The sequence below is a fragment of the Populus trichocarpa genome, chromosome 1 (assembly GCF_000002775.5).
Source record: "Populus trichocarpa isolate Nisqually-1 chromosome 1, P.trichocarpa_v4.1, whole genome shotgun sequence".
Classification (NCBI taxonomy): Eukaryota; Viridiplantae; Streptophyta; class Magnoliopsida; order Malpighiales; family Salicaceae; genus Populus; species Populus trichocarpa.
The window spans coordinates 19,791,635-19,935,813 of NC_037285.2; the positions used below are offsets into that span (position 1 = coordinate 19,791,635).

The 144,179-nt window shown below is 33.4% G+C and overlaps 7 protein-coding genes and 1 long non-coding RNA gene across 12 annotated transcripts; 3 read left to right on the forward strand and 5 right to left on the reverse strand.

Moving 5' to 3' along the window:
- Positions 1–24,927: 24,927 nt before the first annotated feature.
- Positions 24,928–26,195, forward strand: LOC112328394 (uncharacterized). Its single transcript, XM_024606739.2, has 4 exons — positions 24,928–24,946; positions 25,067–25,226; positions 25,358–25,870; positions 25,997–26,195. The coding sequence occupies exons 1-4, from the start codon at positions 24,928–24,930 to the stop codon at positions 26,193–26,195; spliced, it is 891 nt and encodes a 296-aa protein (XP_024462507.2).
- Positions 26,196–50,604: 24,409 nt separating this feature from the next.
- LOC18094853 (inactive protein kinase SELMODRAFT_444075-like) lies at positions 50,605–56,406 on the forward strand. The gene is given in 12 exon segments (XM_052449940.1): positions 50,605–50,628; positions 51,366–51,397; positions 52,166–52,351; positions 52,549–52,703; positions 52,794–52,888; positions 53,074–54,107; positions 54,284–54,444; positions 54,809–54,885; positions 54,969–55,116; positions 55,356–55,505; positions 55,878–55,976; positions 55,978–56,406. Coding segments are annotated over 10 exon segments (2,265 nt in total). The 5' UTR covers positions 50,605–50,628; positions 51,366–51,397; positions 52,166–52,167; the 3' UTR covers positions 56,140–56,406.
- Positions 56,407–59,971: 3,565 nt separating this feature from the next.
- LOC7465155 (3-epi-6-deoxocathasterone 23-monooxygenase CYP90D1) lies at positions 59,972–64,967 on the reverse strand. Of its 2 annotated transcripts, XM_002298372.4 has the most exons (8): positions 64,711–64,967; positions 64,064–64,388; positions 63,322–63,471; positions 62,936–63,190; positions 61,709–61,798; positions 61,405–61,590; positions 61,184–61,308; positions 59,972–60,351 (listed from the first exon to the last, which is right to left on the reverse strand). In XM_002298372.4, the coding sequence occupies exons 1-8, from the start codon at positions 64,965–64,967 to the stop codon at positions 60,258–60,260; spliced, it is 1,482 nt and encodes a 493-aa protein (XP_002298408.3). In that variant the 3' UTR covers positions 59,972–60,257. The 2 variants fall into 2 exon arrangements, with proteins under 2 accessions (XP_002298408.3, XP_024461645.1); XM_024605877.2 differs by lacking the exon at positions 61,709–61,798.
- A 3,762-nt stretch (positions 64,968–68,729) lies between these two features.
- LOC18094854 (uncharacterized) lies at positions 68,730–73,621 on the reverse strand. Of its 3 annotated transcripts, none has more exons than XM_006369229.3 (3): positions 73,450–73,617; positions 73,135–73,302; positions 68,730–69,355 (listed from the first exon to the last, which is right to left on the reverse strand). In XM_006369229.3, the coding sequence occupies exons 1-3, from the start codon at positions 73,502–73,504 to the stop codon at positions 69,048–69,050; spliced, it is 531 nt and encodes a 176-aa protein (XP_006369291.1). In that variant the 5' UTR covers positions 73,505–73,617; the 3' UTR covers positions 68,730–69,047. The 3 variants fall into 3 exon arrangements, with proteins under 3 accessions (XP_006369291.1, XP_006369292.1, XP_052306034.1); XM_006369230.3 differs by having other exon boundaries at positions 73,135–73,341; XM_052450074.1 differs by having other exon boundaries at positions 73,135–73,621.
- Positions 69,410–73,128, reverse strand: LOC127904918 (uncharacterized). Its single transcript, XR_008058346.1, has 2 exons — positions 70,072–73,128; positions 69,410–69,822 (listed from the first exon to the last, which is right to left on the reverse strand). It is a non-coding gene; the product is annotated as an uncharacterized LOC127904918 (long non-coding RNA).
- Positions 73,622–84,146: 10,525 nt separating the features above from the next.
- LOC7480055 (uncharacterized) lies at positions 84,147–96,119 on the forward strand. Of its 2 annotated transcripts, XM_002299879.4 has the most exons (6): positions 84,149–84,512; positions 85,009–85,130; positions 85,932–86,021; positions 86,743–86,795; positions 91,696–91,798; positions 95,871–96,119. In XM_002299879.4, exons 1-6 carry the CDS (start codon positions 84,263–84,265, stop codon positions 95,991–95,993), a joined length of 741 nt encoding a protein of 246 aa, XP_002299915.2. In that variant the 5' UTR covers positions 84,149–84,262; the 3' UTR covers positions 95,994–96,119. The 2 variants fall into 2 exon arrangements, with proteins under 2 accessions (XP_024456469.1, XP_002299915.2); XM_024600701.2 differs by lacking the exon at positions 91,696–91,798 and having other exon boundaries at positions 84,147–84,512.
- Positions 96,120–119,858: 23,739 nt separating this feature from the next.
- LOC112328427 (uncharacterized) lies at positions 119,859–121,247 on the reverse strand. Its single transcript, XM_024606931.1, has one exon. The coding sequence runs from the start codon at positions 121,245–121,247 to the stop codon at positions 119,859–119,861; it is 1,389 nt and encodes a 462-aa protein (XP_024462699.1).
- Positions 121,248–126,897: 5,650 nt separating this feature from the next.
- LOC127905596 (uncharacterized) lies at positions 126,898–128,286 on the reverse strand. The gene is made up of 2 exons (XM_052454793.1): positions 127,793–128,286; positions 126,898–127,690 (listed from the first exon to the last, which is right to left on the reverse strand). The coding sequence occupies exons 1-2, from the start codon at positions 128,284–128,286 to the stop codon at positions 126,898–126,900; spliced, it is 1,287 nt and encodes a 428-aa protein (XP_052310753.1).
- Positions 128,287–144,179: the final 15,893 nt, after the last annotated feature.

A 144,179-nucleotide genomic window follows, 5' to 3' on the forward strand; every position in this document is an offset into this window, starting at 1 on the left:
CTAATTTCCCCACACTTGCCCTATTTGCTTCTCCAAGTTGTGAATACTTGACCTTGTTTCCTATTGAAAAGACATGACATTTTGTTGCAAGGTCACAGTGTTAGAAGTCAAAGTTTTCATCATCTCACGAAGATCATCACTGGATGACGACCCATAACATTGGAGTTTGTGAATGGAGGGGGGTGTCTCGCTTGATAATTCTGTTGGGATTGAAATCCATGGGAATGGAACTGTCGGCCTTGATTGCCTTGGTGAGGTGGGTTCCCATAGCATAAGTTTGGATGATCTCTCCATCCAGGATTGTACGTGTTGGAAAAGGGATTATATTTACGCTGGGGCTGTCCGTTGAATCCTCCATCAACTGCATGAACCTGTTCAATTCTTGCATTGTTGGGCACATATCTGAGGTATGTCATTGCAAGGAACATATGCTATAAACTTTCACCTGCTGTACATTTCCATAAGTCAAAGAACACACAAGAAAAGTAAGATCATTAACTTTATTTTCAAGGTTAGAAATACTTACTCCATTTACTCGTTTGTTTGCGAAGTCTCCACACGTGCCAAATTGTTTCGAGTTGGCTGCCATATTTGAGATCAATTGGCATGCAGTCTCGGGTGTCTTATCTACCAATGCCTCTCCACTTGCCGCAACAATGATACTACGGTCAATAGGCATAAGTCCTTCATAGAAATATTGAATGAGGAGTTGATCGGGTATCTGATGGTGAGGGCATTGAATGCACAGTTGCTCAAATCTTTCCCAATACTCGGAAAGTGTCTCTCCATGAGATTGTCGAAATCCCACATATTTCTTTCCTTATGTTGGCAACTCGAGATGCTGGGAAATACTTTTCAAGAAAAATCTTCTTCATGGCATTCCAAGTTCTAATGGAACCTGAGAGAATAGAGAAAAACCATGCTTTTGCTTCCCCTTTTAAAGAGAAAGGGAAAGCTTTCAACTTAACCTGTTCTTCGTCAACTCCATTCGGTTTCATGCCAACGCAAACCATATGGAACTCCTTGAGATGAGTATGAGGATTTTCACCTGCAAGACCGTTGAATGTTCGTAGCAAATGTATAAAACCAGATTTGAGCTCAAAGTTTACATTATTGTCGATGTTGATGCATAATGGTTGATTTTCCATGTTAGGAGCAGCAACCTCCTTGAGTGTTTGTTGTCGTTCAACAACTATAGTGCTGACGCAAGCTTCCTTTCGTAACCTGCGTAAAGTGTTTTTTATTTCGAGATCCACCTGCACTTGACTCTGGTTAGTAGAATGGGTTACAAGCATAAATTGTCAAGAAAACTCAAAATAAACCAACCACACAAGAGATCGAAAACAATGCAAATTGTATGAAAATCATACGCTAGAAAACTAAAACTGCCTAAAAACCTTAGAAAACAACGGAATTTAGCCTCGATAGGGTGGGGCTAGTGGTAACCACTAGTCCTGTTCAGAATGTCGTACGTCGTTCCCGTTTAGGAAATAAAAAGTCGATACATAATTACACCAAAAAATCTGTTTTGATCAATTCTACTGCCGTAAATGAACAGTACTGTAGCAAGCAAAAATTCTGTTTCTCTTTTTTATTTCAAAAAAATAAATAACAATCACAACAAATAAACATAATAGCGCAAGAATCAACTAAAATTACTTTCCCGGCAACGGCGCCAAAATTTGTTGCGATGTCGCGGTCGTACAAATTAATTATCCTAGCTTCAAACACAATACACAAGATAGTATAGAGCAAGTAAGGGGTCGATCCCACGAGTAAGGTTCAAGTCAGATTTTAATGCTAGATGATATGCAATTTGAGGGGGTTTGCACGTTATCTAGGCTAAAGCAAAAGAAAACAGAAAACTATCAAATGAAATTTAATAAAATCAGAAAGTTATCAAGAGAACAAACTTTGGTCGCAAGTACACATCCACCTATAGAAATCAGAACTGATCATGAAAACGAAACATCAATTTATATTCTTAACATTGGTTAGTTAACGAATCCGCCGTATAGCTAACCCTAACCATCAAACACCACAGTGTCCGCACTAGTAATTTAATTCAATGGCAGCCTTAAGAACTAGATAAGTTGATTAATCAAGAAAACATAACTGTTCGCAGTCTATGTTTGATTTGATTGAATGTTCTCCCTAAGATTAATAACATAGATCCGCCACAATTATTAAACTCAGTTGTTTAGCAAGTTCATATACCACAACTCCGGTTTTAATATCAAACTTAGCAATAAATTGTCTACAATAATAACTTAGAATCCGCTCTAGCAATTAAAATAAACAATCATAGGAAATATAAGCATAAGATAACAAACATATTCATCATATAAATTGAAAAGAAAATGTAAAAAAAATCTCGATAACAAACATATTCATCATATAAACTGAAAAGAAAACGTAAAACAAATCTCATAGTTCTTGAAATCTAAAGGTTTCTGTGTCCTTACAACCAAGAAAACGAGTTTAGCCTTGCATGTTTGTTGAACAACTAATCAAAAAGAAGGAGGAATGCATGATTTCAGGTTTTTTAGAGGAGGGGGGCGTTTTTACCCTCTTGGCTGGCTGCCTCCCTTCTCTTCTCTCATTCTTTTTATATCCTAGGAAACCTTAGTCTCTATTTTACAAAGTAGTCCTCCTTTAAGTAAACAGTTTACATTTAAGTACTTTAATAACTATTTTCCTAAAAAAGAAGAAATAGTCTTGCATGAAATCTTCAAGCTTTGACTCAGAGGAGCTAAATTCCTGAAATAAAAACTTGGATATCGGTTTAGATGCTTCGGAACGTAATTTGGACTCGTTTCTTCACGAAACCTGTTTGCTGGCAGAATTCAGTTGTCATCTTTGAAAAATAATATATCCCTGATATGACTTCTTTTTTGGCTGAAATTTGGAGCATTGATAGGCCTTTGAGTCAGGAATCCAACAAAATTGAGTTTGCACAATTGGATATCTGTAGATCGAGATATTCAAGTTGGAATAGCCGAAGGTCAACACTAGCAGATTGCGAGATTTGACTTTGAAGGCTGCGATTTCCATGCTCTTCCTTATTGTATTTTCTTGCCTTAGATGTACAAAAAGGTATGGATGTTAGATTTTTAATGCCACTGGAATCACTTCATTTCGACCTCTAGAGCTCACGCTCTGCACAAAACATCGACTGAAGTTAAATGTGCCAATTACCTTCAATTTACTTCTGTTTTGCATCTTTCATCCAAAAGTGCCTTCAAAACATAAAACAAAGAATATCAAGGCATTTTATATATAAAACATAGGCAAAACATTATTTAAATGTGGGTGAAACTATTGAATAATATGGTTGCATCAATAAGTGCACTACAAAGCTTCTCTACCATTATATATCTAAACTTCTTACTTCGCTTTTACCTTGAGCACCATATCTGGATGAGTTCTTTGTAGTTTCTGCTTCACAAGAATACTTCCTTCATTTAATGGCACCTTATGTACTATAATGCTAGTATCTAAACTAAGCATATTTGCGTAGGACCAAGTAAACACATCGACATACTTGCGTAGCAGTGAGATCAAGTTTTCCCTTTCACTGGCAGTGATTAGAGTTTCTATTTTCAATTCTCTTTCATCCTGCCCTATACCGATATTAATTGTCTCCAATTCTTCTTTTGTTGGTTTCCAAGCTTGCTCTACTAACCTAACAAATTCTTTTACATCATCCTTTTCCCATTCATCTAGAGAACTACCACTATATTAGTACCCATTTGGGGTACGTAACCATCTTCAAAAAATTAGCATCCTATTGTCTTTCTATCTTAGCTTTTTTACCTTGAGCACCATATCCGGACGAGTTCTTCGTATTTTCTGCTTCACAAGAATACTTCCTTCATTTAATGGCACCTTATGTACTATAATGCAAGTATCTAAACCAAACATATCTGCGTAAGACCAAACAAACACATTGACATACTCACGTAGCAGTGAGATTAAGTTTTCCTTTTCACTAGCAATTATTAGAGTCCCTATTTTCAATTCTCTTTCATCCTACCCTGTACCGACATATAATGCATTGTCTGCAACCCCAAAATCGAGCTACCAAAGGGTTGTAAGAAAATTGAGGCTAGGATATTTTATGCTTAAAACTTTGATTTTCCACTCGTTTTTTTACCCAATATTCCTAGAAACACATCCTAAAGACCTTAATAGATCCGTTTATAGCTTCAAACAACATAAAAATCGATTAAAAAACTCGAATCAACCCAAACACAAAAAAACTTCTTAAGCTTGAATCTATCATCTCAAGCGATAATAATGCCAAAGAACACCCTAGTGGAACTCTCTTCATCGAATGGAACCCGTTGACATCAAGATCAACTATTTTGGTAACCAGAATTGGTATCAACTAAAACTTTCTCTTTACCACTAAAATCCAACTACTTTCTCTCTCATCTCTCAAACTAGAAATTGAAAAATAAGATAAATGAAACTTTATACCAAAAATTGAATTTTAGAAAATTGAAGGGACTAAAAATTGATCATTTAGAAAGTAGGATGACTAAAGTAAATGTTTCGTGCCAATTTTGAAACCATCACTTATTTTCATCACCTTTTCCACTACGATGTTATTTTTTTTTCAATTCTATCATTGCATAACAAATTAGAAGCAATTGACCTTTAATTTTGCAAATACTAGGATCCAATCAAGGAGAAAAACACACATAGTGAATTATGAGAGGATGTAGAATGAAAATGTGCATAGTAAAACCTCCTTACCTCTTTGTTTCTTTTATAATCAATTAATGTTATAAATTTGGATATTATAATACTTATTGTTATAGCTTTGAAAATAAAAAACATGTTCCCATATTTATATGCCATTGTTGAATTGTAGTTAAAGAGCCTTTATGTTGAATGGACACTCTTAGAACCTTTTTATATATATATATATATATATATATATATATATATATATATATATATATATAAGTGTAATTGTATTAAAGGAAAATGTTGTATAAAAATATAAAGGGCATACCCCAAGATATACATTGTCCTCTAACTCAGATCAAGGCAATAGAAAAAAGAAAAAGAAAAATGTAAATATAACTCAAAATAAAACTGAAAACAAGACTGCCTAGATAATAACTGTTAAACCGGTTTACCGGTTTGTGGAAAACTCAGAATCGATCGACTAGTTCTATAAAAAGAGTAGACATGCTAAGTGGAACTCCAAGGAAAACAATTTAGAGGTATCTCATGACTCTAGAAGACACTATATGGACCTAAGAGTAACTATAATATGGCATTTTGGTTCTAACTCAACCAACTTAGACATGATAAACTCAAAGATTTCCTCACTAATAACATGATGAGGATGATAAGTCCAGTGATAAACCCGATTATTCCTCTTATACCAAATGAAGTAAACCATGATTGAGAGTACTAATTGAGCAAGTAGGTGTAGGAACTCTTTCTTCTATCTATAATGTATGTTTGTCCACTAAAGCAAAAGTTGTCATGTCATAGAAGTCCAACTCATAAGAGTACTGCTCATGGTAGCCCCTCATATAGAAGTAGAGAAAGGACACTAAAAAAACAAATGGTCATGTGTCTCGATATGCAAGCCACAAAGGATATGTTGAGGAGTGAATGATCTAATAAGTATAAAATCTATTTATGGTGTGTAGGCGACCCATAGAGACAAGCCATAAGATAAAAGAGTGTCTTAGGATATGACATAGAAACCAAATGAGGTGATGTATAGAATTCGCGAGTCTTGTGTCTTTAAGAACCTCTTATGCCAAGTTGATAGAAAATCTCCCTAATGGATGACCTTTTAAGATATAGTGATCTAGAAATGCATTCTTGGGATGAAAATGAATTGAGTCCCAAATAGATTGTGGCTCTTGATTACTTGAGGGGAAAAAAACAAGTGCCTTCCTTAATGATGTTTAAGACTTTGACATCCCATCGAAGCCAAGTCGAGGATAGCACCCTAAAAAGCAAAAGGTCATATAATCATTGACTATTTGGCAACCAATAGTCTAACTATAGGGAAGTAGTAGTCCTATCACCAATGCATGAGACAAATATCCCTCTACATCAATCTCTACTGAATAAGATATTCCTCTAAGACTAAGAGGGAACCAAAAGAGGCCTAATATGCTAGAAAGATTTACACCTAAGTAAGACACTATGAACTCATCCCGACCAAACTAATGATCTCTCTCTAAAAAAAGTCTCCAAAAATTGAGAATAACTACTTTATTCCAAGTCCCAATCCTCTTTATCCTCAAACCTCCCTATTTAAAAGGGTAACAAACTGAAGCTCAGGCTACCTTAGCCTCTAAATGGGAGAGAGAACAACCCTTCTATAAAAAGACAACTATAATACTTTTAATATTTCTAATAACATAGTAGGGTAGAATAAACATGGAACACCAATATACCTAGATGGAAAAGACAATAGATTTGATCAATTAAAGGTATCCAACAATAGTAAGAGAAGTTGAAGCCAACAACTTAATCTTGGAGAGAATTTGATCCATCAAAGGCATACAATCATTGTGTGTTAGTATAGTAGAGATCAATGAGACTCCTAGATACCTAACTGGCAGGGAGCCTAGCCTGAAACCCAAAAGAGTATGCAAAGAGGCTCAAAGCTCATCATTGTCTCCTAACAAGAAAACATGGATTTTCTTTAGATTTGTAATAAGCCCAAATAACCCATAAAATCATCCAAAGCCTTCCTCACAATCTTAACCAAGTCTATATCTGCCTGACAGAAAATTATAAGGTTATCTGCAAAACATAAATGAGTAATGATAATCTATTAACATCGACAATGGTATCGAAAGCCCGGGTTCTGTGAAGCCTCTCTAAATATGCCTTCTAAACCTTTCATCGAAAAAAAAAACAAACAAATAAAGGGATGAAGGGGCACCTTGCCAAAGGTCTATAAAAGATGGGAATAAGCTGTGACTTTCCCTATTTATAACCACTGAGAAATGAGTTGTAGACGTGCATATCTCAATCCATCTAACCATGGTGTCAGGTACTACAATAGCCCTTAGCGTTATTAGGATAAATTGTTAACTAACCGTATCAAAAACTTTTTTAATGTCTATTTTTAAAGCACATCTAGGTATATGACTAGCTAAGTGATAGTTATATATAAGCTCTCGAGTTAACAAAATGGCATCCAAAATTTTCCCACCCAGAACAAAGGTAGTCTGAGAAACACCAATAACATCTAAAAAAATCCCATTCAATCTACTCATAATGACTTTAGATATGCATTTATAAATCACGTTACAATATGAGATAGGTCTAAAGTCATTCACATCTAGGAAGAGTAGAATAATCAAAAGAGCATGTCATAACAACATTGAAGTCTCTACCAATAATTTCCAAACTTTATTTTGAAGAACAATAAAGTATAACCATCAAAACTAAGAGCCTTATTATCTAGGATAGAGAATAAGGCTTTCTTGATTTCATCATAGGTAATGTATGACTCCAAAGTAAGCACACTGTAAGGAGGAATCCTACCAGAAAAGTATCAGGAAACATCATTTGAAGTAGTGGCCAGGAGTGTAAAAGGTAGCCCATGTAAATAGTCCATAGCCATCTAACCCAGACCATGTTGGTCCTAAACCCGAGATCCTGTCTCATTAATCAACCAACAGATTCTATTCCCAACATATCTATGAAGTAGTGATTTGTGAAAGAACTTGGTGATTTTTTCTCCTAAACTATTGAGTCTGAGACCTTTATTTGTAAAAAGCCTCTTCATCCTTACACATCTGTAAGAATTCCCCCAATAAGCTCTTTCTATCTGACCCTTTGATACTCTTCAAACTGTGGAGAGCCATCAAGAAGTATACATGTTATAACCCAATTAGACTTTTTCTCAACCACTCGAATAGAAATATGGCTAGTTTGTTGATGATGCAAAGATTTCAACTTTGGCTTTAACAAGCCTAGCCTCTTGATAAGCCTATACATAGGGTTATTATCACTAGAATCTGCCAAGTATCCACAACTAAACCTAATAAATCATCTCTATCAACCCATAGATTTAAGAACTTAAAAGTTGTTTTTACTTTTGAAATAGGACAATCGAATTGGACAACCATAGCACTATAATCTGAAGAGTCCTTAGGTAAAAACTCATAATAAGTAGTCGGCCAAGTCAGAGGCACAATTGCCAAAGTCATTCATGTGCCCATGCGAGGTAAGGTCACCCCCATATTTATCAGAGGCACTCATAATAACATTAAAGTCTTTTAGAATAAGTCACGGTCTAGACCAAAATGCAATGGAGTATCTTGACAGATAATTCCATAGTGTCTAATGCCCCGCATATGTATTGGGGCTATAAAAAAAGTGATAACAAAGAAGCATCTTTCAACCAAATTGGAGACCTCGCAGGTTATCCATTGAAGAGAATAGTGAATCAAAGATACACTATATACCACATGGTCTAAAAAACTAACAAGAATATGACAATCAACAATATCTAAGACATTAGATAGAAATTGTAATGTTAAGGGATTAATAATTGTTTCTACTCCCCTCATATTGATAGAAGCAATCTTAGTCTCAAAAAGACCCACAATACTGAGTTTATACTTATTAATCCAATCCTTTATTGCTTTATAATTTTGCGGGCTATTTAGACCCAAAATATTCTGATAACCTAACATATATAATAAAAAATGGAAAGATAGTGAAAATCAAAACCAACAATCCTTGCATCCTTTCTCCTTCTTCTTAATACCAATAATTTTAAAATATGGGTTTAATAGTTCTAGTTAAAGCTTATCTTTAGCCTTTGTGTTCACACCCGAAGTTGTAACAGTACCCAGAGTATCCATAATCTCATTATTGTTTGGCAAGTTCAGAGTTATGCTTTCTATACACTTAGCAAATTTAAGAAAACCATCTTGGTTCTCTTCAAGCTGAGAATAGTCTCTCTTTGAGTCTTGGTCCAGCCCAATATCATCATCCAAAGCATCCTCTCCACCAATTTGAGAAGGTTCATCAGCATTGAACTGGTCGACCGGTTTGTGGAGAATTTTAACCAATCGACCAGTTTCCTGGATAGTAGCTTACAAGGCTTCTGTCTTGTTCAACCAGTCGTTTAGTTCCTGGGATGTTTGAATCGGTTAACCAGTTTCTATAGAACTATTAGTTTGGGGGTGCTGATTTTATGGTGGCAATAACATTTGAATGAAATGTAACCTCATCGGTAATGGTAACTAGGGAGCTACATGAATGAAAAACATCACCTAATTTTGGATCTTTAACAAATCCTCAATTAAAAGATTTGGGGCCTCTACCTAAGCCTTATAAGAGTGCCCAAATGCTTTGCAAGTATCACAGACTTGAGGTTTCCATTCATACTTAACTATAATTATGATAAGGTTTAAAGATAACTTGTATTTCAACTGGAAACTATGAACTATGGGTAACGAGGCATCCAATTCAATACAGACTCGAACGTAGTCAAGGTTGGTGTTATTAAGTGTTTGTTAATTATAAGCTAAAGGTCTTCTAACCATGCTAGCCATTCCTAGACCCATTTCATTGCAAAGGGGAAAAAGTAACCCTTGAAGGAGAACCTATGCAGCCACTTTTGAGATTTTATTTTTTTCAAGAACAAAATATGGGTGTCATGGTTAGAGGATAATGGTCTTTCCCCCAAACATCCACAACCCCCTTTTCATAACTAAGTGGGCATCATTCTCTTTCTTGAAATGAAAAATCAAGAAACCTTGTTGTGTCGACATGACACTCTCAAGGACATAACTCTTCCATACCCGAAAGGCAATAGAGTTGGCCGCATGGTTTGACATCCTATAACCAAGAAAGAATCCCATCAAACATCGGTTCCATTTTGATGTACTCTCATTAATGACATTATCCAGTATTTCCAAAATAGTATCAATCTCTTGTCATGGAAAAAAAGGCTATTTTAGCTCGAGTTGTTGAGTTTGACACTTTCACTCTATGAGCCGATGGAGGAGAACCAAGTTGGAATCTACAGTTATCTTGAACTCAATTTTCTAAAAATAGTGCAGCGATGATATCTCTCAAACAAAAATAGATCAGAAAAATCCAAATGATTATTTTGTAGATTATCACTAGGCGCATAACATACTAAAAACTCAATTGAATCCAATGGTGGATGGTGGAGTTATGGCACTGACAACCTATTTCTCTTAACACTCTAAGAATCTATTTTGTTATATGATGGCTTCTACATGTCTTGGTTTTTTTATCTTCTTATTTCTTTACCATTGAGATACACATATACCAAAATAACCTGCAAACGTCAAAAAACTACTTTAAAACAACTCTAAAAGATCTATAAATCATATTTTATAGTTCATGAAGCAACTCCAAGAGTTCTATAAATCATCTTTGGGAGTTTAGAGAGTTCAAGTATAAATGCCAATAACAAGAGACCTATTTTTTGGTTCGTTTGAATGAATTTCTTACCGATATTGTTCTAAGAAGCTTGGATAATAGTTATGTTAAGAATTTTTCTTTCCATTTTCTTTTTCAACTTCAAATCATGGACTTAACTTAATGAAAAGTTTTGGTGTTCTTTAAAGACAAACCCATCTTAGGTGAAGCCAAGATTTGACAATAAACAAGATCTTGGTAAATTGGTGTTCATTGATACTTGCATGCGTGATATTGCCTACTTTGGTGCTCGCAACTTGTTTATAACTTTGGTGTTTAAACAATTATAGGTTTTCTTTTTATTTTGGGGTTCTTGATATGTGAACAAAATGGTTAAATAAGGACTTAAGAGTGTCTATGTGTCAAAGAAGAGAAGAGAGAACAAAATGGGTCTATTGTGGGTCCTTTTCTTATTCAAAATGTAGCTTTGATTTTAATGATAAAGATATTAGATGACCATCTTTATTGTATTTGGACAAAGAAATAGAGAGGTTATAAATTGAGGGTAAAGAGCAATGAAGAGGATGTAGATTAAGGGTAGAGAGCAATTGAAAGGTTAGCAATTTGGGCAAGGTCCTTGTTAGCAATTCGAGAGTATTCATGTCTTGATTTTTGTATGGCTAGTTCAATTGATAATCATTGTATTTTAAAAAAATTATATTAATTATTTTTTTACTAATATTAATTTATTGAATGATAAAGTAGAATGAGACTAAGGGATGAATTTAATTATTCCTTTTTTTTTATGTTTAGAAATTATATTAATGATGTGTCTATAAACCAAATGATAAATTTTGCTTGCAATTTCAAATAATTAGCACGCATTTGGTTGTGTCTATAACAATCTAGCCAGATCTTTGAGCACATCCTATTATGTATGACATGTTGTTTTTTCCTGATATTTGATGCCTTTGTCTTTATTTTTTAGTTGCATATAAGAATTGATAATTACCTAATGTTCATAGATAAAGTAGTTGTTTTTGTAACAATATCAGATAACCTATTTTCTTTCTTTAAAGAGAACAAAGACCTATAGTTTGTAGTTGGATTTGATGTTGAAAACATGGAGTTTAGTGACTATTTAGTGGCCCTAATCTTGAAGAATTAGGTGTATATTTTTTTTAAAAAAAGATATATATTAGGGAGTAAAAGCAATTATAGATATGGTTCCTAAGCAATCATATTCAGACTAAGGAGAAGGCAATCACACTAGTTGATGGTTCATTAAAATCTTAATAATGTGATGTTATGGTCTTTAAATAATCAGATCACAAACCTTCTACTGTTTGCTGATAACTTTAATTGGTGATGATTATGCATTGAGATTTTTTGTCTTTATTTTATATACATGCAATCATAATATATATTTTTGTTTATAAATTCTTCCTATTGTCTATTTAAAACTTTGTGTTTTTATATTTTGATCTTATGATCTAAGTAAGAGAACAATGTCAAAGGATTCTTAAATATTGTTCACTTAATTTGGTGTTGTGAGATACATAGTGGCTTTTATGGCTTTAAACAAATATAACCTTGAATTAATCTTAAATACTCATTTATGTGCTTGTGTTTGTTGAACAAACTTAGCAAATAAAGTAATCGAACGTTCTAAAAGTTAAGGTAAAACTACTTAGACTAAAGAAATGTTGCATATTTTTGTGATATTTCTATCAAAGCTATTGAGATGGGAATTATATTAAATACTCGTTTCGATAAGACTAGTTGGAGATTTATAATGACTACCTTCAAATAAAAGATTGGTCATGCCTTTACCATGACATAATTGAAGAATAAATGGGATGATATAAAAAAAGATAGGAGAATTTGAAAAAAAAAAAAAGATTTTTGAAACTAGTGTTGGATAGAGTGGTGAATTAGGAACTATTTCTGCAAGTGATGAATAGTAGAAAACAAAAATCAAAGTTAGTTAGGAATATTAGGTTTACATTTCTGATTCTCTTATTTCTGCAGTTGAGAAGTTGATTAAGTTTCATTAGTTATATTGATTTTCTTTCATGTAGGAAATCAGAAAAGTAAAAATGTTTAGGCATATGTTATTTAACCATCTTTGTGTTGTAAATATGATATAATATTCAGCAATATAGTGGCTATTAGATAGTATGCTTGGATTCCCTTTTTGGTAGTGTTGTTTGAAGATGACGGTGGGGATGATGACATTCAGAATGTTAATGATAATGATGATGTTAATTTGAAAGAAGAAAGTGGTGATTGAAAGGAGGATGTCATTTCTAACTTTATAGATGATATGAATAATATAATAGTTAGAGGTAATGTGGAAAGCAGCAGTAGTTGTGGCAAGAGAAGGGATAAAGAACATTCTACATAGTAAGGTGGAAAAAATGAACGGGTTATGGAATTGGATATTAGTTATTTTTGTGTTTAAATTGACTAGTTGATAGTGTTTTGATCAAGAGTGATTGCACCTCTAGTAGTTTGGGTAATAAAATGTGTAGCATTGGAGAGGTAACGACAAAGCTTCATTCTATAGATGGAATTAACATTTGTGATGATTTTCATTCTTTTGCTACTAAGCTCTTTTGTTTAAGGAGAAAAAGGGCAATGTGGGCAACAATGTGAGATCTTGATATAAAGCTTAAATGGCAACAAAAAAATGCATGAGCAAAATTTAAAGCCTTAGACTAAGCAAAAAAATGTATTTTATTTTCTAGGTTTATGGAGTTGCAAAGGAAAAAATTGAGTTTTACTATTTGATTGCATCTTTGCTTTCTATATAGATATATTTCCATGAAAATGATTCCTCTAGGAAATGTTATAGTGTCTTTGCTTTCTTAAGGCTATAATTCCATTGTTAATTTTTTATGGGTTTATGTTTTTTTTACACCTAGTTTTGTTGTTCTATGTTGTTGTTATCTCCTAGATGCCTGCATTTGATGAGAGAGCTACAATAAGGTGATTCACAGGGATTTGATTGCACATGACCATTTATCCAAGATGTTAATTTTATTACTTTTAAGCCCTTATGTTAATTTTTTATTTCTTCTATTAATGCTTAGCTTGTATTGTGTGCACTTTACTTTGAAATTCCTTGCTACTGTGATTTACTTTAGAGACGTGTAAATTTGAGTTGTGATTTTACTATATGGAAATATATTAATCAGCTAATTATATACTCCAATTTATATGAATTCATATGTACTATAACTTCTTTTTTTCTCTAAACCCACCAATAAAATTATTCATCCTAACAACTAAAAACCTTATAACCTAACTTTGTGGCAAATGGATTAGCCAACATAAATGTGCAAAAATAGGAAGAGATTATTAGGTTAAAAAACCAAGTTTTGAAAGGTAGTTGAAATGGATGCAACATAAGTTACGAGTGTTAAAATGTTAATATATGAAATACACTTGCATCCAATATTACTTTTAACATTGAGCTCATCTTCATAAACTATATTTTTATCTTGTATATTTATACTTAAAAGCCTATATCTACCTATAGAGTAGTATAGAAGCATACATATCTTGTATCCATGCATACACACTTTATCACTAATAGACCAAATATAGTCCACCATGGTAGCTCATCGCCTCTTTTTAATTCCTTTAAATGGCATGGAAATAATAGGGTGAACTGTGCTCCATCTCCTTCACCTTTAAGTGCCACTAACTCTTTAAGCTTCTCAATGCCTGCCAAACATATCCAAAAAATAAAGAATAAAGTATGGTAAATTTACATCAATGAATATGTGCCAAAATACTAATGTTTCAATTATTATTCAAGCTATCATATATAATCCAAATGGCACATATAGTAAATACAAAATGAGAATAAAGTTTCTCCATGTTTTCTAGATTCAAAGCTCATCTTCATAAGCTACGGGTTAAATAATTTATTTTGAATCTATTATATGCATGGTACACATTATAGTATTTTATTCTTAACAAAACAATACATTATATATTTGTTTATTCATTTGTCTTTGTAGATATGGAATTTGAATAGTTTAATGCTTTATTCAAAGATAATTTTGAAGAGGATTATGATGATGTAATGAATTGTGTTATTGATTATATTAATTATGGTGGCGGTAATAACGACGATAGCAATGTTGGTGATGATAGGAATATGGATGATGATGATGACGACAACGACGACAATAATAGTAATGAGGATAATGAATCATTTGGAGGCGAGAGTTTGATCATCATAAATTAATATTATGCACCACTAGAGCTCTTTCTATGTATTATGGTTTCAAATAATATAGGTAGGATATGGTTGACTAAAATTTTAAAAGGATATTAGAAATGATGGGTCAACATGTTTATGATGGATGCAACAACATTTCAAAGCATGCGTTATGATTTTGAAACATAATATAAGTTAAAAGCTTCAAGAAGGATGAGTGTTATTGAGAAAGTGATCATGTTTCTCTATATACTAGTATTAGGTGCTTTAAATAGGGAAGTTCAAAAAAGATTTTAATATTCAGGTGGAACTGGTAATAGATACTTTAATGAACTTCTGAAAACAATATGTTTACTCGCAGTAAATATTATAAAATTAGAAAACCTTGAATTTAAAAACACTCCATAGAAAATTCTAATGAATCCAAGATATATGCCTCATTTCAAGGTTACAATAATATAGTTTTTTTTTTATCATTAATGTTATGTATAAATTATTAGGGTATTTTTATTCAATTATTTGAAAACTAATGTTTCTTGTTTTTCATACAAAAATGTGTATGAATAATTGATGGCACACATGTGTGTGCTTGTGTATATTAGAAAATCAAATTTCATTTATGGATAGAAAGATGTACAAACATTAAACATAAAGTTTATATGTAGTTTTGACATGTAATTCACATTTGTCTAGGTAGGAGATAAGAAGACAATGCATATGACATGCATTTGTTTTAAAGGCAATTGACAATCCTAATATAAAATTTCTAAAACCACTGGAAGGTAATTATATGAGAAAATTGTAATGTTATTTTATAAGAAAAATTTAATGTTATTTTAAATATTGTTATGGATAATCTTTCATTGTAAAATATCTTGCAAATTCATTAATTGTTATCATAAGGAAATACTATTCGATAAATGTTGGATATCCAAATGAATATGGATATTTAAGCCTATATAAAAATGAGAGATATTACTTGCTAGATTTTTGATATTGAGGAAAACTATAAGGTCAGAAAGAAGTATTTAATCATGCACACTTATCACTACGCAATGTGATGAAATGTACCTTTAGAATGTGGAAAAAGAGTTGGAGATTTTGCAAACGATGCTCATGTATCTTTACAAAACATAAGTTCATATTTTAGTGGCATCACTGACACTACATAACTACATTAGAAGAAAATTGCAGAAAGATGTGGCTTTTAAAGAATTTAATTGTCATCCTCATTTTGTTCCCGATGCTTTTTTTTTAACAAATATTGTTCCACGTTTGTAAAGTCATGGATACTAGAGGCCTTTTCAAATAGATTATGTTCATGATGGGATCACTACTAGTTTAATTGGTCAATAAAAGTAAGAGCTTAATGTCATGTTGTTGTATTTATAATGCATTAATAATCGCATACACAATAATCTAATTTCAAACTATAAAATTACTACATGTCTTTTTTCATCATTTTATTTTCAACAACAATTTTAACTAAACACCTTTAAACTATTTTGTATTTAACAACAATTTCAATCATAATTTTAACCAAACACATATTTTAATTCAACTAGCAGCAACAATAAATGATTTTTTAAAATCTATTTTTATCAAATCACACCTACAAAAATTACCACAATGCCAAACACACACTTAGCTGTAAACATGTAGCTATTACTTCGGGATAATTTAGGACCATCAACACTTAATGAAACTATTCCCAATTGTTAATGTTGTTTGGTGAAGTAAAAAATATACTAGAAAGTTAGTTGTAAAGAAAGTCAAAAATTTAACGCTAAAATGAAGGGAAAACTCCATCCTAGGTGAAGGGAGGAGATAAAAGATTTTTGTGTGTTGGATGCGAAATTTATACTTTATCCTTCCTTAATTTACGAGATGAATATAACTTTATCCCTTTATTCTATCTAAACTTATCAAGCAGTCCTTATACTATATATAAAAAAAATTAAGTCTTCGACTAGTATTGACCACCATATATGGCTGTAAGGAAGTTTACTCTAATGCATGTTGAAGGAAATTACTTTCCGCCTTGAATTAACTATAACTAAAACTTATTAGTGTTTTACTGTAGTGCGGGCTACTGTGCATTATGAGTAATGTGAGTGCTTTCACTGTGGATTGTATTGTTCTGCATTGTAGCGACCTTGTGAGTGCTTTCACTATGGACTGTGAGTGCTTTCACTGTGGACTACACTGTTCGGTGGGGGCATGTGTGAGGCTGTAGCTAACAGGCGTCAGGCTGAAGGCGCACCTACTGGGGCTGCAGCCACCTGGTGCTCAGTCTGTCCGGCCTTAAGTGCTTGGGCTGCCTGCTTGTGTGTAGGGCAGACCAAGCGCACACGTGGCGCTTGGGCTAGCTGCCATTGTGCTGGGCATACCAAGCTCACAAGTGGCGCTTTGGCAGGCTTGCGGTGGCGTGAGCCAGGCCAGCGCCTGTCCAAGGGGAATAGGTTCGACGTCAGGACTCATGCTTAATGGGTCTTGCGTGAGGACCCAATTCTATTGGGTCCTTCATCAAGACCCCAGGTTCCTAGGTCATAGGATTCAAAATATAATTATTTGTATTGTAGATATTAGTATATTTATTATAATTAATATATTATTATTTGTTTTAAAAATATTATTATTTTTATGATAATGAATAAAATAATTAAGAAATTTGAAAGAAAATATTATTATTAATATTAAAACATATTATTATTTATATTATAAATATTTATGATATTTGATAATTAATATATTATTATTTGTTTTAGAAATATTATTAGTTTTTATTGTAATTAATAAAATAATAAATAAATTTAAAAGAAAATATTATTTTTAATATTGAAAACATATTATTATTTATATTATAAATTTTATGATATTTTTCATAAAAATGTTTCACTGTTGCGCAAGCTATTGTGCATAGTGAGTGCTTTCACTGTGGACTACACTGTTTGGTCTGGACTCAATGTTGGACCTGGACGCATCCACGGCCAACCCCATGTTTAGCCTGGACGCGACCGCGTCCGACTCCATGTTGAACCTGGACACGTCCACGCCCGACCCCACGTTGGGCTGGATGCAACCGTGTTCGACTCCATGTTGCACTTGGATGCGTCCCCGCACGACCCCACGTGGGGTCTGGACGTGACCGCGTCCCACTCCATGTTGGTCGTGGACGCGTCCACGCCCAACCCCACGTTGTAAATATTATTATTTTTATTATAACATTGGGTTGGGCGTGAACCCTAATAATTTATGTTATAAATATTATTCGGCTTTCTTAATATAATAATGTGCATTATAAATATTATTATTTTTCTTATAAGTCAAAGTGTTCATATCAAAAGTATTATTATTTGTGTTATAAATATTATTATTTTTATTATAACTCAAAGTATTGATATAAAAAATATTATATAATTATTTATGTGATAAATATTATTATTTTTATTATTATTTTAAATATTCATATAAAAAATAGTATTATTTGTGATATAAATATTATTATTTTTATTATATTTAATAGTATGAATATTAAAAATATTATCATTTGTTTTAGAAATATTATTATTATTATTATATTTAATAGTATGAATATTAAAAATATTATCATTTGTTTTAGAAATATTATTATTTTTATTATAATTAATAAAATAATTAATAAATTTGAAATAAAATATTAGTATTAATATTGAAAACATATTATAATTTATGTTATAATGTTTATGATATTTTTTATAAAAATAAAAAGTGAGCCCGCGGCGTAGTATTATTAAAAATATTCAACAATTCTAAGTATTAATATAAAAAATATTATAATTTGCGTTGTGAATATTACTATTTTTCTTATAATACAAAGTATTCATATAAAAAATATTATTATTATTCTTATAATTCAACATATTCATATCAAAGATATTATTATTTGTGTTATAATGTTATTATTTTTATAATAATTGAAAGTTTGAATATAAAAAAATATTGTAGAAACTTTGGCCAGGCAAGTTTCATATTATTATTAATATTATTAATATTATTATTTGTATTCTAGATGTTACTATCTTTATTGTAATTAAATGTATTAATATTAAGCATAGAAGAAAATTGAAAAACAAATATTATTATCATCAAAGAAAAACCATACGCTTTTTAAAAAATAATTAGGCCCCAAACGCCAGGCTGAAGGCATGCCCCTCGAGTTGCAAACACCTGACACTGGCCAAGTAAAGCGTGTTTGGCCCAACGCCAGGTGGCCAGCCTTGGGCACCAGCTGGCCCTATCCTTTGGTGCTAGAGGCTGACCTGCGCTCCTGACTACATCCCGGGGCAAGCGGGTTGCAACCTTGCTAGCCTTGGGTTCGACCTGGGCAGGACCTAAAATGGCCTTAGGTCGGGCCGGGGCACGACCCAAAATGGCATTGGGTCCTACCGGGAACGTCGTCCTTTTATAGATGTGGCTTTCATGTATGAAGCCTGGGGAGGAGAATTTGTTGGTGTCTGTTATTCACGGCTTGCCTCTTCTTTTCTTTAAAGGTCATTTGCTGCCTGTAGACTTTCTTTTCTAGAGGTGTCTCTTTTGTATATGGGTTGTGGACAAGTCATCATAATGCATTAAATGCATATTGACTGTACATAGGCTGGGTGTTTTTATGATGGGTTACCATTCAGTTAGTGAATGACGTTTTGGTTAACTTTCCAGTTCGTTTTCTTTTAGTTTTCTTTTTGTTGTTCTGTTATGAATTAACTATAATTGTGTTTTGTGTGCTCTATGGTTTCATTATCTTTGGCGTGTGGTTTTCCCATGCATTCGTATTTTGGCGTCTGCTAACATAATTTTGTTTTTTTTCATTGTTTTTGGTGTGTAATGTTCCCATGCAATTTTTTTTTAACTTTGTCCTTTTTGGTTATTGGTTGAGGATTGTTGTGCAGGGCTTCTCCTTCCCTCAACTCTTTAGCTAAGTGTCCTTCCTATTAGTTAACTTTTAACAGGTGTTTTTAGTTGCGTTTTACTTCAACATCATAGATAAGTAATGTTGTGCATTCGTTTTTTTTTTTTTTTTTATGCATGTGATGGATCAATTTTTTGCATTTCAGTGAGCCTTTAGTTGATAAGTTTTTTTTCCTTCAAATAAAGAATAATTCGTGAATTGTGATGTGTTGTATATAGTTGGTAGCTGAATTATCACTTTCATTTGGATTGAATATAATTAGTGGCTGAATTCGTTTACTACAGAGATTTGATGGAAAAAAAATATTGCTTTGGTATCACCTGCAATAAATTCCGGTCACATTCTTTATTATTATGTTTGCATATAATATAATTAGTAGCTGAATTGGTTTCCAACAAGATTTTAGTGAGAGAACAAAATGTTCATTTGTTACCACCTCTATTTGTTACAACAAATACCACTTTCTTTATTATTGTATTTGCTTCTTTCCATTGTAATTAACAACTCTCAATTTTGCGGTAGAGTGAACACATTTTTCATAATTGTTTGCTTGCGATTTTCATTATCGCATGTGTTTTTGCTGACTTTCTAAGTTTCCCCATTTGTTGTAGACCTGTTGTTCCAATTGTTGTTGAACTATCTCCACGTTGCAGGAAACTGAAACACCATTTTCTTTCTGTCTCACTCAAGCTACAGGTGCACTTTTATTTCCAAAGTTGGCCTGCTTTTTGCATGTTTTCTTTATCATTGTATCTTTCTTTTCCATTATATGCTCAATTGTTTTCCAAATCAATTTGAATTTTATAATGTGTTCATGTTTTCTCTATTTCAAAATTAAGTAACACCATACTTTTTAAATATTGTCAGGAATTCATGATGCTAACTTATGTTAACAACAAATCAAGTTCCTCTCATAACAACGATGTCGGTCGAAGACTATGAAGGATCAAGCATTTATTGTACCAAGTGTTATATAACACAAATCTAGATTAATCATTTAACAAGCAAGGTATTAAGAATTAGTAAGATAAACAGATAAGACATATTAATAACAAACTTTCTTGGATATAAACATTGAAGTTCACGTTGAGTTTATATTATACATATTCTAACACCATTAGTGAAACTTTTTCACCTTAACAAATTAAACTTAGCTACACATTATGAAGAAGAGAAACATAAATAAATACGATAAGAACATAGTTATGATATAAGTTAACTAAGAGTAGTAAAGGAAATGAAAAGCATAAATAAGAGATTAACAAAAATAAAACATGAAATAAAACTTGAACATTACAAAGGAGAAAGCAAGAAAATGATCTTGATTTGAAAACCAAGATGCCTAAATGTATGGCAAATGCCTCCCTTTATAGGCTAAAAAGAACTATTCATTTTGTAATTAACTATTGAATTAGTGGCCAACTATTGACTTAGTGGACTTGGTGGTATAGGTATGGATTTGTTTTCTGGATAAAATGGCGTTGTTCCAATCCGAATTTGGCAAAGTGGTCTTCATGAATGTTATAGGAATTTGTCTCAGCTTTCCACCAAAAAAGAATGAGCTCATTTGGACTTCTAGAACCTGAGATATGGACTAAACAGTGTCTGGGTTGCACGACAGATTTGGACGTCTATTTTGATGCTAAGATTTGGACTCCAAAACGGCAGAATTGAGTCTTTGACTCTTCATGAATGTTTTAGGCCTATGTCTTAGCTTTCTAGCCATATAAACCAGACTGAAATCCAAGATCTACAGCTTCAGATATGACCTAATGACTGAATAGTGTTACAGTTTGAATTGAACTAGCATCTCTTCTCTAAGCTCAGCCCTTCCTTTGTCATTTCACTTTCAATAGTTGTCACATCAATGAATCATTTGAATTATGAGATATGCCTGCATAAAATGAGTATTTACCATAAATTAAAGCTATCTTATATTATCAGACTTGTTATTATAAAACATGCTTAAGTTAGGGAATTTAATGATACTAAAAGTACAATATGATGATATAAAGCCTTAATAACAATACACTTTTAAATACTAATCATTACTGATCCAGAAGTTTTGTTCAATAAATTATGCTGCTCAATGTATGATGATATTATCACCCGTTTTAAGTCCAACTTTGCCATGCCTAATCTTAAATTATTCGATGTTGAGCTTAAAAACTATGTTTTATATGAGCTTTAGCTTCTATTCAATGTTGTTGCCTCATCTCTTGAGAAACACAAGCTTCCAATGCCTGATGGGCATTTATTGTCAGAAATAAGGAATAAACTTTTGAGAAAAAAACTTAGCTACGATATTGCAGATCTTATATGTCAGCATTCATCAGCTTTCCCACAACTCAATCAATGTCAACTAAATGTTTATAATTGTGTTCTTAAATCTGTCCTTGAAAAAAGACAAGAACTAATTTTTGTTCAAGGCCATGGAGGGATGGGGAAAACGTTTTTTTGGCATATAATAATTAATCGGTTGAGATCAGAAGGTTTGATTGTCCTTGTTGTCGCATCATCAGGTATTGCATTGCTTTTACTCCCTAGTGGTCGCACAGCTCATTCAAGATTTAAAAATCCCCCTTACTGTTTCTAATACTTCATCAAGCGAGATTAAAAAAAAAATTAGACCTTGCACGGCTTCTAGAAATGAGAGGTCTCATTGTGTGGGATGAGGCTCCAATGAATAATCGATGTTGCTTTGAGGCATTGGACCGCCCACTTCGTGAGGTCCTAACAAATGGTAACGAGCCCAATGATAAACCATTTGGTGGGAAATCAATTTTGTTAGGAGGAGATTTCTGACAGATTTTACCTATTTTTCTCGAAGGAATAAAGGAAGACATTGTTCATACATCTCTTTGTAGCTCTGTTGAGAACATGAGGCTATCATCCAATGGACTTTCAAATGGTCAAAAGAAAGAACTTGTTATTTTTGCCAACTGGATTCTTGCAATCGGTGATGGAACTCATCAAGATATTTTGTTCCCTAATGATTATGATGCATCCATGATTGAAATACCACAAAATCTTCTGCTTGAAGCTAGATCCGACCCTATATTAGCAATTGTCTCAGCTATGTATCCCTCTATTCGTGACATCAATATTGATCCATGCTATTTTAGAGAGAGCAATTATAACTCCAAGAAATATTATAGTTTTTGAAATCAACAATTGTATCTTTAACATGTTACCAGGAATGAAGCGAGTTTACCTAAGTACTGATATTACGAGCTAGAGCATATCGTGTTTGGATTGCTAAATTTAATGGCAAGCCTAGCATCTTTAATTGTGTTTTTGTTGATAACCACGTAAAATTTATCATGAAAACATAACTATTGACAAAGCTTATTTTCTATATATTGAAATGTTTGGATAATATATCTCCACTCATTTCTAAATATTTTCTTTGGCCTAACAATTTACCATTTTTTTACTTGACCAAGGACAGTTCTTTGCTCCCAGAATTCCCTATAAAAAAACAAGTTTCGTTTCCTTTTTGATTCGTTACTCTAGACTATACTATAGTTAAATTCACTCCTATACCAAGAATTGTTTATTCAATTCCTTGGCAAAACGTTTCTACTATTGAAATTGTAAGAAAGTATAACATAACGAATGATCATGTAAAAACAACGTATTTTTAGTAGTGAATGCTTTTTGTGTAGAAATATTATCAAAATTATGTACAATAGTCATCTTCTTTTACAAGCACTGATCTGAAAAATATGAATGTTGTGCCAATACCAATCCTCTTCCATATATTTCATATCTATATATAATTAACAATCATCTTTGTTCTGTGCATGTTTAAAAAACCAGATAAACCCTTTGCATTGCAGTTGCTTTATATAATCCATAGAAAGTTTTACACTTTCACATATTTCATTACTTGACATGATTTAATAGAAGAGTTTTAGAAGTTTTATAATCCTTTCACTATTAACTACACGGAACCAAATAACCTTGGCAGGACCCAAAATAGTCTTGGGTCCTGGCTTGGGCAAGACCCAAATACCCTTGGGTCCTGATGATGCTGAACTCAAAATCCTTGGGTCTTGTAATACCTCTCTTCCAAGGTAAAAAAAAAAATCCTTTTTAAATAATTTACAAAATCTTAATACATATTGCATTAAAAATTCTAAACCTTATTGCATATTGCATTCAAAATTTTAATCCATTTAGTTGTTGACATGGTGAACAATTTTATTTTATTTTCATTCTAACATTAAACTTCTCTTTATATAGGGTGGGGCTATTCAAGGTTTAGCTAAAGCAAGGGATCTCCCAACATTTACAGCAACAATTATTGAAAGAAATCACTATGAGATCAAAAAATTCTATACTTATGAAAACAGAGCAATAAACACAGTTACTGTCCATGATACTGTAATTGATCTCAAATCTAACACAAAAATTACAGCCATTGAAGCTATTCAGCCTTATGTTCCTAGATAGTACTTTAATTTTATTGACTATGCACTTATGACCAAGTCAAAAGGTTCCAGAGTTCTTACAAGTTTGCCATCTACTTCATTCATTTAACCTATTACAAAACATTTGTATTATTCAATTCAATTTGACAAGATCACATAAAAATATTAATTTCTATTTTTTAGGATGTCCTTGGAAGACTTAAAGCATTGCAGCCACTCGAACAAGTTATGGTTCGTAGACAAATGCTTGAAAATAAGAGAGAATTCATGCTTGAGAACATACTGTGAGTTCAAAGATTAAATGCAATTACTTTACTTTTATCAAACTTATTGATCAAATTTGTTTTGTATTTTCTTTCCAAATGGTGAGGAGCTTCAGATAACTCTTTAAGGGTGATAGTGCCCGAGACTTTAATGAGCTCTCTCTTCGCAACCTACAATCTCCAGTCATCATTGCATTTGTTAGATTTCGTGTCACAAAATTTAAGGGTAATTTTAACTACCATTTAATTATTTTTCTTAAAAAACAATATTTCAGATTTTTGTTCTTAGTCTAATCCAAGTAATTCCCCTTTCATTTTATTAAAAAAAAAACTATTTTCTTCACAAGGAAAACCAAATCTTAACGGTATAACTGCCTCTCTTTGGTACTTCAATCCAGACATACTAGAATGCTTAGCATATAATTATTTGTAAGTTATCTGAGCATCAACCATCTCTTTTATGTCTTGCCATTACTAAAAAAATTTCTAACTAATTATTTTTTCACCATCTTTTACATCTATTCTGCATTCAGCTTTGCACAACTACCTGTTGAAATCCAACAACTCCCCTCATCCTCAAATGTTCTTTTATCAATGGAGGAACAAATCAAAGAAAATAGGAGAACAATACATGAGATTCTTTGCATGAATCCTTATGAGCACAAGATTATTTTTTTTTCACCTTCTATTATTAACTTTGATAACATGCTTTAGCTTCTTCATATAATTAGTTTTTCAATTTCATTTTACCAAACCCTCTAACATATATTTCCTTTGTGTTACCAGCACTTGAGATTCACATGTCAAGCTTTGATTGTTGACTTTGATTTTTCTAATGACTGGTGGTATACAAGTTGTCCAAAATGCAACAAAAAACATAGTGGGTGCAAAAACAATTACTCATGCATGGATCATGATGCTATCAACTCTCATCCAGTTCCATGGTAACTCATCTAATTTCTCAACTAAGACAATATTAAGCTGTTAAATAAAAAAAACACAAACAATTCATGTTCCTCAGATACATTATCATACACTCCTTATTAATGAACATGTCATCAATTTTATATCATAGGTTCCTCTTAGAATGCATTGTTATTGATGGAGAAGATGTCGCTAATTTCTTTCTATTTGGAAAAACAACTGAGAACGTTTTTGGATCAACAGCCCACCATTATATCTATGATAAAAAAATTATTGATCCCTTAGTTATTCCGCCTACCATGACAGCAAAGTTAAACAAGGGCATGATTTTTCAACTTCGTTTAAGAGCTTTTAAATCCACCACCAACATATGTGAAATTATCATAATTAATATATTTGATGACACCACCAATAACAGCATCCATCCTCTAGAAACACCACCTATAGAAGCTAAATCCTCTACTACATCTAAGACATCTACTCCATTAAGCTCTACAAAACAAGTTCCTATAGATCCATGTACTCCACAAAATATTGTCATACAACTCAAGATTGTTCCTAATTCCTTGGAGACACCACCCCAGAACATATCGCCAACCAACGAAACAAGCCTGAACTGTGGAGCACGACGTGCACTTGATTTTGAAACTGCAGCACAGCAACTTAGACAAGTTTACCTTTCCCCACACACTTCCTTTATAAAAACATTTTGTCCTTAACACATGTTAAATTAGATGGTTCATAACCTATGGTTCTTCCACCATTCATCTTTTTAACTCATTGATTAAAATAGTCATGAAGATGAGCATAACAGCGCAATTGAAGCTCAAGGAAGTCTAGAGAGCATAGCTACATTTGATCGCTCACTTCCACCTCTGAAAAGACAACGAACAACATCCTCATCACCCTTGATTTTTAACCTCAAATTCTTTCATTGCTTCCTATTATTATTTGTAATACTATGCCTGCAACGTTTTACTCTTTTTTGAATTACATATCATTTTCATATATGATTGTTTCCTTGGTGGACACCATGAGACTTGAAATCAATAGAACTTTAAATAAAGTTTTATAATGGCTACATAAATTGTACATAAGATAATGTTAAAAAAAATTAAACAAGCCTGATTTTTATTTTCTTGCCTCATCCACACATTTTACTTCATGTAATTCATAAATATTGATAGAATTTTCAACATTCAATTCCATCTACAACAAAGAACAAAAAAAACCAAAAATATTTTTGTGGAGACTATTTAACATGTAACTAAAGCATCAAATTATAGCAAACTTTTTTTCTTTTATTGTACAAATTATTATTCCATGTGATTTTATATTACCCATGCTAACTGCACACACATTTCACACATCTTTTTTTTTACGTTATTTCTTTCATTATCTTTCCATCACAGGAGAACTAGCAATTTCTTTACTAATGACTTGGATTTGGATTTCTGCAACAAGAAGATGACTGCTACCTCTGTAATTTTGATGTGCTTTAAGTGCCCAACAATCTAGCAACTTATTTACACTTTTGCTTTTGTTTATAACTTTATCTATATTATTAGACCCTTAATACTAGACTTGCCTGCAATACTCTTTTGTTATTACCTATCAATCTCTTCTTTTCCATGGATGTTATTTTCGTTCTAGCAAAAAATATTACACCTCCATGCTTTGTCGCCTTCCACGTACCCTAGACTTGGTCCCCTGCCAAGTCCAGGTACACTAGACTTGACTTAGAATAATTTTCTAATAATATAATTATTTTATCAAATTACACTTAATTTTACATTTACTTTCATTTACAAATTACATACAAAGTATAAGAAAGTTTGACCCCTCCCTTTAAATTTTTTTGTTTATATTTTGAATTTTGATGACTTTTATTGAATTTAAATGCATCTCGCAACTCTAAACAATTGGAGGAAGTGCCATTTCCATTTTTGTATCTAAGTTCAAGAGATGAGAGAATTAAAAATACCTACCAGAAAGACTAATCTAATCTATGATAAATTTCAAAAAACTATTATTGATGATTTCATTTGAAGAGTAAAATTAAAAATATTAATTATTATTATTATTATTATTATTATTATTATTATTATTGGTAAATTAAAAAAACCAATATTATTACTATCAAATAAAAACCATAAATATTTAAAAAAAAGATTAAAAAAATATAAGAACTTAAGTAGACAAGTTAAATATTATTATTAAATTTTAAAAAAAAAACATTATACCCCATGTTTGACCTGGATGCGTCCACGCCCAACTCCATGTTGGGCATGGAAGCGACCGCGGCCACGCCCAGCCCCATGTTGGACTTGGATGTGGAGCGACCACACCCAACCCCACATTGGACTTGGACGCGACCGTGTCCAACTCCATGTTGGACCTGGACGCGTCCACGCCCAACCCAACGTTGGGCCTGTACACGACCGCATTCATCTCCTTGTTGGACTTGGACATATTATTATTACATTGAAAACGTTTTATTATTTATAATTAATAAATTTGAAAGAAAATATTATTATTAATATTGAAAACATATTATTATTTATATTATAAATTTTTATGATATTGTTTATAAAAATAAAAGTGAGCCCGCAGCGTAGTATTATTAAAAATATTCAACAATTCTAAGTATTAATATAAAAAAATATTATAATTTGTGATGTAAATATTATTATTTTTCTTCTAATACAAAGTAATCATATAAAAATTATTATTATTTGTGTTCTAAATATTATTATTTTTCTTATAATTTAAAGTATTCATATCAAAATATTATTATTTTTCTTATAATTCAACGTATTCATATCAAAGATATTATTATTTTTGTTATAATATTATTATTTTTATAATAATTCAAAGTTTCAATATAAAAAAATTATTATTATTTGTGTTCTAAATATTCTTGGAATTAAAAATAGTATTATTTATGTTATGAATATTATTATTTTTACTATAATCAAAAGTATTAATATTAAAAATATTATCTTTTGTGTTATAAATATTATTATTTTTATAATAATGAATATTATTAATAAATAATTACTAAATTAGAAAAAAATTATTATTAATATTGAAAAACAACCATAGATTTGATTTCAAAGGTAAAATTAAAAATTACTATTATTATTATTATTATAATTAATAAATTTTAAAAAAAATGTATCACTATCTAAGAAAAAACACGTGAGAACAGGTGGCGCTTGGGTTGCCTGCCTGTGTGTCGACAGACCAATCACACAGGTGGCATTTGGGATGCCTGTTGTGTGCTGGGCAGACCCAAGTGCACACGTAAAGCTTGGTCTGCGCCAAGACCCAACTATCCTTGGGTCTTGCAGCTGCATAACCCAAAATAGTCTAGGTTCATTGGTTGTGCAGGACCCAAAATAGACTTGGGTCCTGCAAGTGATGGACTCCAATAACCTTGGGTCTTGTAATATGTAGGACCCAAACTAGCCATGGATCCTACCAGCATTAAAATCCAATTTTTTTATAAAAATAAAAAAAGAGCTCGCTCGCGGCCATCTAACAAATTCTTATTATAATCTAACTAGTTTAGGTACTGCTAGTTGGCCTACGTCCCTGAATATAATGTTTACACTTGTTATCGGGGACATGTAACTATAACATCAACATCATTTAGGACCATCAACACTTAATGAGACTGTTTTGGTACGGGGTCAATCTACTTTTACCCAATTGTTAGTGTTGTTTGGTGAAGTAAAAAATATACTAGAAAGTTAGTTGTAAAGAAGTCAAAATTTTAACCCTAAAATGAAGGAAAAATTCCATCCTAGGTGAAGGGAGGAGATTAAATATTTTTGTGTGTTGGATGCCTTTATCTCTCTCACAAATTTGTACTTCATCCTTCCCCATTTTACGAGATGAATATAACTTAGTCCCTGTATTTTATCTAAACTTATCAAGCAGTCCTAATAATATATGTAAAAAATAATAAATAAGTCTTTGACTAGTATTGACCACCATATATGGCTGTGAGGAAGTCTACTCCAATGCAGGTTGAAGGAAATTACTTTCCGCATTGAATTCTAATTCTAACCAAACTAGCTTAGGTACTGTTAGTTGGCCTACGTCCGTTTATAGGTATAGTAAAATTGAAATAACTTGAGGTCGTGGTCTAGCAGTTATGGCAGAAAATTTCTTACATCTACACCCAGGTTTGACTCTTTATGTGCATGTTTGTCATCCTCGCGGTGCCTTACCTGTCTACTGGGTTTGCAGGGTGTTTAGTGGGTCCGGAGATTAGTCGTGGTGCGTGTAAGCTGACTCGGATATCCCGGGTTATAAAAAAAAATTGAAAGCTTACTTTTATAATGTGTAAAATATGAAAAGGACACACACTTAAAAGTTCATGATATGTATATTAAAAATAGTTAAGGTACAAGGTATCGATTTCTCAATTATTAAAAAAATAAAATTATTCCATGCTATAAATCAAAATAACAAGAGTTCATCCGCAACATACAAATGAGTGGCATCGAAACAATTACACAAACTACATCATTTCCTCAACCTCAAAGAATTGGTGGAGTGAGAGCAAGTGTTGATACAACAAAAATGCATGAGCAAGACACAGGTTCCAATTCCTTGAGAGTCGTGCTACAAAAAGATAATTTGTCACAAATCTTTTAATTTAATCAGAAAGGGATGAACTAAATCTCGATACATGCATATGATTCGAGAATTTTCTTACTAGCCCCACATAATAAAGAATTTGTCTTTTCTGTAATTATTTATTTTCTCCATGCCTTTCCATTGCGTGTTTGGTTTAGCTTCAAGTAATTATTGTCATTATACTATTAATATGACGGTCTTTGTCCCTACAAGGTCCTCGTTGTTAGTTTAATCTAAGAACAAGCATGTGTATATATATATATATATGGACGTGCATGGCTCCAAGCCAAGCCCTCTGTATTTTATTAGCACGATCCGGTGATTTAAGTTTTAATTTTCAAAGTTTGTGTCACGAAAACTACAATTAATATTTAATAATGATGTTGAAGTGTGCAAGAATCATACATTTGGAAGTTTTTGGCTTAAAACAAATAAATTAATGAGACATCATTTTCACGTTGAATTGAATTAGGCCTCCGCTATATGTCAAGCACAAAACCAAAACCAAAACAATGCATTATTTATCTAAGTTCATCAAAACCAAAACCAAAACCAAAACAATGCTACTTTTTTCTCGTCTTTCATAAATTTCACATGAATCTTATTGTAATATTGTTGGAAAAAATATAGATTTTAATTTGTAAGTAAGTTTACTGACAATTTTACTAATCAGTGTAGTTTAGAATAATCAAAATTTGTTAGGTTGGCCTTATGAACGTCGCACGTCCATATTATTGGAAATTATTAATATTAATATTTTGTAAATTTGTAAATATTTATTAAATAAAAAAAGTACTTACACAAAATACGGTCACATAAAAATAAACATATATAAAATTTTAAAAAATTAAGCATAGAATTTATATAATCAACAAGAAAGAATTTATGCAACATAACAATTATTCAATCAAATAAATATTGAATTGAAAAGCATGCTCTTAATAGAAGTTTAGGAGACTTACTTGTTGAAGACACTCAAAACAAAATAAAAAGCTTAATGTTGTTGCTGAGAACTCAATCATTTATTTGTAATTGTTTGTCACTTTATGTAAACAGTCTCAATGCAATTGCCACCTAAAAATTCAACAATACCATCAAGAAAAGATGTGCTTTTTTAAAAGGTTTACGAACTTAATAAAATGGTTTTAGTTTTCTCTCTACAAAGACGGATTCCTAAGATACAGAGTAGAAGAATAAATAGAAAAACAAGTCTTAGAAAAACCAACAATAAAATAATAAAAGAACTCAAGATATGTCTTTATCCCTTTCCTCTCATTCAAAACATATATTTACATGACTTGAAAATCAAAACATTAACTACTTATAATCATGAATGTTCATTAATAAATATTCATAAATGTTCATAGTTAATGAAAACTAATAAATACATTCATTCTTATTTCATCATAATTAATATATTAGTTTATGTACTAAGATATTTTACAGACTAAAAATTATTAATCAAATAAGAACTTACTAGCAAAATATTTTTCATTAACCAAACTCAAGCTCAAACTCATGAGCCCACAAACCTATTTTCCAATCCACAAAACTATTTTAGATTTGAAATTTTTGTTATTCAAAAGTTTTTTGAGAACATTTTTCATTCACCTTTAATTGATTTTTAAAACATGTTAAAGTACTCATGTTGAATTACAAAATCCAACATGACTTTAACCCCAAATATGAGCGAATTTCACATTTAATTTGGCTTAAAAAGTGCCCATTACATGTTTTATATGACCGATTCTAATAATCCCCAATATGAATAAAAATTGTTTAACCAATACAAAGACTCTGAGAATTCATAGTGATAAAATTAAAGTGGTAGATTACTAAATCAAGATATGTAGCTTTTCGCATTGAACCTTCTTTGGTGAAATACTATTGGATTTACTCTTGAACTATTTAACCTTTTGTGTAACCAATACAATAGTACTCATATAGTTCTTTACCTAGATATTTCTTTTGATTTTTCTCACTGTTGTGTTTCTTTTGGTCATGAACAACCCCTAGATTCATGAATGCTTTAGAGAATTCAGCTTTTATCAAAATTATCCAAGAAATAACCTCATTTCTTACTCATATATGTGATCTTTCATTAAGAGTATTTTATTATACTCCATTTGGTGTATCAAGATATGAAAACCATTAAGAGCATGATCACTCTTTGTTACGCTACAGTGTGCACTTATTTTACCATACGAATAAGGAAAAAATAATAATTTTTGAGTGATACTAAATGTCATAATTCAATTTTAGATTCCCTCAAAATTGTCTTTTTATTTTTAAATAAATATATTAAAATGAAAAAAAATACAAGCGACTTGGTTGGAAAAAACAGGTTAAAAAGAGATTTAAGTGAATTTATAAGCTCAGTTGCACCCTTGAAGGACCTAAATGTGAAGGACAATGCAGATTCAAGATTAACTTAAATGAATATCAGATGAATTTGCATAAAAATTAAGTTTGAGGACTTAATTAGACTTTTATTAAGCCAATTTGATTTAACCACAAGCCTAATTAAAGGTTTAAATAAGTTTAAAAATTAATTTGGGTCAAAACTAAAAGAATTAATTAAATGCAAAAACTTAATTAAACTATTAATAGGTCAAATTATTTTTATTAAGGAATTAATTGGTGAAAAATTAAATTTTAAAGCCTAATTCAGGTTTAATTAAGAAGATTGGAAATTTAGAGGATCGGATTTAATTTTTACAAATTCAATCGGATGAAGTCAGGGAAAAATGCAAGAAAATCAAAGATTGGGGGCCAATTAAAACCAGATTGAAAACATTCAAGACTAAGGACCTCTTTGCAAAAGGGACGCGTATTTAGGGACCAAAATCAGCTAGAATATGGGTGAAATTAAAGAAATTAGATGTTTATATATCAATTAATGATGAAATTGAAAATATCTGAGACCATGCACCAAGTTGAAAAAAAAATTAAAGTCAGAAGGTCTTTTTAAAATTTTGCAAGGGTAAAATTGAATTAATTCTTAAAATCAGAATTCAATTGAGGACCTAATTGATCAAATTTAAAGATTAAGGGTTCAAATCAAAACGGGGATTTATAACCTAATTTAATTTAGGATTTTCAAAACAACACCGTTTCATTTAAATGAAATGTTGTGTTTTGACCAAAATAGCATGCATTGGTTAAAAACAATGTCGTTTTGGTCAACGCCATGTAAAAAAAAAATCATCAACGAAAAACTAAGTCATCTTGACACTAAAAATCATCAACGAAAAACTAAGTCATTCTATGCATGTATGTGTTATTTTATGCATAATGGTATAGTGCATGTATGTGTTGTGAAGAAGAGAAATGTGTGGTGATGTTAAGGCAAAAAAGCAATGAATGAATGTTAGAAGAGTTAGCTATTGCTGGTAATTTTCTTTAGTAAAAGAAACAGCTATTAGTTAGGGTCGGTGGTAAAAAAAGGTTGGGCCTCTTGCTCCAGCCCAACCTAGGTATTTTATAATAAAAAAAAGCTCTAGGTCATCTGTTGACTCAACAAAATTGAGTTGGGTTGGGCCTAAGCCCAACTCGTATAAGTGGCATTGGATCATAGGTCCAGTAAGCCCAGCCCATGTGGCTGGGCTAAGCCTAACCTAGCCTTAAAGATGTGTTTGGCACGCCTGACTTTTACCAAATGAAAAATGTCCTATTTTTTGTCCTTAAATCGTATTTGCTAAACACAACCTTAATGTATTTTTCATACCTCTAGATTTTGGATAAGGGTATGTTTGCCACATGCCATACTGCCTTTTTTTTAGCCTTAGTTAGTCTCTTATTTAGTGTCTAGTCAAAAAAGCCCAAAAAATTTTCAAAAAAATTGAAAAAATTCAGGTACCATTTTAAAATTATTTGTTAGTCCCTCATGTTTTTCAAACAATCTCACTTAATATTGATCTATAAACTTACAATATAAGATACTGACATAATAATACTCGTTTTTCTCTGAAAGTTTTTAAAAAATTAAAAAAAATTAAAAAAAATCCTTATTTCAAAAATACAAAAATATGTTTTTTTTCATACAATCAAATTCTAAAAGTTTTTCATGCATCTTTTATAAAAAAAACAAAAAAATTGCATATTATCATGCTTTAAAAAATACAGAAATGGGTATCATAACCACTTTATCATTATCCATCAGGATTTGGCCAAAATTTCAAAAATACCACAAAATTAATTTGTTTAATTAATATTCAGGGTATGAATTTTACAACGTAATGCATACTCCTACTATTAAATTAAATGAATTAATAGCAATAATGTTAGGAATTAGCGGTAGACTTTATTATTTTGGGGTATAAAATTACACTATAAAGTAGAGATAAGTGTGATGTTAAAATTTAGGCCATAGAACATTTAAGATTTAGCCCGATAAGAAAGAGACTTCCTCATGAACTCCATTTGCCTAGAACCTTAGATAGACCAACGAGTATGAACCATAGTTATTAAACCCGGACCGGCCCGGTGGTTCGACCTGGGCTTAGTCGGCCCGGTGGGTCGACCGGTCCAGATTTATTAAAAGATCGGCCAGTGCAACAACCTGGCAAAACCCGATCGATCCGGCGGGTCGACCCATGACCCGGGCGAACCCGAACGAGACCCGGTTTTTTTTCCTTTTCAAATGTGGTTTTTGTCCTTCGACCTCACTTCTTATTTCTTCATCTTCTCTACAATGAGTTGTTAGCAGTGGAGAGGAAGGGAGGGTGAGGGATGTTGTTGTGTTCAGCTGCTGCTGGAGGCTAGTCGAAGGAGATAGAGCTGGGTCTCGGTTTAGCAAAGATGAGGGAAGCTGGAGACGACCCTGGTTTGGCCAAGAGACGGAGATGGCTGGAGGAGAAGAAGAAGAAGGGGCTCTCTAGTTTTGGCCAAAAGGTCAGGGGTGACTGAAAGAGGGATGAAGGAATCTATGAGTGAGGTACTTGGTCTGAAACATGCTCATGAGGCCTGGACTACTCTTGAAGCCTCCTTCTCTAACAGATCAAAGACTCGCGAACTTCAACTCAAGGACGAGCTCCAACTGATGCAGCGAGGCTCCAAATCAGTGGCTGAATTTTCTCGCCTCTTCAAAGGCCTCTGCGATCAACTGGCAGCAATTGGTCGACCCATCGATGACCTGGATAAAGTTCACTGGTTCTTAAGAGCTTTAGGTCCTGATTATAAAATCTTCTCAACAACAATGCTTTCCCAGTCTCCGTTACCTTCTTTTGCAGATATCATCCCGAAAGGCATTAATAGAGGAAAGCTCAAACCTCCCTCTGCCTCTGTCACAAAATCTAATTTCTCTGCAGTCTATTGCCAACTCTGTGACAAGGAGGTACACTTGGCTAAATGCTGCTGGACATTTCTTAATCTCAAGAAAAAGCAGTCTGCCAATCTTGTTGAGGCTTTCACTGCTTCCTCCACCCCGGCCTCCACCAACTCTGCCTGGTATCCGGACTCTGGCGCCACTTCTCACACGACAAATGATCCCGAGGGTGTCGATATTCCTACTGTATATTCTGGTAATGAAAGGGTGATGGTTGCTAATGGTCAGTCTCTTTCTATCTCTCACACTGATTCTGTTTCCACTCTTGTTCCCAACAGTCCATTACTTTTATCTAATGTTTTAGTTGTTCATGGTATTATCAAAAAGCTTATTTCCATCAGTCAACTTACAGAGGATACTAATTGTTGGGTCATCTTTTTTTATTCTGGTTTTACAATACAGGACCGGGTCACAAAAGTAATGTTGGGGGTCGGTAGATGTGAGAATGGCTTATACGTGCTCCAGCAACATCATCATGCCCTTGCTTCCATAGTCTCTTCCAACAAATTGTGTGTCTCTGCTCATTTGTTGCATGCTCGTCTAGGTCATCCTAGTTTTCATACTATTGACTCTCTCACAAAGTCATGTTTTATTTCCTATAGTGATAAATTAATAGGTTTGGATTCTAGTTTATGTGTTGGATGTAACCTTGGCAAAACCCATCGTCTACCCTTTTCACTTAATAATACTCATTGTGATTTGCCTTTTGATCGCTTACACTATGATTTATAGGGTCCTTCACCTGTTTTTTCCACTACTGGTTTTTGATATTATGCAGTGTTAATTGATTATTGTATTGGATTCAGTTGGTTTTTTCCACTAAAACATAAATCTGATTTTTTTGATACATTTGTCAACTTTCAACAGTATATTGAGACTCAATTTTCATCCAAAATTAAGTTCTTCCAATGTGATGGTGAAACTGAATTTACCAATAATAAATTTCACTCTCACCTCACATCTTGTGGTATTGTATTACGTGTTGCTTGTCTTTATACACCCAGTCAAAATGGAATTGCTGAACGTAAACACGGACATGTCACCGAAACAGGACTCACTCTTATGTTTCATGCATGTGTTTCATTGCCTCTTTGGGTTGAGGCCTTCTCGACAGCTGTTTATCTCATCAACCGACTCCCCTCACAAACTCTTGTTGGAAAAACTCCTTACGAGCTTCTAATTGGTAAATACCCCGACTACACTATGCTTTGTACTTTTGAATGTTTATGCTTTCCTTATTTGTGAGATTATGCTCCTAACAAATTATCTCCCAAATCTGCTCCTTGTGTCTTCCTAGGTTATAGCCCCTTTCACAAGGGTTTCTATTGTTTTGACTGCAAGACACAATGTCTTTATGTCTCTCGTCATGTCCAATTTTATGAAACTATATTTCCTTATGCAGGTGATGATGTTCAATAACATCATAATTCCACACCCTATATTACTTTTTCTGATTTCTTGGACTCTCATAATATTGTGTCTCCTACCTCAGCACCTCCGTTGGTGTCTTTTCCTGTTTCGACTCCTTCTTGTTTGTCATACAGTGATAAACTTGTAGACCCCTGTTCCCAGACTCCTGTCATGTCTATCATACCATCTTCTAGTCCGCCCTCTCCACCTATTCTTGCTCCTCTAATGACGACCTCTACTAACCTTCACCTCATGGTTACTAGAAGGAAAACTGGTATATTTAAACCTAAGGCTTATCATGTGTTAACCATTTCACCCTCTTCTCAGTTTTTTTAGGTTCTTCTTGCTCTTCAAGAGCCTCAGGGTTTCAAGTCTGCTGCCAAACACCTTGCATGGCTCTCGGCTATGGATGCTGAAATACAAGCCTTGAAGAAGAATGACACATGGGATCTTGTACCGCGTCCTGCAAATTATAATGTGGTTGGTTGTCGCTGGATCTTTAAAACCAAGCTCTGTGCTGATGGATCCATTGAGCGTCATAAGGCTCGTCTTGTGGCCAAAAGCTTCTCTCATATTCATAGCCTTGATTTTAAAGACACGTTCAGTCCTGTGGTGCGTCCTGCTACCGTTCGGATCATTCTATCTATTGCAGTCACTTCTGGATGGCTCCTTCATCAATTAGATGTTCAAAATGCCTTTCTTCATGGTCATCTCTCTGAACTGGTATATATGGATCAACCCCTTGGTTGCACAGATCCACGATTTCCTCACCATGTATGTCGACTAAAGCGTGCTCTTATGGACTCAAACAAGCCACCATAACTCACATGATTTATTTCTTATTGGAAGCAATCACAGCTTGATCAAGACTCTTATCACACGGCTGTCCAACGAATTTGCCATGAAAGATTTGGGTCTCTACACTATTTCTTTGGTGTCGAAAGCCACCATAACTCACACGATTTATTTCTTAGCCAAACCAAATATGCTCTTGATCTCCTCCACCATGCTGACATGGTTAAGGCCAAACCCATTACCACTCCTTATGTCGTGGGTCAGCATCTCTCCACTGAAGGGAAGCTATTTTCAGATTCTACCCTTTTTCGGTCTCTTGTTGGTGCTTTGCAATATTTGACCATTACTCGCCCTGATCTCTCATTCAGTGTCAATTTCATTTGCCAATATATGCATGCTCCGACTAAAGATCACTTTCACGCACTCAAACGCATATTGCGTTATGTTAAAGGAACGGTCCATCATGGCCTTCAACTTCATCGCACCCCTTACCGTGACTTGCTTGTTTATTCTGATGCTGACTGGGCTGGTTGTCCTGATACACGTCGGTCTACCATCGGCTATCTTATTTTCTTGGGCCCCAATCTTGTCCCCTAGTGCTCCAAGAAACAATCCATTGTTTCTCGCTCCAGTACCAAAGCTGAATATCGATCCTTAGCTGTAGCTACTACTGAAGTCGCTTGGATTGTTCAGCTACTTCGTGATCTTCATCTACAATTGCCTTCACCTTCGAAGATGTTATGCAACAACAAAAGTGCTATATTTATGGCAGTCATTCCTGTCACTCGGCCTCGATCTAAGCATATTGCGATTGACTATCATTTTGTTCGTGAACTCATTGCCAATGGTTCCTTAAAAGTCGCCTTTGTTCCCTCCCATCTCCAGCTTGCAGATTCTTTTACAAAAGGAGTCCCCAAGCCTCAGTTCCTCCTTTTCTGTAACAAGCTTCACGTGGTTCCTTCTTCCATGATCAGCTTGAAGGGGGGTGATAAGGATTCTAATTCTATTCCTTGATTTTAAATGATTTGTTATTATATACATATCTTGTAGGATACATATTTTATTACGTCTATTTGTTTCCTATTATATAGGATATGCCAACTGCTGTATATACATTATATAATGAGGATCAATCACCTCAGTATTATTGAGGGATTACAGCCATTCTTAAACCTTGTTAGTTTTGATTTCTATTTTTTTTCTTGATCCTTTTATAAAAGTTATTATTATTTTTAATTTTACCCTTTAATTACAGCGTTGTTTTTTTTTATATCAATTTTTATCTTCGTTCTTTTTTAAAAAAAATTATCCTTTTACTAAATTGAATTTTTTTTCAATTTCACCCTTGAATTAAATATAACTTTTTATTTGTATTTTAGTTTTTATCCTTATTTTTTTATTTTATTTTTTAACATTTGATTAATTAAAAATTAACTTTTATAATTTTTTAAATTATATGCTTCGGGTATCATGTTTTTTTTTTAAAAAATAAGAGTTTTATAATACTCTTTATTATTTTACTCCATGTCCGCAGCGCAACGAGGACAGAAAGGCGTGCGTGTACAGTATAGCTCTTCAAGTTTTCAAGGGCAACAAGGGACTGGCGATATATATGAATTTATAATCCAGAAGAACATCTATATCAGCGCGTTCTTGCCTGTCCAATTCTGTCACCATGCAAGACAAAAAGCACAAAATTCGACTTTAGAAACAGAGGGTATTAATTAATATCGACATCCAAATAATCAAACATAATAAAATACCCAACCTATGGACTTAATTTATTCCCGTCGTTATAAAATGATTGGGAGACATGATCCGTGGCACATGCCGCGAAGTTACCTCTTGCATTGTCATAATTTGATTAAATATATGCAAACTATTGATGTAGTTTCCCAGCTTGTCTACTCGACAGTCCTTTAAAATTAACTACAAGCAATTAAGACAAGTTTTAAGTACATTTGATTTCTCGAAAGGCAATATTGTTTGATCCGATACAATGGTAGCTCAAATAGGAGGGCATTTGTTTTCAGTAAAATGTTCTCTCTTAAGCATTTTTCATGATGTTCAGTAAGGAAAAATTGATTTTGATTAGCTATTAATTATAACCGTTAAAATGCTTATAGAAAAAATTATTAAAGTGCTAATATTTATGGCAAGATTAGACAAAACAATAAATGAAAAAAACTAATTTTTTATGTATCAATCCCAAGTCTAAATTTTTTATGTTTCAATCCTATAAAGTTCTTTTTATATAGGATTTTGAGTTTTATCAAAACATGACGACCAATTATTTATTTAAATTAAGTTAATATTTCATATTAAAAAATTTATGTTGAAGATTAAGTTACAACAAGATTTTAATCCAAAAAATAAGTGAATTTTATTTTTAGTTTTGCCTCAAATATACTTATTAACCATGTTCGTAACAAACTTTTTCAACAATTATGAGTAGTAAATCAATATTGTCTGTAATATATTTTATAAAATAAAATATTTTCTAATAAACAAAGTGAATTTATATGTTAGCATAAAATATTTAAGCTTTTTTAAAGAATTGTTTATGTAAAAATACTAGAAAATTATAAAAATACTTTTTATAAAATATTAAAAACAAAAAAAAAAAAAACAAATGCCCCTCCTAATTAACGAAGCACTCTTTCTTTTATATTTTATTTTTTTGGATGGAAAACAAAAGTTTGGGGTCACAAATTCTCAATCCTAGAGGTCTTCTTCATTAAACTGACTTCGTTAGCAGTGAAGATAAGATTTCAAATAAAGGAGCAAGACGTCAAAAACTTATATTAACGCAATAAATATAGTAATTTGGCTTGGGGCTGGATTGTCTTAAAACTGCAATAAAATTGCAAAAGAGGACAATTAGAAGGGAGCCACGTGTCATCTTTTCAGGGAGCAAAAAGATTTATTTATGGTCCTCTTATGTTGGATAAAAAAAAGGATTAAGTGGGGCATTGTTCCCCCTTCTTTACACGTGGCTTCACACGGGACCCTTTCAATTTCTAATATAAAATCCGATTGGTGTGTTATGTTATACAAACATAAATCACTTATAAATTAAAAAAGAGAGAGAGAAACATCAATTTCAATGGGTGCGTTCCATAATTAATCTTGAGTTACATAAAATAACAATCTTGCGGAGCGTGAGATTCTTTTTTTTTTTTTTTGTTAGTTTAATATGGGTGTCCGGGCCAGCTTGCGCGTACCTCGACTAATCCCACGGGCCCTGAAGGTAACGACCATGTAAGCCTCCAGTGGCCATCATATGAGCAACCACAGGGCTCGAACCTGAAACCACAGAGGGAGCAAACCTCTTGGTCCCAAGCTTTTACCACTGGGAGATTCTTAACTTGATATAAGATGTTAAAAAAAAAAAAATAATGCCAAAAAAAATAAACTATATAATACGATAAAACAATAAAGATAAAAAAATATATAAATAAAAGTTGTAAGAAAAAGTGATAAACAAAAAAGAGAGATAATTTATAGAAAGTTGTAAAAGAAATTGAATATATAAGGCAGACCATCATTTCTATTTCCTAGATGACATATTGACAATATTATAAATATTGAGTTTCACATAATACTATACAAACTGTCTATATATAGCATATAAGAATTTTATAATAGCTAACTGACTTTCATAATGGACACAAATAACGCATTGGTTTTAGCTAACATAGAATATCCTCTAAAAAATTATAAATTCATTCACCTTCCTCTTCGACTTTATCAAAAGTAATAAATTTTGATTTCATCATGGATCTTGTGACACACATTTGTTTAGATGATTTTCATGACACAACTTCTCCGCTCAATGTGAAGACATATCCACTTATGGATTTTGAAACCTTAGTGTCGAATATCCAATTAACATCATAATAATCTTCTAGTATTGCTAGGTAACCAGTATATTGTAGTTTATAGTCCAAGGTGTACCTCAAATACTTGATTACCCTTTTTATTGGCTTTTAAATGATTTGTACTTGGATTACTTCTAAATCTAGTGAGTTTACTAATCGTGTAAGCAATATCAGGTTTTGTATAGTTCATAACATACATTAGGCTTCAAATTATTTGAGAATATTCCAACTAGTCTATTTCATTACCTTTATTCTTAAACATGTTTACACTTATATCAATTGGTGTTTTGACAGTGCTACTGTCATCTTTAGAAAATTTATCGAGAATTTTCTCAACATAATAAGATTAGGACAATACCATTTATCAGATGTCTTAGAAACTTTTATTTCTACTATGACATTTGCAACACTTAAGTCTTTTATATCAAACTTGTTAGTTAATATTTTCTTAATAGACTTGATCATTCAATCATTGTTGTCCAAAATTAATATATCATCCACATAGATGCATACTATGACATAACTTTTATTTGTGTTTTTAACATAAACACATTTATCAATTTTATTGATTTTAAACTCATTTGACAACATAACATTGTCAGATTTTTCATGCCATTGTTTAGGTGTTTGGTTCAAACCATATAATGATTTCACAAGTTTACAAACTACTTTCTTTTCTTTTCCATTAACAACAAACCTCTCAGGTTGTTTCATTTAAATCTCTTCATCAAGGTCATCATTTAATAATCTATTTGATGTATTTCAAGCATGTTAATAATTGCAATGGCTATTAACATTCATATGAAAGTTATTCTTGACATGTGTCAAAGTAGTCCACACCTTCTTATTGTCAAAAACCTTTAACAACAAGTCTTTTTTATATATATTTATCAATAGTGCCATTATTTCTCATCTTTCTCTTGAAGATCCACATATGGACTAATTGTTTAAGTTAGGGAGGAAGATCTATTTATTCATAATAGATTCAATTTCGTTATTGACTGTCTTCTTCTAATAGGAAGATTTTGGATAGGACATGCGTTGAAATAGGTTCAAGGTTCATTTTTTAACAAGTATGTTAAAAAATCAAGAATAAATTTTTTTGTTATTTTTGCCTTCTAAATGTTCATCTTCTAATTGATAATGATCATTTGAGCTAGCCTCAATCATTCTCTTAAGTGAATGATTTTCCCGTGTTTTCTTTTATGTAAACACATCTTTAAAAATATAGCATTCTTGATTTCATACTAGTATTATAATGACTATTCTCAATACTTGACTTGTGTAAGAATGTGTAAAAATTAGAGATTCGGACTACATAGAGGAATTTTGGCATGAAGACTTTGTTTTTATTATCCTATTTTATTTATTTATTTAATGTTGAATAATTATTTTTAATTTGGGTTTGTTTTGGCCTATTAGACATTATTTAGGGGTTCATTTCATCATTGAACTTATGTTAGTTGATTACTAGTTTAGGCCCCTTAGCTTGCAACCAAAAAGGGTTCATTAGGGTTAGTTAGAGGAGACTATATTATGCTTTTTTAGCTGAAAATTCCAGCAACAAGTTGGAGAATAAATATGAATTTTCCTTTTGTTTGTTTGTGGAAAAATCACCTTTCTTTGCAGGGACAAAGATCGTACACTGACTTATCAAAGATTAACTAGCCTTGTGGCATCATTCGCATACTTAGGTTCTTAGATACAAGATTATTTCTAGGTCCAAATCTTTTTCCAATACCTTTAATTCTTAGGTACAAGGTTACCTCTAGACCAAGGTTCTATCAAACCTGATTTTTGGCTTTCCGGGTTGTTATCTACTTCGTTGGGGGTTGCTTGACCATGTTATCAAGAGGTTTGCATCAAAAGATTATGTAACTCAAATACATCTCAATAAGATGAACATAAGCTCTAGATTTGAAAGAAAAAACAAAGCATAAAGAGAAAAGAAAACACTAAAAAATAAGGTGATGAAGAAAATATAAAATAAATATATATATAAAAAAAAAACATTGTTTTAAACTCTTCATTTGCCCTCTTTTTATAGTGGATTTTGCATCAAAAGATTATGTAACTCAAATATCTCTTAATAAGATGAACATAAGCTCTAGATTTGATAGAAAAACCAAAGTATAAAGAGAAAAGAAAACACTAAAATATGGGCTAGACTGGACAAAGAATGGGCTGGCCCAAGTCCAAATTTCAATTGGAAAAAAAATCTTTTATGGTCCAAACTATTATTTTATAATAAACTCAAACTCAGGTCTGAAGTTCGAGCATGAATCAGGTTTGACTAGGGTTGGCTAACGCATGTGTGTGGGTTTAAAACCAAAGCCCACTTGTCCTAGAGCCTCTTCTTTGTAAAAGATTGAGTGCCCTTTGGGTCCCATTTCAACTTTTCAACTACTCACTTTATAAACAAATCAATGGATATATAAACAAATGGTTCTTTGCGATTAATTTCTTATTCACCTATAATTTGTTTAAATCATGTTAATGTTCTATGTTAAAATCATATGTTGGATATTAAATTATAACAACAAATTTTCAACATAATTATGTAAAAAACATAAAAAAAAAAAAAAAGATCTTACTCTATTTTTAATAATATATTATTTTATTTGAAGACCTATTATAATATAAAAGATTTCTCTTTCTAATATATTTGATATTGTAATTTATGATGTTATTTAAATGTGTTTCTCACTTGAAAATATATTAAAATTATTATTTTTGACATTAGCATACTAAAATCATAAAAAAAATTAAAAAATCAATTTAATATTATTTCATGGTAAACATATTTTTAAAAAACATCAAAAAAACAAAAGTGGCTTTTCAATTTTCAGTGTGGTTAATAAATATAATAAAAGTAGAACACGTGTCACATAAACAAGAGGACACCCCTGTGTATTTTGTTTCTTCGTCAAGATCAGTTCGAATAATAAATTTACAAAAATGTATATATAGAAAGTTTGATCGGACAGGCATGGAAAAGTGAATATCATGCATGCATTTTACAGCAACACGTACGTATTCAAAAGGATTATCCTTATATTTATATTGAGACTGAGATTTAAATAGAGCTAATAAAAAAAATATATAAATCGTTCTATAAATTCAATTATAAAAGCTGAACTTCAAATATGAAGAAGCTAAATGAATCTTTGTTTAATTTGTTTAAGTACATGAGAAGAATCTTTAAACACGGGAACCGAGTTAGAATGGCTTGTGTTTTCAGAGGATATTTGCTTTTTAAATAGTTTTTGTGGTTGTGGTTTAGGAAAATAAATTGGAAAAAAAAGTGATTAGTTGTGGTTAATTGAATTTAGACGCGTGTTTGACAAAAATTATGATTGAAGTTTATGTGTAGCAAAAAATATATATAAAATGTTTTACTTAGTTATGTTTGGAAATGTGGTTGTGGTTGTTTTCAAAATATTTTTTACTTGGAGATGCATCAAAATAATTTTTTTTTTATTTTTAAAAAATTATTTTTGATATCAGCGCATCAAAATGATTTGAAAACACCAAAAAATATTAATTTGAAGCAAAGGAAAAAAATAAAATAAATTCAAATTTTTTCAAAAACGCTTTTGAAACACAAAAACAAACAGGGTTTACGAAACTCAGTTAAAAAAACATATAAAAACTGCTGCACAAAAACTGCGTTTCAAACTCAATTTTTTAGTGGGTCTCGCAGCACAAAACGCAATTTGATTTGTTAACAAATATCTTGCTGCGTTTGTTTCACCACAAACATAAAAGCTAGTGGAAAACAAATGCAGCATTAATTTGGAAGCAATTTTTCATGCAACAAAATAAATTTTCTATAAAAAAAAATTATTGCTTGCAGATTAGTTTTAAGAAAGTATAAATGTTGAATTTATAGATTACATTGTGATACCCAAATAATGAAAGATACAAAATATGGTGCTCAATGGACGTTAGAAATTAAAATTTTGGGAATAAGGAAAATGATAAAGAGACAAATTTGAGAAAAAAAAATAAAAAGAAATGGATCTTACTGAAGCATTTTCAATGGCTCAAAGAGTGTGTGTATTGCTGATTAATAAATAATAAGACTTATCTTTTTTGTCTTAATGGAAATAAGATGTATTTTTATAATCCTATCAATTTGAGATAATAATAAATATTATTTTTTAAAGTGTTTTTAGTTTGAAAATATATTAAAATAATATTTTTTTTTATTTTTTAAAATTTATTTTTGACATTAACACATTAAAATAATTTAAAAACATCAAAAAAATAATTTAAATAAAAAACAAATTTAATTTTTTTTTAAAAGGTGGTGGAACCACAACCCCAACACACCTTTAATTTCAATTTAAATGAAAATATAGTGCCGCCAATATCTCAAATAAAAACATGCCAAAAGCTTGTCATATAGACGAGATCAAAATTTAAATTGAAAGCAAAGAAAAAACAAAAGAGAAAAAGAAAAGATAATCTCAGCTTTGCAAAACGAGATCCACACTTTTATTCAAACCAATAATTCTTTCGCAATCCTCAATTAAAAATTCAGTACCAAAAAACATGACTAACGCTTTTGAATTCGTATGAAAAATAATGTAATTTATTATGCTGATGCATTGGGTAGAAAATAATATTTTTTATTTTTTAAAAATTATTTTTAATATTAATATATAAAAAACAATTAATTTCAAGAAAAACAAAATTTAAATTCATGAAACGTAGCTTCAACCACCGAAATAAATAGTCATATGGAAAGAACTTAAAATCTAATTTAATTTTCTCTTTTAAAACATCATGGAATTAATCGAGAAAAATCATTATGATAGGTATGTGGGTTCTTTCAGAATTTGAATTTGATAATTTAATATTTAATAAAATCAAAATATATACTCCTCCAATGTGGAAAATTGTAATAATACTAAGTATGTTCCAATATGTGACCCAAATTGTTGAATACCCCCAATTCAATGCAAGATTCTACTTTGAAATAGAAGACAATTAAGCGGGCTAATAAAGTAAACCCTGCAAATAAAGAGATTCTAAGAATAAAGACAACTATATCAAAGATAAATTAATGTAAAGTATAATTAAAATATCCAATATCTAAGTCATGAAAAAGGGATTTTTTTTAATTAATATATTTAATATACTTGTTTTTTGAAAAAAAAAACAAGTACAAGTAGAAAAGGATTTTGTAAAATAACAGTCGAGTAAAAATTACAGCTCCCAAGGCGAGTCCACCGCTGCTTCTGGAATACGCACAGCTCACGCCACTATTAATGATGGTTGTATTTGATGTTCGTGGATTGGTCTTATAATACTAGCGTTAATTTTTAATTTTTTTTAACTGGTCCAGAATTTTTATAAATTAACAGTAAAGATCTCTAAAATTCACCACCCAAAATTTACTGGTTGCTGTGACAGAGTGTTCCATCACCGTCAATCAATTAAGCAGAAGAGCAGTCATATCAGATTGGTCCCCAGCAGGAACGATCTATCACTGATTGGTTGTGACCACAAAACAAATATTCACACGCTGATCAGTATAGTACAATATAAAATATAATATTTACTATTAATGTCAATATTATTACCACCTGGAACTAAACAGTAAACAATGCTCTCTGATAACGTGTGATTGTGCGCCGTGTAATGTTCAAAACTTTGATTAAACGACAAAAGATACAAATCCAAACGCAGATGCTTTTTCCTTTTCTTTTCTTTTCTTTTCTTTACCAAAGAAGGCGCCTTCACACATTCAAATCCCCTAAACGACACCTAGTCGTTTTCTAATCTCAAACTTCAACGAGGTTACTTGAGATATTTTGATATTATTCAAGGGTATTTTGAGAAACGAAAACCATCCACAGCGTTGATGTCTGCGAAATCTTCAGTTAATTCTGCAATTTCATAAATTGGGGAGCAACTTATATGCGGATGTGGTTGTTAGTTTAAAAAAAAAACTATAAATTATAACTTCTAAGAATAACATATAAAAAAGATTGTGATGTTAACTTTTAAAGTATTACTAGACATTTAAAAATTAAAAAGATATGATCCAAGAAATGATTGAATAGATAAATTCAGATTCTAGTGTAACACCTTATAATTTTACGGTAATAATCATAATTCTCAATCCAACAATTGAATACGGTAATAAAATGGACATGAGTGTTCACTCATTAGAATGCAACTGGCTCAGACTCAAGTGGTAATAGCTAAACACATCCCTCACACATTCATTGAGAGGGAAGGAATACCTCATCTCGTATATATAGAGAGGGGCATCGATTTTAAAAAGACCCCGGGAGGTTCTCAAGGTCATTTTATTGATATGCTTATTAGGGAAGGACTCCTACGGTACCTCTTCTCTTGAGCACCTTTAGTATGATAAATTTTTTAAGGATGATTCATAAAGTTTTTTCTCAAGTCAAGAAAGATATGACTTAAGGTCTCTTCCACGAGAGTAGTTTTTTCTCTCTTTTTTTTACAGATCAGACGAAATCAAAGTGAAGGAAATGAAAAGGTAAGAATAACTAGGGTTATAAAAAAAACCACTACATCCCTACTATCGGTTGAAAACTTTTGTGTCATCACATATCTCGAGAAGACTACTCAAGTGCTATATTGAGTGCTAACAGTCATATTGTTCCCCAAGACGAATCTTCTACTAGTGGAAAGAATCCACCTGGACTTGAGAATCTCAATGGTGTTAAGAGGGACACAAAAAAACTTTATGGGAAGGATAAAAAGGGTCTCACGAGCTACAAGCAGATGTTTTTTCAAAATCTATGTGTATAATACCCAACAATTTAGGAGAGGCTATTAATGGATCAACATATATTACTTTTTGTTTGTTTGTTCGAAATTGCTCTCTAAAGGTCTAACCATGAGAATGTTAAGACCCACCATCCTTAGGCTCAGCCAATAAGTTCAGACGCCTATAGGTCCAGTGAATTACTAGATCAATCTTTCTTGAGCTCATCCAAGTGTTGAGCTCAAACACCTATGAGTCTGGTGAGTTACCAGACTCATCATTCTTAAGCTTAGCCCGCTGAGCCCAAACACCCCCTGATGGATCAGAGTATTTTATCCTAATAAGAGATGCCAACATTTACTCTACAAGGAAAAGAAACACCTAGGGGTATAAAAAGAACGAAACAAGGATGATTAGGCCAGGTTCAATTTTTTCTCTTTGGTTACAAGGACTAGTCTTTTTTAAAAGCTTTTTTCTAAAAAGTATAATGATCTCTTTTTAAGTCAACACTAATTTAATTATTGAAGAGTCTCCAAATAGATAAAAGAAAATCTTTTGCAAGTAATGACGATGATTTACAATGCTTTCATCATAGAAGGGTGGGTCAAATTTCCAGAACCAGGAGATTATTAACTTTAGGTTAGGCCCATGCTCGACCTTCAAGCCCATTGGATAAAACAGAATCTCATTTAATGGAAAATGATATCAAAGTTTTTTTTTTTTTTTGAAAAGTTTTATTTCTCAAAACATAATTTCTATGAGCTCCCTGTATGATTTTCATCCATCTACCAGTGTAGTGATATTCTGGGACCATTCTTTGGACATTGAAACTAAATTTGTGTTTTTCAAGTAGATGAAAATTAAATCATTCATCTTGGAACTTAAAACTATAAAATTTATGAGGATTTTATTTTTTTTATCCTAGATTTAATTATGGTAACCTACCATCCATCAAATTATTTTTTTTTGTACCTGTGAATAAAAACAACTTTCATTAACAACTATCTTAGTACAAGTTTAGAAACAAAAGTATTTCTATATAATATTTGAAATGAAAAGAATATAGAAAATTAATATATATTAAAAGGCCTTGGTATTTCACTGTAGTAATAAACAATAAAACGTCAAGATATTTTTCACTTTGGTCCTTAAAAATCAATTTTTTTAGAATTATATATATATATATATATATATATATATATATATATTTAATTTCAATTTTTTTTTTAAATTTCATCCTTCAACATTGGGTTTATTGGATATTGAACTTCATAATTTATTTAGATTTGCTTCATAATTTTTTAGTTGAATTTTGTTTTTAATTTCATAATTTAACATTAGGTTGATAGAGAATTGAATTTAATAATTTTTTTATTTACTTTCTACAGGGTTATTAGGGTCTCATGATTTGGATAACAGATTTAATAAGTTAACTCTAGTTGAAAATCTAATATGTTGTCTTTTTAATTCTTAAAAAGCTACTTTTTTATCAGTCGTCTAAATATTTTTTAGACCCGTCAAGAAAATCAAGTCACTTCAAATTAATTTATTTTTTATTAAAAAACATATTACCAATAACTTAGATATTTTTTTACATAATTTATTTTTAAATGATATGCAATTATGCATCATAGCAAGTACAGTAATTTTCTAACTACTGTTTTGTGAGAAGGAGACAAGACATAATAATAAGATAAATTAGTAATACAGCAGACTGCTCATGGACTTTCGAAGAGACTTTCTAGAATCCTTTCTTCGAGTTTTGGGACTTGAAGCATCCATCACACACACACACACACACACAAGATTTTAAACCATTTTTTTATTAACGAAGGACAGACCACATCGATGGGTCTCATCTCATCGACGGAAAATACACATCTTACACACGGGACTTGTAGATCAGTGGCCTTGGCAGGGTTGCCCTGCCTGAGTGTCCTGGTTCGAGCTCTTGTATATACCCAGCATTTGAGGGTTTAATTGTTGTGGTCAATTCGTGTGACTTGTTTCGCTTTCGTTCCGGGTTCGACCCTCTATGTGTACGCCTGTCACCCCCGCGGTGCCTTACCTGCTCCTGGGCTTGCAGGATGTCCAGCGGGCCGTGGGGAATAGTCGTGGTGCGCGTAAACTGGCCCGGACACCTCACGTAAATCAAAAAAAAAAAAATACACATCTTCGGTCAGTGCCAAAGTCTACAAATAAATAAAATAAAATAAATAAAAACCTTTTTTAAATAAATTTAAAACCCCCAAAAGACTGAAACCACAATATATATATATAGATGTAGATCTAGAACAGAGAAGAAAAAAAAAGAAGAAACAAAAGAGGGGGAGAAGGAGATAGAAAAGGAAAAAAAAAAAAGAAAAAAATTATATAAAAATAAATTTAGTTGCAAAGCATTGTAGATTTATATGTTCGATTTTTTTGTGGGTGTGGGGGTAAAAAAAAACTATACAATATAGATTTTTAACTTTTAATTAGATATAAATTATAATTAAATAAATTATATCTCTGAGAAAACATAAACTCACCTCAACGAGAAATGGTATAAATACATATTAACAACAACGAGAGAGAGAGAAAAAAAGAAAAACAAGCAAGACGAGGTCTGTATACTATTCTTCTCTCTCACTCACTAACTACATAGCTGATGACATAGCACATTTTTAATATTATATTATTATATTCGCTTCTCTTCTGTTTTGTTTTTAGCCAGAGCGAAGGGAGAAAAAAATCTCACAGAGACGCACGCATTTAATATTCGGAACAGGATTATCCCATTTTTTTTGTTCTCATCTTCGAAAAATTTGAGCGCTGGTCGGTCTCTTCCTAAGTTCAAAATTTTTCTTCGTTTTCTTTCGATTTAAAAGCTGGATTTGGTGCTGTTTTTTTTGTGTGCACAAAACCGCTCTTGAAGCAGTTTTTTGTTAGAGGTTTTCGTCGCTTCTTCTTCTTGTTTGTGGTGTGTTTTTGGTCTGAATGCGTTTTCTGTTTCTTTTCTTTTAAGGTTTCAGTTTGAAGCAGAAAGCTTTAGCAGCATTTTCTTTCTTTCTTTCTTTCGGAATTTTGTTTTCTTTGAGAAGCTTAGCTGGTATTTTGTTGCCTTTTCAAATCTTATCAAATTGTAACAAGTTTTGGATCTAATAATACCTTGATATATATATATATGTGTGTGTGTGTATATATATATATTGTTTTTCTTTTAAATTTTGGTTCCAATCAATACCTACTTTTGTGTTTGATCTGCATTTTCTTTTGCACTTTCCGAGCAACCAAACAGGAAAAGAATTTGATGCTAATGTAAAATGTTTCGACACTGATCTTTGGTTTTTTTATTTTGCAGGAAGTCTACGTGAGCCTGTTTGATTTCAAAAGGTGTGGCTTTTCAGCTTAAGACAGTTTGTGATAGTAGTTCAAATTTGTGGTTCCAAGAGTGAAGGTTCATTAGTCAAATATATATACAGTCTCACCATGTTTCGAAACGGAAACAATCAAGGGATTTTTTTTTATCTCCACTAATACAAGAAAGTTACTCCCTCATTTTTGTTTTTAATCTTTTGGAGCTGTTTCTTTCACTACTTTGACTCATTGATTTGAAGGCTCAAAAAGCAATGCTATAGCGGTGTTGAGTGACATCCTTTTGTCCTCGTTACAGTGTTTATTGTCCTTTTCCATTTTGCCAGTGTTCGTGGATACTCTTTCCTTGAATTTATTAGCAAGAGCAAGTAGTTTTTTTGTCAAATTTCTGCCAGTGGAATCTGGTTCTTGCCTTTCGGGCCGAAAGGATGTCTAGATCCTGAGGATATTTTTGGGTACCATTTTTTGATCATCAAAGGATGCCAAATACAAATTTACAAGCTGTGAAATGGGTATTTTTTCTTTTTGAGGGACTTGTGTTAAATGGTGAAAACGGTCTTGTCAATGGAGTGGTCTGCTACTGATATATCCGGAGGGGTATAGGTTTATTGTCGGTGGTACTTGTCTTTTGAATCCAACATGGACGGGACAGGATGTTAATGCATGAAACGTTTTAGTGTGTCTTGTAGACATGCTGTTGTTGTTGTTGTTGGCTCTATAACTCTAGTGGGGCTTTGATTGAGAGAACAACTGGAGGTTTCTGATACATTAATTTTGTGGTGGTAGTGATGAGTAGAGAACAGAAGAAGGGGAAGCAAGAGAAAGGCGGCTCGGATGTTGCTGTGAAGGTGGTTGTCGCAGTTAAAGCCTCCAAGGAGATTCCTAAGACTGCTTTGGTCTGGGCTTTGACTCATGTTGTGCAACCTGGAGACTGCATTACTCTTCTTGTGGTTGTCCCTTCACACGCTCCAGGTATATTTTCCATTTCCTTTCATTGACGTCATGCTATTGTCTAATCTTGATTAGTAAACTTTGTCTGGGATGTTTTGTAGTTTGATATTTCATTATTGATTCTAATTTTGCTCTATCATTTCCTGTTTTAGAACGTACTTTGGGGTCTAACTTTCTTAATTAGTTGGTAAATATGATTGTCTTCACCATTTCTTCAGGTCGAAGATTATGGGGATTCCCAAGATTTGCTGCTGACTGCGCCAATGGTCACCGGAAGTCTCATTCGGGAGCAACCTCAGATCAGAGGTGTGACATTACAGATTCCTGTTCCCAGATGATCCTTCAGCTTCATGATGTTTATGATCCAAACAAAGTGAGTGCCGCAATCTAATTTCTTGTGGGTGCTGAACTCCATACATGCCTTTGCTGATACTACATTTCGTATCCTGATCCCCGTTCACAGATCAATGTGAAGATAAAAATTGTTTCTGGATCACCTTGTGGGGCAGTCTCTGCAGAAGCCAAGAAGGCGCAAGCCAACTGGGTTGTACTAGACAAGTAATGCTCCAATCTTCATTGAGTATAGTATCATACTTCATCCCTGTCAGTTAAAAAAAAAAGACCTTTAAGATTTTAAATTATTGAGTTCTTGCCTCATTCAAGTTCCCAATACTGATTTGCTTGATCCAGAATATATGTTGATGCTTATGATTCATGATTCTATGTTTGGGCTTCTTCTATAGACAGCTGAAGCACGAGGAAAAACGCTGCATGGAAGAGCTGCAATGCAACATAGTGGTTATGAAACGATCCCAGGCAAAAGTCCTCCGCTTGAATCTGGTTGGAACATCAAAGGAACCTGAAGTTGTGGGCCCATCACCTTCCAAACTAAATGAAGCTTCTGAGCAGCATTCAAAAAATAAGAATAATTCTTCAGGCTCCATTCGAGGACCGGTGGTTACTCCAACAAGTAGTCCAGAGCTTGGAACACCCTTTACTGTGACTGAAGCAGGAACTTCATCAGTCTCAAGTGATCCGGGAGCTTCACCATTTTTTATCTCAGAAACAAATGGAGAACTCAAGAAAGAGGAACCACTGGTCATTAAGGAAAATAGGGATCTTGATGAATCTAGTTCAGACACAGACACTGAACATTTATCTTTGGCTTCAAGTTTAAGGTTTGAACCATGGGTAGGAGAGTTACTTGGTTCTCATATTAAATCCTCAAGACACGTAGAAGAAAGCTCTCAGAGAAGTAATTGCATGGCGCAAACATCAACAACAGAAGCTTTGCTAGAGAAGTTCTCAAAACTTGATAGACAAACAGGAATTGGAATGTCAAACTACAGGACTGATCTAGACTTGAGTGTAAACGTGAGAGAGGCAATATCATTATCCAGAAATACGCCTCCTGGCCCGCCTCCTTTGTGTTCGATATGTCAGCATAAGGCACCTGTATTTGGGAAGCCCCCAAGGTGGTTTAGCTATGCTGAGTTGGAGCTTGCTACTGGAGGATTTTCGCAAGCCAATTTCTTGGCAGAGGGTGGGTTTGGATCTGTTCACAGAGGTGTATTGCCAGATGGCCAGGCAGTTGCTGTCAAGCAGCACAAATTGGCTAGCTCACAGGGGGATGTAGAATTTTGCTCAGAGGTGGAAGTCCTTAGCTGTGCTCAGCATCGAAATGTTGTTATGCTCATCGGGTTTTGTATTGAGGACAGAAGGAGGTTGTTAGTTTATGAATATATATGCAACGGGTCACTAGATTCTCATCTGTATGGTAATTTTTCTTTATCCCTGCATGAAGAGTTTGATGCTTGTATAACTGAAAAACACTCTATATATGGTCCTAATGAGGTGACGTTTTTTTGCATAGTAATAGATACCTTTAATTTAAAGTTAGGTTTGTGGATGCCAATTTTGGTTGCATTTTTCTAAGAAAGCTTTATTCTTTAGGGCATCATAGGGAGCCATTAGAATGGTCCGCGCGCCAGAAGATTGCAGTAGGAGCTGCTCGAGGGTTACGTTATCTTCATGAAGAATGCAGAGTAGGTTGCATAGTCCATCGTGATATGCGGCCAAACAACATTCTCATAACCCATGATTTTGAACCCCTGGTATGAATATTCATAGTTTCTTTCTCAAAATCAGACACTTATAAATGTAAATGCTAATCACAACTGCTTCATTTTTGCATCTTCTCTATCATCAAAGTCCTCTTCTTTTTACCTTCCGTTTCCTAGTCCAGCATCTCATATTTTTTAGATACAACAGAACCGGAGTAGAACCCTTGTAGACCTTCACTCTGCTTTTCATGTATGCAGCACCTCCGTGCTTGACAAGCTTTTTTAGGTGTTGTCTTCCTTTGAATTTCTCGGATGTTTTTTGAGATATTTTTATTGTGTTTCATGATGTATGAAATGTGTAATTCACTTGCCAACCTGTTGAATTTATTGACCTTAATTCAGCTTTGATTTCTAGGTTGGAGATTTTGGCCTAGCAAGGTGGCAGCCTGATGGCGATACTGGTGTTGAAACAAGAGTGATCGGAACATTTGGGTAAATTTCAGATAGTGTGCCTTATTGCCTTTTCCTTCCACATGCAATTGCAGTATAGAATAAGATGTTCTTCTCTGTTGCAGGTATTTGGCTCCAGAATATGCTGAAACCGGTCAAATCACAGAAAAAGCTGATGTTTATTCCTTTGGAGTAGTTTTGGTCGAGCTTGTTACAGGACGAAAGGCAGTGGACCTCAACCGGCCAAAGGGCCAGCAGTGTCTCACGGAATGGGTATGCTGTAGGGATCGGTTTGTCAATCCTTAGCTTTCTCTTTGTAATCCACAACATCAATTCTAGCATTTTCTTGTTCTTTTAGGCTGTATGTTTAGTGTAATCTCACTAAGACATTGTCAAAATGCATGACAGGCACTACTGATAGAATCAGAAAGATAAAATCATTTCTTGCATCCTTTTAGGCTGTAGCTTCCTTGTTTTTATATTCTAATTCTTAATCATATTGATCTGGATAGGCGCGCCCTCTATTGGAAGAATATGCCATAGTGGAACTGATTGACCCACAGCTTGGCAATCACTATTCAGAACAGGAGGTCTACTGCATGCTCCATGCAGCATCGATATGCATACGACGGGATCCTCATTCCAGGCCTCGTATGTCTCAGGTAAACAAAACTTTCAATTTGAAGAACATTCTGGCTTGCCTTACAATACATGGATCTGAATGAGCATGTTCTAAGGCAATCCCTTAGACAATGGAAAATCCAGATAAGTTTGCTTTGTTGTCAAATCTGCATAGAAACAAATGTGAATCACTCAAAGTTACGAAGACATAGGGGATTTTGTTTGTGTGTGTGCGTTTTTGAAAATATCACGTTTTGTGTTGGAAAACCTTGTGGAAACGCGCTCTTGTTAAATTTCGCTTACGGGAAAGATCTTGACAATGCTTTACTTTCTCATGCACAGAGCATTCTGTTGTTTTGGATAGTTATAATCAAACATATTTTTTCTTTCTTGTTTGTGTTGTTTGGGAGAAGGTTCTCCGCATACTAGAAGGTGACATGCATGTTGACACGAATTACATGTCAGCACCCGGGTATGATGTGGGGAACCGGAGTGGAAGGATTTACATAGATAGAACAGCAGCAGCAGCAGCCGCCATCAAAACATTATGGTGTTCTGCTGTCAACGAATGAGGCATTGGAAGGATTCAGTGGGAAGCTCTCTTTCGACACCCTAGAGCCAACTTTCCGGGAAAGGGATACCGCCAGGAGGATTTCATGCCAAGATGATTTGTAAAGTGCTAACCCTTAATGAACCACATATGGTATGCTAAATATGTCGCTGGCCCATTTGCATTTTGTATTTGTTTTGTTTTCCTTTTTTTTGCCTTGTGTATGTTCAAATGCCATCTTGATTTTGCTTTGTATAGTAGAAGGGAAGTAGGGGTCGCAATGTTCTGTGTAATTCTTTGGTAAATGATAGGAACTGATATCAAATAGCAACGATGCAGAGTATTAGTGAATACGTAATGCTTCGAATCAATGAAGCAGCAGCTTCTGGGAATCTGTCTCTTTCTCTGTGTTTGTTAATCTTGGGCTGTTCATTAGTTTTGAATCTTTGAAAATTGAGGTCAAGAAGCAGACAAAACTAATCTTAGATTTGTCCTAACCTCGGGAAGCAACCACAACCAGAAAACATGAAACATGATAGGGCATTAAACGAGGAGGAGGGGTTGCAATGATGAAAGGAAAACATTTTCTTACCTCGCATGTAATTTCCTGAATTTCAAATTATTGGAAATGCAATAAATCCAAGCATTGAATTTGATGGCGACAAAAGCCTTGGAAATTCATGACGACGCAGTTAATTGTTCCTTGGTACCATGTGGTCGGTCCCATAGTTTGCTCTTCATCTCGTTACCCGCAGGACCAGGTTGGTCGCCGTATTGTCTTTATCGTTACCTCTGTTTGATGATTCTGATTTTCAGCCAACTCTAACCTGAAATTGAAGGGGGTTTTTTTTTTTAAAAAAAAAAATAGGGCAATGGGAATAATTTTTTTAATTTTTTAAAAGTAGCACAATAAAAATAAAATATTAAAAAAATAACACACTTTTGAAAAAATATCACAACTTATTAAAAAAATCAATTTTTTTAGAAGTTATTTTAAATTTCAAAATAAATAAATATTATCTAATACCTTTATCATGATAAAGATGATATTTATTTATTTTTCAAAGATAATATTTTAAAATATAATATTTCATTTATAAAGATAATAGATAATATTTTTTCTTTTTAAAATAATTTTAATCCTATCTTATATCAAATTTATTTAATTTTACATCAAAACCATAATCTTTTTTTTTTTAATCTATAGGTTTGCATAAGAATAAAATATTTATTTTGATATAATATTCTAATTTATTTATTTAATGAAAAAACCAGTTTACCTAATAATAAAAAAATACAAATTAAGAATTCTATTAATCTGTTTAGAGCTTAATGGTGACGATATGTACTCGGCACCCAAAGACAACACCACGTGTCAAGCATTCATTCATTTGGTTAGGTAGTGTAGTCAGTTTGTGGGCTCCTAAATTAAGAGGCTCCACCATCTTTTTGTATCTGCCCAACAAAATATTGTTTTGTTTGTGGGCTCCTAACGTTACTGTAAGTTCACAAGATATTTTTTGTTTTCCATCCTAGATTAGTAACTTTTTATTTTTATTTTTTTAATAATATAATTTTAGCAAGAATTTTTAAATTTGTGTATTTTTGAAAAATGACCCTAAATCTTAGTTTTTTTCTTCAATTACACCTTAATTGAACTAATATGAGCTTCAAGTTCCAGCAAATATTTTATGTTGATCCTTGATCTTTTTTTATTTTTTTTATCAAATTAACTTTAAATTTCAATTTGTTTCTTCAATTAAGTCTATAATTGAGTTAATTGGACTTCTAAACTTTGTTGTATTTTTTATTTTGATCATTGGTTTGCAAACTTAACCATTTTTGCCCTGAATTCCAATTTTTCTCCTTTATTAACCCCCCAATTGAATGAACTGAACTTTGAACTTTGGTCTTTCAATTCAATTATGATTAATTTCATACATTTATTTTTTAATTTTCTTTAATTAAACACTAAATTACATGCCCGTATTATTTTTTATCAACTATAAATTAAATTCTTTTATGATTCCAACCCAAACTCTATTTTATTTTGAATAATTTTTTTTCTAAACTAATTGTTTTCCTGAATTTTAAAATACTTTTGAAGACTTTCTTTCAAGATTTTGAAGAGGTAAAATTCAAGTTATGACATTTTTAATTTTTAATTATTTAGCTAATTTCAATCCTTTTCTAAATATTCCTTCAGAATTTCATCCCTAATTGTATTTTTCTTATCCTTGCATGTTGCAACCTTTTTCAATTTGGTCATTGGCTTTCCAATTTTTTATTATTTAGCCAATGACAACCTTTTCCTTAATTTTACCCTTTTCTTTCTTATTGTTTTTTCATTTTTTCATTTTCTTATTTTTTTTATTTAATTATACATTTTTTTTTACTTTCATCCTTCAAAATTTGATTGGTTTTGAATTAGGCTTTATAATTTATTTTGGTTTGCTTTATATAGGTTTTATCAAGATCTTAAACAAACATCCCCGCATTTGGTTAGTGTTCAATTTTATGAGTTTCTATTTTTGTTATTGTATAATTAAGTAAAAAATAGTTTACAAAAATAAAAAGAATGAAGTTATTAAACCAAATAGAGTCCATGACCTGAGTTATAGGTTTAATAGGTTAAGCCACGAAATCCAATTCAATCCAATATGTCATCGTCTCCTTATGTAGAAAAAATAAAAAAGATATCATCTTGGATTTTTTTGTAAAGCCAAACATGTTTTTTTATTAATTGTCCAGGTTGCTTTTAAATTTGTTAAATCGATTATGTTACATTGAGGGAACTCCTAGACAATTTAATTTCAAGCTCGAGCTAGGCAAGGAGGTTTTGATATTGACCTGTTGAGTCAGGTTTAACAACACTATCAAAGAGTTTCTCATGGCCTAAACATTTTTTTTTTACATTCAAATAATATTTTGTTTAACCTGCAACGTATTACAAGATAGTTATCTAGCTAGAAAAAACTAAAAGATAAGGTGAATACATTGGTCGCCTCCTCACAAAGCTATGTTATTGGAACAATACTTTGTTTTTTTTTTTTAATTTTTAATTTTATCCTTTAATATTGATTTTATTGACAATTAAATTTCATGATTTATTTTGATTTATTCTTTATAGGGTTATCTTAATCTTATGATCCAGGTTGTGGATTTGGCGAATTAATTTTTGTTCTTTATCTTCTTTTTTTTAATTCATGCTTCAACATTGGGTTGATTGGAAATTAAGGTTCATAAATTATTTTATTTTTCTTTCTTTTAGATTATCTCAATCTCATGACCCTGTTGGTGGGTTAACATGGGTTGAGTCAAATCAATTTTTTTTTTAATTTTATCTTTTAACATTGAGTTGATTAGAAATTATGATTCATATTTTGTTTTGATTTGTTTTTTATGAAGTTATCTCATTCTCATGACTTAAGTCGTGGGTTTGTCAGATTAACCAATGTTGACTCAAGTAATTTTTTTTGTTTTTTTGTAATTAATATTTTTTTTTGATTTTCTTCTTTCAACATTAGGTTGATTGATAATTTAACTCCATAATTTGTTTTGATTTGCTTTATATGAGGTTATCATGGTCTCATAATCCAAGTCGTGAATTTGACAAGTTGACCTTGGTTGATTCAGGCAAATCCAATAAATTACTGTTTCAATATTTTTTTTAAAAAAAAAAGATGCCGTTTTAAAATTGTTTTAAATCAAATTATATTTTTATTGGTGATCCAAAATGTTTTGAAACTTGTCAAGTTAACTAAATTATATCATATAACCCCTCAAGAAACAATTTAAATATCTTTTTACACTCAAAGAAAATGTGATCTAGCTCTTAAGATATTGCGAAACAATAATCTAGCAATTGTCTAAGCCTCCAACCTCAGTGACCGCTCATTGTACAGATTGCTAATTAATTACTGTGGAAAAAAGTTGAGGGAGGAGAAGAGGAAGAGCTAAAAGAAGCAATGAAAAATGGATATTACATATTTTGGATCCCAACCAACCAAAAAACAGAAAAATGTAGAGAAAAAAAATGTTATTCTTCTGTTCTCTAAATGTCTATATTTGCTGGACGTCTGAAGAAGAAGAAGAGAAATTATGTCAGATTGTTGATGTTCCCACACGTGTCTCTGTCACCATGAATTCTATTTTTCTTTTCCTTATTTCTCTAGTCTTTTCATGCTGGGTTTGTCATCATTGTCAAGTTTCTTTGAAACTTTTTCTTGCTCATGATGTTTGCTTAATTTTCTCCTCCCCTTTTGACCCAAATCGGCATTCTTCTCTTCATTCTTACAGTAGGGAAATTCACTACAGTATCCTCCTCAGCCACCCACCTGGCAAAACGAAGGGAGAGTTTTAATCGACAATATATACCTGTAAACTTTATAAATCTTTCGCATTATTAAAAGCTTATCAATGCAAAAAACAGTCAAAATCAAGGTGAGACCGATATCATCATGGTTTTTCCAGGTAAAGAAAGAAACATCTAGGATTACTCTAGGGGATATCTAGTATAAAACCTCAGGAAAAGAGTTGATTGTAAGGTAATACGAACATAATCATGATACAAGTTTAGGTGCGTGTCTACTATTAAAAAAAAAAAAGAAAGTTGATTGTAACTGGAAGCACCTCAAGGGAACAAAGAAGCTAAAAATGGCAGAAAGGAGGATGTTTCTACTTTCTTGTCATGATTTTGTCTTTGCTCATTTGTAAGGAAAAAAAAAGGGGGGGGGGGGGGGGAATGTAGCGTATGATGTCATTAATTCGATCGGATTAAGGTAAAATTCGAACTTAATCAAGTTCTGATCCGTTCACCATTCTTTCTTTCTTTTTTGTAATTAAGAATCATTAATTATGAAAAACAATTAGATTTTATTTTAATCTATTTATCTTAGTTTCTTCAATCGCACCATGATGGTGCTGTGTAGCTATTAAAAGCTTTTCTTATCCCTATCCTCTCTCTTTTCCGCCTTATCCTTAGACGTGCTGCTGGCTTAATGGTAAAATAATAGTCTGCGATTTTTTTAATTGTTGTTTATTGCCACCCCAATTATTGAATTAATTAAATGTTCATCCAATGGAAACTGTTATATATGAACATTTGAAATGCAAAACAGATAAAAAAAACAAGAGAAATTTACTGTGATTGGGGACGGAATTATTTACCTGAACTGGGTGACAAAGTGGTGCAAGAAGATTGAAGCTTCCAGCCTGGCGAGGTCAAGTCCAGGACATAATCTTTGTCCTCCTCCAAATGGAGTGAAGCTGCCATTAATGCTCATATCCTTGTCCTGTAAGAGATCGAGCAAGTTAAAATGCTAGAAATTAAAGACACCAAAATAATAGCAAGAACTAACTATTTGCAAATTAAGCAATTGATCTCTTACTTGCCACCTCCATGGATTGAATTCGTAAGGCCACTCATAGTTGTTTTCATCAAGATGAACTGACCTGAAATATGCAAAAGCACACCATCCTTTGGGTATCAAATACCCTTTAATTTCTGTGTCCTTCATCGCCTTTCTCATCACCCCGATTATTATGTTTCCCATTCTTAGAGTTTCTGTGATCACCTATATATAATTAGGGAAGAAAACAAATTTATTGTTAATATTTTCACTCATTTTAATTAATTCTCCATCAAATAATGAGGATTGAAAATGGTACATATATATATATATATATATATACCGTTTGAGTAAAGGGTAGAGATAAATAATCAGTCCAGCACAATGGCTCCCCATGCTGAGCTTTGAGACTTTTCAATTTCATGTTCTCCTTCTGATCAGATTCAATCATCATATGTATGAAAAGACTGCCTCAATAAAGATAAAAAGGAAAAAACGACAGGAAAAAAAGAAGAAGAAAAAAGTGCTATGATGGTTACAAGTCACACGTGGAGAAGTCACAAAGTCGACATTGATAGGGCACCTAACCATAAAATTGACCCTTAACTAGAAGCACTATCATTTTGAGAACAATCCCCACACGTTTCCTTGGTGAAACCCTAGGATTCTGCTCTTAATTTAATGAGGATACTTTCATTCGGACAGTGGGTTCAAATTTAGTTATGTTTTTTTTTTTTTCATTTAATGAAGAAACCTTAGTATTTACGGTTTAAATTATTGAGTTGAGATATTTTTTATTATAATATTAAAATTTTAGTGACAAAATAATCACAAGTTCAAATATTATTTATTTAATAAAAATTAAATATAAAATAATCCGTACAAGTTTCAATCCAACCAATTCTGTTGTTTAATTTAGTTTAGTTGAATGTTTCTATTCTTCACATTCTTATATAAATATTATAAAAAATATGTATGTTAAGAAACCAATTTAATATTTTTTTTAAATAAAAAAATTAAAAACCAATTTTTAAAAGCTTCTTGAATCGCAAAATCGAAGCTCAGTGTTAGTTTCTAAAATGAAGATCTTGTTGTTCATCAGTGCAGTCAGTTCTGTCGGTGGGCAAACCCTAGTAGCTGTATGGAAGACCTATGAGAAATTAATGGCATAAGATAAGAGTGTGATCATAGGGAAGATGTCCCCAGAGGATAAGAAAGCTGAGAACAACAGTATTATTATTTGCAAGGGTAGTCAAAATAAATGGTCATATATAAAACTCAGAAAATGACAAATAATAAATAATAAATCGACACCTAGCTAGCTAGCTATATACAGAGAGCTAGAATTACTGGAGCGTACTAGTCGCTAGTAAATTAAAGAAGATTGCCATGTCATGAAAGAGAATGCAAATTAAAACCAGGATGGAAACAAGAAATCAAGTCTGAAACAAAATGACTAATTATTAAGAGAAGAACAATGGCTAATTAATAACTCCAAGAAATTAAGTTAAGAATATATATATATTGAAGAAGGGAGTTGGGAAATGAATAAATTGATGAGCATGCATACCGTCAATTGTTGCAGAGCAGCAGGGCAATCTGAAAGGTACTTAACAGCAAGAGTCATGAGGACCGGCACTGAATCCTCACCAGGTATCATCATATCGATCATATTATCAGCTATTAAATCATCTGTTAACTGTTCACTTGCATCATTAAGCAACACTTCCGCTACATCCTTTGGTGCCATTGAAACAATCCCAGCTCTACCTTCTCTTTTAGATTGGATGATTTTCTGCACTAACTTCACCATTTTCTTCTTTGCCTGGAAACCCAAAAGCAAATTCATTTTTCATCGCTGGCCACTTGTATATTTTTCTATCTCTTCGTACAAATTAAGAGAATGTGCGTGTGTGTGTGTGTGTCTGTGTAGCGTATCGTTGGCTATTAACTTGCCTGTAATGATCGATAAAGTTGACTTCCAGGGATGTTTAAAGGTAAGGACATGAGACCAGCAATGAATTCTTGGAACTGTTTCTTTAGCAGCTCCATTTCTTCACCAGGATCCAAACTAATCAATGCCTTGACTAATACTTGAAAGGCAATCTGGAGACATTTATACAACAAAGGGTTTTTACTTGGTAACTTTTTGGGGAAATTAAAGGGCTGTAAATATATGTTGTAATCATCATGAGTCTCTTTTACGAGACAATATGATTCATGCAAGCCCCATACTCCACTAAGCTTGGTTTTTTACTTTCTAGCAAAATCATTCCAAACTTGAGTAGAAGCCGGAGATAAAATTCAAACATCAATCGTTTCTTTCTTCAGCTAGAGAGAGAGAGAGGGTGTGTTATCATTGCATGTACGTCGTAGTGATTTAATTGGGTTCTCTTTTATGTTTTTTTCTTCATAAAAACATGTAAAAAAAACAAAACAAAACAAAAAACATAGAAGAAGATGAAAGATGCCAGAGATAGGGTTAAGAGCCCGACATCTTTTGTTTTATCTTGTGTCTAATTGAACTCTTCTCAAAAAGAAAAAAAGAAAAAAAAAAGGCACCGTCATAGAATCAGAGAATATCGAAGAAAACTAGCTAGAGATAGATTTCAAACTCCTAAAAAATAGAATTCAGTTCTCTAAACCGCGCACACACAGAAAACTAAGAGAGAGAGAGAGAAGAAGCTAGGGGACTAACATTCTTGGTTTCATCTTGTATGAAAATGGGCTGGTCTTCTCTCCATTTCTCCATTGATTCTTGAACATAACTTTGCATGTCTCGGGTGATTTGAGCTTTGAGATGAGGGGATTTGAAGAAGGCACCTATGAGACCATGAATTCTCCTTTGTAAGCTCCCATTGATGAGCAAAATGGAAGATTTTCCCATCAACTCGGTTAGAGATTTCGGGTAAGAAGGAACGAACACCTTTGCATCACTTTGTAGTATAAATTTGCTCACTTCTGCATCTGTTGATACTATAGTCGGACTTCCAAATATATGTGACTTGAACACCTTCCCATACCTACAAATTAAAAATGGAAAATAAAGTAAATTTTTAGTATATACTAGCTAGCTAAAAGGTTAATTTTGTGGTTAACAAGTAACCATAACCCTCTTCTTAAGCATCATTTCTGATATGTGATGTAATTACTTTCTAATCACAAATTAGCCTAATCTAATCTAATCACCTGACAAGATAAGTAACCAAGATTAACCTTACATGTACCTAAAAGCTATACGAAAATGATAACAAAAAAAAATCAAGTATTGATTTGGGATGTTATATCTAGTGCTGCTAGCTAATACACGTATCCTTAACTGCTACTGCTACTACTTCTACTTACATGCGACGGCGTTTATCCATGAAGCTTTCAGGGCGGTCTGAGTAAGCACATGAAACGAAGTCGATGGTTTCACCGATAAAGGGCCATCCAAGAGTGCCTAAAGGAAGTGGGGTTTTGTACTTTGATGATGATAATCTGATCGTCATCATACTACTGCTACTAAACCAGCTGCTGTTCCTGTAGAGAAATATTATGGCAGTACTGGACAACGAGATTGCTAACGCAATCCACAATAAATTGTCCGTGTTAATATTCATGATATTAACTTAATTTCACACTCGTATCCTATTCCTACAGAGCTCTCTGTCTCTCTCTCTCTCTCTCTCTCTCCCCCCCTCTCTCTTTCTCTCTCTTTCCTTTGCTTAAATACGGTTTCCTAATTATGGCGATGATGAGTATACTTTATATATATGAGAGGATGATGAGTAAGTATTTGTTTGCAAGGAAAATATATATGATATGAGAGTGTACGTACGAGCACGCGTGGCGTGGGGCAGAGAGAGAACAAGGTTGGAGGTCAAGGTAGTGTGTGTAAGAATATTTGTTTTCTCGATTAGTATAATAATGAGGAGATGCTAGCTTGTGATAAGTATTAGCTACTACTAAGCTTAGTATTGGCTTCTTTAGCGACAGTGGGCCTAAATGATGCCCCCTCTACTCTACGATGAAAAATCATTTATATATATATATATATATATATACTCTGATTAACTATATAGTTAATCAGTATACGTGCTGGTAAAAATATTCTACCTTGTTAATTAACTATTAAGGTTATTTTTATATTTTATTACATTACAATGAGTGTAATATTTGTGTTGTTGCTTCCAGCTCTGATTAAATTGTGTTTTTTTTTGTTGATTTAAAGTAGTATTAATTAGAGGCTTATTTAAGTGCTTGATTTGGAAGAAAACTCTGATTAATTATGTAAGGAAACGTTTTTTCTTTGAAATATCTTATATATTTTTACGTGAATCCTTTAATTGGTCACGAGTCACAATTATACGGTAACATGCATTGATCAAATTATGATCACTAAGATTGAATACATGAAATACCAACTACCGTATGTAGAAGAAGAGTAAAAAGAAAACCACGAGGGGTAGCTTAACTGGTCATATCTTAGGTTTACTTCCAATGGTTACGAGTTCGAGTCCTCTCAGGGTTGCTAGAAGCTTATATGGTCGTTAACTTCAGGACCCGCGCATAAGATTAGTCGAGGTGCGCGTAAGCTAGTCTAAACACCCATGTTAATAAAAAATATTAAAAAAATAAATAAAAAGAAACATTCTTCAAAAACTCATAAATATATAAGTATCATGATAAGTTTGTTTTTTTAAAAAAACAATACATGAATCTTAACAGTAATTAATTAATTGAGGAGGGAATTCATCGTTTGCCTTTTGAAAAAGTATTGTTCACTTAAATAGTTTTTTTTCTTTTAAGAATTAGTTTTTTTAATTTATTTTTTAATGATTTTTTTATCCTTATCTCGTAATCTGAATCCCAAGTTTGGTTGGTTAGCTTGGATTTTTCTATCTTTTTTTTAAAAAAAATTCAATATCATCTTTTAATATTTGGTTATTTTGAAATTAAGCTTCATAATATATTTTAGTTTATTTTCTATGAGGTTATCCTGGTCTCATTACCTGGATTACGAGTTTGGAAGGTTAACAGGGGTTAAATCAAGTCATTTTTTTATGTTTTTTTGTTTAATTTTTTTTATTTCAACCTTCAATATTAGATTGATTAGAAATTAAACTTCATAGTTTATCTTAATTTGATTTTTATGGAATCATCTCAGTCACATGAATCGAGTTATAGGTTTGGTAGGTTAACCCGTATTGACTGGAGTTACTTGTTTTTTTTTTTAATTTTATCCTCCAACATTATATTGATTGAGAATTGAGTTTCATAATTTGTTTTGATTTATTTTATATAGGGTTAATCTGGTCTCATGATTAGGATCGTAAATTTAACAAATTAATTTAGGTTGAGTTGAGTGGATAAATATATTTTTGTTTTACTATTAATATATATATATAGATAGTAGAAGAAGAAGAAGAACGAGTCCCCACAAGTCCATAAGTGTCTCGTGGGCGCGGTGGCTTGAGGCGTCCCTTTAGCAGATGCAGCTGGTGTCCTCGTGCATTCATGTGAGGCTCAATAAATCCTACCACATTCTCCATCACCATCCTCATCATCATCAATATCAACTTAATTTCCCTCAACTTTTGTCCCTCTCGCACGCACGCACGCACCTAGGCCAGCCCAGCCCCTCATCATGTGTTTCTTTCATTACCATCGATCGATCCTCTCTTTAGTTTTTCTGTGGGGGAGAGAGAGAGAGCACATGCGATTACCCTTACCAAAAATACTCTAGTTTATGTCAAACGTTGTCTTGAACCCTTCTTAGCCAGTGTGTTAATTCAATAATGGCTGTGTCATTATTGCCCTCAAGCTTGTTTGTGTGTCATAATTCTTAAGGGTGGATGATATATAATTAATAATAATATCTAAAATATATATAGAAAGCCATGACTTTTGGGGCTAGCTAGGGTGTATTAATTAATCTACCTCTTTAATTTTCAAAAATCTCCCTCTTTGACTGTAGTGTTGATGATCAAATATCATGGATTATGGAATTAATTATAAGTTGGCCCGTTTCTTGACTGCAAATGTAATTAATCTATATATTGTTAATTAAGCTCCATTACTTGGCTTTCTTTCTGGCTACCTCCTTCAAACTACCTAACTCATCGATCATACAGTACTATCCTTTTATATAACAAGATTAATCATTATACATTAATATTGTTAATATATTTTATTGCATTAATTATATATATCTCTCTCTCTCTCTCGTTTGATTTGCTGATTGCTAGTTTCTTTATAAAAACTCTTCAAGATCTATTTAGAATCTTTAAGAACATACACGGTGGGATATATTTCTAAATCCTTTTGAAAAGGCTGGACTTTAGGACTTATATTTCATGAAGGGAAAGAAAGAAATGATTCGGAGGGGGGAACCTAATCTTTTTTTTCTTTTTTTGATTAACGTGGGTGTTTGGGTTAGCTTGCGTATACCTCGACTAATCTCACAGGCTCTGAAGTTAACGACCATGTAACCCTCCAGTGGCCCTGAGGTTTGTGGGGCTTCAATTAGTGATTTTTAGAGAGCAAACTCATGATCTGACCGGTTAATTAGCTACACCCTTTAAGATTCCTAGAAACTAATCTTATTTGATAGTTGCAGACGTTGGTTTGATTTTGATACTTTGCAATGCTTGAGGTACTCTCATAAAGTAAGTTGGATATTCGTAGTGATAGGGTGTGACCACATCCTCTTTGGAACTTATTCTATGTCAGCATGTGAATATCTTTTTTCTAATAAATTGGAGAATATGCTTCATTCTTTGAGTTCCTAGCTAACACTAGAAAGAAAGCAAATTAAATGAAATCCATGGCTACCTTTTACCAAAAATGTGGTCCTAAGATTTATTCCCTAATCAATCAATTATTTAAGACACAAAAGAGGAGGTCAGGCTCGCGATAAACTCAGACCCAAAAACTCAAAACAAGTGATGAAGCCTAAAGCATTAGAGAATAATCTATCTATCTTGGCTCTAAAAGCCTCGTTGCTTTACTAACTTAATTAATCATTAGAGAATCCCACAACCTTATTTTGCAAGTATTAGGGCTTAAGTCCATCGGTTCCATAATACATTTAAGCCTAAAGCATAAACAAGTCAAGAAGCTCCTCCAAACATCTAAAATTTAACATCACTAGCATTATTCTCTTCTTTTTTTGTGTGTTGAAAAAATATTGCTTCATTCCGCATTGAAGCGCGGACACCATGACTAAAGTATAAAGCTATATGGAGTATATGATTGATTGATCATATGATTGCATGTACAGAAGCAAGCGCAGAAAAGCTAGTTTGCGGTCCGTAAGAATCTTGCATGTGATGTCATGATTCACAGTATGAAACCGTCGTCGTGTCAAAAGAAAACAACAATAATCACAAAAGACTGCAATTTACGAAGATGATCAAAGCTGTAGAAAATTCATCTACAAGTAGGACTGTTAATGCATATCGATAAGCAATTGCTAAATTACAGAATCACAACCGATAAAGAGGCCATCACCTAGTTATGGCCCAACTAAAATGGAGTCGAAGGAGGATGAATTTAGGACAGTCATGTCCTTCAGCATCTTTACATGAAACTCCTGCCACCTGGTGGCTGAAATCCAAGATTTCTTTCCATTGCACAAAAGTCAATAAAAAAAAAAATCCATTCCTAATGATGTAAATTGGAAGAGAAGTATGATCGACTTAGATGCTTGGGATGGATTTTGCTCGAATGAATTGTTTGAGAATAGCTTTCTCATCATCAATGCGCTTTCTCTCTTCTGAATCTTTTGGTTTCACTTTTCTTTTTTCTTCCAAAATCCACTTGAATAGTTCACGCTGCTGATCCTCTCGAATAGGTTCACATAGCTTCACTACTTCAGAAATGGTAGGTGATGGTATGGGTGTCTCAGAAACTGGAGCGGTTGTACTAGGAGTGGATGAAGGAATTTTGCTTGAAACTTCCTCCTCCTGGACTGTATCCTTTTTCTTCGTTCTCATGAACAAGTAAGCTGCAAAAATTACATTAACCTCACTCAGTCCACGATGAGAAAAGCAAAGCACGATCCTGAGAACTACTAATCAAGCAATTTAGCTGGAAAACTACACGAACATCCCCATCCCACAAATCTAACATTTACACAAAGAAGTCGCACCAAATGTTGCAGCTAGTAACCATATACATGTAGAAATATTATTCCAAACATAGACTACCAAGGGTACAGAACAGATCAACAAGCTACACCTAAACACCAATTTTGGGAGATGGTTGTGAGAGCGTGTACGAGATGATTTCACTTGTCCCACGTCATCATAAAGCTCTCATGGGTAATAATCACTCCATACTCCCTGCTTGGTGCAGCATTGCATCTGATGATACTCCCAACCAAGGCATCCATGAAGTGTGCACCTAAAAGAATTGCCATGAGAGGTGCTAGTGCACTGCCTACTGCTTAGTAGTTGATGACAAGTTCTGTAACTATATGTAGTTAATCAAATCCAATGTCAAAGGATTGCTTTTGATGCTAGTAATGCTTTCAGTTAATAAACCATGGAAAAGAACTCAAGGACAGCTTTAGAATCCATCACATGTGGTTTCAACTCTGATCTTTAAAAGAAGAAAAAAAAAATCATACTTTATCACTCATCAAAGGCATATATATATATAAAGCTTGTCACTTCCATTAGTAGCAAGTAAACTCTTCAAGCAACTGCACTAAAAGGATACTCAAATCTGGAGGATTCGGAATTTCTACAGCATATAACCATGAAACAATTATCAATGGAGAACATTAATCACATAGCTCCAAATATTTATATCCGAGGATTTGAGAATTCAGTACTAGTGTGCAGAAAGGTTTTGAATGCATTTATCCCCAATAAGATGAAAAGATCATACTAGAACCATCAAAACATAAGAAGAAATGTGTAATATGAAGTACAGCCTTAACACAGCATCTCCAACATGGATGATTCACTAGGCAATGTACATAAATTTGATTGGACTATATTACCTTCAACCATGTTCAACCATCACAGTAGCACATACAATATCCACCCACCCATTCGTGTCAAGTCCAAAAAGGGTGCTTAACAAATTTACGAGTAATGTGACATCTAAACCAACTCATTAGTTTGATCTTTCAAAAAGAACTGATAACTATACTGAATTGGAATGGATTAAAAAAAATTCTATGTACCATAGTGGCTAGAATTTCCAGGTATCACCTACAGATAGCAGTGAAAGTGGACATCTGGCAAGGCCATTTCTAAGTTTACTTGAAGATACTGCAGTTCTAGGTGTTTTCAAGTTACCAATTGATAAGATAAAGTTTATGGCGCATTAGATACAAACACTTAATAGTTCATAATCCTAAAAACATCACCGCTATGGATCAGTTAGTTAATTTACAAAGATACAAGATAATACATTAAGTAAATATCCTCGACAGTACATAATCACTTAAAAAGGCTTGTCACCATTTGAATAATGTATTTTCTTCTCTAAAGTAACAAAATACTTTCTGAGTCTTAACTGCACTAATCATTTTTAATTGCTATAATCATGAAATAATTAGTAAATCATAAAGGTCAAATAATTTATTCAGGCAATAAGTGAACATACTAAACAGTTTGGAACTTGTAAGGAACTGTAATTATAGTGCCTTCAAGTGACTATAGCAAGCACCAGTCATAAAGCAATATCAGAAGATTGATTCAAACACCCACCATATGCCGGAAAAAGCAACTGAAGTGAGTAGAGTTCATCCCATCTCATTGAAATAACACAATTTCTCAAGTGAATAGAAAAGGAATAACACTCCTTATCAATTTCACATTAACAACAAAGAGCATCGGCACAGCAGGTAGAGCCTGTGCCTCCACATACTTATAGTACAATAAATTTAACACCATGAAATGCACAAAACAAAACAGAAATTTAAGTAGACACATCAAACAGCTGTAAAAAATATAAATAAAGTTGTTGAAGCAAATGCAAGACAAGAGAGCAGGGGAAGCATATGACAGTCATGTGCACCATTTATGACACTTCTAGAGAGAAAAACAACAGAGCAGAGTGCTAAGCCCATGATGACATAATATAGTCATCTTTTCTGAATCAATTTAAAAGTTTCACTATGTCAATATAATGACAATCATCTACATTTTCCTATTTCAGATAAAAAGAATATGTACACAGCACAATCTTTTGATCCTTCCATCACCTTGTTCAATTACATCCTAGCATCAATTAATGTCATAAACCAGAAGAAACAAACTGCACAATTAACTTGATGGTAGCCAAGTCTCCGGTAACTGAAAGGAAATATATGCCAAAAGAGACACTGGTATACATGATTTGCAGGACCCCAGAAGGCAGATAAAAAATATTTCTTTCCAACACTTTAGCCTCACAGTTAATCAAATTTAAATTGTTTTCAACCTGCACCTTAACCCAATAGCTGAAACTAGTGACAGTAAGCAAAAACCCCGACAAAGCCTGTAAATTGTATTTTCTGTTCATTAAGATGTTGATGTTACCGGTTGTATGCCAAACAACCAAAAAAAAAAGTGTCAAATAAATTTCATCCAGTACTTCAGACAATTTAACTGCCAATATCTGGATCTTGGTTTCGTAAAAGGCCATCTAAAAATTTGAAACAATTAATTACCAAAGCTATTTGACAGTTTTTCAGTTATTTGAGACCTGAAGGATGTGTAATGAAAGTAAGTACAGAGTCTCAATAGGCGAGAATCAGGTGCTCCTTTGCATAATATATACATCCATAACTCAAACAATGAGCCTGTGTTGCATAGGCTTTCACAAATTGATTGGTCTAGCTAGTATAAACTTGAAACTCTGAGAAACCTCCAGAATCCCCCTTTTTTTTTAGTTAATGATCTATGAGAACCTCAGTTGCAAGCTAATCCAAATGGTGATGCCATATCACTGTAGAAATTCAGTTTAGAGGGAGGGGTGGGCCACCAGGGAAAACCATTTTGCTATGAAACATCAGACTTATCAGCGCAATATGCTAATTCTCTATTTGGCATGTTTGAACATTGACACCATGGACAAACTGATATGTCATCACCCACTTAGATAAAAGAAATGCAACTGCTCAAAGTCAAATATACAAGTCACACTCAAACATCTACGAAACTCTATTGCCTCATATCAACTTCTGATTGTCAACAGAAATCATAATAAGGGTATTCCTAGAGAGCTAGGATAGACAAAGAACACATGTAATATGCCAGAGCTAGGATAGACAAAGAACACATGTAATATGCCAGAGCTAGGATAGACAAAGAACACATGTAATATGCCAGAGCTAGGGTGATCAATCATTGGATAACAAACAGTAACAGCAGCAAACCCCTCAATTCCACGATTGCTAAGTCATTACTCAGCCTGACAGCTGAACCATTCCCAATACGCAGCAAGAAACATTAAAATTCCTCAATCAGAACATTTACTCTTAGCCAAGCAACTATTGAAATGCAATACAATTATTATAAGATCCATCTAAATCCCTCTATTTTACAAGAAAACATCGAAAAATGTAACCAAGATTCAAGAAAGGAGATTCAAGGAGTCATTTCAAGAATCAAGACGGTAAAAAGTGGTAGTATATAAATATTCTTCGATTCCCAAACCGGAAAGATAAAAATTATCCAGCCCAAGTATAAAATCGAGTGAGAGAGTAAAATGGAAAAATAGAAAAGACCCATTTCGGCAAATCCAAAAATCATACATTAGAATTGAAAAGACAGAGAAAGCGAGCACCTCCAACACTGAGATTGACAGTCAAAATAAGGGGCCAAAGGAACTTGTAACGCCTAGCGAAAGACTCCTTTGGAGGCTGAGGGGGGGGTGGAGGTGCGGTAGACTGAGACCCCATTTTGTATGATGCAGCTGCAGCAGCAGATGATGATGATGATGATGTCCCTGTTGCTGTTGTTGGTGAAGACAAATCCTTTGCTTTTAGTTGCGCTATTGTTGTTGTTGTTTTTGCAACAAACAAATAGTAAATCGAAAGTTTAAAAGACCCAAAATGATTCGATAAAAAAGAAAAGATTTCTAGAAGTGATAATTTGTTACCTTTCTTGGGTTTGTTGGTGAAGAGCTTTAGACCTCCTTCTTCTTCTGCCTTCATTCTTCCTTGTGCTTCGACAGGAGGATTATTGAAAACTGCTACTGCTAGTATTGCCTTCCTTGTAGGGGTACCTTTGTCTCTTCCTACTTCTGCCAAATTGAAATGTTGGTTAACTAGTTTTGTGACCTCCAGGCTAAACAATTCTTTTTTAATGTAACAATATTCATACAATGTGAGTGTATTTAAAAAAAAATTAAAAAAATCCAAATTTTAGTGATAGATTCGACTGAGTAAAATAAATCGGTATCATTTAATAAGATAATACAAAAAGTAAAAAATAATCATGAGAACCTAAAAGAAAATGTAAAAAAAATTAAAAACAATGGATCTTAGTTTCAAGCCAAATCAATATGGAAAATTAAAATTGAAAAAAAAAAAAAGACTCAAATCAACTATAGTGAGCATGTAAAATCTACAACTCAGTTCATTTTAAAAAATAATTCAAAATAAAGCACTCGCTAACCAAGTAAGCATACTAAATCCTGTGAACCGAATCATGTAAATGTGATAGCTCAATAAAAGGCAAACCGAGAAAGATGATGATGCCCATTTTTAAATTAACTCAATGTTAAAAAATTAAAATTAATTTTTTTTTAAAAAAAGCAGCAAAAAAAAAGACCCAAGTCAACCTTGTCTAGCCTGTCAACCTTGTTTAGCCCGTCAAACTTGTGATCTTGATGATGAGATCAAGGTAACTGAATAAAAATAGAAACCGAAGAAAGAAAATCATGAAGCCTAGTTTTTTTATTAAAAAAAACTTGGAATGATGAAAATGAAAAAGAAAATCAATAAAAAAAAAAGATAAACCCTAATAAAAAAAAGAATGATGTTAACTCAGGTTAAGTTCTTAAATCCACGATTTGGGTTATGAAATCGAGAATCACCCAACCGAGAAACAAAATAGAATCCAATTCTCAATCAACCTCATGTTGAAGGATAAAATAAAAAAAAATCAATTTTACAAAAGGACCTAAAAAAAATGTAATCAAATGAATGAGGACCAAATAAGAATTAAAAAAAAAAAGGAGGAAATTGATATTTTTGGATTTAAGGGTGCAATTGAATAGAAAATTTAATTTCACAAAAGGATCAAAAACAAAAAAAAATGAATTAAAATAATGAGAACTAAATTTAGAAAATAAAATAATAGGAAAATCTAGAATTTTTTATCAAATGATAAAATTGAAAACAATTTGAAATTTTAGAAAAGAACTCATAATAAAAATTTAACAATCAAAAGTGTGAGGACCGGATTTGAACAATAAAATAAAAGGATAACTCTGCAATTTAGAATGGACAACGCAAATTTTGTGGAGAAAAGAGAAATGAGGAAAAGAAGGAAGAAAAGGTCGTTGATGACAAGCTATCGGGAATAAGCGTAAACACATTGCCGTATTAGGAAGAGTTTGTTGAGCTATGTTGATCGCCACCGTGAAAAGCCAAGTTGACCACCGTAAGAGGTCGCATATTTTGTCAGAGCGATGTGACCTCCCTCACTCTCTAGCATGTGTAATGCAAGTGCTAACTATTTTTAACTTGTCCATTAACTTCATCCCCCATATTTGTTTCATAATTAAATTTGGTCCCTTAAGCCCTAGTTGCTCTAAATCAATATAATTTAAGCATATTTCATCAACTCGAGCATCTATCAAGCACCAAAACTTTTTCTTGATATTGTGAGACCCTTGTAACCAGGCAAAAAAAAATAAACTATCAAGTCAATTCGAAAAAAAAAGGAGAAGGAAGGATTAGATTTGAAAGGAAAAAAAAAAGAACAATAACCAAAATAAATAAATAAATAAATATTTGCTCAAAAGTTTTAAAGCCTCAAATTTCATCCTCCATTGTTTTAATTGCTCTAAACTAGTAAAATTGAATTTTATTTCGCAAAATCAAGCATCAATTGAGTAACAAAATATTTTCTCAATACCTCTAGGTCCTTATTTGTAGGTAAATAAAACAATCCACGAGTCCAAACCCAAATAATTGCAATGTAATTAAAAGACTAAAAAAACAAATCAAATGACCAAATTGTAAATTTTCAAAAGATCAAATAAATAAATAAACACTAGGGATTATTGTTGTAATCTATAGTAATTTGTTTACAATTTTCTAAGGATAATTATGTTTTTTTTATAATACCCTTATTAAGCACTTTTTTTTTCTTTTTTTTTCCTTTTAAATTTGTGGGGTTTTTCCTCTTAAAGTCATTGAAAAAAAATATTTAGTAAAATATTTTGAAAGTTATTTAAAAGCTAAAACTCAAAAGCTATAAAATAAAGTTTTTGAATCTTATATAACATTTTACGTAAAAGGTTGGTATTTTAACAGAGTATATGTTACCCAAATATTTTATATATATAATTATAATGAGGCAAAATTAAAGCAAAAGGCAAAAAAAAACCTTGAAAACTCCCTTATTTTGCCATGTAACACCAAAAAAAAGTACCCATCTTCATCTCTAAACCTTTAATTAGGTTTTTCTTGTTGGAAACTATCGCCCCAACACAACCACCACTCCCTGCCCATGACTAAAGGTGTGTTTGAGAACGCAATACAAATCATGTTTTCTTAAATTTTTTATTTTTGTTTTGCTTAAAATAATTTTTTTCTTATGTTTTCAGATTGTTTTGATGTGCTGATATCAAAAATAATTTTTAAAAAATAAAAAAACTTCATTTTGATGCATTTCTAAGTAAAAAATATTTTGAACCGTCACCGTTATCACAATCCCAAACATACCCTAACCATCACGCTTTCACCACTTCCTAGTCAAAAAATCAAGGTAAAAATCCTATATTGTTATTAATTTTATGGGTTTTATATATAGTTAATTTATTATTGGTTAGTTGTGATTAAATTACTATTTAAGATTAGTTTGAAATAAGAGTTTGTTGAATTTTCTAAAAATTAGCTATGAATTTATGCCATTAGGATAGATTTTATACAATTTAGCATAAAAAATAATATGAATTAGGTTGAATTTTGATTAATTATGCATTGTGTTGGATGTTTGGATAAGTTGTTAAATTTGAGGATTTTTTTTGAATTAGTTGAAATTAGCGATGAATTTATGCGATTAGAATTGATTTCATGCAATTGATTATAAAAATAATATGAATTAGGTTGAATTTTGATCAATTATGTGTTGCGTTGAATGTTTGGATAAGTTGCCGAGTTTAAGGATTTTGTTTCAATTGTTTGAAAATAACTATGAATTTATATGATTAGGGTTGATTTCATGCAATTGAGCATGAAAATAACATGAATTAGATTGAATTTTGATCAATTATGCGTTGCATTGAATATTTGGATAAGTTACCAAATTTGGAGATTTTGTTTAAATCGGTTGAAATTAGCTATGGATTTATGTAATTAGAGTTTGTTTCATGCAATTGAGCATGAAAATAATATGAATTATGTTGAATTTTATCAATTATGCATTATGTTGAATGTTTGGATAAGTTATTGAATTTAGGGATTTAGTTTGAATCAGTTGAAATTAGCTATGAATTTATACAATTAAGGTTGATTTCGTGTGGTATAAAAATAACATGAATTATGTTCAATTTTGATCAATTATGGATTGCATTGAATGTTTGGATAAGTTGCTGAATTTTGAGATTTTATTTGAATCGGTTGAGATTAGCTATAAATTTATGCAATTAGGATTGATTTCATGGAGTTTTGTTTAAATTATGTTCAATTGACCAAAATTAGTTTTATTATTTCTCTACAAAATGTCTTACAAAACCATTTCAATGCAATTTTAAAGTAAATTTGTTTTGAAAAATTCAAGCAACTCCCATGGACAGGTTTCATGAAGGTTGAATCTTAAATCTTGGTGCATGTTTTTCCTTTAGTAAAAATATGAAGTGACCTTTTGTTTTTATGATTTGATGGTTAAAAGGGCTTGGGTTTCAACTCAAGAGTTTTAGAGAAAAAATACGTCTTTAAAGCATTCATTCTACTTGTATGAATAATAAAATATAATCATAATCTTTTGAAGATCTCTTTTTGCATGGTAGAGCATTGCTTACAAACCCAAATTGCTTGCCTTTGATTAAAAAGGACTTTATTAGGCATGTAATGTAGGTTTAGGCTATTAGTTATGAAAGAAAATGATATTTATAGGTTCAAGAGGTGTTTAAGGGCTCTCAAGACTAAGAATCACCAGCAATCTTTCCTAGGCCTTCCCTTTTTTCTTTATGATGGCCTTTCAGATTTTAAAAATTTTCTTGTAAAATAATCTTGTCGTGCCTTCTAGTGTCAGGCTTGGATTACTTGTCTTTTTTATTATCATCATCATCAGTGCATGACATGCTTAATTTTTTTGAATATTTTAATCTATATATGCCCCTAAATTTTTATTTGGTCACTTTTGATCTTTCTATTGATAATTAAGGATCATTTTGTGTAAAAATTTCAAGTTTAAATTGCTTTTATAAATCCTCTTACTTTTCTCTAATATAGGGTGTGATCCAAGTCAGGGTTCTTTTAAAAGAAAAATTTTACTAAGCTCAACGGGAACTTGTAAAGGATATTTTTCAAGTATCGTGAAAGCATTATCAAAGATGGTCTTTCATCATCTTAAACACATATGTTTAAGTTCAGTAAGCTTTGCTTTCATTCATTGTGATCAATTGAACATTCAAAATAGTTTCCATCAAATTAAATTATGAATTATTATTCAGCCAACTAAAACTCAACTTTAAAGTTAGTTTGAATCATTTTTGGTACATTTTTCAAGTTTTAAGTATGGTGAACTCCAACAACAGTTGAGAGTAACGTTGCACTTAAGGGACATCTTCATGGCTAAAAATCCGGTTTACCCTTTTAAAGGATGACTATGATACATAAAAATTGTTATCACATGAATGTATCAGTTTGGGAAAATTTGCAACAGTCATTAACAATAGATGATTTGATAAACTCGTTTAAATAAGTGAGAATAATAGAGCGATGTTTCTCTATCAAAATAGAAAGAGTAGGCAATGATGCAAAAATACCACAATTGGGGGGCGCCATCCAACCAAGGGGCAATTTCATGGCTAAGAAAGATTGTCACTTCTCAAAGAATGGTTAACTAAGTAGAGCTTCATTTATTGCCTAAAGGTTCAGGTTGTGCGACAAAGAGATCAAACACATTAGCCTCATGGGTAAAACCCATGTGAGTTGAAAAGTCAAAAGACCAAGAGAACTCATCTAAAAAATTACAAACCTCATCCATCAAGCAACAGAGAGATAGCAAGAAAAGGGGGTCTACATTTCCAACTAGGTAAAGATGCATACATATCATTTGATCCCAAATCATTGCATAGTGTTTTTACAAAAAATTTCTAGAAAACAAATCCTCAATGAAGTCCAACCCTACTATAAGAAAGGACATATGTTAACCCTGCAATTAAGAAGCACTAAGAAATTAACCTTGCCATCAAAAAGTACAACCCTGCCACTAGGAAGGACATGTGCCAACCCTACAATCAGGAAACACCAAGAAATTAACCCTGTCACTAGAAAGTCCAACCCTACCACCATGAAAAACGAGTGTCAACCCTACAATCAAGAAGCACCCAAAAAATTAATCCTGCCATCAGGAAGTCCAACCCTACCATCAAGAAGCGCCAAGAAAATCAATCACATGTAGGTCACCTAAACACAGACCATTAATGAGAAATCCTAGATATTTATCACACCACAGGCAAGTTACCTGATCACAAACCATGGGCAGGTCACTCAAACATAGACCATTCATGAAAAGTCCTGGATATTTTCACGCAAAGAGTTGACGCTTGAATACCCAACACAATTTCCTTTTCTTTACAAACTTACTTTCTAAAGTCCTATACAAGACTTTATATCGTAATTATTGTAAAGAGATGGGTAACTGTCATTACTTAATTTTTTACCCATTTTTTTTACTTATTTCAAAAAAAATCCAAAAAATAGCAAAAAACAATCCAAAAAATATAGTTTTGATGTATTTGAACTATTTTTTTGGCATTTTTAGTGTTTTTTCAAAAGAAATTAAAAATTCAAAAATTTACTTTCAACACGTTCGGTTTTTAACGCGCTCATTTCAAAATTATTGATCAATTTTATTGAGTCGACGTTGACATTACCTTTTAAAAAGCATATATCAAAATATAAAACAAATAAGAAAAATAAAAAAACAAAAAATATTTGGATAAATGGACCAAAAGAGCAAAAAGAAAAATGAGGGGCCAAATTTTTTTAGTTGCTTGGGGACCAATCAATTAGGAGAAAAATGACAAGTTTATTTTGCCTATAAATAAATGCTTGCACCACAAAAAAATGGAGAGAATTTTAGGGAAGAGCATTAGCCAAAAGAAAAAAAAAGAAAAACAAAAAAAATTGTTCTCATATTCTCTCCCCTCACACACACAAAAACCTAACCCATTTTCTTTATACCTAGCCGCTAGCCACCACACAAAAAAAGGTGACCCACAACCTCTTTTCTACTGTAAGTCCTCTCCATTAACACCCAAGCTTTATTCTAATGATGATCCCTTCTTCATAGACTAGTGACTCTTCAGCCTCCTTCCATTTCATTGTCTAGCTGCTACCCACTCTCCTTTCATTAAGAAACTCTTATCATTATCAAATGTCATTCATAGCTTTGATGAATTTTATTGAATCATCATTTGATTATTGTTATCATAATGACTTATTTGCTCCCCAGCTGATCTAGATGGTATTTGTTATCCCTCTTAGGATCCACTGCATTACCCCTCAACTTTTTAAAGATGACTTATAAGAAGTATCAATGTTATTTCTGTCAAAGTCTTTGCAAACTCGGTCAATGACTTTTTTGTTTGAAAATTGCTTTCTTGCTTTGGAATCAACTCATAAATTTCAAAGATTATATACATTCAAGTCTAATTGTTGCAAAAAAAATCATGATATGTAATTTTAAAAGTGTTTCTCTAACCCTAGGACATGTCATTCAATGCTAAGATACAACTTTTATGTTTTTTGGTTAAGAATTGACAAGGTAAAGGTTAAGGAAGACTTGTTAGCTCAAAGTTGGGCTATTTGTGGCTCAAATGATTTTTTTTTTCATATTTAAAGACATAAATTCATCTGATTTAAGCTTTAAGAAATTGTTTTGAATTTTCTTACAATTCCCGAGGGGTATAATCTTTAGGAAAAATGATAATTTAATCTTTTATCATAGCAAGGTTGGAATTGGTGAATGTATATAATAAGGTGACCTTTTATTTTTGTGGGCTTTAAAACAAAAGGCTAGAGTAATTATCAAAGTTTTATTTGGAAACATTTGTCTTTTTTTTAGCATTTATGTTGTTAGCATGAATAATAATGAGTTGTTTTGTTTGCGATGTCATGAGTTTTATGGAAATGTTCTTTTTGCATTTTGATAAAGCCATTTATTGGTCCAAGTTGTTTGCTTACTTGATTAGAAAGTTTTTTAAAAGGCACGTAATGCAGGTTATTGATTTTAGCCATTAAAGAATAGGATTTGAAGGCTCAAAAAGTATTTCAAGGTTCTAAAGACAGGATCACTGTCATAGTGTCTTTCTTTTATTTCATCGTGTTTCTTTGACTTGCTTTTTTTAATTGCTTAGATGGGGCATCCTCATTTTGTTTTGACCTTAACTTGATCTTCTTTTTTTGTTTTTCCATTTGGGTACGCCTCCTGACATTTGGATTTCTCAGGCTTTTTGGCTTTTTCACGAACTCTCTTTGACATTTGATCTTTGAGGTTTTAGACAAGGATTTAAATCCAAAAAAAGGAGAGCAAAAGTTGCTACTTTTTCTCTAAAATGATCAACTTGTTTTCCTCTCCTCTATGAAGAATCTGTGAGCTCCTCCACCAACCACTATAATTGTCAACACACCCATATTAGCTGAATTGGTGATCTTCCTACATCACCTGCACAACGTAGCTCATTCCAACCACCACGGCCTGTGTGCACGATTATAAACAATAACAACCACAACTCATCCTTACAACACACGAAGACCACCACGATACTACCACCGTAACAGTAAGACCAATAGTAACTAGCTACTACCATCCATCACCAGCCTTAGGTCTCCTTCACAGCTCCTCCCAAAATCAAAACACCACCACCTAATAACAACCCAAATACCATTGATCAGTCCCACTGTGGTAGCCCATTTAAGCCTTTACCATCCCCTATGCCCACGTAGCAACTAACCATAACAACAATAACCAGTAAAACCCATAAGTATCACCAGCCTCTTCCTCATAGGCCCTCATAACAACGATAACAATAACAGATGAGGAGAGAGAAAAACAGATCTGTAATAAAAGAGATGAGAACCAAAGCTTTATGGTGTGATATTTTCTTTTACTAGTAACAATTAAATTTTATTTATGTTTTGCCAAACATGCTCTTAGCAGAATTTGAATAAATTTTTAAATGTTTAGAAGATAATTTTTTGCAATTAATTTGAATTCGACACTTTTTACCCTCTTATATTTGATAGTTGGAATTGTAACCTACACGTGAGACACTTTTTTGGTATTAAATAAATTAGTTTTCATCCCCAAAAACAACAAAAAATATATTTCTTTAAAAATACAATTTTATTTTAAATTGCATATAGCTAAGTCTTTCAAAAATAAAAAAAAATTAAATTTGCATAAATAATAAAAAAAATAAAAGGCATAATAAAACATCTTTATATAAAAAAAAATCAAGAAAATAGTTTTGTTGATATCTATGCAAATATTTTTGGATTTAATAGCCCGTTTATAAAATCCATGAGAACTTAGCCTACATTTTAAAAATTCAAAAAAAATTATTTTGTTTGTCTTAATATCAAGGATTATGAAGTTATATGTAAGACATATTAATGATATATATATATATATATATATATATATATATATGTTTTTACTCTATAATGGCTAGACTTTATCCTAATAAGATATGGACCTTCTTACCGAGGATGATTTTTCTTAAACCTTAGACAGTTCAATGGTTAGAAAACACAACAATATCTTAGTTTATATCACATAAATAAATAATGCAGCTTATCTAGGTAAGGTGTACTAGGAGTGATACGTCTTTCTTATACACAACTAGTTCTCTTATCCAAACTCTAATACTAGTTAGAGTTCCTAGTGACAAAAATATTAGGTGGCGACTCTATCATCTTTTTACTGATAGGAAACAAGAATTCCTTGTTCTTTCCCCATCACTACAAAGATCCCGATTTGAGAGAACGATCACCGCGATGCTGCACATGTATGACCTTTTTATTGTAGGGTTGGGGCCTTAAGCTCGCTTGCTCACTCACGATACATGATCCAATTACTCATAAGGGCTAGAATTTTTCTCTCAACAGGTTTGGAGGCACGACTAGCACCCCGTCCCTTGGAGAATCACACCTTCCTTTTTCTTCTCCTGCTTTGATATCTTGTGTTGTTTCTAGTGTGAATTTTTAATTTCAACGTGACTCATCTATCAGCTCTAGACGAGCATCAATATTTGAGAATTTTATATTGAGCTCTTCTTGTCTTGTGGCTTGCAACTCCTTTTGTATTTGCCTTATATTGAGTTAGGTTATTGTGCTTTGCATGACTCGAAGCTCATATTGAAGTTCGTCAGTCAGGTCAAGAAGTTGCATTATGCTAATCTAACTAAGTTAATGTGGCGTAATCCTCTCACAATGATATTTTAAGTAAAAAACAATTTGAAAAATAGACTATAACACAAAAACAAACATTCACCAAATTTAAACTTATCAAGGTAACCATAACACAAAAAAAAAAAAAAACAAAAACAAAAACAATATTTATTTTTCCTCTTAAAAGTATTTCTTGCACGGTTTATTCAACCTCGTAGTTTTTTTCCCTTATAAATTCAATTGCAAGGTAAATATAATTATTTTTATTGTTGATAACAATATAGTACACAAAGTTTATAGCTTTTTACATTGTATATATCTTTTTTACTAATTATTTTATATAGTTTGAAAAATCTTATGATTTTAGAATTTATTTGTTTAGGATCTCAACTAATTCTAGTTAACAAGTTGTTTAAGACCACTTCTATACTCTAATTAAATTCAATTATAGCGTTTAATTACATTCAATTGATAAATAAGTTGAATTCACATGTTTGAAAGAGCTAGAGTTTAATTAATTTTGTTTTCTATATTATCCTTGTCATCTTCATCTTATTTATTCAAAAGTATCTAAAAAAATGGGTAAATGAGTATTTCGAAGAAGCTAGTTTTAACATCAATATCTCCTCTTTAGTGTAGTAAATTAGAGGGGTTGGTCTCTAATTTATTTTTGTATCATTTTTAAATATTGAATTTCATTTGAGATTCAGTTCTTGACACTAAAAATAATGAGATTTTATTAAAATCTCTAAATTGAATTCATTTGAAGGGGATTAGTCTCTGATTTATTTTTATACTATTTTTAATTATTGAATTCCATTTGAATTTTAATTTTTGATACTCAAAATATTCAAAATATGAAATTTTATTAAAACATTTAAATTAAATTCATTCCAAATATACAAGAACTCTTCGAAGAGCTTGGGAGGGACAAATTTTAACACGATCATAATAGTATAAGGACCTAATTTTGGAACCATCAGGTTTAATGTGTAAGAGTTGAAGGATGGAAAAAAAAGCCATTAAACCGACTTGAAGAAGGCTCAAATAGAACCGACCGAACCTAGCAGCCAAGCACTCCTCTGTCCTATCCAAACCGAAAAAACAAAGGAGCAAATGGCAACAGCAGTAGGATCCATGAATGTGGATGTGTTATCTAGAAGAGTAAGAGTAAGAGCTGCTTCAGTGGACACTCAACAAAGACTCTCTTACAATCCCAATGCTCCGAAAAACCCCTTCAAAAACCTCAATCCTAAACCCAACAATTTTGTTCCCACAAGTACTGCTCCTGCTCCCTCCTCAACTGTCACTTTAACTGCTCAGACAGTTTCTGGGCTTCTCAAACGCACGACTGTTATTGTTCAAGGTACTCCTCAGTTTCACATTTGTTTCTCTCTCTCATTACTCATGTTCCTCTAGCCTCTTATTTATCATATATGCGTGTAAGAAATGGAGGGCTTTTGTTTCTCATGGTGTTGTGGTTAATGGATAAGGAGAATTCAGCCAATAATAATAATAATAAAACTTGCTTGTTATTGGTGTTAATGGGTTTTCTATGATTGCCAAGATTATGTTATTTTGGTCTTCTCTTTTATACTTTGGTTATTTGCCCAGATAAATAATCAAGGAAAGGAAATGGTAGACAATAGAGCATTTAATGGAAACCTGTATAAAGGACCCCATATATAATATGCTTCTATGTGTATATTGCATTGGAAAATTTTCTTATTAACTGCTTAAATGCAGATTAATGATTTGTCATTCCTAACTAGTATCGATGATCAAATGAAGGATTCATTTATTTTTATCCTTTTCAATTGGGATTTTTTTACTTTTTAATTGGAATTTATGTGAAATTGTAGAACAATTGAATGATTCATATCTGGGATATGAGAGGTGGCTGCCGAGTCCGCCCAAAGTGGAGAAGCCTCGATCAGTGTTTAATGCTGCGACTTTGGCATATATTGGTGATAGTATATTCGAGGTATGTTCTAATTTTGTTTGTTTCATTTAATCACCATTTTGGACTTTTATATACTTCAGATTCCTAGCTGGGTGTTTGAGTGTGTGTTATTATATGCATTTTACATTTTGTTATAGTGAGAGGATAGTCATAATTTGGAGGGTAAACATGGAGATGTGTTGTGCTTGCAAAATTCTGTATCAATGCTTTATATGATGCTTACTTATATCAGAAATGGAACGGTAGAATGTTTGCAGATGCATGGCATCCTGCTCATGGATTCACGGTGGTGTTTTTCAGATTACCCTTGCATTCTAATCAGATACATTTTGTATTCATCACTCCCCTTTTATTTTTGAATTTCAGATCGTTTAATTTTTTTTAGGTTTTTATTATTTTTCTGGCACTTGTTTTGTACGCATCTATGTAAATGAGTTGCCTTGCACCTTCTTTTGGCATTATACGAGTTTTATGTTTATTGTGCTGGTGGGTAGAACGCTGAATCACACATTAATGGCTTGACCTGTTGGTAAAAATAAAAATAGAATAACTCATGATGTTGGCAAGATCACTAGGCATTAAGGCATGATGAACTCATTTAACGTATTAGCAGATATAGTGGTTAATGACTTGTTTAGATGATTAACTGAGAAGGCATATTATATTTACATGGTTAATAACTCATGTAAATGAGCTGACTTGTTTCTGAACACATGCTTACAAGGTGCATGATATATTTTACGTTTTCTAACACAATTGCTGTTTTTTCAGTATATTTAACCTTCGCATACATCTGACTCTATTGGTTGTTATATGATGTAGCTATATGCTCGTAGGCACTTTTTGTTTCCTCCATTGAGTATTGAGGAACATAATGACCGTGTGATGGCAGTTGTACGCTGTGAAGCACAGGTACAATATTTCCTACACAATATTCTCTTTTCTTTTCTTTTCTTTCTTTCTTTCAATTTTGCTTCACAATTTTTTTATTTCTTATATGGAGATTTTTCTATGGGTAAGATATGCTATTTCTTGTCCAATCATGTAACAAATCTGTAATCTTGTCCGATATCCCTCTTTTCTATTTTTTGGGGTCGACAAAGTAGATTTTACTTAACTCAAACTTCTCATCTTCTACCCTTTGTATCCCTCATTATTCTAACTTCTACAGATACGGTGGTCAGCCTTGGCTGTCATCAGTGAACTTTAGTTAGTATTCATGATCTGATAAGAAGAAAAATAAAATATGCTAACCAATTGTATTTTCATTTATGGAGTATGCAAGTTGTATATGGTGGCAAAGGACTTGAAGGTTATGATTCGTATGAAATAGTATCTCTTTCTCGTACTGTTTTGGATTCTACTTTATTCTGAAGTTTTTTCTTCCTGATCCCTTTTGTAGTTTTAGGAGCTTGGCAGTGTTTTTTTTGGCAATAAAGGATTTAAAATGGTTTGATGTTCACTTAGTTTACTATTGGTTTTATTTCTCTTTTTCCTCCTTGACGTTCCTGGCATTGGGCCTGTATGAAGGGTTGCATGATGCCCCTATTCTTCTTTTTTTCAATTCATTATTATGTGATTTCTTTGTGGTTGCTCAAGCTCAAATTCTAATATATTTGATTCCTGCAATCAGGACGCGTTGCTCCAGAAGCTTCTTAATGATAATTACCTATCAGAGGAAGAAAGGTATGTAGAATAATTTTTGTTCATGTATTCTGTTTTTATCTGCTGACATAAACCCTTACATGCTTGCTCTCCTTCAAATCAAAACTAGAAAAAGAGCGGTTGACAATGGTTCTTAATTTTTTGTTAAATAAATCAGACATGTATGATCTTCTAAATTTGACTTCTTGTGCTTTCCTATATCCCTTGATCTAAAAGTGGGTGTTGAACTCTACTTGGAATTTTGGGCACCCTTCTATTTTTGATGCCAAGAGCACATGTTCCATGTAAGGTTGCACCTTTTGTAGTGAAATGGCTGACTTGGTTGGAGAATGTTTACTTGGCATTTGGCTGAGCAATAGAGAACTTCAAGTCTCTTTCAGAAGATGAAAATGGATAAGACTTCTAAAATTGAATAGTAGGAAAGGATCTGGTTTACATGGTAATGAATCATAAGATATTTCCATTCAAAATCCCTATGAGTCATTCCGATCAATTCTTCTTATGGATGTAACTTCTATTGCAAACCTATATATTGAGATTCATGAAACTAAAAAACATATTTATTTGATAATTGCAGTGGTTGTACTTATATAGCATATTATCTTATTTAGGTGTGACAGTTTTGGGAGATGATGAATTATTATTTCTTAAAAAAAGTGGAAAAGTGAAGTGGAATGTGTTGCGAATATGTTTATAGATTAGATAGACAAGGCCAAACCCGCAAAAAAGCCTGAACACATCAAATGCGTAGCCTGATAAAATAGTCAAAACTTTATATCTGACTGTTGGATTAGACTCAAATTTTGCCAACTGATTCTAAAGGCTCTGTTACCAATAGGTTTAGAAGAAAGATTCATCTGAGTTGGGAACATGCCCAAATTCAGCCTACAAGTTACTGTTCAAGATTTTCTTTATTTTCCTTGTAGTATTTGGATTTTTTTCTATTTAGATTAAAACTTTTAATTTAATTAGGATTTTACTAATTAAGATGTTTTTCTTGTATTTAAACAACTTCGTAGACTATTTTTTTCGAATCAAATTATTGAATTTCAAACTTTTCATAATATATCAAAGTTTTCTCTATATTTTCTGGCCATAACCTTAGGGCTGGAGAACTCTAGTTTTTATCCATGCTATATACCGCATCAATTGGAGTTAGAGCAGGTTGGTCTGTTTGATGGATGGAGATAGTAGTAACCTACCCCGCGATGCAGGAGTGGAGGTCATCTAGGGTATTGTGCAGGTTCAAGAGCAGAAACTAGATTGTTTAGAGCAAACAATAACAATAATGTCAAATAGCATGGTAAATCTAGTTTGTTTAATGAGAGGCACAAATAGAGATCGCGAAGAGGAGAGGAACATGCTTGGAGACTTAACTCGGGGCAAGCCTATCCCCATATCTATTCCTAAGGATTCACCTAGATAACCAATTGTCTATGTGGAGGAGGGTGTAGGTGAAAACAAACTCAATGAGGGTTGTAGGGCCTTGGCATTCCAAGGAAAAGCACCACAATATGAGAGAATGAGTGAACGAGTTTCAAATAAAGGTAAAAATTCCTATGTTCAATGGAGATTTGGACATAGAAGAGTTCTTTGATTGGATCGCTGAATGTGATCGGTTAAGGAATACAAAGGTTCACAGAAAAGAAGTTGATGAAACTATTCTTGTATAACATAAAAGGCAAAGCTTCTTCCTGGTGGAAGCGTTAAATGAACACACGATTAAAAGAGGGGAGACAACCTGTTATGTCATGGACATTTATGAGGCAGATGATGCATGAAAGATTTCTCACTTGATTACGAGCAATACTTGTTTAAACAACATCAAAATTGTTCACAAGAAAATAAATCCATCACCAAATATACTGTTGAGTTGTAAAGGCTGGTAGAACGTAATTCATTTTAATAGATGGAGAATCAATAGGTGGCAAGATCTTTGAAGGGGCATAAACCAACAATCCGAGATTAGATTGAAGTACAAATGTTGTATACACTTGCTAAGGCAAGGAATATAACATTAAAGGCTGAGATGTTGATGAAAGAGAGGGCTAGTGGTAGTGGAAAATTCGATCATCTTAAGAGGTTGTATAATGAAGTAAACAAATTTAGTACCATTGATAAGGGAAAGGGAATACAAGCATCAAAACAACCTCCAACAAGACCAGACATTGCTAAACCTGACAAAGCTTCGGGAAGGTAAGTTGATAAGAACCAACCAAGCAACCCCTACGCCAAGCCAATGATGGGCAATTGCTTTAAATGTGGGGAGGTAGGGCACCATTTCAGTGATTGTAAGAGATAAAAATAGGTTAATGTGATCGAAGGACAATATCAGTTCATAAGACAAGGGTGAATAGTGTGAACCTAATGAGGTTGACCCGAAGAAGGATAGTAGTTGGCATATGTGTGTGGATAGTTGTGTCATCAACCAAATAATTGTAGGTTACAAGTTTTTGATTCCTCGGTTAGATGACATGCTGCCTGATTAGTTACAGGGAGCGACAATTTTTGCAAAGATTGATTTGAGGAGTGAATATCATTAGATCTAATTTCAGCTAGGGGATGAGTTAAAAAAAGCGTTCAAGACAAATAAAGGATTGTACGAGTGGCTGGTTATGCCTTTTAGATTGTCTAACGTGCCGAGCACTTTCATGAGATTGATGAATAAGGTTTTACATCCTTTTATAAACAAATTTGTAGCTGTATATTTTGATGATATTTTGATTTATAATAGTTTTGAAATTGACCACGTGAGACTTTTAATGTTGAAGGTTTTATTAGGAAATATACTATATGTGAATTTGAAAAGTTTAGTTTTATGATGGATAAACCACTTTTTTTAGGCTTCTTTGTTGGTGTAGATGACATACATGTTAATGAGGAGAAGGTCGGGGCTATTAAAAATTGGTCAGTCCCTAAAACAGCTAGTGAGGTGTGTAGTTTCCATGAATTGGCTACCTTGTATCGACGTTTCATACGAAAGCTCAATAACATATTTGCATCAATTACTAAATGCATGAAGAAAGGAAAGTTTGATTAGAGAGATGAGACAAAAAAATAACGTTGTTTTTATCAAAGAAAAATTAAGTAGTGCTTTGGTTTTGGCACTTTTGAATTTTAACAAATTGTTTGAGGTCGAATGTGATGATTGTGGTGTTGGACTTGGTGGTGTACTATCCTAGTGAAAGAGACTTGTGGCATTCTTTAGGGAGAAGAGTGATGCTAGAATGAGGTGCTCCACATATGATAAGGAGTTCTATGTTGTTTTTCAAACTCTGAAGAAGTGGGAGCAATATCTGATATGCAAGGAGTTTATGTTGTATTCTGATCATGAGGCACTAAAATTTTTACACAGACAGAAAAGAATCAATAATGACATGCATGTAAGATGGGTAACTTATTTGCAATAGTTCTCAATTAGAATTTTGTACGAGGTTGGAGTTCATAATAGAGTTGTTGATGCTTTGAGTAGAAGAACAACCTTGCTGTTACTTTAAAAAGAGAGTTCATTAAGTTTGATTGTTTAAAAGAGTTGTATGAGCATGATAAGGATTTTGATAAGTTATGAGAGAAGTGTTAGAGTCCTGCATGTTGGTGACTTTCACATTCATGATGAATTCTTGATGAGAGGTAATTAACTTTGCATTCCTTGTTCTTTACTATAAGAGAAGGTGAGAAGGTGATTCGGGATTTGTATGGAGAAGGCTTGACTGGTCATTTGTATAGACTATTTTTCCAGATCAAATTACTGAATTTCAATATTTTTTCAAAAAACATCAGTTTTCTCTCTATTTCTCTATAATTTCTGGTTGTAACCTCAGGGCTCGAGAATCAAAGTTTTTATTCACGCAATATGTTAAGTCAAAAGCTATTTTGCTTATCAAATTAAAGCTATTTTGCTTATCAAATTGTTGTTAACGGATATAAAAGCAACCATAACTTTAGATCTGATCAGTAGATCAGGGTCAAACCTATAGACTATAAAATACAGCTTTATACGAGTTCGGGAACATATCCAAATTAAGCCTAGAAGTTACTACTCGTGATTTTCTTTATTTTTCATGTTGTATTTTGATTTTTTTTTTCCTATTTAAATTATGACTTTTAATTGAATTAGGATTTTACTAATTATGATATTTTTCTTGTATTTAAATAACCTTGTAGACTATTTTTTCAGATCAAATTATTGAATTTCAAATTTGTTTTTGCGAAAAATATTAGTTCTCTCTATTTGTCTAGTTTCTAACTATTTCTTTAGGGCTTGAGAACCTTAGTTTTTATCCACATTATATGTCGTATCAAAAGCTATTATGCTTATCACATGGTGAATGGATATAAAAATAACCATAACTTTGGATCCTGCCATTGGGTCAGGCTTGAATTCTGCCAGAAATTTAAAAGACAACTTCATTTGAGTTTAAGAACATACCCTAATTTGGCCTAGAAGTTACTGCTCGGGATTTTCTTTATTTTCCATGTATTTTGATTTTTTTTCCTATTTAGATTATGATTTTAATTTATTTAGAATTTTACTAATTAGAATATTTTTCTTGTATTTAAATAACCTTGTAAACTATTTCTCCTGATCAAATTATTGAATTTCATTTTTAAAAAAAATATTAGTTCTCTATTTTTCTATGGTTTCTAGTTATAACTTTAGGGTTTGAGAATACTAATTTTTATCCATGCTATCTGGTCAAAAATTATTATTGTCATGAAATGGTTGTTAGTGAACATATATTTTTGTTGCGGGTGATGAGAGATGTTAGTTAACTTGATACATTTCTAGTAATTGTCATAATTCCTTGAAGCTAAATTATTTGTTGTGAACTTTGATGACATGTACCTTAACTTCCATGGTTAAAGTATGATTTTTAAAATATTGTAATTGATCGTGGCCTTTTGAAACTTTTTAATGTAGGCTTATTCTTCGTTGGGGAAAGAATGTAGGTTCGACTAAAACACGGACAAAAAGACGTGTTGGGGTAGCAGTTTACAACCGAGCATCTTCACTGGAAACATTAGTCAGTATCTCATATTTTCTGGTTTTAATAGGATATAAGCATAATATAGTATGCTCTTTGAATGCAATTTGGTTAATTCTGGACTCTATTGTCTTTATAAATGGAAATGCTTAAAGAACATTAGCAATCTTTTTAGCAAAATGTTAGTGTATGGTATTTGCACTATAATTTCTTTTATTGCTATGGTTTTCTTCAAGAATGAATTTGGTTAGCATAAATTATGGTGTGGAACATTTAGTAAACTAAATTATGGACCACGTAGACTAAGCAAAACTCAAGAAAAAAATTGGTGGTATCAAAATGTGCTCTTGATAATGGACAATGATTGACGTCAATCATGATCAACTATGATTGATCTACCTTGATCCAGTTGTGAATTGTATTTATTTTTCCTAGTTCTGTTAGAATTTATTCACTAGTTAGGTTATAAAATTTTAATTTGATTTTCCTAGTTAGAAGTTAAAGTTTTGTTTGGTTTTGGTTTTTCTTAAATAGGTCAATTGGTCAGTTTAAGTTTTTATATAAATAGTTTCATGTATTATTTTCATAGAAGAGATTAAGATATACTATTGACTTTAGAAATTTCTTCAAAACTTGGAGTTCAGAATTCTCTATAGTTTCAGGTTGTAACCTCACGGTTTGAGAACTTCTAATAAAAATGTCATAAACTTCTAATTTAACACGTATAGGATAAAACCAAATGAATTTAGCAAAATGATCCATAAAAATAACAAAATAGCAATACCATTTAATCAAGAAAGTGGAGGAAGTGCCTAATCATCACAAAATATTAAATCTAGAGGAGCGGTACTTGCATGTTCTTAAGGATGTAAAGTTGATCTACTAGATTTGACCATAGGACAAGTAGTACAATATATGTAAAAAAGATGATGACAAAGGAAAATGTTTATTAAAAACTAAATGTTGGGGTGCAATGGATCGGGCAAGGTGAGCTACTGGATAGAGGGTCTTGGTATCATTGTCTTGCCGAATAGAAAGGTGGTTAAAAATTTTCCTATTGGTAACTCATGGTTTAATGATAAAGAGTGCAGTTTAGTGAAGGATACTAGTTCTATCTAAATCGTAAGAGTAGTTACAAAATCCTTAAACTTTGAACAAATCCCTTTGAATAGGTAAATGTTGAAATATGAAGGATCAAGAGCTTTACCAACAGCTACAAGTTCATCACTATAAACCTTTCCATGTTGTAAGTATGTTGTGATATTTTCATTAGGTTTCTGATGCATTTCAATCAAGGAAAAGTGCATAGACATAATGCATGTTACGAAGGGGGAGATTAGTGTCGCTGTTAGAGTGCTCCAAACAGCATGAGATGTGGTACAACCATTATTGAAAGACAATACCTTAGTAGAAAGGGAGATAATTAGTGTGCTTATGAGTAGTTGATCCTATTGTACCCATATAGTATAGGCTAGATTGATTTCTATGGTGTTATCGGTGATGATGGTTTTGGCAGGATAAGGATGACTGCCATGTACAAATTTAAATAATCATTGGCCAATTAGAAAGGGCTAAACCTAAGTTTTTCAAAAGATATAGTTGTTATTTATAAGTTTCAAAAAGAGATGGTAATGAGCATGTTGGAGGTTGCAACTGTTGACTCAATTAAGGTTGATAGAGATAAAACTGACACCATTAGGATTGATAGTGTGGCAATGCTAAAGAGAGATTTGTCATGGGTTGTGATGTGGAAGACATGTTTTCTAAAGTAGCTATGTGTGTGCAGTTATGCAATAGGCTTGAAATAGTAGTTGTAAGATGAGATGAAGAAGACGGAAAAAAAATAAAGATTGCTACTGAAAATCACTTTTTTTATGCAAAGATTAATGGTTCATAGATTTCAAAAATTAGGCTTTGATACCATAATAGAATAGGAGAGAACGAAAGAGGAAAAGATTGTTTTATCATTCATAACGCATGTGTTACATATATATAGTAAAAGATAGTTAACCCTAATGGGCTTTGTATAATAAACCATAATATAATATAGTAATGTTAATACAATAAATAATTGGGCTTAAAATTGTGTTTAATCATATTGCTTCAATATGCAACGGTTTCCAATCAGAATTGTGTATAAGGTTAGAATCCAAAATAGAGTTGATGATGCTTTGAGTAGAATTGTGTATAAGGTTGGATTCAATTGTTTGAAAGTCTTGTTAAATGAGCATGATGAGGATTTTGGTGAAATATGAGAGAAATGTCAAAACCTGCCCATGATGATTTCCACATTCATCATGAGTTCTTGATAAGAGGTGATCAACTTTGCATTCCTTGATTTTCATTACAAGAGAAGATGATTCGGGGTTATACATAAAGGGGGCTTGACTGGTCACTTAGAACGAAAGAAAACTATGAATGTTGTTATTGAGAGGTGTTATTGGCCTTATTTGAGATTAGATATTGGTAAGTTTGTGCAAAGATGCTATATTTGTTAATTTGTCAAAGGGAAAACACAAAATACAAGTTTATATGTCTGTCTATTCTTACAAATATATGAACAAACTTGTCTATGGATTTTGTACTTGGACTACCTTGTTTCTGATTGACACAACAAGTTCCTTAGTCATTTTTGGCAAACTTTGTGGAGGATGTATGATTCATCTTTACAATTTAGTAGCATAGACCGCAAGCAGATGGACATATAGAGTCACTAAAACAGACATGCAGTAATTTAATTAGCAGCATTTGTGGAGACAAACCTAAGTAGTGGGATTGTGCATGGGTAGAAGCAAAATTTGCATACAACAACACTAAACACATTGCTATATACAAATCTCCATTCGAGATTGTGTATATGCATGCAGTGTCCTAAACATGGACTTGATCTTGTAACACTGAATTAGTACTACTACTAAAATGATGGATATAATGCACAAGTTATACATGCTCAGTTGAGATTAAAGTTGCAGCAAACCAACACCAAATATGAGGAGGTTGCTGATAAAATTATCGTGCTAAAGCGTTTAAAGGAGATAGAGTGATTGTATATCTATGCAAGGAGAGATTTCTAGTAGGGATATAGAGCAAGGTGTAGGGAATAGAAGTATGGTTATAGGATAATAAGTAAGATCAATCACAATGCTTATATTATCAATTTACTAGAAACTATGGTTATTCTAAGACTTTCAATGTTAATGATATATATCCTTATTACGGTGATGAATCACTGTATCCAAATTTGAGCATTGACTTGAGGTTAAGTCTTTCACAAGTAGAGTGGATTGATATGAAATGTTTAGTAGATTCAATTATGGATCGGATAGACAAAGCAAAACCTAAGAAAAAGTCTAGTCGCGTCAAGTTCTTCTCTCTATAATCGATCATGATTGAAAATCAATCATAATCGCCCAAGATCAATTGACCATGAACGATTATCAACAATAATTGACCATGATTGATTGATTGTGATCCACTTGTGAATTATATTTATTTTTCCTAGTTATGTTGGAATTTATTTCCTGGTTAGGTTAAGTTTTAATTTTATTTTCGTAGTTAAGGAGCTAGAGCTAGAGTTTTGTTTGGTTTTGTTTTTTCCTAAATAGCTCTTAGGCCGGTTTAAGTTCTTATATAAACAACTTCATGTATTATTTTCATAGGAGAGATTAAGATTAATACTATTGAATTCAGAAATCTCTTCAGAACTTAAAGTTCAGAATTTTCTCTACATTTGGGTTGTAACTTTGAGACTTGAAAACCCTTAATTCTATCCTTCTGCAATACGCTGCGTCAAATTCATAATTTTGTTGTGGAAAGGAGGTATATATAATCACGTTGGCAGGAAAATATCTGATTATTTTGGCATCCAAATGCTTGATGTAGAAACTGTTATAAGTTGGTGCGGAGTTGGCTTATATTTTATTGAGCCATTTGGTATAGTCATATGTGATGATTACCTATTACCTACTTGTCTGATTGATTTCTTATCCAATTTTCTTGCCATGTCCTGTAGTCATTATTCATGATTGAGAAATATGTTCTTGGCTTGTTTTAATTTATACTTGAGAAATCTGTTCTTGGCATGCTTTAATTTAAACTTTGTATGTTATAGGTCGGTTTTCTCTACCTGACAAATGTAAGTCGTTTGGAAGAAGTCATGCTAAAGTTGGGATTCTCAACTGATTCTTCTACACAAATGATTCCGGAGGAAGAAAATAGTAAGTCAACTATCTAGAGTACACCTTTCTTGTTTGTAAAATCGAATTTATATCGAGCACCTTGCCTCTTAACATTTGTATTAAAACTTGTGCCATGATGGCATGATAAACATGAAATGGGGATCTTTTGGCTCTTCTTTGCACTCGCCTTTTCTCTCTAGGTGTACACCTTTGTTTCTCTTATCCTCACCCCCCTTCCATACTGTGTAGCATCTTCTATTCCTCCTAACATGCCATGCAAATATTGCACCGTCTATCTGCATATTCCTTGTTCTACATGCTCACTGGCAAGTCTCCTTTTTATCATGCTTGTGTTGGCATGATCATCTAACCATTGGTAGCGTCTCCATCAACTGAGGCTTCTATCATTGCCCGGCATCCTCCTCTTATTGAGACATTGTTTGGTAGTTGACTTGGCCTACCAACTCGCTACTGATAGGCTAAGCCATTAATGACATGACACTTGTATAAAAAATGAATGAACTATTCGTGATTATTGTATGAATCCATCCACGTGTTATTTCACTATTGGCCTAGTCTATAAGTGATTGCTTAAGGACCAGGAGGCATTTTTTTCCATTTCTAGCACAGCCTTGAAGTATGCATAATCCAGAATAAAGAGTACTAGGTGAGCTAACGTAAAATGCATTTCCAAGTAATTGCTTAAGGACCAGGAGGCATTTTTTTCCATTTCTAGCACAGCCTTGAAGTATGCATAATCCAGAATAAAGAGTACTGATTTTCCAAGAAATATTCAAGCTCCCGAAGATAATATTTTTCGGCTTGCCTTCCTCTTTTAATGCTTAATTCCTCTCCTACTGAAGGAGCTTATAAAGTAAAGCCTGGAGAAAAAAATTGAGAATTTTTACTTTGACTGACGTTGTCAAACTGATTGGAACTGCATACCTTCTGGTGTAATCAATGTTTCCACATTGTGTATTATGCTCTGAAGCTGATATTCAACTCTTAATCTCAGCAATGCAGTATTGCATCCGAAGCTCTGAATGGTACTTTTTAGTTTTCTTTCTACTCAACCTCAATGACTACTCCGATCATTCAACGACCATATATTTCCTTTCTTCGAAGCTCAAGAATATCTAGGGGATCTGCTTCATTACCCCGATTTTATTTCATGATAGCTTGGTCCTACTCTAATTAGCTTCCCTTCCAAGCCCTATTTATTATCATCTGAAGAACTTGTTCACTTGCCGCACCAAGCATTTTAGATTTGTGTCTCTGGGCTTGTAAACTGGTTCTGCATATTGAAAATCAACATTCTCTGATCACATGCACCTCTAGCTCCAAACTATGAACCTTCTATCTCTATCTTTCGCTCATAGAACTGCCTTTTGGTTTGATATCCTTTCCTGATTATCAACTGATTTTCTCACTCTAGACGTTGTTTAGATGTTTACCCCATGTAGCGGTTGTTGGTCCAAGGAAGGAATGAGACTCTTCAGTGTGAATTACAGTAGTTTGGATCGTTTGGAAAACAACAAAAGGTTGGCAAGTAGGGTAGTCAATGAAACAACATTTAGAAGTGTATGTGCGTAACTTGTGATTGTGAGATCTCAAACAACTTTATTTCCTTCGTGTTAAAATATTTATATGAATTAATTATAAAATATATAAATAAATAAAAATAAACTCGAAACTATTTATTAAGTAAAACTAGACAAAACCATACACACAATAACAATGAAAGCTAGTTAAGAGTGTTTTTCCCGAACTAATCTACTTTGTTATTACCGTGTAGGCACTTAAATAAGATAGCATGTACGTGTCACTACTACTATTATTATCATTATTATTGTTGTTTTTATTTTATTTTGGAGAGGTAAAAAAAAAAAAAATCCTCTCTCCTTCCTTCATGTACTTTAATTTAATTCCAAATATTAGCATATTTAGTATCTTTTAGGTTATAGCGTTATAATTACTAATAAAAGATTAATTATTTTTTAGATTATGGTTTTCTAGTTATTAATAAAAGTTTTATTATTTGCATTAAAGATACAAGTAAATCATTTATAGAATGATTTCAATTTTATATATATGGATAGTTTTTAATTTTTATCTTTTTTTCAATTTCAGTGGATTTGATTTTCTAAATAAAACAAATAAAGGGTTTTGTTATATTTTTCTCTCTCAAATAAGTGATTTCCACGTACGTTAAGTAAGAAAATAAGTAAATCGATATATGAGGAACCAGTTATTATTGCTCATAAAGATTTAGGAAGCCTTTATAATTTGTAAAGACGTCATAATTGAACCTAATAAAACAATATTTCAAGCTTTTAGTAGATCAGTTCATACGATTAAAAGTCCAATCCAATGAGGTGGTGCCATACTGAGAGGGATGCAATGACTACCTGCATATTTAATGTGTGTTTAATAATGTGTTATTATAAAAGTATATTTTCATTAAAAATATATTAAAATATTTCTTTATTTTTTTTATTATTTCATCAAAATTATTGAAAAATATTAATTTAATTTTTTTTAAAAAATAATTTGAAAAACAGATTAAATAAATAAATAAAAAACAAACATACGAATTAAGAGGTTTAATATTCAACAAATTTCTGGTTGGCATTGGGTCAAAATATTTATGGCAGGCAGCGACAGACAAATATAAGTGATCCATGGAAATCCGGCAGATAAGGCAACAAATGCCATATAAGAAGCCGAATTAACAAAACTGTAAATACACGGTAGATTGTTACATTATTTTTTTACATGTTTTTTTATGATATTATTTTAATTTTTTTTTGTTTTATAATTTTTTTTGTATTTTTAATGATATCTTTGTCGATTTTATTTTTTTAATATTGACCTGATTGAGAATTTAGTTTTGTAGTTTTTTTAAAAAAACACTATGGATTGCTATAGTGTTTCCCTACATTTTTTTTTTATGATTTTCTAATGATTTTTTTCAAAATTATCTTTGCCGATTTTATTTTTTTAATATTAAGTTGGTTGAGAATTTAGCTTTGTAGTTTTTTTCTTTAAAACACTGTGGATTGCTATAATGTTTCTCCACATGATTTTTTTTTAATGATTTTTTCTAAAATTATCTTTGTCGATTTTATTTTTTTGATATTGAGCTGGTTGAGAATTACAACTGTAGCTTTCCTCAAAAAACATTGTGGATTACTACAGTGTTCCTCTACATGGTTTGTTTTTTTTCCTTTATTTTTTGTTTTTTTGTTTCTTTTTTCAAAATTGTCTTTATCAATTTTATTTTTTTAATATTAAGCTAGTTAAGAATTTAGCTTTATAGTTTTTTTTTTCTTTAAAACATTGTGGATTTCTACAGTGTTTCCTCACATGATTTTTTTTTCCTATTTTTTTTAATGATTTTTTCCAAAATTATCTGTCGATTTTACTTTTTTTAATATTGAGCTGGTTGATAATTTAGCTTTGTAGTTTTTTTTTTCTTTTTATTAATAGAAAAGCTAAATCATGTAGCAAAAAGTTAAATCATATGGGGAAAGCATTGTAGCTTTCCTCACAAAACACCGTGGATTGCTACAATTTATTCTATTCAGTCTCTAAGCTTTTTATCACCAATACAACTTTTTTTTTTCTCATGGAATATTGGCTCCATCATACCTTCGGTTTCTATTACTTTAGCACTGATTCACAATTTTAACTACCAACAAGCACATTTGCTCCATAAATCTGATGTAGCGCGCGGGCATGTCATCTTATCAAATCCTAAATCACATACGCCATTAAGGAATCGACAAAAGTTATACGTGAAGGGGTTGTTCTAGAGGATCACACGGATCCACCCCAATCAGAAGTGTTGGACGTGGCTCTCATAAAAAAAAATTATCACTTTGTGACATATACCCTGTTCGATAACGTGGTGGGGTGTATTTTTTTAGAAAATTTAATTTTTTTACTTTAATTTTTATAATTGTTTTTATATACTGATGTTAAAAATAATTTTTTTAAAAAAATATTTTAATTCATTTCAAAATAAAAGGCACTTTGAAAAATAACCTCTACCAGAATACCAAATACTATCATATAAAGGTAGCAATTCTGCTAAAACAATCTTACTATTTTCAGTATAGAAAATAAATAATAAAATAGAGAATTTCTCTATTTGTATTTAAAGTTTAATCAATCTGTACTTTAAATTTTACAGGCATGCATATTCTTTTTTAAGAATACTATAGTTTACAAGGTCAAGTTACGCTACACCTTGAATTAAAAAAAAAAAAAAAACAAGAAGATGTAAACAATATATTCATGTCATAGAGAACTATTTGATATTGTTCTTAAATTTTGCTTAATGAGTCAATCTTGAAATCTCTCCACCCGACTTTTTGTTTAGCCCAAGTTTAAAATAAAATTTTATAGGAGTTTCCCCCACATAACTCAGTTGACTTGAGGGGTCTAAAAGCAACTCAATGACCGATAAAAAGTGTGGTTTAACTTTAAGAAATAATTCAAGATGACCTTTTTTAATATTGAAATGACGACATATTTGATTAACCTGGTGTTGCAATGTCGCGATCATACAAATTAATTACTCTAGCTTAAACAAATAAGATAGTAGAGAGTACGTAAGGGGTCGAACCCACGAGGAAGATCTAGTTCAGGTCTTTATGCTAAATGATTCAAAGTTAAGGGGGTTTTAAAGTTATCTAGGCTATGTTATGGTAAACAACATAAAATAATCAAACTGAATTAAATAAATCTGAAACTTATTAAGAAAAAAACCTTGGTCTCAAGTAAACGTTCACCTACAAAAATCAAAACTGATCATTAAAATGATACATCAATTTATATTCTGAATATCTATTTTTCCTTAACAATTGTCAATTAACCGATTCATAGTTTAACCAACTCTAACCATTAAACAACCACAGTGTCCGTACTAGTAATTTAATTCAATGACAGCCTTAAGAACTAGATAGGTTGATAAATTTGGATAACATAGTAGTCTATAGTCTATGTTCAATTTAATTGAAAGTTTTCCCTAAGATTAACAATATATATATCCGTTATAATTATTAAACTTAATCGCTTCACAAGTTTAAATATCATAACTCCGGTTTTTATAGCAAACTTAGCAGTAGATTGATTTAGAATAATAACTTAGAGTCCGCTCTAACAATCAAACTAAACAATCATAGGAAATCAACAAAGAAAAACATTCATACTCATTATATAAATTAAAAAGAAAAGATAGAATAGGTCTTACAGTTTTTGAAATCTAAAGGTTTTTGTACCCTTTCAACCAAGAAAAATAATTTAGTCTTGCATGTCTATCAAAAAACTAAGAAAGAGAAAATATGAAAACATAATTTTAGGAATATGAAAAAAGGGTGAGAGTTTTCTTCTTCTTTCTGGTCGCCTCCTTCTCTTTCTTTCTCTCTTTCTTTTTATTTGATAGGAAACCATAATCCCTCCAATCCATTTGTATCCATCAAAAAATAAAAATAGTCATTTTCAAAGTAGACAATTTACATTTAAGTAGTACAATAGCTATTTTTCTAAATAAAAGAAAAAATAGTCTTGCATAAAATCTTCAAGTATTGACTTTGAACTTAAGAAGTTAACTTGCCCAAATAAAGACCTTTTTCATACGAAGAAACAATTTCCATGTCGATTTGGATGCTTTGGAAGTAAGTTGAACTTGTTTCTTCACAAAATCTATCTATTGACAGAATTTATAGGTTGTCTTAGAAAAATCATATCTCTCTCATATGAGCTCTTTTTTTTCCAAAATATGGTAGGTTGATAGGTCTTTGAGTCAGGAAGCAAAAAAAAATTGACTTTGCATCGAATGGACTTCTCTAACTCAAGATATTCAAGTCGGAATGGTCAAAAGTCAAAACTGGCAGAATGCAAAACTTGTTTTGGAAGGCTGTGATTTCCATCTCTTTTATTGTTTTATTTTTCTTTCCAAATATGTATAGAAATGTATAGATGTTATATTTCTAATGTCACTGAAATCACTTCATTTTGACCTATACAGCTTAAGTTCTGCATAAAACATCGATCAAAGGTCAAATCTACCAATATTCCACACGGGTTGGAACATGATTTGAATTTTATCTTCACTCCTTTTCGAATCTTATATTCAAAAGTATCTTCAAAACATAAAACAAAGATTATTAAGGTGTGTGTGTGTATGTGTATTACTAGGTAAATATGGGTAAAACTATCGAACAATATGGTTGCATCACCTGGTGATACAATACATGCAATGATTGGACAATCATATTCGGTTTTTAGCTTAATATTTCTTAATATGCAATTTTAGTCTAACAATTATAACTCTCAATTCGATTGTTGGATCATGCTAAGATTTTCCCATAAGATTCATAAGGCTTTGTTTTATATAGGATTAAACTTTCATAACAATCAGACTTTAGAAAGGCCTAGTGATAAGGTATAGACTATATGAGAATTGTATTAGTTTTCTAGTTGATTTATAATTTTTTTCCTAGTTGAATAAATACTCTTTTAACATTTTTCCAACCTTATTTAGAATGTTTTTACCTAATATAAATAGGGTAATTTAGCTTGTAATTAGGTTTTGGCTTATAGATTGGTGACAAATTAGTTTTTATATTAGTGTTGTATATTATGTGCTTATGTATGGATTCTCATACTTTTACTTCTTCATTGAACTGAGTTGACTTATCGAACAATAATTGTCTTCATGGAATCTTTATTATACTTCACATTTGTGGTTCTTTATAATCATTAGATAGGGGTTTCATTCCAATAGTTTTGGTGCATCAATTTAGGTAATTGTTGTGTCGAGCTTTTATCAACCAAATACAATTTTAGCTTTCTTAGTTTGTTCTTTCTCGCGTGTGAGTCTTAGGGTTCTTACTCTTCGAGTTTGCATCAGTGGATATCAGAGCTAAGTTATAAAATCAAGTTATATCCTTTTTTCTTTAAGTTTTCACATTTGCTTTAGTCTTCTTTTTAAATATAATCTGCATCAAGTAATATTAAAAAAATATATATCTTTGATTTCATTATTGTCTAGATCAGAAGTATAAAAAAAAAAAAGATCAAATCACAAGTGTTATAAATTCTGTCGCAAATTAAAATCATCAAAAGATTGAATTCGGAAACTATAAGATATACACCTACGATATGATACTCTTTGGTTTTTGGTTTCTTAGTGTCAAATATTGATTTCAAGTTATTTGGACATACTTAGGTTTGAGTAATTCTAAAATTCTAAAATTACAAATCATATCATGTTAGTTTTCATCAACACAATTTTTTATATATGGAAAAAAAATTCAGGTTAATCAGAAATTAAAAAGATCTTGAAATAAGGCCTAAAAGTTATTGTATGGAATTTGTATTAGTTTCCTAATTGATTTAGGATTATATTTCTGATTTTTTTTAGAAATATTTTATTATTTTTACCAGAATTATTTAAGATTTTTTAATCTATTATAAATAGTTTTTTTTATATAGCCTTTGATTTCATAATAATATTGCTTGTGTGTAAGGTATTCTCGCATTCTTTAGTACTCTAAAGAGTTGAACTTGACTTATCAAAGAACAACTATCTTTGTAACATGTTTTTTATACTTCTCATTCATAATTTTCTAATCATTGGGTGGGGGTTTATTTCAATAGTGTTGGTGCTTTAGTTCATGTAATCTTTGTGTCACGCTTCTATTATACTTGATTTGTTTTTGCTTTTCAGGATTGTGTCAATTTTAATAGTAGGTTACGAGATCTTTATATCCATAAGATTTGTATCAGTCACTATCATTAATATCATCAATAAGAAGACCCTTAGGCTTGTTATCAAAGAACTTGTTCAGAAATATTATAATAAAAGAAACATGAAAGTTTGTCGCTAAAATATCCCTCGAAGGGTATAAGGCTAAGTGGAGTGTGTTTTCCATTAGATGGGAAATGAAAACTATTCGCCCCAAGTGAGGTTTGTGAATAAGGGAATATTCGTCTTTCTACTAAATAGGGTGTATTGAACTTATAATTCATTAGATACTTTTTATTTGCCTATATGGATTTATATGTGCTTTCATCTTGGTTTTTTGGTGATAATCATATGGTTTAATGGGAAATTTAGTATTTTAATAAACATAAAAAAAAATAAAAAGAAAAATGATTGACACGTGTGTTGAACATGCAGTAAGTAAGTTGCCCCCACAATGTTCAAACAAAGGGTGTGACAACTTACGGTAAGCCAAAAACAACCTTTTTAAAAATAAAAAAAAATTGTCACAGCAAGGCCTGCCTCCCAAGACAGAATTTGTGGTGTATTTCCATCCGGTTGGGTGCTGATTGACTTTTCTTCTTCTTCTTCTTATCTCTCTCCTTAATTTTCACGCTTAACCTCAAGCAACCCTTCAATTTTTTTTCTTCAGATTTAGTCCATATTCTTTCAATTCATATTTTTTTTATTTGAATTAGTTTATAGAATTGAACTTTATTTTTTATTATATCCTCTTTTGATTGTTTTTATGTGTCAGATTTGGTCTACATTCTTTAAATTGTTATTTTTTTATTTTATTTGAAATCATTTTTAATTATTTTTTATGATTTCATCCTCCTTTATTTTTTATTGCTATTTTTTTACTTTGATAAATTTTTGAATTGATATTTTTTTTCTGATTTCATCATTCATCATTAAATTAAGATTTTTAAATGAGCTCAGGTCTAGGATTTAACAGGTTTTGAATTTGAAAGATTAAACTAGGTTTAGGAGATTCGTTCAAGTTCATTTGTTTTTTTTTTTCCTTTGTTTAAGCTCATGTTTTTTCAATTTCATCCTTTAGCATTTGATTTAATTGAAGATTGAGCTTCATTATTTTTTTATTTTTTTTATAGGAGTTTTCATGAATTTTAAAAATAACTCAATCTATTTCAGATCTTTTTATTTGTCATTCTTTGTTAAATTTAAATTTTTTTACAAGAATTTTTTTTAAAATTAAATCAAATCAATTGCTTAAATATAAACATGATATGTTCATTTTATAATATAGTTTTTTCATATAGGTTTTTTTTCCTTTTTTTTAATTTGAATATATTTCAGGGGCGTCTAAAGGCATGTACTTCCATTTTCACTTTCAATTTACACTGCTACCTAATAAAATTGAGCCAAGGTTAATTCCTGAATGACTATATCTTTTAAGTTTTGGTATTTTTGAGAAGTGGTGGCCAAAAAGTGCAAAAATATATAAAGGAGCGAAGCACTTTCTTGCTAGGAGAATATCTCCAACTGGGGACTACATGGTTAACCCTAAAAACAACCAAATGGGCCTACTGCTACTAAAAATGTCTATGATGTGGTCAGTTATACCCAGCTTGCTCACCGACCTGACATTCTTCCCATTTTGGACCCACATTTCCCCCTCCCCATCAAAGATCAGTAATTAATTTACTGCTGTAATTGATGAGGAAGATGAAGGCCCACTGAATCCATGCACTACAAAGAGAAAAGATGTTGACATCCATGGCTAGCCAAATTGTGTATGTGGCAAGCTCATCCACAACTACGATGGCTAGGTTCACGTTCTGGTCAGAAAAAGAAAGGAGGAGGGGCTCCAGGAAAAACAAGAAAAAGTGTAACCAGCTGGAATGGAAAAGGACCGAGTACTGACCCCGAAAGATGATACAGCTACTAATGCCATTGATACAACAAAATCACAAGCTAATGGATTGGAGTCTTATGAGGACCCACTAAAATAAATAATCATTCAGGGACCATTACGTAACACTTAAAAGACGTTTCCCATCTTTAATATATTATATTATAATTATTATTATTATATTATATACTAAAAATTAAATGAAACGCTAAATTGTTTTTTTTATTTTTTTAATGAATTTTTTTGTTTGATCCCGGGTTTGATGGGTTAGTCTGGTTTGACAAATTAACCCGGATTTTTTTTTTCATTAATTTTTTTCATTTAGTTTAGTTTGTTAATGTTAAATTTTTTTATATTTAATTATCAAACTTTCATGACACGTATCCCGGACTTGACGGGTTAACTTGGTTTGACGGGTTAACCCAGTTAATTTTGGGTAAACCCGTCAATTGTTTTTTTCTATTTAGTTATCAAACTTTCATGACACGAATCTCAGGTTTGACGGGTTAACCTGATTTGAAGGGTTAACCCAGTTAATTCAGATTTTTTTCCTTTTTCTTTATTAGTTTTTTTTCTTCCTATTGGTTTTTTTTCCTTTGTTTTTTTCTTTTCAATTAATATATTTAATTATCACACTTTTATGACACGACCTTATAGCTATACCCACATCCAATGCTCTAGGGTCCGATGTTGCAGCCGGGCTCACTTAAACTTAAGTCATGTAAGTTTAATGTTATTATTAATATTATAAATAATATTCTTGAGTCAAGCGTTGCAGTTAGACCCAAGGCTTTTGGGTATATCTTTGCAGAAAGACCTAACACTCTTAGACTTAGCATTTTTTGATATTTTTTATGCAAGAAAAAAAAAATTAACCCGTGGCGTATGCCTTTGTTTTTTTTTTCCTTTTTCTTTTCCGTTTTAAGCCTTTTACTTTGAATAGCACGGTGCAATCCACAGTGAAAAAGCTTATGCCTTTAGTTTATTTTTTTTGTCTATAGTTTCTTAATATTAAATTTTTTCTGTTTAATTATCAAGCTTTCATGATATGGATCCCAGGTTTGATGGTTTAACCCAGTTGATTTAGATTTCTTTTTCTTTTTCTTTTTCTTCATTAGTTTTTTCCTTCCTGTAGGTATTTTTCTCTTTGCTTTTTCCTTTTTAATAAATCTTTTTTTTTAAAAAAATTAGTTCATTAATATTAAATCTTTTTTCTATTTAGCTATCACACTTTCATGACACGAATTCCAGGTTTGACGGGTTAACCTGATTTGGCGAGTTAACCCAATTGATTCAATTTTTTTTTCTTTTTTCTCATTAGTTTTTTTTCTTTCTGTTGGTTTTTTTTTCTTTTTAATTAATCTATTTAATTATCACACTTTTATGACACGACCTTACAGCCAGACCTACATCCAATTTTATTGGGTCTGGTATTGCAGCCAAACCCACTTAAACTTGGGTCATGCAAGTTTAATGTTATTATTAATATTATAAATATTACTCTTAGGTCAGACGTTGCAGCCAAACCCAAGACTCTTGGGTATAACTTTGCAGAAAGACCTAACACTTTTAAATCTTAATTTTTTTTGATATTTTTTATGTAAAATAAATTGACCCGCGGCATCGCGCGGGTCATGTAACTAGTTACATGCAGGGAATGTAACAGCCTTAAAAGACGAGAGAGGCAGAGCAACAAAAATTTTGGTTTAAAAAAAAACAATTTACCACAATAAACCTCAAAAATTGGCAGAATAATATTATTTGAAAAAAAAAAGTAAAATAGCACATTTTAATAATTTCACGCTTTGAAAACACAAAAACTTAAGATATTAATTAAAATTTAAACTCAGATCGAAGAACACAGAACAGACACAAACGAAACACAACCTCTCTCCCCCAAATCGATTGACACCCACACTATCTCTCTAAAAACCCACCAAACACCTTTATTTACCCTCAAAACAACCAAAAAGCAAACCATCTATAGGTCTGTAAGCATCAAAATCGATCGTTCTCTTTGTTACTGTTGTATTTGTGCTACGTCGCGATGAACATCATCACTAGGAGCCCTAATTAGTAAAAAAATGATGTAATCTTCACCTAGTATTTTGGTCACTAGGAGCCCTAATTAGTCTCAGAGTCTAGATAAGGAGATTGGTTGTGTATAAGGAGGATGTATCACCCTTAGTACACCTTACCTAAGGTAAGCTACATTATTTATTTGTTTGATATAAACTAAGGTAATCAACTTGTCCCTAGCTCATCTGCTTACAAACTTGATATCTGAAATTCTTGCGATTTTTAGTTACGTGGATTTGGATAAAGGTGAAGATGTTTAATGTATTTGGTTTGTAGTAAATCGCAGTGAATTCCGAGGCAAGACAACATGAATCTTTGAAGAACTCGGCGTGTTGAAAGCAATAATTTGCAAACTTTGATTAACCAAATAAGTATAAGAGACAATCTTTTGATAAGGGTGTGAAGAGGGACAAGAGGACATATTCATAATGAACTTTTCAATAATGGCTTTCATGTGGAGGGCTTCCTTTCGAAGCAAATGATTTGTCTTATCAGATTGGTTAACTGAGTCATCTTCTTTCTCATTAATTTATTTTGCTTTTGTCCAGGCTGAACTCTCATATTTGCTTCTTATATATCTTGGTAGGGGTTGGCATTTAGGGGTGGTCCTATATTTCTTCTACAAATGAAAGACATGCAATGTTGCAAAGCTGATAAATATGATATGCATGCGAAAAAACAAAAGGTAAATTGAATACGGTTCACCCTTCAAGGGGTGGAAATGGTCGTCACTTAGTGTCTTATTATACCAATGAGGGAATTCATATTTGTCTCGGTCAATTTGTAATAATCTAACTCTTGTAGAATCTATATGACAATTATTTGCCACCTAAAAGTTATGAAATTCAGGATTCTACATGTCATAACCCGATTTTTAACCCTTTTTTTCTTATGTTTTTTTTAATCCAAAAAATAGCAAAAAATCAAATCAAAAAATATAATTTTGACGTTTGCATCGTTTTTTAAATTTTCAATGTCTTTTCAAAAGAATTAAAAATTCAAAAATTTACTTTTGACACGTTCAATTTTTAATACGCTCATTTCAAGATCATTAATTTATTTTTCTCATCGAATCGATGTTGACATAATCTTTTTCAAAAAAAATTTCGAAAAGGGGACCAAAAGTGTAAAAAAAGAAAATGAGGGACCAAAGTGATTTTGGGTTTCTTGGTCACCAAGTTTGCTTAGGAAACAAGCATTTGGGAGGAAAAAGATAAGTTATTTTGCATATAAATAGTAAAGGAATCTCACACATAAAAGGAGTAAAAAAGCATTAGCCCAAAAACTATTATACCTCACATTCTCTCCCACACACTAGCAAACCCTAAACCCATCTTTCTAATAATCAGCCATCAACCATAAAAGAAAAAATAGAGAGGGACCTAAACAACAACCACTCAAACCCTAACAAATCCCTCTCTCCCACACATTTCTCCACTTACCTGCACACACATGTTGGAAAAAAAACAAATGAAAAGTTTGTCTCACTCACATTCCAGAACACATCCCACCATTTCAAAAGCAAAAAAAAATCAAAAAGCCTTTCTTTTTTCACTTGAAATAATCACAACTCAATTAAAAACAGCTTATATAATAGCACCCCTCTTGGAGAAAGAGCCACAACCATTTTCATTTTTCAGCCCCATCAACAACTTAAAGCCTCAAACCATTTAAAACCCAACTCCATTTTCAGCCAAAATAAAAGGCCCTTATGATGCAACTTTCATAAATACCATTGCCTCCTTCAAAATAAAAACCAGCACCAACCGCAATGGTTCCATCTCCTATCTTGACCACTAGAACCAGAACCAGCATAGCCAACCTAGCAACCTCCCATTTATCCACCAAGACCCACTATAGAAGTTGTCAGCACCTCCACTAAAATAGCCAAAAACATGCACGAGAAGCGACCGTCAACCTTTTTTTCTTGAACCCGCATACACATCTCCCAACCAACAGACTCAATTGGAAACACATGTTTTCCTTCATACCCACTGCTATTTTTCCATCACACATACAAATCTTTCTTCTACCACCAACAATCTCGATTTTTTCTTCACTCTAAGCAACCCAGCATAACCACCTACGGCCAGCCTTCCAATTAAAATCTTCATTGACGCTGCTATCAACACCAATTGATGTTCATTACTACTAGAAATCCCTTCCATAGTCAACACTAGTGATTGCACAACATCCACCACCCTCTTCCATAACAGACCCCTCAGCTCTTCCATAAAATAAAAACAACCAACTCTTTTACCAAATAACCCTTTTTCATTACCTTCCCCACCATCCCTCGGTGGCGTAGTAAGAGTGGTAGCTAGGGGTGTTCAAAAAAACCGATTAACCGAGAAAATTACCGAGAAAACCGAAGAAAAATTAACTGAAAAAACCGAACCGAGATAAAAAACCGATTAAACTGATTTTTAAAACCGTAAATTTTAACAGGTCCGGTTCGGTTTCGGTTTTTAAAACTAAAACCGGCAAACCGAACTGGTCCAACCAAAAAATCCTGAAAAGCCGCCATTTGTGCAGGGGTATAAATTGTTAATTAGCCTAACCCTAACATAACTCGCCCTCTCCCCTGCCTTCACAAAAAGCCGCCGTCTATGCAAATTGCAAACCACCTCTCCACCTCAAAACTCATTCTTCTTTTTCCTTTCAAGTTCTCAAATGCTTTGCATCTGTGCTTTTGCATTATCTTCTCTCTTTACTACTGGCCGAACACAAACCCACATCTCCATCTCCATCTCCATCTCCCTGGCTTCTCTTCTCTCTTTACTTATGTGCAAGCTGTCGCGATCCTCCTCCATTCTTGCAGATCTACAAATCCAGATCTATAGCACGCAGGATAGAGTTCAATTCTACTTTTTGATTTTGTTTATTTGCTCCTGAATAATGTTTCGAACTCTTGTGAGGCTATTTGATTTGAAACTTTTTCTTAATCAGTGTATGTTCTCCTATGTTACGAAACAATTTTGATATAAATGTATCATGGGTTACAAGGTTGGCTTCAATGTGAAAACATGGTTGTTGTTATTGGGCAGGAATATTCGCTTCATAATAAGTTCAAGTTTTCTGTTGATTTTGTTAACTTCATGATTTGTTGAATTTTTAGGTTTTCTGGTGATGGGATTAGGTTTCTCGGTTTTTTACCAAACAAACCGAATTTAACCGAACCGAACCAATTCGGTTTGAACCGGATTTCGGTTCGGTTCGGTTAATATTTCACAAAACTAACATAACTCGGTTCGGTTAGTTTTTTAAGTCTAAACTGAACCGAACCGAACCGTGAACACCCCTAGTGGCAGCTCATGAAGAAAAAGAGAGAGGAAGACTAAACTTCCAATCAAACAGATCTCCTCCTTCATATGTTATTTTGTCTTACCGCTGATCCAGAGGTGAAAAGGAAACAAAGGAGCTTCAGATCCACCAGTATGCCCTCATTCAATAGTGGTGACATGTGAATCCATGCTAAACATCTCTGAAGGTCAATTCATAATCTCAGAATATTTTTTGGAAAAAATATTTATTATTGTGTATAATTTTGGATTGTTAGGATATTATTCTTTTTGAATTGATGTGTGATTTTAATTTGATAATTTTGTAGTCGATTTTGAGTTTATTTTCTTAGAGCTATAATTGGTAAATGAACATTAAATGTTGATTCATGATTTATGGTTTAGTTTATGTTGATTTGAACATTAAATAATGATTCATGAATTATTTTTAGGTTGGTGTTGATTTATTTGAATTAGTATGCAATTTAAATGAAATTCATGAATGGATTTTTAAAGTTGTTTGGTTTTGAGTTGATGAATTATAATTGGTTTTGATTTGATATCGTGATTAAAATAGCTTGATTAAAACGCATATTGTGTTTTGCTAAATATGGTCTTAGTCTAATTTTAAATTTTTAAGATCATTTTGCAAATGATTTTAAGTCCCTCACATTCTTTACCTTTCTATATTTAACATTTGAAAATGTGACCTATACGCAAGGTGCTTTTTTTGTATTAAATAAATCAGTTTTCTTCCATAAAAAATATCAAAAATCTTTCTTTCAAAAATACAACTTTATTTTAGATTGCATATGGGCAAGTCTCTCAAAAATGATAAAATTATATTTACATAAATAAATAAATAAAAACATGGCATAATTTATCATTTTTTTTAAATACCAAAATTCAAGAAAATAGTTTTGTTGATATTTTTGCATGTATTTTTGGATTTAATAATCAGTTTATGAAATCCATAAGAACTTAGCCTACATTTCAAAAATACAAAAAAAATTATTTTGTTTGATCCAATATCAAGAATTACGAACTTATAACTAATACGTATTCTCAATATTAAAAGAAAATATAAAACAAATATGTTTTGACTCTAGAATGGCTAGGCTTAACCCTATCGTTATGGTCTACTCTAGTAGCATGGACCAGCTTTAACCATTAGACATACCAACAGTTAGAAAACACAGCAGCATCTTAGTTTATATCATATAGATAAGCAATGCAGCTTATCTTAGGTAAGATGTACTAGGGTGATACATCCTCCCTATACACAATTAGTCCCTTTATCCAGACTCTAAGACCAGCTAGGGTTCTTAGTAACCAAAATATTAAATAGCGATTTCATCCTTTTTTTATTGATAAGAAACAATAATTTCTTGTTCTTTCCACCCATCACCATAAAAATCCCGGTCTGGAAGGATGTTTATCGCAACGCCGCACACATGCGACACAACATGTTAGGCATTCATTGACGCAATTTAAAGATACAGCCTAAGGATAGGTTTTAATATTTAAGTGAACATGGATAGGTTTTCTACCTGATCTTAAAAAAGTCTCGGATCTGCCTAGTAAGAGTATTTGTAAAGAAAGTATGGGGGCGCTGGGAGGAATGATTAAGGCAAGTATACCCACCATTATCAAGCAATCACTTAGATATGAGATGGGTGTTTCATGCATCTGAACCCTAACCAATAGTCATCGACTAACAAAAAAAAAACACAACAATCAGACAAACAAAGCTTAGTTCACAAGATGTCCTCAATAGAGTCACCGTTATGTCACACGTGTGTGGTATCGTGATAAACATCCTCCTCGACCAGGACCGTCGGGATCTGAGTGGAAGAAATAAGGAATTCTTGATCTTCATCAATAAAAAAGGACAAAGTCTCCGCCTAATATTTTGGTTATTAGGAATCTTAATTGTTCTTAGAATCTAGATAAGGAGAATGGTTGTGAAGAGGAATGATGTATCACCCCTAGTACACCTTACATAAGGTAAATTGCATTGTTTATTTGACTGATATAAACTAAGGTAATGTTGTGATTTTTAGTCATTGGTTAAAGTCAGTCCACCCCAATAGAGTGGATCATAGCTTTAAAGGGCAAGCCTAACAATTTTAGACTCAAAACATATATTTTATAATTTTCTTTTAATATCAAGAATACATCTTACATATAAGTTTATAATCCTTCATATTAGAACAAACAAATAAAATATATTTGTGTTTTTGAAACGTAGGTCAAGTTCTCATGGATTTTATAAACTGGTTATTAAATCCTAAAATACATGCAAAAATATAAACAAAACTATTTTCCTTGAATTTTGGTATTTAAAAAAATGATAAATCATGCCATGTATTTTTTTTCTTTTAATTATGCAAATATTTTTTTTATTTTTGAGAAACTTGGCCATATTCAATTTGAAATAAATTTAAATTTTTTAAAAGAAAGATTTTTGTCGTTTTGTGGAAAGAAACTGATTTATTTAATAACAAAAATGCATCTAGCGTGTAGGTCACAATTTCAAATATTAAATATAAGGAGGGAATGTGGGGAACTTAAAATTAATTGCAAAATGATCTTTCAAAAAATTTGAAAATTTATTGAAACTGGATTAAGGTTGTGTTTGTCAAATGCAAATAAAATATCTTTATGTAGCTATTTTAAACATGATATCAATTCAAGATGAATTATCGTTCATTAAATCAAAACTAAGCAAAACCAAAAATCCACACGAATCTTATTTATTTCATGAACTTTATTCAATTTCATGCTAATTCTAATAAATCAACACAAACTCAAACATAACTTATTCACCAAAATCTAATATTCAAAAAGCATTCACAACCTAAATATAAGAATAATCAAGTCATTTCAAAATCAAAACACACATTAAACAAAATTAATAGTGTCCAAATAGTCCAAAAATTATACACAATAATAAGAATTTTGTCTAAAATTCACAATATTTTATCAATTTGTCAAAAGCATAATTTGAGGTTATAAATCAACCTTTTGAGGTGTTTAGAGTGCCCAAGACCTAGTGGAATCAAGGTTGGAGGATCGTTAGAACAGTGATGGCATGTGTATTCACATGTCACCGCCACAAGAAGAACACCACCCATTGGATTTGAAGCACCTCTCTTTTCTCCTTCTATCTACACTGATTATATAACAAAAACAAAACCAAAGAAACAAAGCACAACAAGTTTTGTTTCTTTTTCTTTTCTTTCTCAGATCTGTTGAGACCAAGACTTTGATGCAATTAGAGTGTATGTCATTGTAGGAGAAGGTCAAAGAGAGCTGACATCAATTTCTTGATTGTTATTGTGGCTAGCATGGAGAAGAGAGAAAGTTGTTGGTTACTGGAGAGATAAAGCTATGAGTGGCCTGAATAAGAGAAAAGAAGATATTGGTAATGGTGCTCATAATAGCGATGTTGCTATAGTTGGCGTTGTTAGATCTATCGCTAGCAGGGGTTGTTGTGATGTTGACAAGCTAATGTGGGTTGTTTTGGACGAGAGGAATAAAGGGAGAGTCATTTCTATGAGGTAGAATCTGCGAATGCTACTACTGTTTAGGGTTTGAGAGAGGACACTGCTCACGGTGGGTCTGTTTTGAGGGTTTGAAATAGAGAAGAGAAGGAATTATTATGGGTTTATGGATATGAAGAGGTTGTGCTTAGCATGTTCTTTTTTTTATGGTGGAAAAATGGTTTTCTGTATGTATAATGGTTGCTGGTATTGGGAAAAAAACTTAGTGTTGATAATGAAGAAGAAACCAAATTGAAAAATATGACTTCAGCTTCATGTGAATTGTCGCACGTGTGCGGCGTCGCGGCAATCGTCCTCCACACTCCATGGATGTGTGGATCTGGAAAAATATGGGGAGACAAGGAATTCTTTGTCTCTTAGCGGTGAAAAATGGGAATGGGAGTCGCCACCTAGTATTCTGGTCACTAGGAACCCTAACTAGTCTCAGAGATCGGGTACGGAGACTGGTTGCGTAAAGGGAAGGTATTAGCACCCCAAATACGCCCTACCTAAGGTAAGCTGCATTGTTTTATTTGTCTGATCAAAATCTAGGGTTTGGTCGCGTTTTCTAATTGTTGGTTCGGTCTGTCTAAGATTCAAGAAAAACCCTCCTAAAAAAGGAGGTTCTTATCTTAATGAGGTAAAACTTAACCGTTCTATCGTCAAATAAAAAAAACTACCTTTTTAATATCGAGAGTACGTTTTACGTATAAATTCGTAATCTCGGATATTAAAAGAAAAACAAAATAATTTTTTTGGAATTTTTGAAATATTGGCCAAGTTCTCATGACTTTAATAAACTGGTTATTAAAGCCGAAATGCATGATAAAACATTTTTTTTTTTGAAGTTTTCTTTGTTGTATGAAAATAGAATATGAGTTTTTTAGCTTTGAGAGATTTGGCCGTATGCATGAAAACCAAAACATTTTTTTTCAAAGTTTTGACGAAAACCGGGTATTTTAATACCGGATGTGTATTTTTACGATGCAAAAATACAAACCAATATTAAGCAAAATTTAGTAAAAAATACGCGGGGAAATCACAAAAAAAAAATTAAATATTTTTTTGAAAGTTTTTGGAACTGGGCCAGACCTGGCCCAACCATTCTGGGCTGGGCCTGACCCGGCCCATATACTGTGGGCTGGACTCAGCCCAGCCGCGTGGGCTGGGCTGATGTTCCAGCCCCAAAAGAACGAAGAGCTGGTTGCTGGTTACTGTGCCGAGCACAGTAACCAGTGAATTATAATTAGGTGGTTACTGTGCTCTACACAGTAACCACCTAATTATATTTCATTTGCTGCAGAACGTGAATTGCTCACGTTCTGCATGCAAATGAAGCCGAACCAAAAAATGACAGCAGAGGGGGAAGAAGGTTACCTGGAATGAGGGAGCGTGGTTGTTGTCTCCGGTGGCTTGCGGCAGCGGCGGCGGGGAACCCCTGTGATTCTTCTTCCAACGTGGTGTCTGTGCAGTGCGGAGCTGCTGCGACGGTCGATCTCTTCTTCCTTCCTTCTTTTCTTTTCTTTCGTTTCGTTCACTCTTTCTCTCTTTTCAGTTTCTGTTTTTTTTTCTTCTTCTTCCCTCTCTATTCTGTCTCCTCTGTTCTATTCCCCTTCTCTGCTTTTTTCGTTTTTTCCTCCTCTCTCTGGTCTCTTCTCTCTTCTTCTTCTCTCCCTTATTCTCCTCTGTTTTTTTTCTTTAACTCTACCTCTCTGTTCTGTTCAGTTTTCTTGTTCTTTCTCCTTCTCTGTTTTGTTTCGGTTTCTCCTCTGTTGCTGCTGGTGGCAGCTGTTGTTGGCAGCTGAATGGCGGTGATGTTGTGGCGGTGGAGAGGAAGCACAGCGGTGGTGCCCAGGTGGTGGGGAACGGTCCTTCTCCTTCTTCGTGCAGAGACCACCAGTCTCTGTTCTTCTCTTCCCCACTTCTGTTTTGGCTTTCTCTCTTCTCTACACTCGAAATCCTCCCTCCTCTGTTCTGCTCTCTTTCGGTTTCTTCTTTTTTTCCCCCCTAAAGGCTGTTGTTTTTTTCCCTCCTTCTCCAAAATTTTGCCCCCCCAGTTCGTTCCTCTCTTTCTCAAAAAAATCGTCCCTCTCCCCCCTGGTTCTGTTCTCTCCCCTGTATTTATAGGCAGCCGGGGGAGAGGTTCACCATACCCTGTCCAAGTGCAGGGCATGGTGGTGTGGGAGTTGCAGGGTATGGTTGTGTAGGTGTCGGTATGGGTATGGGTCATGCGGGTTTTTTGGGCAAGTGGGGTGGAGAGAGAGAGCGGGAAGAAAATATTTCAAAAATCTTCTTCTCCCCTGTCTCTGCATTTGCAGGGGAGAAGAACTGCACAGTGCCGTTCAAAACAGCACCGGGCAGTTTTTTTTTTTTTTTTTTTAAGAAAAGGAAAATGAATTTGGGAGTGACCCAAAAATGGGTTATGACAGTTGCCCCCCTCTTTACAATGCTTACGGAGCAAAGACTTTGCGTAGTAAGCTTGTAAAGAAAACAAAAGAAAATGATCTGATTATCTTGGGCAACCTGCTCACACACTCACACTGGTCTATTTTCACGGGCGACCTGCCCACACACGCTCACACTGGTCTATTTTCACGGGCGACCTGCCCAGATAAAAAAAACATGGAGAATTGGTCGAATTGTAATGGGTGACCGACCCAAAAATGGAAAAAAGGAAGAGTGGTCGTGTTGTAATGGGTGACCTACCCAGATGGAAGAATGGTCTCATTGTAATGGGTGACCTACCCAGATAAAAAAAACATGGAGAACGGTCGAGTTGTAATGGGTGACCTACCCAAAAAATGGAAAAAAGGAAGAGTGGTCGTGTTGTAATGGGTGACCTACCTAGGTGGAGGAATGGTCTCATTGTAATGGGTGACCTACCCAGATAAAATAAAAAAACATGGAGAATGGTCGAGTTGTAATGGGTGACCTACCCAAAAATGGAAAAAAGAAAGAGTGGTCGTGTTGTAATGGGTGACCTACCCAGATGGAGGAATGGTCGTGTTGTAATGGGTGACCTACCCAGATAAAAACATGGAGAAGTGGTCGAATTGTAATGGGTGACCTACCCAAAATGGAAAAAAGAAAGAGTGGTCGTGTTGTAATGGGTGACCTACCCAGGTGGAGGGATGGTCGTGTTGTAATGGGTGACCTACCCAGATAAAAAAAACATGAAGAAGTGGTCGAATTGTAATGGGTGACCTACCCAGAAAAAAGTTGGTGAGGGCTCAAAGGCGCACTCGAAATGAGGTAGGGTTATAAAACGCACTACCCAAAAGATGGTGGCTCAAAGGCGCACTCGGAAGGAGGTAGGGTTAGAAAACGCACTACCTAAGGGAGTGAGGGCACAAAGGCGCACTCAAAAGGAAGTGAGGGCACAAAGGCCTACTCAAAAGAGAAGGTGTGAGGGCTCAAAGGCGCACTCGAAATGTGGTGTAACACCAATCTGTTAATGATGAAAGCAATGCATTATGATTGATATGCATGTATACTTACCTGAGAAATATAGGTCCCCATTTCTTCATTGTGTCTTTCTTTTCTCAAAAGTTGGAGTGTTGGTAGTGAACTTCGATGGCTTTTTCGCTCTCGCTTACTCGAGTCATCTCTTGTGATCTTGACCTCTGGGAAGGGCTTGATATCATCATACTTCTTTGTCCTCCACCCTTTATCTCAAGGGTTGCCAATTTTGCCCGGCATTTTTCTTAGAAAGGGAATCATGAAGCCAGCCCTACCAAGAGTTTTTGATTGCCCCCCAGCTTGATCATGCCCCCAAGTATTTAATTCAGGTTTGGGGATGAGGTTGTATGAAGGAAGATTTGGTTTTTGACAAGGAGTTGCAGAATTTTTGGAATTTCAAAGTTATTCCAGACACAAAAATCATTTTGACATCGATTCAAAGCAAACTTATTCTGAAGAAATTCAAGTGATTCCTATGGAGAGGTTTTCAGAAGTGATGAAAAATTTTTGTTTTGATTTTGGTGAAAAATATGAAGTGACACTTGGTTGGTCAAAAAGGTTTAAGATTTAATTTGAGGGTTTCAAAGAACCAATGTTCAAAGCATTCATTTTATTTGCATGAATAATGACTTGGTTTGCATGAGAAAGCACTGCCTACCGATCCAAATTGCTTGCCTTTGATCAGAAAGGGCTTGATTAGGTACGTAATGTAGGCTTTGGCTATTGGTTATAAAGAATGGGATATTTGCAAGCTCAAAAGGTGTTTAAGGGATTTTAAAACTAAGGATCACTTGTGCTTGTTTCCTAACCTTTTTCTTTTGAATTTCTTTCCAAAATGGTCTATCGTGCCCCCCCAGTGTTGGGCTTGGGCCCTTTTTCTTTGTTTTTGTTTTTTTCATTTGATTTTGAGCATCATTGTATTGGGTTTTTTGCTCAAAATTTTTGGATCATTTGGATTTTTCTTCATGCCCCCAGCTTTATTTGGACACTTTTGATGATTGAGAAATTTCTTTTATGCCCCCCAGTGTTGCTTGGGCACTTTCAATCATTGAGGTTTTTTTTTCTATGTTTCTCACACTTGCCCCCCAGTGTGGAGTGTGATCCTAGTAAAGGTTATTTCCAAAAACATTACCAGGCTCAAAAGGGGACTGCAAAGGATATATTTCAGCCTTGTGAAAGGATTATCAAAGATGGCCTTTCTTCATCTCAAATGCATGCATTTAGGATCGGTAAGCCTTGCTTTCATGCGAGTATGCAAAATGATTTCTCATTATTCATTCAAATAAAACTCAACTTTGGAGTCACTTCATGGTGGTTTTTTTTTTTTTCCAGGTTTTCTAGGTGTATGGTTACCTTTCTAAAGAATCACTTGAATTTTCAGAACTCGTTTGTTTTGGACAAACACCAACATGATTTCTGTTTTTGTACTAAACTTTGAATTCTCGAAAATTCTTTGGAAGAAAAGGGAAACACACTGAAGGATTCTTGGTGCAGTGGTTTTGTAAGTAAATATTGTGCTCAGAGTGTTATTTACATGAAACAACAACAAAATGAAAACATGTCATGAACACAGGAAAACACTTGATCTTATTAACACGAAGGCTCTTTTGACAAAGAAAGTCTTGTTGCATTATGAGCCAAGTTACCAACAAGACTGAAACAAGTTAAAACAGACATGATCAAACAAAAGACAATAATAGGGCAGGCTTCATCCTTTCATTTTCATAAATCTCCTTTTAGGCTAGCCTTCCCACAACAGCTCTTGTGGAGGTCTCATTAATGGTGGGGACAAAAACTGTGGTCAAAATTTGAGTCCTTCAAAATTGAGGCTGCCTTTTTTCGCACCCTGCCTTGACCATCGGTGCTTTCTGAGCATTCTGCTTCTAGTGCCTTTACTGATCCACCGCTCAAGCATGATTAGGTAGAGGGTTCGTGTTCACATTAGAAGTGTCTTCCAATTCTATCCACCCTGCCTTGATTAATTGCAAAAGTTTTCTCTTGAAGGCGTTGCAAGTATGGATACTATGTCCAGCAATACCAGCATGGTATTCGCAAGTGAGCTCTGGTTTGTACCAACTAGGGTAAGGTGGTTGCACCGGCGTCAGAGGTTCGGGAGCTACTTGCCCGATGCTTAATAACTTCTGGTACATTTCATCCAGGGGCAGCGGTAATGGAGGTAGTTGTTCTTGGACCCTTTGGTAATTTCCAATTTGGCTTTTGGCTTGAAAGTTTTGGGGCTCAGGTTTTTTGATGTCGGCAACCTGGGATGGAGTATGGTAGCTTTGGGATGAGGTTTTCCTACCCCTATAGTCGTCTCCAACATGGTTGACCTCTTTCCTTTCGAAGCCTCTTTTCTCGATGGGTGCAGAAATTCTACCACTCTTGACGCCTTGCTCTATACGTTCACACACTACCACAACGTCAGTGAATTGCTGGGCCGAACTACCCATCACATGCTTATAATATGGTGCTTTGAGTGTGTTGGCAAATAAAGTGACCATCTCTTTGTCCAAAAGTGGAGGATGGACTTGAGCAGCTGATTCTCGCCATCTTTGAGCATATTCCCTTATGCTTTCTTTGTCCCTTTTCTCTAGATTGGACAAGCTGGTTCTGTCAGGAGCAATGTCCATGTTGTATTTGTACTGCTTGATAAAAGCATCCACCAGGTCTTTCCATCTCCGGATCTTTGTGTTGTCCAATCTCATGTACCAGCTCAATGTTGTCCCACTTAAGCTATCTTGAAAAAAGTGCATCAGTAGTTTTTCATCATGTACTACTTCTGTCATTTTATTGCAATAGGACTTAAGATGAGTCATGGGGCATTGTGTTCCACTATATTTGATGAACTCAGGAACACGAAACTTCTTCGGGACAACCACATTTGGGACCAGACACATCTCCGCTGCCCTTACCGGATCATATAAGTCTACCCCTTCAATTACTCTGAGTCTAGCTTCCAGCGCCTCCATCTTATCTTGATCAATGCTATCAGATGACTTAGCCTTGCGGGACTCGTTAGCAAATGCATCCATGACTACAGGGGCTGGTGCAGGTGTTGCTGACTGCACAAATGTTGGATTGTGTGGAGGCTCTTGACCATGTTCACTCATTCTTTCTTCGGGCTGAGCTATTATTAGAATCTGATTAAAGGTGACCGGTCGGTTAGAAGGACCTTCACCAGAGGTATTTCTTAGTGTTTGCTCGAGTAAGCTAGTGAGGCGAGCCACACTCGTCTTCAGAGACTCCAACTCTTCTTGAAAATGGGCGTCACGGTGAGCGCGCTCTTCATCTTCCATGTTTCTCGCTCGAAGTCGGGTGTTGTAGACTCTTTGGGGACCTATATTTCAACCTAATGCATGTATGTATGTTATTTACAATGAACGGATGTATGTGTACGATGCAAATTTATGTACATGCGTATTAGGGAGTTCATAATCTAAGGATAGGTTGGGGCCATTACATGATGGTGGCTTTCTACCTGGTCAAAAGGGTCTCTTGTTGTCCCAGTGATCATCCTTGTAAAGGCGATATAGGGGCTCAGTAGGTAATGGGATGGCATATGCACCAATCATTACCAGTCTAAGCACTCAGCGAAGAGTTGGGGTTTACACAAACTTAAACCTTGACTAAAAGTCGTAAGGTAAGCTGCTAGTCCCCCACTTAACCTAAAGTTATAATTCCCCTCAAATGTGAATGATGCATGAAATAATTTTATACAATGCATGAACAAAAATGTACAAAAATTAAAGCGTATGAGCAAATGAGAATGAAAATTACCAATAACACAAAACCAAACAATAAAACATGATGATCAGACAAAAACAAAGCTTAGTCCACAAGGTCCCCAGTGGAGTCGCCATTCTGTCGCACGTGTGCGGCATCGCGGCGATCGTCCTCCACACTCCATGGATGTGTGGATCTGGAAAAATATGGGCAGACAAGGAATTCTTTGTCTCTTAGCGGTGAAAAATGGGAATGGGAGTCGCCACCTAGTATTCTGGTCACTAGGAACCCTAACTGGTCTCAGAGATCGGGTACGGAGACTGGTTGCGTAAAGGGAAGGTATTAGCACCCCAAATACGCCCTACCTAAGGTAAGCTGCATTGTTTTATTTGTCTGATCAAAATCTAGGGTTTGGTCGCGTTTTCTAATTGTTGGTTCGGTCTGTCTAAGATTCAAGAAAAGCCCTCCTAAAAAAGGAGGTTCTTATCTTAATGAGGTAAAACTTAACCGTTCTATCATCAAATAAAAAAAAACTACCTTTTTAATATCGAGAGTACGTTTTACGTATAAATTCGTAATCTCGGATATTAAAAGAAAAACAAAATAATTTTTTTGGAATTTTTGAAATATTGGCCAAGTTCTCATGACTTTAATAAACTGGTTATTAAAGCCGAAATGCATGATAAAACATTTTTTTTTTTGAAGTTTTCTTTGTTGTATGAAAATAGAATATGAGTTTTTTAGCTTTGAGAGATTTGGCCGTATGCATGAAAACCAAAACATTTTTTTTCAAAGTTTTGACGAAAACCGGGTATTTTAATACCGGATGTGTATTTTTACGATGCAAAAATACAAACCAATATTAAGCAAAATTTAGTAAAAAATACGCGGGGAAATCACAAAAAAAAAATTAAATATTTTTTTGAAAGTTTTTGGAACTGGGCCAGACCTGGCCCAACCATTCTGGGCTGGGCCTGACCCGGCCCATATACTGTGGGCTGGACTCAGCCCAGCCGCGTGGGCTGGGCTGATGTTCCAGCCCCAAAAGAACGAAGAGCTGGTTGCTGGTTACTGTGCCGAGCACAGTAACCAGTGAATTATAATTAGGTGGTTACTGTGCTCTACACAGTAACCACCTAATTATATTTCATTTGCTGCAGAACGTGAATTGCTCACGTTCTGCATGCAAATGAAGCCGAACCAAAAAATGACAGCAGAGGGGGAAGAAGGTTACCTGGAATGAGGGAGCGTGGTTGTTGTCTCCGGTGGCTTGCGGCAGCGGCGGCGGGGAACCCCTGTGATTCTTCTTCCAACGTGGTGTCTGTGCAGTGCGGAGCTGCTGCGACGGTCGATCTCTTCTTCCTTCCTTCTTTTCTTTTCTTTCGTTTCGTTCACTCTTTCTCTCTTTTCAGTTTCTGTTTTTTTTTCTTCTTCTTCCCTCTCTATTCTGTCTCCTCTGTTCTATTCCCCTTCTCTGCTTTTTTCGTTTTTTCCTCCTCTCTCTGGTCTCTTCTCTCTTCTTCTTCTCTCCCTTATTCTCCTCTGTTTTTTTTCTTTAACTCTACCTCTCTGTTCTGTTCAGTTTTCTTGTTCTTTCTCCTTCTCTGTTTTGTTTCGGTTTCTCCTCTGTTGCTGCTGGTGGCAGCTGTTGTTGGCAGCTGAATGGCGGTGATGTTGTGGCGGTGGAGAGGAAGCACAGCGGTGGTGCCCAGGTGGTGGGGAACGGTCCTTCTCCTTCTTCGTGCAGAGACCACCAGTCTCTGTTCTTCTCTTCCCCACTTCTGTTTTGGCTTTCTCTCTTCTCTACACTCGAAATCCTCCCTCCTCTGTTCTGCTCTCTTTCGGTTTCTTCTTTTTTTCCCCCCTAAAGGCTGTTGTTTTTTTCCCTCCTTCTCCAAAATTTTGCCCCCCCAGTTCGTTCCTCTCTTTCTCAAAAAAATCGTCCCTCTCCCCCCTGGTTCTGTTCTCTCCCCTGTATTTATAGGCAGCCGGGGGAGAGGTTCACCATACCCTGTCCAAGTGCAGGGCATGGTGGTGTGGGAGTTGCAGGGTATGGTTGTGTAGGTGTCGGTATGGGTATGGGTCATGCGGGTTTTTTGGGCAAGTGGGGTGGAGAGAGAGAGCGGGAAGAAAATATTTCAAAAATCTTCTTCTCCCCTGTCTCTGCATTTGCAGGGGAGAAGAACTGCACAGTGCCGTTCAAAACAGCACCGGGCAGTTTTTTTTTTTTTTTTTTTAAGAAAAGGAAAATGAATTTGGGAGTGACCCAAAAATGGGTTATGACAGTTGCCCCCCTCTTTACAATGCTTACGGAGCAAAGACTTTGCGTAGTAAGCTTGTAAAGAAAACAAAAGAAAATGATCTGATTATCTTGGGCAACCTGCTCACACACTCACACTGGTCTATTTTCACGGGCGACCTGCCCACACACGCTCACACTGGTCTATTTTCACGGGCGACCTGCCCAGATAAAAAAAACATGGAGAATTGGTCGAATTGTAATGGGTGACCGACCCAAAAATGGAAAAAAGGAAGAGTGGTCGTGTTGTAATGGGTGACCTACCCAGATGGAAGAATGGTCTCATTGTAATGGGTGACCTACCCAGATAAAAAAAACATGGAGAACGGTCGAGTTGTAATGGGTGACCTACCCAAAAAATGGAAAAAAGGAAGAGTGGTCGTGTTGTAATGGGTGACCTACCTAGGTGGAGGAATGGTCTCATTGTAATGGGTGACCTACCCAGATAAAATAAAAAAACATGGAGAATGGTCGAGTTGTAATGGGTGACCTACCCAAAAATGGAAAAAAGAAAGAGTGGTCGTGTTGTAATGGGTGACCTACCCAGATGGAGGAATGGTCGTGTTGTAATGGGTGACCTACCCAGATAAAAACATGGAGAAGTGGTCGAATTGTAATGGGTGACCTACCCAAAATGGAAAAAAGAAAGAGTGGTCGTGTTGTAATGGGTGACCTACCCAGGTGGAGGGATGGTCGTGTTGTAATGGGTGACCTACCCAGATAAAAAAAACATGAAGAAGTGGTCGAATTGTAATGGGTGACCTACCCAGAAAAAAGTTGGTGAGGGCTCAAAGGCGCACTCGAAATGAGGTAGGGTTATAAAACGCACTACCCAAAAGATGGTGGCTCAAAGGCGCACTCGGAAGGAGGTAGGGTTAGAAAACGCACTACCTAAGGGAGTGAGGGCACAAAGGCGCACTCAAAAGGAAGTGAGGGCACAAAGGCCTACTCAAAAGAGAAGGTGTGAGGGCTCAAAGGCGCACTCGAAATGTGGTGTAACACCAATCTGTTAATGATGAAAGCAATGCATTATGATTGATATGCATGTATACTTACCTGAGAAATATAGGTCCCCATTTCTTCATTGTGTCTTTCTTTTCTCAAAAGTTGGAGTGTTGGTAGTGAACTTCGATGGCTTTTTCGCTCTCGCTTACTCGAGTCATCTCTTGTGATCTTGACCTCTGGGAAGGGCTTGATATCATCATACTTCTTTGTCCTCCACCCTTTATCTCAAGGGTTGCCAATTTTGCCCGGCATTTTTCTTAGAAAGGGAATCATGAAGCCAGCCCTACCAAGAGTTTTTGATTGCCCCCCAGCTTGATCATGCCCCCAAGTATTTAATTCAGGTTTGGGGATGAGGTTGTATGAAGGAAGATTTGGTTTTTGACAAGGAGTTGCAGAATTTTTGGAATTTCAAAGTTATTCCAGACACAAAAATCATTTTGACATCGATTCAAAGCAAACTTATTCTGAAGAAATTCAAGTGATTCCTATGGAGAGGTTTTCAGAAGTGATGAAAAATTTTTGTTTTGATTTTGGTGAAAAATATGAAGTGACACTTGGTTGGTCAAAAAGGTTTAAGATTTAATTTGAGGGTTTCAAAGAACCAATGTTCAAAGCATTCATTTTATTTGCATGAATAATGACTTGGTTTGCATGAGAAAGCACTGCCTACCGATCCAAATTGCTTGCCTTTGATCAGAAAGGGCTTGATTAGGTACGTAATGTAGGCTTTGGCTATTGGTTATAAAGAATGGGATATTTGCAAGCTCAAAAGGTGTTTAAGGGATTTTAAAACTAAGGATCACTTGTGCTTGTTTCCTAACCTTTTTCTTTTGAATTTCTTTCCAAAATGGTCTATCGTGCCCCCCCAGTGTTGGGCTTGGGCCCTTTTTCTTTGTTTTTGTTTTTTTCATTTGATTTTGAGCATCATTGTATTGGGTTTTTTGCTCAAAATTTTTGGATCATTTGGATTTTTCTTCATGCCCCCAGCTTTATTTGGACACTTTTGATGATTGAGAAATTTCTTTTATGCCCCCCAGTGTTGCTTGGGCACTTTCAATCATTGAGGTTTTTTTTTCTATGTTTCTCACACTTGCCCCCCAGTGTGGAGTGTGATCCTAGTAAAGGTTATTTCCAAAAACATTACCAGGCTCAAAAGGGGACTGCAAAGGATATATTTCAGCCTTGTGAAAGGATTATCAAAGATGGCCTTTCTTCATCTCAAATGCATGCATTTAGGATCGGTAAGCCTTGCTTTCATGCGAGTATGCAAAATGATTTCTCATTATTCATTCAAATAAAACTCAACTTTGGAGTCACTTCATGGTGGTTTTTTTTTTTTTCCAGGTTTTCTAGGTGTATGGTTACCTTTCTAAAGAATCACTTGAATTTTCAGAACTCGTTTGTTTTGGACAAACACCAACATGATTTCTGTTTTTGTACTAAACTTTGAATTCTCGAAAATTCTTTGGAAGAAAAGGGAAACACACTGAAGGATTCTTGGTGCAGTGGTTTTGTAAGTAAATATTGTGCTCAGAGTGTTATTTACATGAAACAACAACAAAATGAAAACATGTCATGAACACAGGAAAACACTTGATCTTATTAACACGAAGGCTCTTTTGACAAAGAAAGTCTTGTTGCATTATGAGCCAAGTTACCAACAAGACTGAAACAAGTTAAAACAGACATGATCAAACAAAAGACAATAATAGGGCAGGCTTCATCCTTTCATTTTCATAAATCTCCTTTTAGGCTAGCCTTCCCACAACAGCTCTTGTGGAGGTCTCATTAATGGTGGGGACAAAAACTGTGGTCAAAATTTGAGTCCTTCAAAATTGAGGCTGCCTTTTTTCGCACCCTGCCTTGACCATCGGTGCTTTCTGAGCATTCTGCTTCTAGTGCCTTTACTGATCCACCGCTCAAGCATGATTAGGTAGAGGGTTCGTGTTCACATTAGAAGTGTCTTCCAATTCTATCCACCCTGCCTTGATTAATTGCAAAAGTTTTCTCTTGAAGGCGTTGCAAGTATGGATACTATGTCCAGCAATACCAGCATGGTATTCGCAAGTGAGCTCTGGTTTGTACCAACTAGGGTAAGGTGGTTGCACCGGCGTCAGAGGTTCGGGAGCTACTTGCCCGATGCTTAATAACTTCTGGTACATTTCATCCAGGGGCAGCGGTAATGGAGGTAGTTGTTCTTGGACCCTTTGGTAATTTCCAATTTGGCTTTTGGCTTGAAAGTTTTGGGGCTCAGGTTTTTTGATGTCGGCAACCTGGGATGGAGTATGGTAGCTTTGGGATGAGGTTTTCCTACCCCTATAGTCGTCTCCAACATGGTTGACCTCTTTCCTTTCGAAGCCTCTTTTCTCGATGGGTGCAGAAATTCTACCACTCTTGACGCCTTGCTCTATACGTTCACACACTACCACAACGTCAGTGAATTGCTGGGCCGAACTACCCATCACATGCTTATAATATGGTGCTTTGAGTGTGTTGGCAAATAAAGTGACCATCTCTTTGTCCAAAAGTGGAGGATGGACTTGAGCAGCTGATTCTCGCCATCTTTGAGCATATTCCCTTATGCTTTCTTTGTCCCTTTTCTCTAGATTGGACAAGCTGGTTCTGTCAGGAGCAATGTCCATGTTGTATTTGTACTGCTTGATAAAAGCATCCACCAGGTCTTTCCATCTCCGGATCTTTGTGTTGTCCAATCTCATGTACCAGCTCAATGTTGCCCCACTTAAGCTATCTTGAAAAAAGTGCATCAGTAGTTTTTCATCATGTACTACTTCTGTCATTTTATTGCAATAGGACTTAAGATGAGTCATGGGGCATTGTGTTCCACTATATTTGATGAACTCAGGAACACGAAACTTCTTCGGGACAACCACATTTGGGACCAGACACATCTCCGCTGCCCTTACCGGATCATATAAGTCTACCCCTTCAATTACTCTGAGTCTAGCTTCCAGCGCCTCCATCTTATCTTGATCAATGCTATCAGATGACTTAGCCTTGCGGGACTCGTTAGCAAATGCATCCATGACTACAGGGGCTGGTGCAGGTGTTGCTGACTGCACAAATGTTGGATTGTGTGGAGGCTCTTGACCATGTTCACTCATTCTTTCTTCGGGCTGAGCTATTATTAGAATCTGATTAAAGGTGACCGGTCGGTTAGAAGGACCTTCACCAGAGGTATTTCTTAGTGTTTGCTCGAGTAAGCTAGTGAGGCGAGCCACACTCGTCTTCAGAGACTCCAACTCTTCTTGAAAATGGGCGTCACGGTGAGCGCGCTCTTCATCTTCCATGTTTCTCGCTCGAAGTCGGGTGTTGTAGACTCTTTGGGGACCTATATTTCAACCTAATGCATGTATGTATGTTATTTACAATGAACGGATGTATGTGTACGATGCAAATTTATGTACATGCGTATTAGGGAGTTCATAATCTAAGGATAGGTTGGGGCCATTACATGATGGTGGCTTTCTACCTGGTCAAAAGGGTCTCTTGTTGTCCCAGTGATCATCCTTGTAAAGGCGATATAGGGGCTCAGTAGGTAATGGGATGGCATATGCACCAATCATTACCAGTCTAAGCACTCAGCGAAGAGTTGGGGTTTACACAAACTTAAACCTTGACTAAAAGTCGTAAGGTAAGCTGCTAGTCCCCCACTTAACCTAAAGTTATAATTCCCCTCAAATGTGAATGATGCATGAAATAATTTTATACAATGCATGAACAAAAATGTACAAAAATTAAAGCGTATGAGCAAATGAGAATGAAAATTACCAATAACACAAAACCAAACAATAAAACATGATGATCAGACAAAAACAAAGCTTAGTCCACAAGGTCCCCAGTGGAGTCGCCATTCTGTCGCACGTGTGCGGCATCGCGGCGATCGTCCTCCACACTCCATGGATGTGTGGATCTGGAAAAATATGGGCAGACAAGGAATTCTTTGTCTCTTAGCGGTGAAAAATGGGAATGGGAGTCGCCACCTAGTATTCTGGTCACTAGGAACCCTAACTGGTCTCAGAGATCGGGTACGGAGACTGGTTGCGTAAAGGGAAGGTATTAGCACCCCAAATACGCCCTACCTAAGGTAAGCTGCATTGTTTTATTTGTCTGATCAAAATCTAGGGTTTGGTCGCGTTTTCTAATTGTTGGTTCGGTCTGTCTAAGATTCAAGAAAAGCCCTCCTAAAAAAGGAGGTTCTTATCTTAATGAGGTAAAACTTAACCGTTCTATCATCAAATAAAAAAAAACTACCTTTTTAATATCGAGAGTACGTTTTACGTATAAATTCGTAATCTCGGATATTAAAAGAAAAACAAAATAATTTTTTTGGAATTTTTGAAATATTGGCCAAGTTCTCATGACTTTAATAAACTGGTTATTAAAGCCGAAATGCATGATAAAACATTTTTTTTTTGAAGTTTTCTTTGTTGTATGAAAATAGAATATGAGTTTTTTAGCTTTGAGAGATTTGGCCGTATGCATGAAAACCAAAACATTTTTTTTCAAAGTTTTGACGAAAACCGGGTATTTTAATACCGGATGTGTATTTTTACGATGCAAAAATACAAACCAATATTAAGCAAAATTTAGTAAAAAATACGCGGGGAAATCACAAAAAAAAAATTAAATATTTTTTTGAAAGTTTTTGGAACTGGGCCAGACCTGGCCCAACCATTCTGGGCTGGGCCTGACCCGGCCCATATACTGTGGGCTGGACTCAGCCCAGCCGCGTGGGCTGGGCTGATGTTCCAGCCCCAAAAGAACGAAGAGCTGGTTGCTGGTTACTGTGCCGAGCACAGTAACCAGTGAATTATAATTAGGTGGTTACTGTGCTCTACACAGTAACCACCTAATTATATTTCATTTGCTGCAGAACGTGAATTGCTCACGTTCTGCATGCAAATGAAGCCGAACCAAAAAATGACAGCAGAGGGGGAAGAAGGTTACCTGGAATGAGGGAGCGTGGTTGTTGTCTCCGGTGGCTTGCGGCAGCGGCGGCGGGGAACCCCTGTGATTCTTCTTCCAACGTGGTGTCTGTGCAGTGCGGAGCTGCTGCGATGGTCGATCTCTTCTTCCTTCCTTCTTTTCTTTTCTTTCGTTTCGTTCACTCTTTCTCTCTTTTCAGTTTCTGTTTTTTTTTCTTCTTCTTCCCTCTCTGTTCTGTCTCCTCTGTTCTATTCCCCTTCTCTGCTTTTTTCGTTTTTTCCTCCTCTTTCTGGTCTCTTTTCTCTTCTTCTTCTCTCCCTTATTCTCCTCTGTTTTTTTTTCTTTAACTCTACCTCTCTGTTCTGTTCAGTTTTCTTGTTCTTTCTCCTTCTCTGTTTTGTTTCGGTTTCTCCTCTGTTGCTGCTGGTGGCAGCTGTTGTTGGCAGCTGAATGGCGGTGATGTTGTGGCGGTGGAGAGGAAGCACAGCGGTGGTGCCCAGGTGGTGGGTAACAGTCCTTCTCCTTCTTCGTGCAGAGACCACCAGTCTCTGTTCTTCTCTTCCCCACTTCTGTTTTGGCTTTCTCTCTTCTCTACACTCGAAATCCTCCCTCCTCTGTTCTGCTCTCTTTCGGTTTCTTCTTTTTTTCCCCCCTAAAGGCTGTTGTTTTTTTCCCTCCTTCTCCAAAATTTTGCCCCCCCAGTTCGTTCCTCTCTTTCTCAAAAAAATCGTCCCTCTCCCCCCTGGTTCTGTTCTCTCCCCTGTATTTATAGGCAGCCGGGGGAGAGGTTCACCATACCCTGTCCAAGTGCAGGGCATGGTGGTGTGGGAGTTGCAGGGTATGGTTGTGTAGGTGTGGGTATGGGTATGGGTCATGCGGGATTTTTGGGCAAGTGGGGTGGAGAGAGAGAGCGGGAAGAAAATATTTCAAAAATCTTCTTCTCCCCTGTCTCTGCATTTGCAGGGGAGAAGAACTGCACAGTGCCGTTCAAAACGGCACCGGGCAGTTTTTTTTTTTTTTTTTTTAAAGAAAAGGAAAATGAATTTGGGAGTGACCTAAAAATGGGTTATGACATGAATGATGGGAAACTGGTCTCTCCTAGATAAAAATAGAGGCTATATTTTTTATTCAATGGTGGTTTACCAGATAAGGAAGTACATGAGTGGTTTTTAGGGTGGTTAGTTAATATTGGTTGTTTCCTCTTTATGGTTTTTGTTTTTGTGTGGTATGTGAGCTGGTGAATGGGAGAGAGAATGGGAGGGATTCATATTTTCGTGCTGGGTGATTTATGAAAGAGAGTGGTAATTGTGAAAGGCTTTTTCGATTGTTAAAGGAGCCTCTAAAAATATTTTTTTTTTTTTGCTAATGCTCCCCTAAAAGCCCCTCCTTTTTTGTGTGAGATTCCCTCCCTATTTATAAGCAAAATAATGTCTTCTTCCTCCCACATACTTGCTTCCTAGGCAAACTTGGTGATCAAACAACCTAATAATCACTTTGGTTCCTAATTTTCTTTATCTTTTTTGCTCTTTTGGTCCCCATGTCAAAATATTTTGTTGTTGATTTTTTTTACAACAGAAAACATCAAAGTTGACTCAATGAGAAAAATAAATTAATAATTTTGAAATGAGAGCGTTAAAAACTAAACGTGTCAAAAGTAATTTTTTGAATTTTTAATTATTTTGAAAAGACATTGAAAATGCCAAAAATAACGCAAATATGTCAAAAATATATTTTTTGGATTTTTTTTGTTTTTTGCTATTTTATGATTTTTCAAAGAAAATAAGAAAGGAAGGGGTCAAAACCAGCGTTGTCGCTGTCATCACCTCAGCCTCTTTTCTAGTCCTACAAACTAGGTAAACATACTACATTGCTATAAATTTGTGTTTTTTATTTTTTGTTGAAATGTAATAAATGTTTAGGTTGGATTTAGGGTTTATGATGAATTTAGGGTTTGTTGAATTAATGTGAAGTTAATTAAGAATATCATCAATTAGGGTTGATTTGATATAGTTCAACATGAAATTAAATTAAATTAGTAATAATTTTAATTAATTATGTATTGCGTTTAATTGATGTTCAGTTGTCGAATTAGAAATTTTATGTGTATTGTAGGAATCAAATAATAAAATAATTAACCACGCTTGATGGTTTCATGGACGAGAGCATGAATGGGGTAGAATTATGATGAATTAAGTGTTTCATTGAGTTATTGATACGTTGATGAATTTGGTATTTTCTTTGAATTATTTTAATTTGCTATTAACTTGGGTTTGATTTAATACAATTGAGCATGAAAATATCAATTAGATCTTGTATCATGAATTATGTTTAATTTATGGTGAATTTGCTTTAACGTTAAATTTTAGGAATTTGATTGTATTTTATATTAATGTTGTCAATTAGTGTTAGAATAATATCAATTAGATCTTGTATCATGAATTATGGTGAATTTATGGTGAATTTGCTTTAACGTTAAATTTTAGAAATTTGATTGTATTTTATATGAATGTTGTCAATTAGTGTTAGGATAATCCAATTTAGTTACAATTACGTCCAATTGACCGAAATTCAATATTAAAAAAAAAAAACAGAATGTCATATAACATATTTATGTTATGTCATTATGGTGGCATTATTCTTCATGATGTGAACAACAGTATAACATACAATGGTGGGAGCATTTTCTTGTTAAATGGTAATTTAGGCATGTCATATACAGAAATGAAAGAAACCATTTATCATGGACTTTGGTGAAATTATAATGATATTAATGTTGAAATAACTTAGAGATGTCATATTGGTGAACATGAGTATTATCTTGTACCGATTGTGTGAGATGACAGTTTTAAGACAATGATTGATTCTTTCACCCAAAATAGTTTGAACATGATGGTATTGTATGTGAGTAGTTGACCAAAAGTTATTGGTGTCTCAATTTCTGTTGATCCTTTAAATTCAGTTAGTAGAGGTAAAAATAGTTTATTGTCGGATGATTTACAGTAAACAATAGATGGTATTATATTTGACAATTCATTTGTTGGTCAACATATATTTAACTATTCTAAGCCTAGTCACAATAAGGATGATGATACGTTAGACCCGAATGTGATGGTGAATGATGACGATGATGTTGATGATGATTACATACCTCTTATTCTTGAATTTGGAGATGCTTCTAAGTCTAATTTTGTTGTTTCTAATGATTGAGCACTTAGTTATAGACGTATACCATAAGGGTCTGAATTAGAGGTTGGAAAAATATTCGGTAGTAAAAATAAATTGGTTAATGTAGTTAAACGATGACACATTGCACATTCGATTGAGTATGAAATCCAATGGTCGAACTCTATATTTGTTCAATTACAATGTGTGCAAACACCTGAATATAAGTAGTATTTATGTAGGGAATATCATAAAAGGTCGAATTTATTTGAGATGGCAAATTTAAAATGACCACACACGTGTTTCGATGTTTGTAAAAAAAAAATCATCATCAGCTTAATGCAAATTTGATTTATGGTATGAAATAATGTGTAAGATGGACTTGGCATATAAAGAATGGCTTGAATGGGAACCACATAAAAATGGGTTTTATGTTATGATGGTGATCACCGGTATGGTAATATGACAACTAATCTTTCAGAATCATTTAACCATGTTTTGAAAGGTGCTTGTGCAATGCCTATTTCAGCTCTGGCGTAATTAATAATTTACAGGTGTAATAGTTATTGGGTTAAGCGGAGACGTGAAGCTAATGCTATTATTGAACATGGTAAGATTTGCCCCTATCAATTGAGATTGAAATAACATTGAGCAGAGATAGATCAAAAGATTATACTGCAATTTTGTTTGACTCCGAGCAAGGGGTGTTCTAGGTTACCACCCCTATTAAACTAGGTGTTGTTAAAGAAGTCAGTTTGAAAGATAAAACATGCATATGTGATAAATGATACACATTTCAATGGCCATATTCACATGTTCTTACATGTTGTGCCGAGAATCACATAAACTTTACACAATTTGTTATTGATCATAACACGATTCAAAGCTATAGATCAACATATGGCATGTCATTTTTTCCATTACTAGACGAGTTAAAATGGAGTGATTATATTGGACCTTGAGTTAAAGCAAACTCATCCAGATAAAAATTCAGGTGTGGTTGATGAATGTCAACTCGTTTACACAACGAGATGGATGCAAGCAGAGGTCATGCCTATTATAGGTGTGGCATATGCAATGACATATGTCATAAAAGGAAAACATGTCTTAATCGACAAAGTATTTATGAAAATACAATTGTATGCAAAATATATATTATTTATTTATCATGTTATGATATATTATTATATTTTTCTATACATATTAAACTTCTCTAATATCACATCAATCATAGGTACTATTATATAGAATATCGTGCACTCGAGGGGGCAGATCGTCTACTTATGTTGAGCGTCCATATTTGGATGATGATCAGGGAGAGCATAAGTATGAAAAAGAGAGCAGGACTATGAGCATAGTTTTTTTAAAAACAAATAGCATAATAAAAAAATTACTAACTAGGAAAAAGTTTTGAGATATAGCATAGTTTTGTTTATTGCACTACTAGAAGTGCCAAACAAGCCAAAATTTTATTAGTTGTACTACTCTAATTGTCACAACCAAGTTATGTTGTTGAAACAGTGCAATTTAACAGGTTGCGTTACTCGTGCTAGTGCAATTAACAAAAATTAATTGGTTATGCTATTAAAAGTAACACAACCTTTGAAATTTTAAAATTTTCAAATGTTACTTTATTCCCAATAACACAATCATTCAATCTCAGTTCCATACTCCTTTTTTCTGTCATTTCTCTCTTTCTCATTCTCCTTTACCAGAACAACCATTTCTCTTCTCTCTCTTTCTCTCATGAATTTCCTTTGCATCCTTGCCTTCTTCCATCAACTTCTTTGACACTTCCACTATCACCACTTCCACCACCTTCCCTTCAACAATTCCAGGTTAGTAGTCTAACTTTCATTCTTAATTTTATAGACTTTGTTATGATTTTGGTGATTATGTTAGGGTTAGGGTATATTTTGTTATGTTAGGATTTAGCTAGTTTAGATTAGTTAGGATAGATTACATCAATTAAGTATAAATTATATGAATTATGATTTGGTGATTATGTTAGGGTTTATTTTATTTTGTTAAGGTTTAGTTGGATTGAGATCAACATGTATAAATTATGTTTATTAGGTACAAATTACATCAATTAAGTATAAATTAGATGAATTAAGGCTTATGTGATATTTGAGAAATGTTGAATTTTGGGGGAATTGAGGGTGATTGATGAATTATATCAAATTGATATATTTTGGTGAGAATTGGTTAGGATTTATAATTTTGAGGAAAAATTTATGAGAATTTGTGCTAATTGATGAATTTTGTCAAATTATGTAATTTTTTTGCAGTTGATAAATTTTATTGAGAATTTGTGAGAATTGATGGATTTTGTTGTTTTACAGAATATATCTTCTAATATGGCGTTGTAATGTCATTATGATAGTACTGTTATTGATAATGATAATAGTATCACTAATATTGAAGGAAGTAATGTTATTTCTAATGTTAAATTAGACATTTAACGACCTGAACTAAAAGAAGTCATGTATGGAGGGATTGAGTGGAATTATAATGAAATTGAAGTTGACATTACTTGGAGGACACAAACCAGAGAACATCTAATTTTTTATATTACTATGCCCATTTCTTGCGACATCAATTTGAAATCTATGATTGGGTTAGCCACTAAATATGGATTAAGATATGTAGAGCTCTACTTGAATAGTATACCTAAATGAGTATACTCCTCCTTTAGTATTGAGTATATTAAGGTCTCGAGTTATACTCAAATACTTACACAAGCATCATAATCTATTGATCCATCTAAGATAGTTAGTGGTGTAATGAACCTAATATCAATTCCTAAGATTAGGCAAAGGAAAGATCCAATTATATATGGTTGTGTATATGTTAATAATAACTTTGAACCAAGTGATAAGAAAGATGAAGGTAATGGTAATTTGGGTTTAGTTGACCTATTTGAAGAAGATGAGCCTGGTGAGCCAATAAGTCAATTCATGGGACCTCCTATTCTTAAATTTGGGACGCTAATAGGGCTGATGAAATTGTATGTAATGGTTAGACTTTGAGTAGTAGGAATTCAGGCATATATTCTGATTTAGAGGTTGGACAAACTCCTAACACAAGTATGAATTAATTAACACAGTGAAATAGTGGCACATAGCACAACTATTATAATACAAAGCATCACATTCAACCACAATATATGTATACAACATACTATCAATGGTACTTACATGAGGATGTCATAAGAATTATGATTTAGTTGAGATTTTAAAATTAAAATTTCCAAACATATGTACTAATTCATCGATTATGGAAGATCATTGTTAGCTTTATTCAAGTTTTATTGCTAATATGATTTTTCTAATTATAAGTGTTGATATAACTGAATTCAGGTTTATTTCAGCATTGGTTTCGAGTTTTATTAAGTTATTCTTGAATTTTTTTTTTCCTTGTCTTTTGCATTTGTTGGTTCAACTTCATAAGTTGAAAGTTATTTTATAAATTTTTGTTTGGTTCAATAAAGAACCAAAGAAGGGAGTTAAGAGTGGTGAAAGAAAAGAGGGTGTGAGAATAACATCGAGAAAATTCATGTTAAGAGTGAAACACGAGCTAAGTGGTATATTTTTTAGAGAAAACACATGAGAAAATTTGTGAGGTCTATTACTAATATATTTTACAAATTTTGATTGTCTTTCAAAAGTAAGTCAACATCCAAGCAAGATGATAATTCGAGATCGAATTCTTTTGAGGAGAGGGGGAATGATGAGAATCATTAAGCAATATCACATAATCTATTACATGTGTCAATTGGTCCTGTTACAAGATCAAGTGATAAGAAGATTAAAGAGTTATTCAATAGGATAATTCAAGATATTTAGGTTATATTTCCTATAAGACTTATGAATTCAACTTGTTTTTCTACTTCCACATGGATTGGGCTTATTTTCCTAATGTGCATAGCTAAATAAAAGGTATTTGAGCAATTATGTGGTTCGCACAAGGATTCCTTTCAAGTATTTTTGAAATTTTATCAGCACACTAAAAATCAAATCTTTGTACAATTATCTAGTGTGATCACAAGAAGGTGGATGATGATACAACAATATTTGAGAGAGTTTTCTAGTTATTTAGAGCTGCAATTGAGGGGTTGAGGTCTTGTCTTTTATTTATAAGAGTTGCGGCACTCACCTGTATAGGAATTATAATAAGAAGTTGTTGGTTGGAGTTGGTTTTGATGTGAACAATGAGATATTTTCTTTGTGTTATGCTATGGTAAAAGAAAAGAAGAATTACAATTATACATATGTCTTAGATTGTATTCATTGATATGTTGTGATTGGTCATACTGGACTATGTATATTATCATATAGACATATTGCAATTAATAATTTTATCGAAGAGATAAGTCCTGAGTTGATTGGACTTCATTGTTATTATTCACACCACTTTGTGAGTAATTTCAATTTGATGTTCAAATATTCGAGTTAAAAAAAAAACTTAAATATGATGTGTCCTAAACCATTAAAGCAGAATTCTAATACATAATATGTCATTATGATTTAGAAAGATAGAAGGATAAAATAATATCTATAGATTGAATTGAAATAAAGATAAGCACTTTTATATGATAGTAGGCAATATTATAGCAATATGACAATAAATTTATCTAAAACATTTAATGATATTTTGAATGGTTCTCTTGCATTTCTCGTTACTGCTTTAATCTAGTTGACCTTTTATAGATCAAATAAATATTTCGTTTATTGAAGATTTAAGGCACAAGATTTCATATCCTATGGTATATTGTGAACTCCACATACACGTTTTTAAATCACAAAAGCTTCAACTATATTCATATTCAACATCACAATCATATTATTACTTAAGTAATTTGATTAACTTTAGAGGTATCAAAAGAAAATTTGTCGTCATTATGGATTGATTCCTCTAAATCCACATATTCTTTCTTTCATCGTGGCTGCCGATTTATATAAGATTACTTACCTTCAGCAAATAAAGCTCAATCATGAATTACTTGGTGTATTGGTCAAAATATATGGCATGAGACTTATGTGTTTCATATACATGTTGTGAAGATGGCACCCATAATCTATGTTGCCTTATTACTTGGTTTGTTCATAAATTATGCTTTTATTATCAGTAAAAAAGTGTCTAATAAAGGTGAGGTATGTTGGTGCTATTAGAAAGCATTCCTAACACCATCACTTTTAAGAAAGATTATGTCAAGCTTAAATGTCTGGAAAAGAATTCTATAAGCCCATCTTTAGATGATGCCACAAGTGAGATGTTGTGTATGTATGCTAAAGCACACCTCATAAACAATTTTAGTATTGTGTTATTCACAGGTATAACTGGCAATGTAATGGCAATCATGTTTTTATCACTCTTGAAGGATTTTCAGTCGATTCCAAGATGTAGCTAGGAGTCAATAAGTGCTTGCCTATCTGTACCATTTGTTATGTCATGGATGCATGGCTGGCGTGAAATAAGTTAGGAGTTGTTTGTTGTCAGGTATAATTGTTTTAAATTTTTTATTTATATAATTTAATTTAGCCAATAATAATACTTTTTTTTTGTTTACTAATAGTTTGCATATAAAAATATATAGTTATAGTTGTGAGAGCATTTGCACGTCGATTATTTAGAGGTTTGGTGCAATTAGATGTTGAACGAGTATTTAAAGATCCACTCCTAGTAGGAGCTCAGTAATACAAATTCTTAATAAAATGTTCATCAACATATAAAATATATTACCTGAAGTATTGTAATAAATTTATGGATTGTCATATCAGGTGATGCAAGTCAGATATCTCATGAAAATCCAATCTACGTGTAGTCATTCTAGTGTGATAAGTTATATGCATAACAACCTCATCATGTGTGAGTTATGACATGGATTTTATTACTATTTGTATATTATTTGTTCACATAAAATTATTTTATATAGACATCATGCACAGAGGAGGCAATATATTTTATATATGGAGATCAATGGTCATAATACACTATTTTGACATCATTGAATTCGATTATCCTTATCATGTGATGTGATAACCTCTTGCATTAACACATCCCGAATAGTATTGATATAATTGATGAGTTGCATGTAATCAATCGTCAAGGTGGAAATGATGATAATATATCAACAACACATGTGGATTATATCAACCAGTGGCATGGAGGGTGAGTGTGCATCTTCAAAGAGCAACATCCTACCATTCATATTGATGTCTATACGGGTTGATATGTGCATGTAATGTGCCACTTTATCACACCAATGTTGGGACTGTATTTTAAGATGTCCATACATACAATCATGCACAAATATATAATAAATTGGTATATGCTGGTTCTTTTTTATCAATATAGCTTAAACATTTTTTGTATATAATAAATTGGTATGTTGTAGCTCCACCCATCATATTATATATTTTGTTATGTTATTTTATGTATTAGGTGGTTTTGTTTATACGGGAGGGTCAATGAGTCGTCACTGCAGTTTCTGACACATCTAATGATGTTGTACATAGTTGATGATGCTAACAACTTAGCCAAGGATGAGGGGTACTCGTACGAGGATAAGGATAAGGATAAACATGAATCCCAATACATGATTCTCACAATGCATGTATGTCAACAAGTAGTTGGAAGCGAACTGCCGACAATATAGCTAATTAAATGTAGTTAAGTTATTAGATATAATTAGATATGGTTTGATGTTATTAGATAATAATATATGATTAATGAAGCTATCCAATTTCATTTTTTTTCAATGATGAATTTCTATTCTATTTTACTTTTACATGTATAATTGGTTTAGGCTTACCAAAGAGAAACAAATATCATAAAATATGTTTTCGATTATGTTTATAGGTAGTTGTCATTGTATTTCATCATTTAAATTAAACCTTAAATAATTACCGAAAATGATTGTTTTTAATATGAATTTAGGCATTCCCAAATGAAGGATGTAAAACATGGGCTACGTGGTAATGAGAGTAAGAGAGAAAAAGCATAACTAATTGAATTTTAATTGGTTGTGATGGTGCTTAGCATAGTTTGATTATGTTATTCCTAGTAGTGCAATCAAGTAAAATTAATAGTTTGCACTACTTCCAAAAACATAGCTAAAAACATAGCTTGGTTGTGCTACTAGGAGTAGCGCTACCTATTAAATTTTTGTGGAGTAATACAACCATTTAAGTGTATTATTTTCCAATTTTTTTTTCTAGAAATGTTAGTTTGCAATTTTCTAGATATCTTAGTTTGCAAATATAATTTCTCACATGTGACTTTTAATTTTAAAAAAAAAAACTCATTTGATTAATAATTTGATATAGCTACTAGCCTACTAGTTAGTAGTGGTGATTACTAAGAGTAGATTTTTTTAATGGTTGAAGTTACTTTTCAAAGTGTTTTTCAAATTGTTTTTTACTAGAAAAAATATTAAGTTGATAATGTTTTTAGGTGTTTTTTTTATTATTTTAATGTGTTGATGTTAAGAATAAAAAAATATATTTTAATGTATTTTTAACTAAAAAATATTTTTAAAAAGTATCATGCATGCGTTATCAAACACACTTCGTCAAATCCTTAAAATTGATACCTTTGTAACCTTGGACAATTATTTGTTCAAAGGCATTGTCCTTTAATTTAGTTGGTGAATGGACCATTTTGTTTTTTCTTAATCACATTTTACATTTTTTAATTGATACGAGATGCATGCTCGCGCGCTGCCGTGGGCTTATAAAACAAATATATTTAATAGTGTTATAATTGTGAACCAGCGCTAGATAAGTAATAGAAACTAAAGGTATGATGGAGCTAAAATTTCATGACGGAAAAAAAAGTTGTGTTGGTGATCAAAACTTAGAGACTGAACAAAATGATTTGTAGCAATCCACAATGTTTTAGGAGGAAAGATACAGCGCTTTCGCCACATGATTTAGCTTTTCTGTTAATAAAAAGCAAAAAAAAAATTACAAAGTTAAATTATCTACCAACTTAATATTAAAAAAAACCAACAAAGATAATTTTGGAAGGAAAAAAACCCATGAGGAAAAACGTTGTAGCAATTGACAATGTTTTGTGAGGAAAACTACAGTGCTTTCCCTAATAAAATAAAATAAAAAACCATTTAGAGAAATACTATAGCAATTCATAACGTTTTGTGAGAAAAACTACAACGCTTTCCCCATATGATTTAACTTTATTGTAATTATAATTCTTAACCAACTTAATATTAAAAAAAAATGGACAAAGATTATTTTGGAAAAAATAATAAAAAACTCATACGGGAAAACACTGCAATAATTCACAGTGTTTTAAAGAAAAAAAATTATAAAGCTAAATTTTTAATCAACTCAATATTAAAAAAATCAAATCGACATAGACAATTTTAGAAAAAAAAACACAAAAAAAGGGGAAAAAATCATGTTGGAAACACTATAACAATTCATAGTATTTTGTGATGAAAGTTACAGTGCTTCCCCACATGATTTAGCCTTATTTGTAATGACTTGTAATTGAAATTTTCAACAATGTTTTGTGAGGAAAGCTACAGTGCTTTCCCCACATGATTAAGTTTTATTACAAAGTTAAATTCTAACCAACGCAATATTAAAAAAAAATCGACGAAGATAATTTTGGAAAAAAATATTACAAAAAAAGAACACACAAAAGAAACTAGAAAAAAACCATGTGAGGAAAAACTGTATCAATCCATAGTGTTTTGTGAGGAAAAACTTGTATTTACTTGTAATCATAGTTTTAAAACCCGACCCGGAAATCGACCCGGTCTAATAATCCGGTCACGGGTCAGATGGGTTGACCAGGGTTAACCCGGGTCAGATGGGTTGACCAGGGTTAACCCGGGTCAACCCAAAAAAATAAAAAAAAATAAAATTAATCAAAGGTAGTGGCCAGTTAAAAATGAGGAGCTCATTTTTGAAGACGTCCTCGCCTAAGGCATCTCCTACATTCCAAAGGCTAGAAGTCTGCTCTCTTCATATTTGAGTGTCTATTCACTTTCCTATCTTTTTTTTTTGTTGAGATGTTACCCTCCTATCAAAATTATTAATCGCAAATGGGTTCAAACAACAACAAATTTCCTCTTATTTACCTCATTATTGAAGAGGCTTTGCACCTGAAATAGGTGCAGAAGTTTATTCTGGTCTGTGCTTTTGTGATTTGCCTCGAAGGTGATTTGCAGAAGTTTATCAACCAAGAATAACTAATTCCCAACAATCCCGATGTTCTACCAATAGTCCTTCGAAGGCGTTAAGGCAAGGGTCGATGTAATTGAGTCGTGATCATAGTTTTGAAACCCGACCCGGTGATCGACCCGGTCAAGTGATCGGGTCACGGGTCAGATGGGTTGACCCGGGTCAACCCAAAAAAAAAACACAATACAACACCTTATATAAACCAGGCAGATAGTTTAAATTAAATGCATTACCTGTGCAATTGAGGCAGAACCGAGAGATTCCACATCAAATCTTTCAAAAATGTCCTCAATGCTTCGACCAAACTCTGTCTCCAGCAGAAGCTTAACAGCTTCAAATGGAGTTGCTGGAGCTCTATCGTACAAAGTAACAAGCCTTCTCACCCATGCTGCTGGAGCCAGGTCAGGCTTCCCAATGATTTGAGCAACCTAATTTAAATCCAGTAAAATTAATTACAAAAAGTAGATAGTAAAATGTAGCTCTCTCTCAAACCAAAACAGCATAAACATCATTACCAACCAATAATCAAAATGGACAGCAAAAGGCAAAAAAAAAAGGGGGGGCAAAGACAAAGCTTACTAACAAGAAAAAGATGAAGAAGAACATAACGGATTGAAAAGATGAGGAATCAAACAGTTCCTAATACAATTTCTAAAGCAGAAAAACGAACACCCTTCAGACCCCTAGGCAAAAAAAAACCAAAATCTTTAAATTAATAAAAAAAACATGAAGAAACATGAAGATTAGACAATTGAAAAGATAATTGCATAGAAAGAAAGCAAAAAGGTCAAAACTCAATGGAATTAGACTCCTTTCAGTACATAATTCAACTTCAAAAATCTCTCAAGATCAAAGAACCGTACACAGTAAAGATATAAGAATGAAAATTACCTTGAGAAAGAACCCACCAAGATCAGAACACATAGTATAAATCTTTTCGGCAGCCAACTCGTGTTGTCCTTCCTAGTCCCTGCATTGCCTCCTGCTTTTCCTCATCCTTCACCAAACTCACTCTGAGTTGAAACACCTACACAAAACCCATTAGCCAAATCTTGTTAAACATGCAAATGAACACACTTATATTCACATGCATTAATACTCACGCATATCAAAACAAAGAAAAAAGAAAAGAAAAGATGCAAATTAACACACTTTTATGATATAAACCCCATTAATAGAAATGAACATAAACCTCCTTTTGATGCCACTGTTTCGAAGAATGGAAGATAGTAATCTTTTCTCATCTCTCTCCCTATATCTCCCTCTCCCTCGCAGAGATTATGTCCAGAACCAAGAAAAGAGAGAGTGAAATAAGGAGATTCGTGAAGAGAAACAAAAGTCTAACCTTATTAAAATCACTTTTTCTTTATTGATGAAGAGTCTTCTGCTCATATGTTCTTCGCGATTGAAATCGCATTTTCTTTAATTAGGTTTTCTCTCTGTCTGCTCTGCATTTCTGTTCTTTGTCTTCGTTGTTTTGGCCTTTTAAAAGGCCAAAACGACGTCGTTCCATGTCTCTATATATATATAAAAAAAAACACGCCGGGTCTCAGCCGGGTTTACCCTGGTCGCCCGGGTTCCGGGTCGCCCGCCGGATCGACCGGGTTTCACCAGGCCAACTCCCGAGCGGGTTTTTGCCTCCACCCGGACCGGTCCCAGGCCCGGGTCGACCGGGTCCCGGGTCGACCCGCCGGTCCGGGTTTTAAAACACTGGTCGTGATAGGGTTCTCGTAGGGAAGGCTGGAGCGAATCCGGAAAATCCTGGGTGCGAGGGTTTCTCTCTCGATCAAATCTTTCACTGATGGAAAAGAACCAGTTGATGAGGTTTTTCAAGCTGGTGCAAGGGCATGTGGTTGCCACAGTGGGGGTGGGTACTT

Excerpts from the sequence above, each read along its gene's own strand:
- LOC112328394 (XM_024606739.2), top strand. Across the intron at positions 25,227-25,357 it reads AACTCTCATCCAGTTCCATG|GTTCCTCTTAGAATGCATTG; the intron begins GTAACTCATCTA and ends TTTATATCATAG. Across the intron at positions 25,871-25,996 it reads GAAACTGCAGCACAGCAACT|TAGTCATGAAGATGAGCATA; the intron begins TAGACAAGTTTA and ends CATTGATTAAAA.
- LOC7465155 (XM_002298372.4), bottom strand. The coding sequence starts at position 64,967 with ATGAATATTAACACGGACAATTTATTGTGGATTGCGTTAGCAATCTCG. Across the intron at positions 61,591-61,708 it reads CTCTACCCTTTACTCAAACG|GTGATCACAGAAACTCTAAG; the intron begins GTATATATATAT and ends AATTATATATAG. Across the intron at positions 60,352-61,183 it reads CACTTTGTCACCCAGTTCAG|GTGGGTGGCTGAGGAGGATA; the intron begins GTAAATAATTCC and ends TCGTTTTGCCAG.
- LOC18094854 (XM_052450074.1), bottom strand. The coding sequence starts at position 73,504 with ATGAAGGCAGAAGAAGAAGGAGGTCTAAAGCTCTTCACCAACAAACCC. Across the intron at positions 69,356-73,134 it reads TGTCAATCTCAGTGTTGGAG|CTTACTTGTTCATGAGAACG; the intron begins GTGCTCGCTTTC and ends TAATTTTTGCAG.
- LOC7480055 (XM_002299879.4), top strand. The coding sequence starts at position 84,263 with ATGGCAACAGCAGTAGGATCCATGAATGTGGATGTGTTATCTAGAAGA. Across the intron at positions 84,513-85,008 it reads CACGACTGTTATTGTTCAAG|AACAATTGAATGATTCATAT; the intron begins GTACTCCTCAGT and ends GTGAAATTGTAG. Across the intron at positions 86,796-91,695 it reads TACCTATCAGAGGAAGAAAG|GCTTATTCTTCGTTGGGGAA; the intron begins GTATGTAGAATA and ends TTTTTAATGTAG.
- LOC112328427 (XM_024606931.1), bottom strand. The coding sequence starts at position 121,247 with ATGGAAGATGAAGAGCGCGCTCACCGTGACGCCCATTTTCAAGAAGAG.
- LOC127905596 (XM_052454793.1), bottom strand. The coding sequence starts at position 128,286 with ATGGAAGATGAAGAGCGCGCTCACCGTGACGCCCATTTTCAAGAAGAG. Across the intron at positions 127,691-127,792 it reads TGCCCCATGACTCATCTTAA|ATTGGACAACACAAAGATCC; the intron begins GTCCTATTGCAA and ends CTGGTACATGAG.